Below are 107003 nucleotides of genomic sequence, written 5' to 3'. Positions count from 1 at the left end.
TGGGAATGGCAAAAACTGTATACAGTGAATCTCTGCTAATAAATTTGAAATATTTATTTTAAGATTCCTCTGTATCAATCTTCTCATTTCAATGAGAATAAGGTTTTGCATGTATGCATGTATGAGAACTGAATGGACATAAGATGAAAAAACAGTCTTTGTGAGTAAAAACAATTTGAAAATCGCACAATCAACTGAACATAGACCGTATTCTTAAGTCACTGTTTTCACTATTGACAATAACAATTGGCATAGATACACAATAAATATCCAATCATCTGAACAAGGAGAACTCTCAAAATGAAAATGCAAGGGAAAGTCTGGCAATATTGCAAGATGTTTGGTTCATATTAATCATAGTCAGATGATATAAAAAATTGTAACTCATATACTCATATTTGTTAAAACTATATTTGTGTCCTGACATGTGGACTCACTGAGAGGAGAAAGTCCACATACGTTAAAGGCATATATGGTAGTTTCTTAATAATATCCCCCTGAATTTCCCCTTTTTCTGAATCTGTGTGTTGTGAGTCAGCTTACAGAAGGCAACGGCATTATTTTGGAAGGTGAGGTGATATTGCATGTGTTGTAAATGAATTTTCAGATAAATAATACAATTCTTAAACAGTTAGTGGCATAGGAGAGAGAATCTGCTAGTTGCATGATTCCACTCTGGCTTCCAGCTGTTAAACTGTTTGAAAATCAGCTTACTGTACAGTCTGCTGTGCTTTCCTAAGAAAATAATTGTCAGTGGGTTGCCATATCACTGTGAACGGGACGGGAGAACTGCTGCGAATTCTCTTGAATACACATTATGCCCTTGCTATAGCTGAGCCTGGTAAGGAGATCCTCATAACCCGTCCCACAGCCTGAAACACTGTTTCCTGCCCTCATTCTTCTGCGCCTTTCACTGTCTGTGTCAGGAACCTGATGCCCACAATACTGCTACAGCACATGTCAAATGTAATTCACTTGGTAAGTTTATGGACAACTGTCCATAAACAGTTGGTCCAAGCAAGAGTTGGAAATACGGGGTCCAGTCACTGCATGATTTAGGCACTTCCTCCCACAGAAATCAACAGGAGTCAAGAACCTAGACACCTTTATAGATTTAAGGCAGGCCTCCAGAACATATGTGTATCCTACGTGCAGGATAATCAGTGCTGGCACAACGGCTCTGTGTCACCCTCCAGTCACGAGACAGCACACTGAAGGTTGTGCTGGCTGGCACTTCCACCCCTGAAACTCTGTCCTCCTGCAAAAAGATGCAGTTATACCCTTACCCTCGGTGCTCCCAGATTCAGTTTCTCCAGATGACCCAAGATGACACAATATGTGGTTACGCTGCCTGAAACTGCCAGTCCGTTCTCTGCAACAAGAAGATGGAATAGGAATTAGGAGTCCTGATAGCATCCACTTTCTGTCTCACACACAGCTGCACGGTGTGTGCTGGGACAGACTGGGCCACACGACCAGCAGCAGCAGGCTTTTCCTCTCATTCCTACCACTCCCAAGTGACATGTGTAGCTGCAGTGAAAGAGTTTGGTTTTTTTTGTGATGAAACTGAAAACTGAATTCAGATTAAACTCCACTGATCTATGTGGAGTGGTCGTACTTCACATATAAATACAAGCTACTGTAGGAATGTGACTGTAATTGTTGAAATCCTTTTACGGAGCACAATATTCTTGTTGAAAGTGAAATTATATGCTGCATGGCATTTGTCGCACTGTTGTACTTTCCAGTGTTTCATTTTTGGTTAATGTGGGTTGCTTTTTAAGAACACTTTTTGCTGCTCTGCTGTATATTTGAGACAAAGAGCAGTCTGTGGGTTATTTTGCTTTTGTACCCAAAGAGTAAAAGGCCCTGCTTGTCTAAGCACCAAGAAAGGTCAAAGACATTTCAAGAAAGCAAGCATCATCCTCAGAAAGACAAGATTAGTGTTTGCATGAGACAGGATATAACGGGATTTCCTCAGCAAGGTATTGAACCTTTCACCTCATATTGAACCTTTTACTACTTTGCCTCCCACCCAGCTCAGCATTTTGCGTTTTGTACTGTATTACAAAGTCTTTGGAATAGGGAACGTTTCTCACTATGTGTTTGTGTACTGCATTGAACAGTGGGCCCCAGCCTGGTTTGGATCCTCTTTTGAGACTTTCTGCGTTAGGGTTCAAAAGCAGATTATTCATCGTGAGTTTGCCACGCAAATTTGACAGCACTCTCCTAGTCACACAAAGTATAAGAATAGAAAATTGTTCAAGAGTCCAAACTATAATTCAATCATTTTGTACTGAAAAATGAAATATTTTAAACATATGTTTTGAAAGATAGCTTAGGCACAGCTGCAGTCTGTGCTGCAGCAGAAGTACTGGTTTGGGGAACACAAGGTACATCCATGACTGTATATTCAATCAGTCTGATCTATGAAAATGTTTTAGAATGCCTGGTAAAAATAGCCTAATAAAACACCACAATAGTATTAATCACATAATGAGATACTAAATGTATTTATATTGTACAGGACTAACTTGAACTTGAAAATTAAGCAGAGAAGGATGCAAATAAATTTGATTCCTTCCAATGAAAAGGTATGATTTTTAAGAAGTTATTAGGAAAGATCCTAGAAATCAATTTTTAATGTACTATATTGTTCTTCTAATCACATAATAAAACCTTTATATTGATAACTTGGAATTATACTAAGTGGCATCCCTTGTCTTTGAAACAATGTATTTGGTTAAAATCATCCTTTAGGATAGCTTTGTTGGAATCAATGGATTCACACAAGGAATTCATTCTGAGCTTGTGCAAACTTGTAAAAAGTCTCATATTAATTGTGCCAACCTGCAGTAAGTTATGCATTTAGATTTTACCTCAAGTTTCACAAGTTCTCAGGAGAACCCAACAGACTTCTGGATTAATATTCAACTAAATTATGAAGGTATAAGAAAATTTGGAGTTGACTGACATGCACTGTGAAGAAAAGAAGATTATGTTTTGGGACTTCAGGGGGATTAAAATCCCTGCTATTGTATGTGTTCTTTTAAAAAATCTAGGATTCATCAATGCAAGTAACAGTATGTTTTTTGTTGTTAATGATCTGCCCTCTTAATAAGATTACTTTTATTTTCTGTTAAACTTACAGAATACTTCATCCCAATGCCTCTTCTGTAATAAGAAGTGTATTTCATCCTGTACCGATAACATGAAAGATTCCGAAATTTGAAAATCTCCCGTAATGGTAGTGTTCATTATACCTAGAATGCCTTCTTCTAACTTTTTAGATGAATATACGTTAACAGTGAAAGAAGAGTCAACTGGGAGATGTAGTCTTGCAATTGTGAATCCTGTGTAAGAGACTTGCTTTAGCACCAATACAAAACCAGACTTAAATTATCCAAAGAATGATGAAGCGACTTCTTTTCATCTCTCTGGCTGCTTTACCAGGCAATTTCCAGCCTACTGGAACCCTCAAGAAGTCACTGTGAAAGCCTGAAGGTTCTGATCACTTGCCTCTTGTTTCACAATTTACTGAATTTGTAAAAATTTTGAGGTGATCCTGTCACTATGTTTGAACACTACGTAGTACACTGAAGCAGAGAGCATATGCATTACAGTAACATTACAAACTCCAGGATTAAGGAGCATTACATGCTGTAACCAGGAAAACAGGAATTAAACCTTTAGCATATATGGCTATTTCAGATTTCTCACAGATTACAGCAACTTGATGCTATTACATGTTCTTTTAATCCTCTCTTCACCAGAATCCTAGATGCACAACTGAAAGAGATTGCTAATGATTGTTTTATCTGATGGCGTGACAACATAAAGCAAAAGTCTGTTTCAAGGAACTCTTACAGTAGGATCGTGAGGATGCCAGAAAAAAAAAAAAATCATTCAGCACACTTCCTAAACTGCTGATATTAATACAGCAGTTCTACTACTTAGGATGAACCGGGAGAAAATAAAGGTGATGAGGGCCATTCCAGGGCCCACTGCTTCAAATCAGAAGCCAGATCCACCATTATGCTGAACTCAACCCTAATGACACTGGCACTGGGAGTTAAAACTACCGCTGATACATTTATTCCTTGTAAATTAATAATACATATTCTTACATTTAACTCTGCTTTGTTGCCTTTTCTACAAACAACGCCATCGGTCGGGAGTAACGAATTTAGGAGTCTTTTCCACTTCAAAGTATACGTTTGTGACGTTATGTATCAGAGTATGCGTCCCTGCTTAGTGATTAATCTATACGTACCACATGGAAATGTGTGTATGAGGTGCTCAGTGAAGTGCATCATCCCCTGGTCTCTAATTTTCACCTCCTCTGCCCCTCAGATGTCAGAGAAGCGTAAAAGCAGAGGAAAGATTTGGCACCGTCAGGGTCGCCGTGACATTTCCACTCCTTCATACAGGTGAACGTTCTAGCTTTTCTGCTCCGCTTTTTAAAGCGGAAAACCCGCTTAATCCGGAGAGGGGAAAAGTCACGCCTCGGCAGTGCGTGGGCTTTTCGGGGATTTACTGGAAATGACTGAAGTAGGAGCAATTTTATGTCGGAACGAGCCAAGGGCACCACCCGCCAGGCTCGGTGCGGCCCTTGAGGGGGGCTGCGCCGGCCGCTGCCTTCCCGCCCCGTCCCGGGGCCGCCTCTCCCCTCCCGCCGGCGGGAGCCCTGCGGGACCGACCGCCACCGCTCCTTTCTCGCCCCAGCAGCGACCTCACGGGGCGGCACCGGTAGCAGCGACAGAGCCCGCTCCGGCCTTGGCCCCGCCTCGCCCCGCCCCCTCCCCGCGGGTTTGGCCCTCTCGGGCCACCGTCGCAACCGGTAACGGCGTCTCCGCGGCCTTGGCGCTTTTACGCGCGGCCGGGCTGCCCGGGGCGGCGGCCGCGGCTGGTGACGGGCCGGGGCGCCGACCAGCCATGTCGGAGGCGAGTGGGAGCGGTGATTTCTCCTCCTCGGGGAGCTCGGGAGCGGAGCGCGGCCGCCTCTCGCTGCCCTCCACCTCTCGCAACGGCGCTGTGCCCCAGCGCAAGCAGCAGCGGCTGTCGAGCCGCCCGCTCCCGCCATCGTCCTCCGAGGAAGAGGAGGAGGAGGAAGGAGAGGAGCCGGAGGCGGCGGGCGAGAAAACCCGGCGGCCGGAGAGCGTCGAGGGCGCCGGCGATGAGCGCAGCAGGAGGATAATCCGGAACCAGTACCGGGAGCTGATCTACAGCGTGCAGCGTAAGGCCGGGGTGCCTGGCCCTCGGGGCGGCCCTGCCCACCCGTGCCCGGCGGCGGGGATGCCGCTTTCCCTGTGTGCGGGGTGCCGGGGCAGTCGGTTCGGTGCCGGGCTGGTAGCCTGCCCTTTTGTTGTTCGAGGAACTCTTCAAGCTTTCGTGGGAACGCCAAATTCCTTGGCCTGATGGGATTGCGGGCCTGTAGTTAGGTCGGCATTTGTCTCCCAGGAAGCATTTAGATGCCGGGCTGTGAGGGGTTTACCTGCAGGTAACCTGTGCGGCTGCATTGACGCAGGGGAACTGTCAGCTTTAGACCTGGAGATGCACTGAAAGCCTTTGATTTTGCATTCGTGGTGTTTGAGATTTAGTTTGAAACTGCGGGTACCAGTATCTGCCTGGACCAGAAGGTTATTCTTAGGCTTTCCAGAAAGTGCTGTGGGATTTTTAGCATCTCTCCAGATCGGTGTGTCAGTACATCTCCCCTGTATGCTTGGAGTGTGCTGTTTATCCCATGAAAATGTAACATTGGTTGTGTGAGTAAGCACTGCCAAATTTAGCAGCCTTGGGGCTCGTTGTTTTCTGCATACTTGCTACATCTGCAGGGTTCTTTTACAAGAGGATGCAGTGCAGTTTATGGATGATCCAAGGTGGGTTTATGCAGAAAAGCAACAGTGATATGTCAGAGCATCTAGTATGGTGTACATCCTTAAAGCACTGCTGTGAGTAGCTGTTCAGAATTAAGATTTAACAAAGCTATCAAACGTTCATGTGTACTGTTACGTATGTGTAACTGTGTTTGACATGGTGACCTTCGGAAATCACCAAGCGTGCATTTTGGGGGGGTTGTTTGTTTCTTTCATGAAAATGCATAACTTATGGATAAGTAGTGATAGGACAAGGGGTCACGGCTTTAAACTGGAAGACGGTAGGTTTAGATTAGACAAGGGGAAGAAATTGTTCACTGTGAGGGTGGTGAGGCACTGGCACAGGTTGCCCAGAGCAGCTGTCAATGCCCCATCCCTGGAAGTGTTCAAGGCCAGGTTGGATGGGGCTTTGAGCAACCTCGTCTGGTGGAAGGTGTCCCTGCTCAGGGCAGGGGGGTTGAGCCTGGATGATCCTTAAGGTCCCTTCCAACCCAAACCATTCAATGATTCTATAACATACAGAAAACAATGCTATCTGGTAGCTGCTCTAAGACGGATACAGATATTTTACTGGAACCAAGAGGAATCAGGGATCTGCTAACATACATTCAACGATGTAAATCTTAGTCTCTTAAAGTAAATGGAAAAATACTTCAAACTGAGTTAATGCGTAAGCATTAATAAAAATGGCACCTACATAACCTTGCAATTCATGTACTGTAGCTATATTCTGTATTTTTGTGTATATGATGGGCTATGAACTAGCCAGTTTTGATTAAGGTGTAAGTATGTATTTCTCAATGCTTCTATATTTAAGTAATTTAGGATTTCGTTTGTGTCCCTTCTCCCCAGAAAATCGTGAGGATATGGTCAGTTCAAAAAGCAACAGACTGACAGAAGCTCTGGAAGAAGCTAATAAACTGTTTAGTGGAGGTAAAACAAATTCTGTGGTCCTTATTAGAGATGTTTGCTTGACAGTTGGCCAAGTGTGAGGCAATGATACCGTATAAACAAAAAAGAGCAAGAGAATGAAGTTGAGGTCCAAGTACTTTATAAGAATCATTAAAGTAGAACTTGAAATAGATATATTTAGGTGAAGAGGAATTGTTTGAACAAGTTGGTATGAGAAAATAAATATCATTACTTCATTGTTTATCTGCACTTAGAAATACTCCTTGCTTTATCTTGACTCTGTAGAACAAGATATGTGAGTAGTACACATAAAATATGTTAGTGTAGGGGAGTTCATTTTACTCGGAGAGATGGAAAACATGTAAATTAAAAATGCATTTTATTCTTTAAGATTAAGAGTCTTTAAATTTTCCTTGCTTGCCTTTGTCAGTGTCATCCTCTCCTTTCCTCTCTCTCTTTTTTTAAAATGCAAATAATATTATAAGGATTATGTAAGTAAATGTGTTAGAAGTCGTGCAATAAAATGGTTTCTAAAGCTTTATACCCAGGATAGTCTGTATGCTAAATTTTATTAGCATATTTTTGACAATTTCATATATTATTAACTTAAAATCTTTTCTGTAACAGTTTCCTGTGCACGAGAGGCTGCGCTGGATGCCCAATTTCTTGTCCTAGCATCAAATCTAGGAAAGGAGAAGGCCAATGAGTTGCACTCTGAGATGACAGCGTTTGATTCTCTAGCATTTGCAGAAGACTTGGTAAGTTCTAGACTCAGAATGTGCCAATAATTTTGCTAAAGGTTTGTTTTATTTGTTACAGAATAATAAAATAATACAAAATAATAAAATAAAAGCCTCAGGTTGTCAGGCAGCACGTAACATTTCTGATGGAATGTAACACTCTTCCTATGAATTTCTTTGATTCACTTTCTGGTTAGGGTTGTAATTGTTTTTAACTCTGTATTAAGCATTTCCAATATGCATAGGAAAACATCTAACTTAAAATGCAGACAACCCCCCCTGTGTTGTTGCATTGCTGCTGCTTTATCACAGTGCAGTTGGTTTGTGTTCTTAAGGTAGTCTTCTGCACTTGTTTATACTCACTGTTTTGTAGTTTCTTTATCCTGTCTACTGCTTTTTATATTTTTGGATGGAGTTCTCAAGACCTTGTGTCACGGACTTGAAATGGGACTTTGGATTACGTGGCATGTTTGTCTCCTTGTACTGTGACTGAGTGGAAGAGTCAGTTCAGAAAAGCTTTGAAGCAGATCTTTTTTTTTTTTCCTCTCTCTGAAAATTTTCTCTTATGTTACAGCAGATTAATAAGGATTCTGAGTCTTTGGTCAAGTCTAGAGCTCTGCAGTGTAAAAAATCATCAAGTTTAATTGCTTTATTGAAGCTTTTCCTGGGGAAGTCTGGATTGGTGCATGCAGAGTTGGGCCAAATAAATTGGTTTTTGGTATTTGAGGAGCTAGGTATCTTGGAAGTGTGTGGTGCTCAGAAACTGAGACATCTTAGCTTTATAGTGCAATTTCAGTAATGCTTTGTGACTTCATACATCATTGAAATCCTGTTGGAAAACAAGCAGTTTTCTTTACCTATAGCTCTTTTTTTCATTGCTTGATTAACACAAAAAATCTGTATGTGAGTGTATTTCTGTTTTCACAGTGTTTTCGGGAAAGCTAAGATTCTTATGCAGTGATGTTAAATATTAATGTAGCAAGACAACACCGTAATACAGGATTTCAGCATGAATGTATCTACTGATATTTCTCCTAAATGAATATTAATTGCAGCTTTGTTTTTTACTTTTGTAGCTAACCTTCATGGGTATAAATCGCACAGAAGTAGAAGAAAGTGATAGTGATTCTGAGGGCCTTTCAGGTGGCTACTTGCCTAGTGATGCCTGGCATAAACTGGGAGAAGAAACAGAAAAGTACTTCAGAAGAGCACCTTCTTTTCACTATATGTAAGTTTATTTAAGGAAATAGTATACAATGCAGCACAAGCTAAAAGCCTTAATTGATTCGTATTTTTAATGCCCTGGGCTTGAATAGAGTTTAATCTCAGGTCACAGAGTGTCAACAGGAACTTCTGTGTGGTCTCTGTTCTTATGGTACAACGAACTCCTTGTCTCCAAAATATTTAATAATATTTCTCTCTTTGATTTTGATTTGGCTTGAATGCAAAATAGTATCACTTGTATCTAGTAGAGATAGCAAGGTATTCTTGATTTACCTGTTTCAGACCAGAACTATTAGAAGTGATCCTCTTTCCTTTAAAAGCTGACTCTTCCCTCATCTTTCTCTCCCTTTACAAGCTGCAGCCAGAGTCACGAATAGAGGAGCCTTTTTCTCTTTCTTTCTCAGACAGTTCTGGAAGGTAGCAGTCCCTCAGGGTCTGTATCTTTTACCTGATGATTGTGTTACCGTGAAGACCCCAGTTCTTCTTGTATGTCTGTGTTAATGGGTTGTCTTTTAGCATCTTGCTTTCTGGCTCTGCCTTCAGAAGAAATCACCTGATTACTGGCAAGTGGCCTTATGTAGAATCAGCATAATCTTTCCTCATGCGTAGGCAGCCCAGTTAGTAGGAGCCTTTTTAGCTGCTGTCAATGACTGTAAGTCACTTGGCTTATAGACAACACTCCAATTTAAATCTCTCATAAGATCAGCCTACAATAGCAGGATCTAGTCTGTTTATATTATCAACAGTAGAGCTGATGGAATATTATTCAGTTGTCTATGCTTTTACACTTGTTCCAGCCCCCAGTAATTATCACTGGAACTGTAAGAGACTTGCTGAGTATAATAATTTGATCATACTGTATCTGATATTTAATGTTGGATAGCTAATTGATATTTCAGCCTTATGTTTGCACTTCCAGGCTGTAACCTCTAAATGATAAGTGTATTTTCCAGTCATTTTTATAATCCTAAGACAAAACTGACTGCAAGAAATACTATTTTTTTCATTAGTTGAATTTTGACATCTTAAGTAATGATGGGCTTCTTTTGATGGAGGAGATGTGAATATTAGGAAAACGTTGGTTCTAAATAATAAAGTATAGTCCTCGGTTTGGGAAAATAACTACTTATTTCTGACTCCATCTATTGTTATCTGAGTTGCTTTTTGTTAGTTTTTGGTTTTTGTTTTTGTTTTTTTTTGTTGTTGTTGTTTTTTATGGTCAGTCTGTGATTTCTGAAACTGAGCAGTTGCAACTCACCCAAGATAGGGAAAAGTATGTGCTGTAGAATTTTTTGAGTACCTGCCAAACTGACTTGAATTGAGTCTCAATTCACACTCTCTCCTTTAGGCATCTAACTTGGTGGAGATTCAAGGCAATCAAAGTTAGGAGCCTAAGTTCCTTATGTAGTCAATGGAGAGAGGTAAGCACTTCAAGAAAGTGCCTAAATCTAGCACATATATTATGCTCACGTTGTTTAATGAGAAACTTTGGATCTCCTCTTAGTTTACTGAATGTTCTATTGATTGACTATATTTTAAAAATTTTATGGCTGCATTTTTCTTATAAAAAAAGGCTTGCTGCAAACCTGAACTTACAGAAACTAAACAATAGATGAAAAAAGAGATAAATATTTTACTGAGAGAGTTTTCAGGCAGAAAAGTTTGTAATAAATTCAAATGGAGATATTGGAGGATATGAGCCATATACTCTGTTTCATTTCTGAAGTAGTTTTAAGAAAAGTAGATTTAAAGTTTTCAGTTAAAAAAAAATTGTAATAATTGCATCAAATGTTATACATCTGTTGATAATGCTGGTATGAGGCTGCCAACGCATATTGGGAGCAACTTTTGGGGATGGTTGTTTACAGAAATCTCTAAAGGTGATGAGGCTTTACTTTTAGATATCAGTCATTACTTTGCACTTCCATCAGATCAACTGCTCAGTGTGTAGTTTTCTTAGCATACAATATAAAACGTATTTCCATATGTATGTTCTTTTTATTTTTGTTAGGTTGGGATCTTTCAAGTCTGAACCTCCTGTACCAAGGCAACGGATTGAGAGGCAGAGAAAGACTACAAGAGGAGAAGAAAAACGGGCAATGCCTGCTCAGGTTTGTGAAGTGTTACCTTTTTAATAATTTGTTACGGCATAATTATTAAAAGTGACTTTTAAATCTTTCTGTTCATGTTTTGGGTTTTGTAGTTATGAACTGTGTGGTACTAAAGGATTCAGACTTAATGATTAGGCTTCTTGATTTGTTTTCTGTGGGCTGCAATATTTCATTGAGTGGAAGGAAATAGGACTTGGAGACTAATTTCAAGTTCAGAAGTAGATTTACACACTGATTTGTTTTCTTAAGTTCAGATTAGCTTATTTGCTCTGGTGCTCACTGCTTTGAAAGGAAACAAAAAATAAACTTCTTTACATTAGCAGGTTTTCAACTTTTATTTTAAAAGTGTCTAACTGTGTGTGATATTTGTACAGAAATTTAGTTAACAGTAGCAAACTAATTAGCTCACTTAACTACTGTTTTCCCTGCTTTCTGTTTCCCTGTTCTTTCTGTCTTACTCTGGCAGAAAGGCAAAAGTCTGAGAATACTTACAGAAAGGCTTATATTTGAAACTTTGAAAAAATAAACCATGTTGTTATGGGGTGCCTATGGATGATAATGCCAGTTCATAGAGGCAAAATGTTGAGTATGTCTTTTTAAATGCAGCCTATTTCATAATAATTCAAATAATGATAGAAAATGTTCTGATACAGTTTGTACTGGGAAGAAGAGGAGATGGAGGGTTTGAGATTTGCTTCCAGAACTGAGTGGCTGCTTTTTTGAGGTTTGCTTAGGTAAACACTGAGGATCCACAAACATGCTGATCTCTGTTAGATACATAGTTAAGTGTGAAAGTTTCTGTAGCTTTCTTTATTGCAAGATGGTCAGAGGGAAAGTGTTGCTTAACAGGAACGGCAAACAGGTTACTAAAAACTGTACTTGAAAAGTGAATTTGGTACTCTGCTGATTACAGTACTTGAAGGACGATTTGGAGTAGCCTACTTCACAGATAGTGAACAAATCTGTAAAATTGTAATATTCATGTTTGACTATGTTAAACTTCATACTATGATGTTTCTTAGATGTAAACTTGGGTGCCTTTTCTGAAAAAGGTTAAAGATCTTAATGAACTGCCCTTCTATGCTTATAAATAGACTTCTTCAGCAAACTCACAGACTGTGTACCCCTAGGGGTATCCCAGTTCCACAGAGCTATTGGTAAGTAAGCCTGTAAACAGGCTCAAAGCACACAAACTGTGACCTTTCAGTTTGGTTTTGTGAGATGGGAGTTAATTCCTAAAGCACCTTGTAAGTTGTCTCATGTTTGCATAAGTGTGTAACTGTGCATGTGTGGGGTAGGGAGAAAAAATTATTTTTTATGTTACATGTTCATAAAAGGCCCTGTTCATATTCTTGTCTTAGAGCAATGGTTATTTGAGGTGAAACTATGTTTCTTTTTTTTTTTTTCAGTTAAAAAAAATGGAGGAGTCCCATCAGGAAGCTACGGAAAAAGAAGTAGAGAGGATCTTGGGTTTATTGCAAACTCATTTTAAAAATGATCGTAAGTATGCGTCAATGAAGCTTTTAAAACGGTAATTTGAGAAAATTAATACTCTTAATCTTCTGCAGTTAAGAGTGGTTAAACTGTAGAAACAAAATTAGGTGGAGTTTGCAAGTGGAAATCTTTATGTTGAAAGATATACACTGACTGGATTTTTTTTGAACGCTAATCAGTTCCAATTTGATTGCAACGTAAATTTAAATCCTACCCTTTACTTATTAAAGCATACCATTTTTCAGAAAGCAATCAAATAGTCACTGTGCGTGTGTATGCATGTGTCAAAAGACGGAAGAAAATAATTTTCTCTAGAAACTTTGTTTCTTTCTGCAGGCAACTGGGAATTCAGCATTGTAAGTAAATTGACCGAAACATTAAGTCGGCTTTTAAAAGGAGTATTGACTTCCTTCTTGTATTTACATGTCTTAGCTCTGTGTATACCACCTGTTTGTTTTGGGGTTTTTTTTGTTTGTTGTAACAGACCCATTTTTGCATTTCTAGCTGATACACCTATTTCCTTCTTCGATCTTGTGATTGATCCAAATTCTTTTGCACGCACTGTGGAAAATATCTTCCATGTATCCTTCATTATAAGGGTAAGCCATGACATGTTCTTGAAATCTTATTTTAGATATTGCAATTATCTAAAAATACTGATTTGTTGTTTTTATTGCTTTAATATTGACAGGTTAGGATTTAAATATTAGGAATCTTAATTTGCTTTCTACAAACAGTCTATGATATTTTTGTAATAGAATAAAAAAGGAAACAGTTGACAGAGTAAGTTTTTTTTAATTATTATTTTTACTGCACTTCTCTACTACAGTCAATTTACCAACAAAACAATAGTGAAATTTTTGGTATCAAGAGGCTTTTGAAAAAGGGGTTGTAGCTCACGTTATGCTAGATCACAGAAGAGTAGTCATAGAGTATAGAAGAGTTATTGAGGTTGTAGGCAAGTATGTCAGTGCAGTGTTTTATGTTCTCTTTGAATCTGTAATTTGCAGTTCAAACTATGCTTTGTCTAATAAATAAACAAATTTGCAAAAAGGGAAAAACTTACAAATATATTTTGACCAAATTCAGGTTTGCAGTGAATAGTGATCTGATTATGAAGGGTTAATTCTAGTATATTTAATGAATAATAGTGATTTCTAATAAATTAAATTTTTATAATCCAACAGTTACCAACTGTCCTATATCAGTTCCACTCTTTATGAATAAGTTCTATATTTAAATAAGTTTTCTTATTTGCTATGCTGATTAAGGTTCTTTATCAATATATGTACCTGTTTATGATTATGTAAAATATTAATTAAAAATATGAAATCTCAGTGCATTATCCTAATTAGATAGTTCTAATCTCTGAAACTTTAAATCCTACTGTCTTTTAGGATGGCTTTGCAAGATTAAAGCTGGATGATGATAAATTGCCAATAATAGGTAAAATCTAGCTTTAAGAGATTTATTATTTTTTTTTTTTTTGTAACAGTGAGAAGTAGCGATGTATATGTTGTGTATTTTTAGCTGCAAGAGTAGAGATTTGGGGAGATGCAGTGAATTGTAATTGAAGGCATGAAATGATGAGAGGAACTGAAAGGATTCAGTCTCTGTAAATAACAAAATATGGAAAAAGGCTATTATGCTGATCTATTCAAATTGATTTTATTAATAGGAGTAAAAGGTTATGGCCTTTCCTTTTAAGTTATATTTTCACTAATAAGTATATGAACTTTATTACGCTTTTCTGATAAAAAGATACTTTTGTGTGCAAGAAGTCTCCTTTGTCTATCTGAATTGGAAAGTGCTGCAACTTGTAAAGAGTTGAAAAGGAAATGCAGTGCTGCATATGAGGTGTTTGGCTTTCATTCCCACATGGTATCATGGGATTAAGACATTGATGGGATTTCATAAAGGATTAAATACTTAGATCTTACTTCTGGGACTCTAAAAAATGTTAGTTTCTATGGTGCAGGCTACTGATAGAGACTATCTTAGTGGAGCATGTATAATTTATTTGCTTTTGGTGAGGCTTTTGTGTTCCTGGAGGAAATTGAGTTTACAAGTCAGTAAAGACTCTGAAAATACTGTATTTTGAACAGAACCTTCAAAAGACAATGAGGGAAGAGAGCATGACCGTAGTGCTGGAGCACGGAACCAGGTTGTCATATCTCTGAACCATCAAGAATGGAAGGTATAACATTTGATATTTTTGATTTTTTTTTTTTTTTTTTCTTAAGTGTAAGAATGCATCCAAGAGCTGTGCTGTTATGTACTCTGAGAATAGGTGTTCCTGTATATATTGTCACTACTTTTCATTCTATGGATTCCAGAACAATCACAAATCTAATGAATGCTTTCAGAAAACTGAGAATTGGGATAGCAATTTCACTTTTGATACTTCAAGCCTGATCAGTTTAAGGGCTTTTAAGTTATGTAGTGACTTGCCTTTACTGTTTTATGAGGACTGCATAAATATGGAGTCTGTTTCTTCCCTTATATATGATACTTGCTTCTGGAGGGGAAGTTCTCCATATAATTTTTTAACTGTTTGCTGTTCGTAATAAATCTTAAACAAAAAGTAGTTTTTAGCACGTAGCAACTCTTCTGCTTTGTCCCTTACTCAGAATGTGCAGAAGAAACTTAGTAATTTGAAATAATGCTTTAGTATGAGAAACTATTATTTGCCTGGTAGTAACTGGAATTAAATTGAAATAGTTCAGCTCTGGTAATTTACATACTCTTGTCATCTGTAACCAGGAGATTGTGGAAACATATGAAATAACAGAACCCATGATTAGCCCTCCTCAGCATAGAAGTGAAGATGAAATGGAGATAGCTTAAGTCTTCAAGTAAGTTCTTTTAATAAATCAAACTAAATAAGGATAAGTGCATGTGTTCCTTATGCATGTAGGAATGTAGAAAAACTATAAGCAGGGTAACTGTAACATCTGGAACGCTTCTATATTCTCGATCTCTTCATGGAACAAAATGTTATCTAGTCTACTACACAGTAATTAACTGGAAAAAACCCAACTTTTATTTTTACATTTGATGGTCAGTTAAAGTGATATACTTGAGTTAATTTTTGGAACTTTATATTCTTACTTGGAATGCAGTGCTATGAAGAATCATAGCTTAGTTTTTGTACTTTTTTTTTAATCTACTGACAGCTGATGTTGTTAATAGAGTAGTCTGAAGAAGGACGTAGAGAAGCAGGAAGGGAAGGCAGCCTGGTTCCTTCTAAAATGCTTTAAATGATAGGATTGAATTATTTCATTGGCACAGTTTTTTGGTAAGTTCCAAATCTTAATGCGTATTGTCTTACTGTCTTCTCTTTTTTTTCTTTCCCCCCCAGGTGCCTTAAAGAAAATATTTTAAAATGATTCCTTCAGAAAAGATTTTATATGTATATATTGTAAAATTAAATTTATTTTTATTGAAACATCTTGACACTTTATATAAGCTATCTTGTTTATACTTGTCACAGGGTAATTACTATATACTTTCTATTTATTATGGCTTAGTTTACTACTTTTTATGTAATGTTTACTGACACTTAGAAGCTTTCATAAAAAGGAAGAGCTATCCCCCTTCTTTAATCCCTTGTTTCTCCCCAATAGCAGCCTGCAAGTGGAATTTACATGATTAACTATCTTTGCTGCGATAATCTTGTCACCTAGTTGATTTTGGGTGCTGTAGGAGAAATTGGTATTGTCTTTCTGTTCTTACTCTTCTGGAAATCAGGGTTTGAGTTTGCAAATTTGTTAACAATCACAGATAAAAATTCCTCCTTCCTTTTTACCTACTTCCATCACCTATATTTGGTTTTGTAACTTAGGCAGGACAGCAATGCTAGGCCACGACTTTTTATTTGAAATAAATAAAATCTAGCTCCATCTCCAGGAAATGCTCTTCGGAGGACTACTGTCTCTGGAGTTTTAAGGGTTTCTTCCTTCCTTATACCCTTAGGCAGGGTTTCTGTGGCTGCAAAGGGCTCTGCTGTCCTGCTGCTGGCACCGCCGTTAGAGCGTGGTTCTGGCGGCTGATAAAATATGGTCAGGCACTGGGGGTGCGCGAAAACACACTTTGTTCATCTTTGCTCATCGGCACCACAACCGACAGCGATGCGTTCGTGCAAATTCAAAGGGGGGAGGCCTGGCCGGGGCACGGCCCGCGCCGCTGCATGCGGCTGCCTCCACCCCGCTCCCTCCCGGGCGGGGCGCTGCGAGGCAGGGCCGCCGGGCACCGAGCCGGAGCCGCCATGCCCGCCGCCGTGGTGGAGTACAAGGGCTGGAAGGAGGGCTACCGATGCGGCTACTGCGCCTCGGAGCGGGGCAAGGTCTCCGCCGGTAAGCGGGAGGAGGTGGGACGGGCCCGGGTTGGGCCGGAGGGGCGCGGCCGCCCTCATTAAAGGGGCGTTAGGGGAAGCCGCTGCAGCCGCCCGCGGTAAACATGGCGGGGCCGCTGCTTCCTGTGGGCGCTCCCCATGCTTTGCCCGTAGCAAAGATGGCGGCGGCGGCTGTTTCCGGGCGTCCCGGGGTGCCGTGTGGGGCGGCGGGCAGGGTGCTGTCCTGAGCCGGACGGCGGGGCGGGGAGAGATGGCGGCGGCCGGCAGCTCTCCGAGCATCGTCGAATACTTCGGCGGAGAGGATGGCTACCGCTGCGGCTACTGCAAGAACGAGACCGGCAACCTCTCCCACGGTGCGGCCCGGGGGCTGTGAGGGGAAGCCGTGAGCGGGCTGGGCCGCCCCGGTGCTGCCGGAGAAGGGGGAGGCTGGAGGCTACGGGACCAGTTGCGGGGGAGGCCTGCGAGCGGCGGGTGAAGGCGGCGATTTGGCAGCAGCCCCCGCCTTTCCCGCCTCTGCCGTGCCGGGAGCGGGCAGCTGCCCTTCCGTCCGGAAAGTTCCCGAAACCCCTTACTCCGGGCTTGCGGCGGGCGAGGGGGCTTCCCGGGGCAGCCTGCGAGGCGAGACGGGGTCGGTGTGGGGCCGGGGCCGCCGGAGGCCATGGGTCGCTGGGAAACCTCGCCTGATGGTCTGGTTCATAGCAGTACTTCTCGAATCTAAGGGCAAACCATCACGTATAACGGGAAAGCTTTGTAAAGAATTAAGTGTTTTAATTATTACTCTCATAATATACACACCCTAACTAAGGATGCAGTTGGAGGTCTCACCCGAAGCATTCTCCTGGCCCAGTTTTATTTCTTGGGTGCCGCTGCCCAGCCTGACCCTCCGTGTCCGGCGGCAGCCTGGGCTAACCCCTGGGTAAGATGTGTCTGCTTGGCGAGGCTCCGTGGCTCAAAAGCTGTGGCTAGATGTGTTTCACTCAGGCCAGCTCAACGGGAACTGTGTTCTGTTCCTGATGAGGAGGTCGCAGTCCCTCAGCTCTGCCTGGGCGGTTGCTCTCTAAGGGGTCCCTGGGAATGGTCTGGGTCAGCTTCAGCACCTCTTGGAAGAGTTCTTCTGGCCCAGTGTTTCCAACTGATTTTATCAAAATTAAGGAGCAATTTTATGTTATTTTGTTGGTGTATCTTTGCGAAAGATAGCAGGTGAAGAGACAAACTTTTAACTTGTACAGTCAGAGCAGTATAGTTGATGGCATCCCAAGATTTATGTTGGTTTGGGATTTTTTTTACACTTGATGTGGGTATCAAAATCAGTAATTTATGAGATTTATGAATATGCAAAGTCCTTGAAAGACGTCTCTTTGAAAGTCACCATTAGCTGCTCAGATTTACAGTAGTAATTCTGCAGAACTTGCTGTATTTTCATGCTTTAAAGCATAACTGTGGTCAGTCAAGCGTATTGCTGTATTGTTCATTTCAGGTATGTGGGCACATTCGATGACAGTTCAGGATTACCAGGATCTCATAGACAGAGGATGGCGAAGGTAAATTAAAAAAGAAAATACAAAGTCTGTGTTGTCAGTTTAGGTTCACTTTAGAATCCACATTTAAAATTAGGTCTGTGAAAACAGTTAACTAGTTTCCCTGAGTAATTGAAATAGAATTGTTTGTCTGCGACTTTCTTAAGATAACACTATTGAACAGGAAAATAATTGGTTAGTATTTTAGTATAGCAGCAAAAAGCTGAACAACTTGCTTCTCAACTTTTGTTACTATTCATGTAATATTTTGATATTATTTTAACAAAAAAGATTAGTCTTCCATTTATTTTCTAGTATGAGGAACAGAAAATCAATACGTACTTATTATTTTTAGGAGTGGGAAGTACGTCTACAAACCCATCATGAATCAAACATGTTGTCCTCAATACACAATAAGGTAAGAAGCTCAAAATACAGTACTGTAAGTGATTTGGTCGCTTCAAATACATTCAATCATTTGTGTTTACTGCTTTAACTAAATAATATTGAAAAGTTAATCTGCTTTTAATGATACTTTGAATATTAAATATATATTGTTGGGTTTGTGCACAGGCACGTCAGTGGCTCAGTGATGTTTTCCTGTGAGCAATCTGCTAAGCATGGACCTTTTGCCTTTTGCTTCTGGGTTGCGATCCAAAGCGAGAGTCCTGTGATCGTGCTCTTGCTCACTGGTTGCAGGTGAACTAGTATGTCTGTATCCCACAAATGCTGCTTTGGTAGCCCAAATAAGACAGGCTGTCAGCTGAATAGGTACGAATAATTGTAGATACACTTTTCTGGCATTAATAGGTAGTATCAGTGCTGCATGTATAAGATGGGTAAGTGAAAAATGCTAGTGGAATTCCAGGCAATCCTAATTCTAGGAGAGCTTTTTTTATACAATGCTTGAGGTCACCTTGGCATATTTTAGTGATTATAGCGATACACAGAAAACATACCGTAAAGAATGATATTGTGCAGTACGAGGCAACGTAATTTTATTAACTTGAAAGTGTTGATAAAATATTTGACCACTTAATGTACAGTAACTTAAGAAATAATTAGAAAATATAAATACAGTGTAACTTTTAAAAGTGGTTCCTTAACATTTCTTTTTCTGAAATAATCTTTCACAAAATAAATGGTCATAATTTTTTTTTTTCTCTTTAAGGTGTCAGGCTTTGCATTTTCAGGCCTCCAAATCCCACAAGAAAGTTCTTAAGAAAATGTTGAAATTCATTTCCAAAGGAGATGTTTCGAAAGCAGTGAGTGAAGGTAAGAAATTCTAATATTTGAAAACCAGTATTGATGTTTGGAAGGAGGATCAAATACCTGCTTGAGTGACCAAATGGCTAATCTGCTTTGATTTTTGTGTATAACACTATAAAAGTCTGGGTTGTGTCTTTACAGTGTGTTTTGTATCAAGAGCACTGTGTAGCCTGGAGACCAAACTGTGCAGCTGACTTCCTCTATCGGAAAATATGTTCCCTTACTTCCTGCATAGACCAGCTTATTTTCTTTTTCATCCCTGGGCAGGTGCTTACTTTCTAGCTGGGTGCCAAAGAGAATTAGACCCTGTTTTTACCCCTGTCATAAAAGTGATAATCTGGAGAGGACTAACCAAGTCATTATAATTTGCCTCTTTTGTGTGTGTGCGTTTGGTTTTTTGGATGTTTTGTTTTGTTCTTGTTAGTTTGAAGTTATGGCATGAGATTAGTTGACTGCCACATTTTAGTGGAGCAAATAAAACTGTTCTCGTGAGTGAGTTGGTGCTAGTAATTCAGGGTCATAAAGGAAGCTTTCTGGGTTTGGACTATTGCAAAGTCACTTTATCTGTTAGAAAACAGTTGTAAAACTGGAAATGAGTTAATTCAGTATTAATGTTAATTGTGCAGAGTGGGAGCTGCGGTTATACAGAGAGAAATTCACTCATGCGAATTTCAATTATTTACAGAAGAACCTATGGATTCCCATATAGAAGATGTGGTTGCGTGTGACTTTGCATACAAAAGTGAATCTCTGGTCAGTCAGTCTGAACTGACTCCCTTGAGTGTGGATCACACAGAGCGGGTAGAGAATGAAGATAAGGACAGAGGAGAAACAGAAGAAGAGGTGAATGAACAGAAGGTGGAATCGAGTTCTCTTCAGATATGTGTGGATAAAGACATGCCAGTCTCTGGGGAACCATCACATTCGGCTAAAGCTGCTAATGCACCACCTAAGCCAGGTAGTCAAATTTCTGGTGGTAATTCAAATAGACTATCATGATTTCGCATGTTGTTGACGACCTTCTTTTTATCTTGCCTGGTAATGCAATAACTGTTTCTTGTTATTCCCTATACTCTAGCCAGTTTCTGGAATTGTAATGTATACATTGAGAGATGCTGTGTTACTTGTTTTCTTAGTTTTTCCTGAAAGTTGCACTGATTTTCATTGGTTGTTTTTTTTTTTGTTTGGGTTTGGTTTTTTTTGGTTTTTTTTTTTTTCAGTTTAGTTATTGAGAATACTTATCTACACCTGATAGTTTTCTGTGAGCTATTTAGATTGCGGTCAGATGGGTCAAGGTGATCAAATCCCATCAGACGTTGAGACCAGTTTCCAGTTCGGGATACTTTTGTATACAGAATAAGATGTACATCCAGCTTTCACTTTCTTCCGTGGGGTGTGGTGACTCGGGCTTTGTGTACCTTGAGGTGTGGTTGTGCAAGGCAAAGAGCTGGACACAGCTGTGGCTGATGCTGCAGGAGTGCTAGTTACTGAGTTAGATTAAGGCTTAACCTTGTCTCTTGTGCAGCAGTAGGTAACCAGTTAAGACCCAACAAAAGCACATGAGGTATTGCTTTTATATTTATTAATTTCTGCAGGTCATCTTATTTTAATACAAATTGTGTTGTCTACACACTGTGAATAGTATATTTCAGGCTGTATTTCTTATGCTTTCATAAACTGTTTGCCACAGGCCCAATTGGTGTTGGAAACACAATTAGTGTTGGTTTTTTTCTGAGAATTAAGGGAAATTGTATAGCTTTCTGCTGCTTGGGGGAAAAAAAAAAAGTAAAAAAATCAAACCTCAAAACCCCAGAAAACCAAAACCACAGATACTTTTGGTTTTCTATAAAGAATGGCATTTTCTAGCTGAACTTTTTCATCTGTTTGGGAGCTTACCTTGTTCCAGATTTTTAGATTACTTTAGATTAGAAAAGCAATATCAGAAGAGGATGTGAAATGAATGAAAAGCTGTGGTAATTTCTGCTTTTTTTTTCTTGCTCTGAACTTGGTATTATGTTTCTTTAAGGACGTACAGTAAGTTTGTACAGGAAGTAAGGCAATTGCCCTCATTTTACTTTCTGGTGCATTTATAAAATGCTACAGCTCTCATGTGCCAAAAACTGAAGGTAAACGCTTATTCATTTCTACAGTTTTGTGTGAAATTACAAGGAATATTATTGGCGTTTTTAATATAATAATAATTTTTAGTATAATGCTGATTTTAATAGTATGTTCACTTTTTAAGTGTGGAAGTTATCCCTCAGTCAAGCTTTTGTATCGTAATTGTAAAGATTTCTGAAATTCTGCCTTTGGGCTGAATTCAAACATGAAATCTTTACCCTGACAAAGGATAATCTCATTGTCAGTCATCTGACTGTAATCTTTTTTGTGTGATAACTGTTATGGTACGCCTTGCTGTGGCACAAGAGCCTGGGATCTACATCTGCTTACTGTGGTGTTAAGCTTTTCATGTAGCTTGTTGTGACAGGGACGACCACATGTCACAGCTGTGGGTGATCTGCTGCATGGTGTGATCATGCAGCGGAGTCCTTGAGGGTCTCCAAGGTCAGAAGAAATTCTGGAAGTTACTGCTACCAGGATGTACCTGCAGAATGCTGTGAATTGCCTTTCCTATGGCTTCTCTTGTGTCCTGGCAGTGTTCTTGTGGGATGCAGGTGATTTCTGAAGGAAGGTGGTAAGATGTGGATGGGATGGAAAACTGGATGAAAAGATTTTAGGTTATATAAACTTCTTTCTGGAAGCAAACAAAGTGGACGTTGACAGCAGATGGCAGTCTCAGATAAAGATTATGAGTGTAAACCTGCCACTGTCTTGAAAAAGATGAGGTATGGTTTTCAGTTATTTTAATAACAGCATTGGGTAGAACTTTAAACACTAAAAATGCAGATAAAGAAAGCTTGTAACATTGCTGGTACTCTGTTTCAGAAAAATAGGGTTTACTTTTATAGAGGAGAAATGTTCATTACTGTGCTTCTTTCTTTCTGGAAGTTTTAAATGAAATACAAAAGTGAATAATTAAGGCAACAGCTTAATTTTTTTTTTTTTTTTTTTTTTTTTTGAGTAGGTGGTGTCACAGGTCAAATTTAGTTTAAAACTTTCCAGATAGGAAGATGTTTAGTTTTCATCTTGGAAAATGTCGACTTACGCTATAATAAGATTGTTTAATTGCATTTTTATTCCTTTATAAACAAAACAGGTCATTGTCCTATAGGAATAATGGGCTGTTTCTGCAGAGTTTCAGATAGAAAAGAAGATTTGCTTATGTCTGTATGCACATTCATTGTTTTAAGAAGTTTTTCTTGCTAACATACAGCTTATAGAATATAGGAGACATGAAACAGAGCCTGATACAGATGAAGTACTCATTCTTCAAATGTGTCATGAGTATTTTAAATAAACTCTTTCTGCGACTTGCTTGCCCATGGACAGGTCACATAGTAACTGTAATTTCCTCTTATTTGTCCTTTTCTGGTGAATAATTTTACCAGTATGGATGAAACAAATACTTAAAAACCTTAGCTGAGAGATAAGAACACTTGATCATAAATTCTGCTAGTGCAATTGTAGCATGTCTGAAGAGTGCCAAGCTGGTATTAGCTCCTTTTCTAAGTCCCTGAGATGCTTTCAACATTTCAGCTGTCACGGAGTCTACGTGGAGAGCCCAGACTTTCTGGGTGAGCTGTGAAGAGCTTTCTACTAACTTGTCCCAGGCATACACTTATAAACTCTGTATGGTATGCACAGTAAAAAGAATAGTTTACAGCCTTACTGATACTTAAAAGTTTTTCCCACTGTAAAGTGTTTTGCCAATTTCTGTGATGTATCTATTGGTAGAAAAAGGTGCAGGCAGTGGCTCTGAGGGCTGCAATTCATTGCAGGTGAAGTGACTCTAAACACATCAGTGAGCTTTCAAAATATCAGTGCTCTCACCATTTCCAGTTTGCAGAAGGATACCACTGTTCCCATTGTCCATGGGAAGGTTTGAAGTGGATAGAGGACAAAAAAGATGGCAGTTTTGGCTAATAAGTTACTGATAAGAAGGAGGAAAGAAAGATCTAATTACGTTTTCATAGGAGTTCTGGAAAAAACAATTTCTGTATAATTTCCAGGCCTTCAAGAGAGTGAAGTGGGATAAGCCATAGTTAAGTCTTGGTTTGGATTCCTCTTTACTACTTATAAATATTAACAGAATTGGAAATGTATCTTCTTCCTAGTGCTTCAAATGAAAGCACCTCACTGTTCAGGGTACTTTCTCATTTGAAAGGTAAGTCTTTCAACAGTGTGTCTTTTACAAATACATGGATTTCAGGAGAGAACTAATGGTGTAAAAGACCTCTTCAGCAGTTTGTCATAACATTTGTTACAGTTTTGGTTCTGTGCAAGATATATGACTGCATTTCCCTATATGGGAGTTGTTTTTTTTTTTTTCCACTGTTTCTCTCTTTTTGACATTGTTAATATTATGCTCTTGTTTTGGCCTCCAGCTCATCTACCATCTTTTAATTTTTTTTTTAATTGAAGAAAATTCTGCATTAATTTTTATAGTACTAGCATTCTCATATCTTGACATTTTATCTTACATTAGTATCCTAAGTGTAAAACTAATCTGACCCCTTCGTTAAGGAGTATGGACCACTTGAATTTTTATTTGTGTGTGTCTTTGGATTTGTGTTGCTTTAAAGCAAAGTTCTTGCCCTGTGTACTACTTTACGTGCTAATGCATTTGTTTTCTAGGTTTGACTTCTCTTTTAAGTAAGTGACATTTCATAAATAGAATGCTATGAATGGTTGATCTGTTAAAGATAGAGGTAAATTGATAAAAGTGAATCGATTAGTAAAAACATGCAATCTGAATATAATTTTAAGCAAAGATGTAAATTTATGTGGCCTTTTGCTCTTCTTTTACATGCCATGAAAGGTGTTGGCGATATTTCTATGTACTGCATAAGGACTCCCTTAGGGACAAAAAAATAAATACCTTTTTTTTTTTTTAATGCATCTGTCTTCTACAGGAGTCTGTTCTGTAGCCACCTGGGTTCCTAATGCACTAGAACAATTTTTTTATGGATTTATCTGTGAGGTTTTGTAGTTCTGGTGTTTTTTTTCCTTTCAGTATTTCAAGCTGATCTTGTCTGGATGCAGTACATCATCATACCATTTATTAAACAGGAGCTTTTCTTTATTTCTGACAGAGGGATGTGGTATAATGATTTACAATAGACTTTTCAGACTTTTTTACAGACAGGAAGTCTTTTCATTGTACCTTTTAAATAAAACCTTGGCTCTGGAGTGAAATCATAGTCAAGGTGTTTCCATGTTGAGTGCTGCATTGAACAACTCTAAAGGAAAAATCGTTGCAAGTTAGCTTGGTGTCGGGCATTGTTCGTAGTTGTAAATGTGAAAGACCATGTTATGTTCAGACTGCAGTCTCCGATCAGTGGTGATGTTAACCATTTCTCTTCAGTGATTATGTAAGAACTACTTGCTTGTTGCAAAATGTGGTGTTTAATTCTTTGCCTGTGCCCTTGCAGGTAAAGGGGCTGATCTGAGCAAGCCACCCTGTCGAAAAGCAAAGGACATACGGAAAGAAAGAAAACTGCAGAAACTTCTTCAGAACCAGAGGTGCACGTTTGAAGGCTCTCACCTTCAAGAAGGAGATCAAGTTTTCCTCTTGCAAAACTCTAAATCTAAACCAAACCAACCTAAAACCATTGAAGACTTTGTTTTTGTCCCTTTACCTGATGATGCACCGCACAAATTAGAGGTAATGTCTCATCGCTGTTGCTGGAGGTAAAATAAGGAAAAGTCTAGTTAAGGAGTTTTTGAAATGCTTATGTGTTTAGTATCTGTGTCTTTATGGAATGGTTATATTTTAAATCTTGGAATATATATGGTACTGCATGATGCGTATCTAGTGCAGCTGAGCTGTGTGTAACCACAAGAGGGTACTCTTGCACTTGCAGTCAGTTGTAGCAGACACCACAGTTACCAAAATAACTTCTAAATTGATTTCATACAGTGTGACTTGAAAATCAAAGCCTTTGAATTAACTGAGTGTTGAATTATGAGAGAGATTAAATATTTAATTCTGCAGTATATACATACTTAAACTATCTATGCTAGTGAATCTTGACAAGAAAGCAGTAACTTTGTAAAATTAAACAGATAAGAAGATAATTGCCCTTTATAAATGTCATTGATATGTGTTGATGTCTTTGGAAGCTGTAAAAGTGATGGTAGAAGATTTTGCTTAATATACTGGTTGCCACTAAATCTATTGGTAATATGGAGACAGTCATCTGGAAGGCTTTTGGACTTTCTAACCCATAAAACCAATTTTTTTTATTTTTTTATTTTTTTATTTTTTACGGAATCTGGAAATCTAAATCTATCTGAATATAAGTCTTTTCCTGGAGTTACTATTATCAATGATTGTATTGGAAGTTAAAATTTTAATAGTCTTTTGGTAATTATTCAAAGAGGTAGTGATGACTTAAAAGATTGACCCTGAATAACTGACAAGAAGCCATTAAATGGATCCATTTTACTAACTCTTCCAGATTTTCTGTGGAGTTGTATAACAGAAGTATGATGGCTTTGTCTGAACATTTTCCTTTAGAAGATCCAGGGAGAATTAAAAAGGGAATGGTTCCCGCAGTGTTTTCCCAGATTGTCTTTGCTTCTTACTATGACTGTCAATTGTGGTATTTTGGTTTTGAGTTTGTTTTGGGGTTGTTTTTTTTTTTTTTTTGTAGATCAGAAACAATGCTATTTGTGAAAATAGAACCGTATTGAAAATTAAGTGTTTTTGAAATGAACATGTCCTTAAATATTCTTGAAAATAAATGCACTGTTGCTTATGTGATAGCATTGTTTTGGTTATGGAGCAATCGTTTTTACTGAGAATGGTTTTTAATTTATAGGACTATTTATTTAGTTATTTCAAATAATTATTTTATTTTTGTGTACGTAAAGGTGATGGTGGGGAAGATGGATAACTTCCCATTACAATTAACTCGTAATTGAATATGGAAACATTGTTTAATCTTCCTCTTTCAATCTGAAAAATATCAACAAATCCCCTTGGGATTATTGCAAAAAGCATAGTCTTAGTCTAAAGAGCACAAGTATGAGTCTTCCAAGTGCATGAGTCCTTCAATTATTTTTCTATACAGTGTGAAACTGCAAGAGAAGACTTTAAAAAGTACAGAAAATATTTTTAAAATGTCAATCTGCATACCATTAGTTGGTATTATTTCCTGAAAACTATTTGTGTGTAGTTCTTCTGTAGGCGTTTTTGTAAACTTAATTTGCAGTTTGAAAACCTTATTTGCTATTCAGTGTAAATATAAAAGCCTTCAGTAGCCTAAATTGAGCTACTTCCAATTGAAGAATTGGAAGGCTATTGGCTAATATTAGTTACATTGTTAGGGCATTTGTGCGGCAATTAACAATTTATCTCTGTTGTGCTGTTTGTATATGTATAAATATATAGTTCTTGCATTATATTGTAATAATAAATGTGTTTAACTTCTTCTGAAGGTGAGGGTGGTGAGATCATCTCCACCAAGTTCACAGTTCAAAGCCACATTTCAGGAGTCTTACCAGGTCTATAAACGTTACCAGATGGTTATTCACAAGGACCCACCTGATAAACCAACTATAAATCAGGTCAGAAGGCCAAATGAATTTTATGCAAAGCTCAACTTCCTCTCCATTTCATGTGTCTTGTTTCTAGGAGAAGCAAGCGTGGATTTTATATCCATTATATGATCAGGAGCATGTAAAATACTGTATCGCATAAAATCAATGTCCTGAAAGTGCAAACTCTTTTGCTATCTCTTTGTGAGTACTGCAAATACTTGGTCTTAATTGCAGACAGAAAACTTAAGGAAGTTACATGGGGATACTGTGGGGTAAGAGGTGGAGAGGATGAGGCTTTTAGAAATAGATATTGTGGGGCTCATAAATAGAAATCTCAGGAGAACTGAGACCAGTGGGACACGCTGATAACTAGTCTCACTGGCATTGGTTTGAATGCTTCCATAAGGAGGGACAAGCATTATCAGGGCCAACATGCAAGTGAAGAATTTATCACACCTACAAATTGTTGGTTTAAGGTTTCCAGAAGTTTTATAAACATCTTCATTTTCAACTTAAGCCCTTCAAGAAGTAATCAGTGCACTCCATCTAAACTGCATATCGTTACTGCTTTTTTGTAATGACCGGGTGGTGTGTAATAGCTAACTGTCAGGCACATTACCTCTCTAATACTATAAAGAAAAAAAATCAGGAGTTCAGAGAAAAAGTATATGTAGCAAGAATATATAATTGCTAAACTGGGGCAATGAGTGATATACCGTTAAAAATAACACATTTTGAAAGTCCTTGAGACTGTACAATGAAAAAAAAATTTGTTTGATTTTTTTTTAGATAACTTGGTCAAAAAATAGGTTGAATAAACTGATGCTTTGAAGTGTTCTAGTGTTATAAAAATTTTATTCTTTAATGAAAGTATCAACTGTCAGTTTAAGCTTAGTGTTAGTTGTCAGACTTTCCCCTGTAGGAGAATTTTCTTGTTACTATGTTTAAAGCAGAAAACTGGCTTCTGCGGCTTTGAAGTGGATAGGAGATCTTTCACTAGCCTTACCTTCAGAAGCATGTTATCTGATTATATGCACTCAAAATACTATGCTTGTATTTATCTTGCTCTGAAGGTGAGGTTAGTACCTGTCTCCTTTGATGACCCCCAGTTCAAATCATCCTTCGACCAGTCAGCCACTTTATTTGCCAAGTATCAGATGGCTATTCACAAGGATACACCTTCTGACTGTGGCGAAAATGAGGTACCGTTCACTGCATGCACCTTTATGAAAACATTTTTTTAATACACAATTAATTGATGGGATATGGTGTCTCTTAGAGTGATTCTAAATATCAAAATATGGGCGTTGCCATTTGGGAGGGAAAGGATCGTGATTTTTAGCAGGCTTCAGCCCAGGGGCAACTGAGCTGAAGAGACAGGGTATTATCCACCATCGTAACTAAAAACTAATGTTAGTAATGTGTTAAGTAGAGCTGCTGTTTGTACATGATTTGTAAAGAGGTCTGGAACGAAGATTTCCACAGGAAATGGGATAATGGTATGGAAGTGCTTTTATGATGGCAAAAGCATCCTCTGCTTTAGAGCTCTTTGGTACCTTTTTGATATTGCTACATAATTTTCTGTTATCTCGCTTAATTTAACAGCTGAAGGTTTTTAAAAAAAATCTCAGTTTTATTCACATTTCATTGCTAAGCATACCTCTCAGGTAGAACTCACCCTTTGATGTCAAAATAGCACAAAAATATTCCCAGCAGAAATTTTGTGAGATTCAATGAGAGTACATTGCATATGAATGAAGCCTGCTTTTAAAATGGTGCTTACAGGATGCTAATCTTATTCTAATAAGCTAAAAAGAAAAAAAAAAAGTACTCATAGGGTTCTAAACAAGCAGCAATTCTCCATTTCTTTGGCAGATGGCACACCACTTTCATTAGCAGAATTAATAAAACTGCTACCTCACATCTGTCATTTCTATGTACTGTAAATGTAAGACTTCAATATTGATCAACTATCTAGTCAGACTTTTCTGTTCCTGAGAGCAATACTTGCAGAAGCAATACCTAGCAAGCTGTGGCTGCTTTCCAGGTAGAATAATAAAACCACATAATCATTTTTGGCTTCAGTTCAAAAGAGTGTAAGGAGAGCTTTTTTGTGAGATCTCTGTAATGCTACTGTGGAAAGCCATAAAATGTATTCCACTTTGTTTTGTAAGAGAGTAGAACTCATAACAGTAAGTAGTAGTCTCTGCCCTTTTTATAATTACTGACATAAATTAGGTTAATTATAATAAGGTAAAAATCGGAAACATGCCAAGAAAGATTGAACTCATTACTACATTTGTACTGGGCATTACCCAGCCTGATTAGGACTTGATCTATCTGCTAATGAATGTATTTCAACCCTAAATACAGCGTACATTCCACCATGCTTTTGCTCTGAAAATGTTGTTGCTGCAGAGAGAGTGGTAAGAACTTTGTATGCTTACTTATTCTGCATTTAAAATAATGATTTTTTTTTTTTTTTAATATGATCATTACATCATGAAGAATCAAGAGTAAAATCACAAAGGTTGCTTGCAGTTCAGTTCTGAATAGCGGTTAGCTCTCAGTTCGTCTGCTCTCTTTCTCGGGTCAGAGTGCGTGGTTTGGTGTAGACTTGGGTTTGATGGCCCCAGTCATCCATGGGACTTTGTTCTCTAACTGAGGGGGTCTGGGGAAGGAAAGCCTATAAAGATGTACTAAGGACGGTTTGGGTTTCTTTAACACCTCATGGTGTTAAGTCTGTCGTGGAAGTTGCTGTTGAATATGAAGGGGATGGATTTCTGTTCATACTGCTATCCACTGTTCAGTGGATTTTTAGCCTCCTCTCTTTGTTACTTGCCATAGGTGTTTCCCTGCTCTGTCTTTACCATCTCTTTCTCACATCGTGTTTGTTCAGGCTTAGTGTCATATTCCAGAGGAGACATGAGATCTGCTTCTCGTAAACGTAAAAACTGATTCTGATGCTGATGGCTTTTAATTTACGTCCTTCTTTAGCACTAGTAAATCATCTTGTGTGTTCATGTGACTGGCTGAGAAGGTCTTTCCATTCACAGTTATTAGTCACTAAAGCTCTGTCATTTCAATCAAAAGCATTTTGTATCTGATCCCTGTGGGAAGTAAACTGAAGAATACACAAAATGTATTTTGATGTAGATTACAAGCCTTTTTTTTTTTTTTTTTTTTTTTAATACTGAATTTGCATGTGAGGAGAATTATCTCATTCACTTTCAAGAGCAGAAGATACCAGGTAGGCTGAAACTGATCTAAGTTATTGAGAGGAAGGGTGGAAAATGCTGTTTGAAAGACCTCAAACTTTTTCTTCTTCCTCTTTTTCAGACTTTAATATATCGTACAGACATTACGGAGCCAAGTAGTTCTTTAAGTAAAGGTAGAATGAAATTCTGTCCTATACACAGGGCTTTTTATCAGGGTACTAACAAGTCTGCATTGGGCTTTAAACTGGCAAACATCCAGGATTTTTTTTTTTTTTTTGCTTTAAAAATTAAATTTAGCTTTTAATCTGTGCAAGCTAATATATCTGTGTATGGTAGGTGAACCTTCTTTTCAGGGAGAGTCCTGCACACTTCTGTGTTTGGAAAGTTTCTCGTGTCAGAAGAGTATTTAATTTTATATTTGGCTGAACACTTCATATTCAGAAACCTGCCCATATTTAAATTAAAAATCCAGTAAAATTTGTTATGGGACATATTAACAGCTTCTTTCTGGAATATATTCTCAGATTGTTGGCATTACAATATACTGCCTGCCTATATTAGCTGCTAGACTAGTTTAATATTAACCTTATTACATTAAAGGGCAATTTTAGGAATAGATGTAGAATTTCGTGATTATTTGAAAATAACACTAATGCGGAAAGCTATAAAACAGTTCACAGCATTAACAGAAGATATGTGAAGCATGAAGCCGATTATTGCTCAATGAGTGTGAAAGAAGGCCGTTTTTTTTTTTTTTTTTTTTGCACCTATGCAATGTCTATACTACTTTTCGTCAAGATCTTATGTGAGAAAGGGGAATAGATAATTTTCAGGATGGAGAATCCATTGAATACTTGACACCCAAGATTACTTTGAACTTCTGGGCTCTCTCTGGTTGGTGCCACTTTGAGACCAGTGATAACTGGTGTTTCCCTGCCCTTCAAGGTGATGGGTCTGTTTGAATTTTGCCTTTTCCTGCTTCTTCTTCTTCTGCATCTCTGATGGAGACTGCAGTAGCACTAATAATAGTGTGTGTTTATTAACAGGAATTTAGTTTGGGATTTTGCTGGGGAGAGTCCTGCAATGGATTTTGGTGATGCAGTACTGATTCCTGGCTGGTGCAGTGGCTTCTTTTTGTTCTAATAAAAAGCAAGGTAGAAATTTCATAGCGGAATAAACTTTTTTTCCAAGCCTCAGAGTTGGTGTTGCCCCTGCGGTTATGAAACTTGCCTTTTCTACAGAAGCATCATCACAATCTTCTGTGCTGCTCTCATTAGCAAGCAGAGGCTCTGGTAAAGTAGAAGTATATTTGCTGTCTGCTAAATATGTAAATATTCTAGGAATAGTTTTGAGTCTTTCATTGTTCCTGGAATCAAAAATAATTCAGCTTGTGAGTGAAATTTTTTAGAATCTATGTTTTAATCTTGACGTGAAAGCTTACAACTATTTTCTGCATAGGCTTTTAGACTATTGATTATCCCCTTTTCTCTTAGTTTGTCTGTATAAATTGAACTTCCCTTGGAAGTCTTCTCAGCCCTCTCAAACCTTTGGTCAGTTGCTACAGGATGTCAGCCTCAAAACTGACCTGGTTGTCTTTGTGCTTGGGAGTGCAGTCAAGTACTGATGTTGCGCAAAGTTGTTGGCATCTAAGAATGTTTATGTCAGTGTGTTTTTATTGAATTGAGTTGGTGTCCTGAGGAAAAACATAGCAAATGATTTTCTAATTAAGGGTTGCATCATAATATTTGCTCTTAAATAGTGCTGTGGAAGAACTGATTTTTCAGTTTTTCTGTGTGGGAACATAAAACCTTATTATGCTGCTATGTAAATACATAGTTATCCACTTTTTTAGTAATATGTATACTCTTGTCTTAAGTAAGACATCCCCTGTACTGTTCCCAATATATATATATATATTTTTTTTTTTTTTTTTTTGCTAAAGTAGTGGAAAACTATAATCCTGTTTGGTATATGGATCTGTGTCTAAAACATACAAAAAGCCACTAATGTAATCAATTACAAGGATTTCTTTACATATCTGCAAGTTACTTGTATTTTTTTCTACTTGGAAGGTTATGTTTGTTTTTGTGAAACAAGCCAAGCTATAATGAAAAAACCTGAAATCATGAAAGCCTGGAAAAACTGAAAAAGGGAGACCTCTGTAATGAACAGAGAGGTGATAGTAGATTGAGCATCCATCCTTTCATGGAGCAAACACTGCTTTCCTGTATTAACAGTGAAAGATCAGTTGGAGCACAAATTACAGAGCTGATGAGCAGATCAAGAGTGCTATAATTATGCAAACAAATCATGAATGACAGTTTATCCACCCTTTTTTGTTCATTTGTTGTAAGAAATAAAAGATACCATAATGTACCTGTGTCACAATAATTCATGCACAGAGAAATGGACAAATATGGTTTCGGAGTTTGTATTTTTTTGAAACTGAGTAACTTTTAGTAACTTTTGGCTATATTTCTGGGAGAAAGTGTGTAGACTAATTTGTAGAATAATGATCAGAGGATGAGACAGAAGGGTGAACTTCTAATGTGTCTTGTATAATCCCAAGAGGCAGAAATACTCTGATAAATCGAGTCACGTACTGGTGCTAGACAGTGCTAGTAGAGGTGACTTTCTCTACAGACATGCCTCAGTCTGTTATTCTGGTTTTACTTCAAGAAACACAAGAATATGAGAGTGACCAGGTAGTACTTTAAGCTTTGGCCTTGTAGAATTACAGTACAAAAATCTGAAAACAAGGTAGAAACATGATAGAAAGAAACAAGATAGAAACAGCAACTAGGTCCAAGGGTATAGATTGGCTCTTCAGATGAGAACAGTGGATTTAAGGAAGCTTAGTAATAGATCTGGCTTGTCTTCTGCTTTGCTAAGAGCAATCTGGATTTGCAAAGGTTTTAACTCTTGCTTAACAGCAAAAATATCTGTGTTTCTGGGTAAGAAATACAGGGAGGACTCTGCAGAACACAAATCACCTGGAAGGTACTGTGATCCAACTCTACCCCAGCTTCAGGACGAGTAATAAAGTATATGGAAATACATATGTAAATGTTTCAGAATATTTTGCCACCTGATGTCTTTTGTGTTTTATATCAAGTGTCAACATTTATTTCTTGGTATTTAAATGATAGATGCAGATGTGGAACTGTGTAGCTCTGGAGGCAAAGATTTTAAATGAAGTTAATACAGTGAAAACACTTATTCTTGGCCCTTTCATCCCACAAAGGAAATATTTTGATCCCATTGATGTAATCAACAGCTAATTTGGGTAGAGGAGGGGATATCTCTAGCAGTTCTTAATGAGGTATCATCTCGCCAGCAGCACTGCATTTCTGACCCAATGTTGTCTTTTTTTTAAAATGCTTCTTGAAGTCAATTATAGAAGCTGTCAGCGTATTTTATAGACACACAGACACATGTATATATAAATATATCTCTCTAAAAGCCCTCAGCTAGTTTAGTTCTTTAGCTGTATTCAGTTCTTGTGCTAAAAAAAAACCTGCCTGTCATTCCAAACTGAGTTTTACATGTAACATGTTGTCATATAAAAATTTGAAATTAAGCATTTTTTCTTCCTGCCTGTTCTCTAGTGAACTTAATGCTTGATCTGGGTGGTTTAAAACACTTGTACAATACACCTAGTCCATTAATGTGATTGTTAGGCTTCAAGTCTTTTTACAGTAGTCTTTGTCTTTAAGAAATACAGTGGAGCTTAACTGAAACAAGCTATGTGGCAGCTACACAAGTTAGAAAACATTTCCTTAAAAGATCATAAAAAAAAAAATCTACAGTAGTTTCCAGAACGAGCAGGAGTGAACAGTTTATTGCTGTTTAGACCTTCTGAAGCAAACATTTTATTTAACTTTTAATGACTGTTTTATAATGACCACTTGTAGAAAAATAGCATGTGTCTGGTCCCTCTGCAGAGTTAGCTGGACACTCTCTTTGCTTTGGGCTTATCTAAATATTTGTCTTGGAAGAAAAGAATTTCACAACGCACAAAAGATACACTGTTTGAAAAGGTGCAAAAAATTACTGAAATAGGTATAGTGTTTTGTTTTTTTTAATTTCCCAGGTTTTTTTAATTGCCTCCCAGAAATCCACTTGAACTAATAAAGAAAACGGAGTGAGTAGGCTGGGAAATGCCAAGGAGCGCGGTCTGGTCAATTCAAAAGCTGTGCTCAGCAGCCAGTTGCAAACTTTCAGATTTCTCTAACCTAGTTTCCTCTTTCTTCTTTTATTTTCTAGTGACAGAATGCTTAAAAAAAATCCATAGCCTTTGTGGTTATTTTTAACCTTCTGTAGATTATTTCAATTAAAATGTGGCAGCCCAATGAACAAAATAAATTCTAAGACATCTCCTAGGACAAAGTGTGCTTATGACTACAGACCAAATTCTTTAAAAAGTAAATTGCCTTAGAAACACTTTTTGTTGATGAACTAGGAAGGGTTAATGTTTGAGATCAAAAACTTTATTCTGAACCTGTAAGAAGTGCCAGTGGTCGTGAAAGTAGCAGAGCTGAAAAGGGGGACATCGCTCCTTTCTTTGGTGGTGGCAGGGTATCCTACACACTCATGCAGGGCTTGCATGGAGCCAAGAGGAGCTGGATAAAACAGGAAAAAAGTTTGACCTGGAAAGGAGCTTGTAGAGACGAAAATCCCAGTTCTAGCTCTTTGTTTCCCTGCATATCTAACATACCTAAAGATTGCCCTGCTTGAGGAGGAGAAACTCTTTATACAATGAATACACGGGGAAGATGCCAAGGGCCGTTTAGAAAGAACGCTGTCTTTTCGTGGGTTGTTCCTGTTACTGAGTATGGTAACACTCGTTTGGCTGCTTTTGTTTCCCAAGATGGGGAAGCATTAATTATATGCCTCTTGGGAACAGGGGAGGGAAGAGAGTATAAATTTGCTTAATACACATGAAGGTAGTACACTGGAACTGTAGGTTATATGACTTGTCTTCTGTATGGAAAGTCATTATTTCTTATGTTATTATGAGCCTGCCACCTTTATGAAAAACAAACCAAGGGTGTGGGCTGTTTTTTGGGGTTATTTTAATCCCATTCAGAGACTGGATTAGAAAAAAAAAAAAAAAAGCCCCAGATCCCATATCCATTCCTCGTCCCTCCTTTACTCAAATTAAAACGGAAAATACTCAATTTTCCTTGCCAGTGCATTGTAAATATGAGCAAACTCCAATACTGGCAAGGGGAAAATTAGAAATCAATGCCTTTCTGTGATGTCTTTGCACTGAAGATCTCGGATAGTTTTACAGTTGCTGGTAACAGTTCAAAGCTGTTTCTGGCTGATAAAGCCGTGATGTCCTTGTGTGGCATCGGTAACCCTCACTTTCAAAAATTACTGAGCTACCGAGTGAAATCCATTCTGGTTTAGCATCTGAAGCATCTGACTCTCTTCCCCCACCTGTGAGAGGAAGCAGGTGTTAACACTCTGGTTTTATTACAGCTTTTAAAAGCTGTGCATATGCTTTTACTCAAGCAAGTAGCTTTGGGTTGAACCAAACCTTCCTTTTATTTTTCTGCTTTTTCCCCCTTTGATTTAATTCTCAGTGACGTGTCACTCTCTGTTTAAACTTATTTTCCATTGTTGTGTTGGTTCTTTCTGGCAATTATAACTAAATCTTGTGGATTTCATATGTATTATATAGCTCTTAAAAGACTAAAGTTTATGTAATTCCATTTGAAATTAAAATTAGGAAAGAGTGATTTTGTGAGAGGAATTTTAATTGTAGTTGTGTGACAGATTGAGTTATTTTACATGCTGCACCGGCTTTTGACTGTATTTCTTTCATGGATAACTGAATAATTTTTGAATTGTGTTCATAATAATCTTGCAGTGTTAGAATAAGTTTATTAATTTAGAAACTGGATCTTAGTTTACCTCAATTGAAATAAATGTATAGACTAGGTATATTCCTGAGTTATGATGAAAGTGGTATGGATTTAGGGGTGGAAGGGGAGAGTAAGGGTGGAGAAGGTAATAGCAGAGGTCCGTGGATCTAAGATATTAAATTCAATATCAAATATGTCAATTAAATTCTTCCTTAAAAAAGTCCAGCAAACCTACAACGAAAAATTGTTGTGTTTTTGGGTTAATTGTTTCTTAATTGACTTCGCAGTTGTATGAAGTTTTCTAGGACTCGATTAGGAAAATGGGCTAACCTGAGAACTTCAGCAAGTGTCAACAGGTGAAATAATATGTAACAAGACTTGCAATGTTTCTTTCCCCATAAGATTGTGATACAAATTCAAGTGCAGTTAAGTATTTTTTTTTTTCCCAGCCAGCAGTGTAGATAGTTGCAAAAGTATATACTCCCCAGCAAGCAGAAGTTATGCTTAATCATAAGGATTGTACAGCAGGGTCTGCAGAATGGATAAAACTATTTGAAAAGTGTCGTTGGCTCAGTTTTCTCGCCCATAAGGTTTAACTTGCACTATAAAGCTAAAGTTACAGATTAAAAACTATTGGGGGTCTTCTGACATGAAAATTAATAACACATGGTTTATTTTTCCTGAAGCCTGCCCACTCTGAAATCACTGGCTGTAAGGACTGATGTACTCGCAGTGAAGGAACTTGTAACTCTGTTCTTTTTTTATGGGAACATAACTCAATAATTCAAATTTTGGATTACTTTTTTTTCCCTCTATTGCTGTTCTTTTTTTTTTTTTTTTGTCTTGTTCTCTCTCCCTGCCCACCAATTTAAAAAAAAAAAATCATAATTAATTCAGATATTGCAGAAAAGAGAACGTTTTAGTTAGTTATACTGTATATGGAACTCCATCCTAAGTCAGCAACTTACAATATTGGCCCTTTTTATTGTTGCTTTCCTTCCTCTCCTCCTCTTCCTTGGGAAAAATAAGGTGACTGACAAGTAATCACCCCTCTTTTTGTATTCCCCTTTAAATAGAATAATCTTCTTTAATTGATCTCAGAAATTCATAGAATTATTGACAACAAAATATTGACAACAATCAGAATTTTGTAGGTGTCTGTGTATATTCTTTTTATCAAACTTTTAATTAAAAGTTCCTATTTACTGTTACTTTGCAGTTTGTGAACTGCTGACTTATTAAATCATCCAGCTATTACAAGAGGGGGGATGAAGCTGTGTAACACATACTAGCTTTTTAACAAAGGAATGTTTTGAGGTTAAATACCAGAACTTTGTAACGTCTTTAATGAGGGATTCACCTAGAAGGAAGTATTTGTATCAAATAAGTAAATGATGGTAAATAAATATTATATTTTATTGCTGTTAGAATATTGAAAAGGCTCCAGATCATTAAAACCTTGCCTTTTTGAATAATTATCTGCAGCATCTTATTTTGTACCGAGTAAAGGACTGAGTTTTGAAAATGCTTGCACTTTCAGGAAATTGACTGTCTTTTTTTCTTCTTCCTCTTCTTTAGACTTAAAACAAGCTTGCTTATGATTTTGACTGTAAACAAATGTAATAAATTTATTTTAAGAGATCTGAGGGCCCGAACTCCCTTGCTTTAGTGACTGGGCAGGTACCAATGGAACAGTGGGAAAGGACTCCCTGTTCCATGCAGTCACAGAGAAGGATAATGTGTAATTTACAATTAAAGACACCAGAAACAGACCTGTGTTACAAGGTGATAATTCTCTCACATCATCTTCTTCTCTTTTATAGAAAGGATGTATTTTGGATGGTTAACTATTTTATCTATTTGTATTTCTAAACCTAAGTGGGAGATGATTTATGGAAATTTGGTTTTAACTCTTAAAATCTGATGGTGTTTTTCAAGTATATGATTTTGAAAGAGTGTATTTGTCTGACTGTTAATGTATCCTGAAGTAGTGATAATATTTTTCTTCTTTTTCTGCTTTGCATATTTGGACTGTCTTCTTGGGCACGTGTTTCTGATGAATCTGTCTCGATGCAGTTCACACGATTCCTGTGTGATTCTCCTCTGGAGGTATGTGTTCATTCTGGAAACAGGTTTTGAAATTAATGTTTTCTTTCTTCTTCGCTCTCTGTAGATAGCAAACCATTACAGTATAGATGAATGTCACAATATTTGTATCATCACTGACTGGTAAGGAAGGGAGCTCTGTTTTCAAAGGAGTCTGAGGACTCCTTTGCTGGATAATAAGCTACCACTGAATTTCATATCACTGCATCAAAGGACAGTAGCAGAAAGTGCTGTGTCTTATCTGTTCTTGATTTATGTTTTTGAAAGAAAAGAATGTATTACTAAATAACTGGCTGAACTTGTATTTGACTACAAGCTGAGCTGAAAGCTCAGGAGAGATGCTCTTGCTTCGTTTCAAGTAAGCAAACTGCTGTGGATTTCTTACACTGTCTTGTTAGTCTTAAAGAGTTAAGTACCGCGTGACTGTAATGAAATTGTCAGGTTATAGTAATTACGCTAGTAATTTGATATGTAGCAGTTTGAATGAATCCATGTGTGGAGAGTTTGTTGCTTTTCTCTGCTGAGTCCACTGGCCTTTGCATTCCTGAGAGCTGAAGAGTAATAGAGCTCATTAGATTTTATAGGAAAAGGGCTTTTATCACCTCGTCAACTCAGGCAGCAGACTGCCATTATATTCTTAATTTTGTATGGCTACGTAGATGTTGATGCACACTTCCCTGCCAGGTTTATACCAGTATTGTTTCTTATAGACACTTTTTATTGACATTTCGAAGCTTGAATTAAATTTCGTGTGGCACCACTACAGATGTCTTCAATTAGGTGAAGTTAAATAAAAGGGGTTGCGTATCAGAGGCCAAGGGATTCTTGAAATTCTTTATTCTGAAGCAGTTGCCACAAGCAAATCTACTAGTGTGTAGTCTGTTTATTCTTTTGAACAAAAATAATTTAAAATAAAATTTAAGCTGTACATTATTTCAATTTGTATTTTTTTTAATTTTTAATATTATTATTAGCTGCAAAATATTATGAACACCCAAACTCTTCCTGTCGTCTTTATTTCCTGATTTTATTATTCTGTTTAGTTTCAGTTTTTGCTATGGACTCTGGTACAAAAAAAAGAATAATTTGAAAACTGATACAGTTTGTAGTAGCAGAAAACTAGGCAATTTTCTAGCAGTAAACAGGATAATGTTGAGGGAACTATTTGGGTTTTTTTTAATTCATCCTTTCATCTTAGAAGCTCAACTTAAGTATTTGCCATTTTACCACTTCACATCTGCAAATATTACTCTGTTTGGAGAGGTATGTTTATGATTCACTATAGGAAAATGACTTGCAAGAGTCTTAACCATAAATGAGCGTGGCCTGGTACCACGTTGCTGCCAAACTGAGAGTGTTGATGGAAGAAGGGCACAGGGAAAATCTGAATGGGTCCGGTTGGGTTCCTGGGTTTTGGTGCTCAGTGAGTTAGGGGGTTGTTCTGGGCCAGTGGCTGTATTGGCATCGTTAATAGTCATCTCTGGGTTTGTCCTTCCCAAGTTGTTCCATGTTGTGCTGATACAACAGTTGGAATGAGCCTCAGCACTCAGATGCGCCATGGTATTATGCAGTCAAATGATGATTTGGTTTTTTGTTTTGTTTTCAAATCCTTCTCTAATTGCTCTTTAGTCTTTTTTCATTTTGACTGATGCTAAGCCTTAAATCAATGGTTTCATAAAACTGCTCTCATAAGCATCCTTTTGAGTGAATCACTAATTTATACCCGTTGTTTTGGATGCATATATAACAATATTTTTCCCCCACGCATTTATGTTCCGTTCATTTATGAACATTTGATAGTTCCTCTGCATTTTTAATCACTCGTTATTGTGGGATCTTTCTGTAGTTGTTTACATTCAGCTCTTGCTTAACCATCCTGAAAACTTTTAAATTATGAGCTCAGTTTGATGCAACACTGTTCAGTCTTCAGCAATTCACATACCAGTATGGAGAACAGAATAGATCCAGCACGATGGAAAGTGAGCTGCTTTCCATTATGTAAATAATAATTTGTTCTCACTTTGTTTGCTTTCCTCTGTACTGAGATGCTTTTGAATCCTGAAAGAGAACTGAAAGGCGTTTGTGAAGCTGGATCTTTGCTCTTCAAAAAGCACATCAGCCTCTGCTCAGTGTTATTGAGTTTATTGATATGTGTTAATTTTTAGGAGATCTGATAACAAATGATATGGTTACAGGTCTGTAATTCCCAGAACTACCTTTTGTAGAATGGCATACCTCAGTCACATCTGATGCGCTGCACAGGACTAAATCAAAACTCATTTCATTCAGAGATCTTGGCAAATGGCCTTTTCTTTTTTTTTTTTTTTTTTTTTTTTTTTTTTTTTCCTTATAGTATTATAGACATCACCTTGGCCTCTACTCAAGGCCTGATACTCAAAGTCTCTTGCTATTGAAGTCCCTTGCATCTTCACGGCTTCACTGATGATTTTAGCATTTTAAGCTTTCAATCACTGTCCTGATTAAATAGCTGACAGTATAACTCAAATACTATACTTTTCCAAGGAGGTACAGAAGTTAGCTCTGTAGACAGTGTCTTACCTTTTGATGCAGTGAGTTGATTTAGTTTGTTTTGATATGAAATCAAACAACTGTTCAGGTTGGAAGGGACCCCTTGAGATCATCTAGTCCAGCCCCGCTGCTTGAGCAGGGTTGGCTAGATCAGGTTTTCCAGGACCATATGTTTTGAATATCTCCAAGGATGGAGGCTCCACAGGTCTCTGAGCAGCCTCTGCTGTTGTTTGACCACTCTCTCAATTAAACCTGTTTCCTTCTGTTCAGATTGAATTTCCTGTGTTTTAATTTGCATGCATTGCCTCTCCTCCCGTCAGTGGTAACTACTGAGAAGAGTCTGGCTTCCTCATTTTCATTCCCTTCCGTCAAGTGTTTCTACATACTGACAAAATCTCCTTCTGTGTCGTCTGTTCTTGAGGCTGAAGAGTCCCAGCTTTCTCAAGCTCTCCTTATACCTCAGATGCTCAAGCCCCTTAATCATCTTTATGACCCATACGGACTCGCCTCAGTCAGTCTGTGTTTTTCCTGTACTGGGAAGCCCAGCACGGGACCCAGCACTGCCGATGCAGCCTCCCCAGTGCTGACCAGAGAGGAAGGCTCACCTCCCTTGACCCCACTAGCAGCTCTCTGCCTGGTGCAGCCCAGGATGTTGTTGGCCTTTTTTTTTGCTGCAAGGGGGCATTCATTGAAAAAAAATGAAAACGTGCAGTGCTACCTCTCTGCTGACACAGCCTATATTTGTAGGCCACTTTCACAACAGCTCCACTAATCCCTCATGAAAGGAGGACATCCTACTGAAAAGGAAATGTGTTGCTAACCAAGAGATAGAAATCTACCATATGGTGTAGGTTGTGTGTGTGTGTGCCTTTTGGGAAAGGAGCTGCTGGAATTAATCACTTCACTTCTTCAGCAAATAATTTCCACTGGAGTGTAGAAGTCAAGGGTTTCCTGGCTTTTTTTTTTTCCTTTGTATAAGACATAGCATGGATTTCATATCTTCTTACCTCAATCCACAGCAGAGGGTAAAATGGAAAAGTTCAAAGTAGGAAATTTCATGAAACCTTACAGAGAGAAATAATCGTGAAGTTGTTATGGTCAGAACCCGTTTTTGGTAAGTGACTGTGCAGTGCCTTCTGCGGTTGCACGCTGGTCTGGCATGCAGCTTAACAAGTGCAATTTCCATAATAATAATAATAATAATGGTGATGATGTAGGAAAATATCCCTTAAAAATAAAGAGACTGCTTTGAAGAAAATTGAGTGTTCTCACTACCACTGAAATTCAATTATAAGCAGTTATTACACTGAGGTATACTAATTGGACTAATATGTAATACCAGTTGCTATTAAATATTTAAATTTTAATAAAGCGTTATTAAAAATATGAGCAATCATGTGTTAATGGAACCATTAGCAGAATATGAAGACGGGTAGAATTAACATGTGATGGACAATATTGTATCTTTCTCTGCACTATAGTGTAAACATTGGAGAGAAAATTATTTGCTTGAATTTTTGTCCTAGATCTAGTTATTAATTTGTTGATTGTTTCAATGTAATCAGATTATAATAATTTATTGTATTAAAGTTTGCGTATAAATTGTTAATTTTAAATAAATTGCTCCCTTTGTACTGGTTCCAGGGCTAAGGTATCATTTCTGGAAGATAAGCTAAGCCTGTTCTGGTGAGGCTTGCTCACCTGATATCACTGGTATAGTTTACATCACCTTTGACAAACACGGTCCCAGGTGGCCATGTCAGTGGTGAGAAATGGTGTAACCTGCTTCAGGAAAACGTTTCATATTCTAGACCTGTTTTACGTCAAAATACCTGGATAGCGCATGTGAGGAATCAAGTTAAAGGAGCCAAGTATTCATTGAGAAATTGGAGAAAACATCATACTTACAAGCATTACAAAGGATTACATTGTATGAACACTTTTCAAGGAGGAGGAAAATGTTAACATGTTAATTTTTAAAAGGAAACTTTTAAAAAATGTTATTTACTTATGTAATGGAGATCCCTGAACATTTTGTCTGACATCAGTGCTATGCTTATTATGTTCGTTACAGAACATAGCCTCTTTTATGCTTATGACATTTCATTTTAATTGCATTAGTGAAATAACTGGAGTTTATACTTTACTAGAAGTTCTTAACTGATATTAATACCTCAGTTTGCAGAGGTCTGGTGACCGAACCCATGCGATGCCATTTGGAGGTTTGGGGTCGCGCACAGACACAGCATTTGTTTAACTTTACAAGACTTCACTTTGAGTGAAAATGTTTTCCACGTTGGCTTAGGCTATCTTTTTAAACATTCATTAAATCCTATATGATGAGGTTTTGACAAAGAAAGAAAATCTGTTTTAACTGAAACTTAAGTAAGTCTGTGTTGTATTACCAGTCACGTTTCCCCTTGGCTTGCATGAGATGTTTCTTTTTTTTTTTTTTTTCTGAGAAGAGAATTTAACTGTGCGGAGAAATCCTCAGAGAAAATCTCTTACTTGACTGTGTCTCAGCTGAAAAGTTTTACTGCTGACCATGTGATTTCATTTGACTCTAGTGAAAAGTTGAGGCTATTGTATGAAACCATAACTGTTGAATAAGTGGGCTTTACCTGAATGAGAAGAAACTTAGTTTAATATGCTACTATCACAGTCTAATATCCTCATATACTGCAGATAGAGCTCTCAAATGTTTGATCATTTCACTTTTACAGTATCTGTAGCTCCATATCTAGTTCTAAGCTATGTAACTATATGAAAACGCAAAAATTTTATTACATGGCCTTTATGTTATGACTTATTGGTTGGTTAAGTCAGCTGAAATTATTTTTGTTCACGTGATTGATTTCTTTTGACACATGTGGTACCAATTAGAATAACTTCTACTGCCCATCATCTCTTCAGTCTGCGCTACTGTATCAAAATTCTTGATTAAACCCACCTTCTGTTGTTGTAATGCAAACCAGTTGGTCATAGTAGGCAATATTGTCAGATTTATTGAGTGAGAAGCAGCTTTCTGAAGATCTGGCAATGCAGTGAAAAACATGACTAGATGGATAATTAAGTTGAGCGCAGTGGAATTCAGGATTAAAGTAACCTTGACGTTGGAGACAATGGCATGCCAAAGTTGGTTATGTAATACAGTTTAAATTAGGAGATCGTTTTCTTCTTAATTTGAAGCATCAGTTTCTGGCTCTAGGTGCTTTACCCTGTCCGGAGGCGTACTTCACTGCACATCCAAAACTGCAGCGCGCGAGGACAGCAAGTTCCTTAGTGGTTTTGTGGAAGGTACTCTGATGTGGGCTGACAAAGAAGCAACTCCACAGATTCTGTTTCAACAGAGAATTTCAGGTTGCTAGAGACAAGGTGTTTTGTTGATCGTAAGGAGTAAACCTCACATAAAGAGTAAAGTGTTCAGTGCTTTTTATAAATGCTCCTCTCAACCAGCTTTAATGGCTGCTCTGAGAAACTGAATTTCTGTGGCCAAAGTGCTTCCAGTAGTTGGGAGCATGGGGGAGAGAAACAGCAAGGTCCCTGCTGTGACGAGGAACTAGGCAGTCGCAGCCAGCTTTGGGAAGCACCAGCACAGGGAAGTGTCTGCATTTCACCTTTCTGCCTTTGGGCTTCATCTCTTGTTGAAGAGTAAATAGGTCAAATTAAAGGCCAAACTCTGGGGAAAAAAAGTAATAATAATAAAAAAAAAGAATATCTACAGAATTTGTTTGCATGTAATCATACATTAATAACTTGATGAATCACGTTGTTGATTTATCATTTCAGTACAATAAATGCTAGATGGCAGAGGCTGTTTGCAGGTTCGTGTTTGGCATGGGTGGTACGTGGAGGTTACTGATCATGAGTACAATGAAGGTCAGAAATGATACAGTGAATTAACATTGTTTTCCCTGCTTCTCAAATTCCTTTTTTCCTTTTTCTAAACATGGATAGCTGAAGAAAGTTCTCACAGTATTTGCTTTTGTCTTAAAATTCTTTCTAAAATTGTTTTTATGCTGAAAGTCAACCTGTCAGACAATTACATCCTACTTTTGTTTCCGCTTAGGCAGAGAATGCTCCAAATGGACCAGACTGTGGCTACGGCTCTTTCCACCAGCAGTATTGGCTAGATGGGAAGATAATTGCTGTTGGTGTCATTGATATCCTGCCCTACTGCGTGTCCTCTGTCTATCTGTACTACGATCCAGACTATTCTTTCTTATCTTTGGGAGTCTACTCTGCGTTACGGTAAGAGGACATTTTTGTTATCTTGTTAGACCTAACAGTAAGAATTAATACTTGTTCCTAAAATTGAGCTTTTCTTTCATATATACATATACTGGTAACACTACCTCTAGCAAAGTATTTATTTGGGGTCAGTTTTTAATTTTTTTAACTCTCTACAGTTGGTTGCATTCCAAATAAATTTTTAATTGTCAACTTTGAACAAGGATGTATCTTTCTAGTTAGCTAAACACTTTTAAAGATTAAAAAAACACTAGGAAGCGAAATACCTAGTTTTTATTGCCCCTGAAAATAGCTTAGTATTGCTTGGTTTCAGCAGGAAATGTCTCTTTTTTTTTTTTTTTTTTGTTTGAATAGAAATAATTTTTCCTTAGACCTTTTTCAAAGTAAAGCCCATTTACCAAATGAAATTTATCACTTTTATAGTTGTACGCACATTGAGATCATAAATAATAGAGTACCTAAAACCCGTTGTCTTCTGAATTAGTAGTCTCCTGCTGGACTAGCACTAAGTAAGTGTGTTTTTCAGGTATGTTAATCTCATTATCTTTGTCTTTAGAAAGCCTGATGGAGAGAGTAAACTTATGAATTGTAAAGCCTTAAATTAACTGTCAACCTAGTCTTGCAAAACAGTAGGAATAGTGAGTAGTGCTGTTATCTGTGAATAAGATTTTTATGCTAAATTGCAAGTTACTGTTTTTCTTTCATAAGCAATTTTATGATTCTGTTATTATTATAAGGAAAAAAAAACCCTAAACGAGTGGAAATATTTGTGCATCTCGATTTTTTTTCTCGGTCTTTTTGCTTCTCTGTTCACATGAAGTGAACTGGCCACAGACATATGGTGTTCCCAGTGAGGTTCTTATGAAATAACTGCATTGCACCTTGTGCCAGGCCTCTCTATTTTCAAGTTTCCATAGGTCTGAAAAGTTCTAGCAAAAGTCTTTATCTGTTCAGATTTGAACTACACTCTTCCATCTATGAAAGAAGCACTAGCATTGTGAGATCCAGCTTGCTCCTTTCTCTGAGGTATCCTGTTTGAGTGCAACTTCTCTACAGGTGGAGCTTCTTAGCTATTGTTTAGTTTTACCCAGCAGGATTGGTAAATATGACGTGATTGTGTGCAATTTAATCTCTCAGAAGTCTAGTCACTCATAATTTTTTTGGATTTTGATTAGGATCTTCTGATTTCTGAAGACTCTCTTTGTTTTTTAAATTCTCCTTTTTGGGTGTATTCTTCTCTTCGTAGTGGTGAATTTTGTGATTTCTGAATAATCTTTACACGAGTTGTTCAAATGCATATGTCAAAGGGTTTTTGCCACAAAGTTCACTGTTAAGTTGCTGACATTGGTCTAATGGTTTATTGCTGCTGAAATGAAGTGCTGCAATCACTCCTCTCCATCTCTGCTATATGCTGAGTTTCTACCAACTGTATAATGAGCCAGTTTAATTTACTGAGCAGAAGACTATTTGCTTTAGCAACCTGGTTAGTGACCTGAGTTGGCTCAGTGAAGAAGCTGTTAATGCCAGAGCTGTGATGGAGCCATAGTGTGCAGCTGAGAACAGGTTGGGAGCGAGGGAGCAGGACCTCCTCCCACTCTGGTGAGCTCTTAGATCAGTTAAGTCCTAAAGTGCAATTTCTCAGAGTGTGTCACCTTTAACAGAGCTGATAACATTCCCTTCCTGTTGGCTCTCTCCACCTTGTTCTAGGATGGTTCTTTATGAAGGATAAAGTGTATACTTAGAGTTTAGGTCAGAAGGGACCTCTGGATGTCATCTGGTCCTGTTTACAGAGCAGAGCAGGGCTAACTTCAAAGTTGTCATGAGCATTAATGCGACTGTTGATGTAGCATCTCCAGTCGTCTGTGTCTAAAAGAGTCTGAACTGTCATTTTTCTGAGGCATTCAGTGGCACTGGTGATTTTATAAAATTAATTAATTTATAAAATAATTCATAAAATTAATCAGAATTAACAAATGTAGAAAAAATGTTGGAACTCCTATGATTTAGAGTTGATCTTTTTTCTGTCTATTAGTGGTCTGGATTTTTAGAAGTGTTTTATTATATATGCTAGACTCTTGAAATTAGACTGATTTTTATCTTTTCCATGCAGGGTGAGCATGTATCATAAAAAACTAAGTCCTTCTAAGAGTTCTTTTTTGGTATTTGTACATATCTCATTACTTTATATAATGATAGACTGATGTAATAAATTTTTATGAATTCTTGAAATTATTTTAAATTTTCTACATACTAAATTTAAAACTTTGTTGGCGCAACATGTGTGCGTGACTCGACTGGTGAAAAAGCAGCTTATAAATTCTGCAGCATTTAAGGCAATAAAAATGAGTTCCCCACAGTCTTAGAGTGGACCAATCTTCTTTCAAAAAGGGAAAAAAACCTTGAGAGTTAGAGAGGATTTAGGAAGTTGCAAAGGAATTTGATACCTTCAAAGCTGTTGCCAATTTTACTCTGAGGAGGTTAAACTGCATTGCAGTCCTGTCACTTCCACTTCATGCTACTTTGAGAATTTTTGCTGCTGAGTCGTAGAAAGGCTGGGATTTGAAGATCATTTGATATATGTAGACATGTAAGTAAAGAATGAGGGGAGAAGAAGCTACTCGTGAAATACCAGTCTTACCAAAGGAGCAAAACTGACTGAGAAATATTGAGTGATTCTTATTCTTATTTGCAAGAAAAAGTTAAATCTTCCCCATGACATGACATCGTTAATAATAGACAAACATGGTATTCATAATGTCTGTTTTGTAAGAGAACAAATACTTCAACTTCTTTTGGAATTCAGTACTAAATCTGAATTTTGTGTTGATAAAATGAGTACGAGTATTGCCAACTAGTTGACTACTCTTGCCAAGTGCTAGCAGCCATTATAACTCTTTAGATACGTACCATAACTGAAAGCTCTAAAAAAACATAACAGCAAGCCTGTAGTCCCTTTTCTGTAGGGATTTAGGCAGAATGAACACAGGTAGATGTGAGTTATGCCGTATAGTGACACCTCATTGCTGCTCCTGGTTTAAAATGGTGGAATCTGAGGATGCTCTTGCATTGGGTCTCAGCACACGCTCCTGAAAAACAGAGAGAAGGATGTTTTAGCATCCCCCCAATAAAACTTTGCCTGGAGTGGGGTTGGCCGAATAGATAAATGAAAGATAGAGCAAGAATTGGAAATTGGAAAGAGATTTTGAAATGCGAAGATAATGTTTTTTCCCCTGTAGTATTCCAGCTTTTTGAATGGCAGAAAGGCATTTGTTTAATGAGGCCCAGGATAATCTGCATGAAGGAGTAAGGTTATTTAACTTCATGCCATATCTTAAGGACTATGTGTATGAAGTGCATGTTTGTACATTTTTGGTAGTACATAAATCTTACTTCTGGAATCTGTTGTGTTTACTTGGATTTTCAGATCTAGAATAACTTCTTTCTAGACAGTCTCCTCTTTGAATGGAGATACAGAGTTATCAACTCGTGATGGTCTCAGCAAACTGCATGCAACTGAAATGTTGGGTTTTCAGTACGTTTAAACATCCTTATTGCTAACTGAAGTGATAAAACACGCCCAGTGTTTGTACATGCTTCCTAGATGCACGTGTTCGTATCTTCTTACCCCTTTGACACCGAAAGTAAGAACCAACATCCATGTTTTAGCGAATTTGTTACAAATGTGAACTGCAAAGTCACAAATGCTGTAAAAATGAGCATTAGAGTGGAAACACTGGCTGAATCTTTTTAATAATACCACTTTCCTTGTGAAAAATACCTTTTCTTGCATCGAGATGGATGTTTTTACATGTTGATTGCTAGAACGCAAATAATGGAACAAACAAGAAGCTTATCCTTGAAGCTTGTTTTCTAAAAGTACTCTGGTGTTTTCTTGAGCCACGTTAGCCAGTTTGTGTGCAAGCGCTGGGCTAGATTTCTGTAGAGTCGCAATGTACATGAATGCTAACAACAAACTTGTTAAACTGAGGCTCTTGGTCACTTTTTTTTTTTTATTTCAAGTCAGGCAATTGGCAGGACAAAACACAAAAATGAAAGTATTTTTAAGCCTGACATGGTGTTTTGGATTTTGGTGATTTGTTTGTTTGGTTTTTAAGCATTAATTTTCAGTTTATTATCTTTGGGGTTTTTCAAGCATTAGTTCGAGTTTATTATCTTCATTTTTTTTTTTATTTGATAGAAGTCTAGTTCTTTAAATAGGTCAAGAGCCAGGTAGCTATAAAATATTTCGGTATGAAGAGGTAAAATGAATGTAAGAATTCTAAAGTAATTAGTCTTGTCTTTCCTTTCACAGGGAAATTGCTTTTACTAGGCAACTTCATGAAAAAGCTCCTGATCTCTGTTTTTATTATATGGGTTTCTACATTCATTCATGCCCCAAAATGAGATACAAGGTAAAGCGTGTTTTTACTTATTTCCTTAGTGTACTATTATTCAAAGCATTTGACAGTGTTTTTAGTAATATAGTATTTCATAATTGTCATTTTGGATTTTAATATAGACTTTATATGGTTAAATTTGAATGTTGGTTACATTTAACTTGGCTTAGGATTTAATTTTTTTTTTTAATTTAGCTGCATGTGGTACTTATTACAAGTTGGCTTAAAAGTAGTTCACATGGAGAGGTTTTCAAGGCTGTCAGATAACTGTCTGTCATTTGGTTACCTGGCTATCTCCTGTTTACAGTATATCCTCCAATAGACTAGAATTCTCCCTTTTTTAGGTTTGCATATTTGTGGAACTGTTGCTTAGTGACTACAGGCAGTGATAACATGCCTTTGTGGTCTTGGCTGTACTTGGGTTTTTTCTCTTTGTTTTTTGTTACAGATAGGGAAATTGCTCTGCTGATGAAACCAATGAGAAGCTAGATTAGCACCAATTTTGAGCCAGGTAGCAGATTTTTAAGGAAAGGGTCAGGAGAATCCACAGAACGTTTAGAATAACCAGTTTATCACCAGACCTCCTTTGTAACACCTGTTAGCCTCAACTTTGTTTAGACCTAAGTACCTAAGGTTGTCTCTCCTATGTTTTTTTGAGATCTTGTGAATGTGATATCTTTTCTTTCTAAATGTATCATTGCTTTTTACATATTACAACACCATTTCAGAACACTGATTGATAGAAATTTACTGAACATTTACTCATAACCAAATAAATCTGTTTATAAGGTGTAATGATACAAAGCTCATGAAATCTAGAGTAGGAGGTGCGGCATTTTCTTTTTTTCCTCGAAGTGTGCTAAAAATCTGCAGTCTTTTCAACCAGTTTTCAAATAGTAAAAAATTGTGAGGCTCATTGAACTGATGAGTGTGAAGGAAAAATCTTTTCAGCTTTATTGTGGCCTACACGACAGGTGGCCATGCTGATTCAGTCTTCTGAAAATAACACATCCCTCCCCCTCCTTTCTTTTTTTTTTTTTTTGTCTTCCCCTCACTCCCCCACCCCTTACCAACTTGAGTTTATCATCTACATCTGGTGGCCAAACCAAAGAGAATATTAACTTTGAGGGAAGCAAATGGGTGAGTTGGAAAACATTGTCTCTGTCATCTAAATAATCTTAAAGGTGGCTGCATCACCAGCTTAAGCCATAGGTTCTGATTACTTGCTCCGCTCTCTGGAAATACTTAACAGTTTGGGATGATTCATTCAAGTTGAGACAGTGCCATTTAACATCCCTTCCACAACTTACATAGTTCAAGACCTGTAAATAGAATGCATTTCGTTTACTAGGGCACCTAAGAAAAGAAACAAATCTGACTATAATGGCAGAAAGCCTCCCAGTTCTGAAAGATACCATTGCTAAGAAACTTTGGGTTCAGCCACTTGTAGTAAGTTTTAATAAAAATGTGAACTTTGTATACATGGATTAAACAGAGCTCATACGTGAGTCAGTGTATTAATGTAGCCAGCAAACTATTTAAATATGAAGATTTAATGCTGTAAAATGGGGAGCTAACCTCAGCAGCCTCTATACATTTGTAGTATTTATTATAATGTGGGATCTTCTGGGCCTGTGCTGTTGTTTGAAAATGATTGCATCAAGAATATAATATTGTTTTTAGAAGTGGCCAAATGTAATGCAATTGAAAATCAGTTTGACATTAATTCTGTAGTTCCACTTTACGTTCACTGAAATAGTACACCAGAAACAAAATTTAAAACTAACTCTGAAATGTGTCTGGATAATGCTGCTACTCTTGTGAAGTGATTGCTAGTGGTGAAGTGGGGCTGCGTAAGTACTGACTTTGTGGATTAAGTTATTTCAGTAATGCCTGGTTGACTTGGAGGCATTACATCTTGAAGACTTTGCTTTATTACAGTTTAATAGAGATGTTAGAGACTCCCTTCCTTGAAAGATATTGGTGTGGAAGAATGGCAGGCTGTAGGTAGCTGTTGTTGAACTGATGTCACAAAAGCAAATTGAATGAAGGAAAGAAAAGGAAGGAGTTGAAAAGCTAACTACTGGTTTTTATCCTCTGCTTGCAATTTTCTTTGCAAATTATTTGTCCTAGGATGTTTAGAAACAGAGGCTAGGCACACTATCACTTCTTTATACAAGCAGTGTCTTATGAAGAACACATGCATGCTATACTTATTTACAGTGAAGTCACAGGATTTTGGAAATATTTGAAAATTTTTCTTCTTCTAGTCACAGATTGTAATCAGTGGCAGTGCCTAAGCTGGCATTTGCATTTGATTTTTGACAGAAACACAGTACCAGGCTACTTCTAGCAAAGATGCCTGAGCTTAAACTGGTTTTTACCAAATGCGCGCTCTCTTCCTGCTGATTGAAGAGGGATAACTGATGTACTGGGATGTGTAAGGAACAGTGACTTTCTTATGTTAATTTTAAGGAGTTTGACATTGTTCCACTTTGCATGGAGTAAAATTCAGTCTTCCGTACAAGACGTGGCTGGAGTAATTGGGGATTTGTGCAATGAACTGTTGTACTCGTATTACCATCTAGGACTGATGCATTAATGTTATGCACGTGAGGACCTAGCTGGGCGTTTTGTTTTTATGTACATGTGACTCCTAGATTGGAGGTATAGATAGTCAACAGCAAGCATTAAAGCCTTATTCTGCATGGGTGCTTTCTGAGAATGCAAATTGTAGACATCTCATCTGGATTCTAACTTTTTTGTGGATGTAAAGTAATAGTAATTGTTTTTTTTTTTTAAAGCATTGCTAATGGGTGATCATACATACGAGTGGATGGGCCATACAGAGTAGCTGCATCAGATCATCTTGGCTGTGTTGCATGCTCCAAGGCACTGATAGAATATTTTGTTGAGTATTTATTTTTAAATAAGGCTGCCTATATGCTTATTCTGCTTTTTATCCAGTTCTTAAAATGCTATCTTCATCCGAGAAAGTTTCTTTGAGCAGTCACCCTCAACGTGGCCAGAACACCTCGCCAGTTGCCCACACCGCAACTGCGCCGTGCAGCTGCTGAATATTTTTAGCACCACTGAGCAGGTCAGGGGCTGAACTAGCAGAGAATTCGTTGTTGGGGGTCAGTGTGTGACCTTTTCATCGGAAGGATTCTGTTTCCACAAATTTTGGAATAAGTAGTATATAATCCAGTGGAAGATTGGAGGCCTGAGTATCCTGGAAGAGGATCCCCAAGTCAGGATTCCTGTGGCTCAGTAACAGAGTTGGAGAATTCTGGATTATCAGCCAGGGAGATAAATGTTTAAAGAGTATCATCCACCCTGTGGATCAGACGTAATTGCAGAAATTTTTAAAAATAAAGCTCCTTTTTGTCTCGCTGTTCTCTTCCCTTTCCTTTTGTTCCTGAACAGCTTGCAATTGATTGCAATGCGATTTTAAAACAGTAGAGTACCAGGGAAATTACTTAAGATGGGGGGAAGGGAATATATTGTAATATTAGGCTGGTTTTTAGTTCTCAGCTTCTCTTAAATTTGTTCCCATGTATGGGTTAACATTTATGAACTGGTAAAATAAAATCTACATTAAATTGAGACAAAAAGATTTCTGTAGCCCTGTTAACTATGTTTATATGGAAAAATCCTATGAAAAACCTTAAGCTATGGCTTTGTTCCATTTTTTCCGGGTAGATGAGGGCAATAGAAGATGAAAATGATTCTCTGAAGAAATTCACAACCTTGTGGTTAAACTTTTCAGGCGCTGTTAGATGTGGTAGTTCTTATGTTGGAAAATAGTCTCCTGGAAAATTTTCCAGGACTCATAAGATGCAAAGTCATTTTCCTAATGCATTTTGGAGTCTGCAATGCAACTTTAAGTATATGAAAGTATTTTACTTTAGGATGATGTTGGTCTCAGGCTTGCTTCTTATGTGTTTAAGTACTGTATCTGTACTTGTTAATGCTTTTCAGTCAAACGACATTTGTTTATGAATGTATTTATAGAGTTACATAAATAAAAGAACCACATTTGCCAACAGCCAAATCAGAGATGCTTGAGAGGATCTTGGATTTTTTTTTCCTGTACTGATATTCTATCTGTTTTGTCCTGCATCTTTCCAAGTAAAAAAAAAATTACTCCATGGCTCTATGTTACTGAATGCACATTTTCCAATTGCTACTGAACTCTTTTGAGATCCTTCCTGTTCTTTCCCTTACAGTTCTTTGACACTGGTTTTGAGTCTTGTGGTGGGTGACACTAAATAGATTTTTGGGTTTGTGCTTCTGGTGTAAATAGTAAATGTATTTGCTGCCATACATTTGCCATTTGAACCTCTGTTGACCTTGAATCAAGTTCTTCTCTAAATTCTTGTACTGGAAGGGATTTGTTGGTGATGTTTTCTACATGAGGTTTTTCCAGTGTCAATATTTGCATGCAAACACTGCATTTGGAGCACGTATCGCTACTTGTTTTGGTCAATAATCTGCTTTCCCTGAAGCCACTCTGCTAAGCTTGTAAATAACTATCAGCATACTTTGAAGTGCATAGCAGATTGAATGTCTTCTTGCCGTGTTATCTCTGCGTACCATTTTAAGACCGTTCTATGATGTGAAGAGGTGTTTTGACTGAACTCTTTATCCAGACTTGTATGCAGGCCAAGGTAAATGGAATTATTTCAAGCAGTCTCCTTTGGTATCAAGGCATGGCCAGACTTCAGATAGAGGGAATACTAGAAAGGGTTCTGAAATGTCAGAAAAGAAACAAAAGGCTGATTCAACTGTGATTAATCATTCTTAAACTAAATACCTCAGACTGACTGTGGTCGTAAGTGGTGCCCCTGGAATTTTATGGCACTCGAGAGCAAATTTCTTCAGCTGCTCTCAGGAATTTCAGCATCGCTCCTCCTGCAGCAGTGAAATGCATCCAGTGGTAGCCTGGACTTCCACATCCACAGGATCCACAAAGGTCTGACTCGTCCTCGCTTGTCCTTTCCCTTGCCGTTTCTGGCTGTGGAATTTAGTTAACCTTTTCAGTAAGCTTGGATTTGCTGTGTAAGCTGAAATGTGTGAGGGAAAGAGACTTAATGTGATGTGACTCAATGTGATCCTCTATGATTTTGGGGATATAAGCACACACTGTTATGGTTCTGGCACTGGGCAGTAGACAGCTTTGCACTGTTCCACACAAAAAGAGCTGACATTTCTATACCTCCATGCGTGATCTCTTTATTCAGTATGTATTGAAGTTGCTGTCAGCCTGTGTTTCTCACTGGTATTGCTATTTACCTTGATAATGGGAGAAGATGATAAGCAGAGCAGCTCCAGTCCTCCAAACTACTCTCAGTTTAAGTCTGTTGTTTTGGGTTTTTTTTTTTTTTTTTGCTGATTTTATCATTTTTGGATGATTCTCAAACACTAGCTAACATTCTTTACTTCTGAATTTTGTCTGTCTACCTGTCTCTTTGTGGGTATTCCCAAAAGAGAGTGAATTTGAATAGGCAGAGATAGACATCTGACGATGCCATGATGCAGAAGGTTAAAATAGATTTATGAAGGTAATGCTCTTCACTTTTTCCTGACATATTTTCTGTGTGAAGTTGTTCCTAGCCATGCAGTTTTCAAGTGTTGGGCAAAATATCAGAATTCTTGTGTCCTGGAGAAAAATCTGCACTTTAAATCTGCCACTGAAATGTAAGTCATTGAAACACTGGATGATTTTATCTATGCACCCCATTTATTGAATCTACCAGCTCTTGGTGTATTGGATATCTCATTTAACTTCAATTTCGGTTGGTTTTATGGTATTCTTTCATACTTTTGCTATTTTGCTGATTATATTAGCTCTAATTAGGCAATATTATCAAGTGAAATTTATTTGGTCTGAAAGCCAGGAACTCCTGCTTTTCCTGGCTGTGCCGTATTTCATCTTGTGGTCTTTACAGTAGGAGCTGGCTGACAAGTCAGTTAATCTACACAAGAGATTTTTTTTTCTCCAATTTTCCAGGAAAGATTTAATGGTAGACACTTTAATGAAGTCTAGTTTTACTAAGACCTCATTAATTTTACAGAGGTATCACAGTACAGTTCTCTGAAGTGTTACATTTAATTTAGATGACAATTCATTATTTTGAATGATTATTTTCTTTGTCTGAGTTTGTTTAGCCAGTGACTGTACTGAGTCTCTGAGTAAAAGTGGATTAATGAGGTTCTATTATTTATCCTCAATCCTGATACTAAACACGGTGCTATTAAGAGTCTAGTCTGCAAAAAGTTCAGCGTCACTGTTTGAATGGGAGTGAGAGTCCCAGACTCTTGGATTTGGAGCCAGGAGGGAATAGTGCAATCCTGGAAAAGGAGACTTGCCAAGGGCCATGGGGGATTACATGGTCCATCCCCTTTCTCCAAGGCAGGTCAGCTATGTTTGTGTTCACTTCTAAGACCCGTTGGGCGTAGGTGTGCCAAAAGTCTTAGATAAACTTATACACATCTCCATGCGTTGGTGGTTATATCCCTGTGTATTCTTGTGCTTTGTTAGTCTTCCCAATGAATTTTTTCTTCATTTCTGACCTGAACTGTTCTTCCTAAAAGTGCCACATTTTGTCCTACCTAGCAAGCACATAAAAAAAACCCCAACCTGTTATTTGCAACACCCTTCTTGCTAAACATGATGACTGCTGTCAGGTTTCTCCTTGGGCTTTTCTTATTTTTGCCTAAAAAAAACCCCAACCAACCACTCACCAAAAACCCTATCAGTTCCTTCTGATGTTTTCTCCTTCTAACATTTTGTAAGCTTCTTGGCATTCTTTATGCAGTCCAGTGGATTTTCATCAACTGATGCATTTCTGTCCCAGAGAATGATGTCTAAAATTAGGCCGCCTGTTCAAGGCCCTCTAATGCTGAGGTCAGTCTGTACCATTTGTTTCTGTAACGAGAATTATTGCCTTCATTGTACAAAAGAAGATAGACTCTGGAGGCAAGGAGAAAGGGTGTAAAGGAGAAAAAATGTGAATTGTGCAAGTAAAAAGTTTTCCAAGTGGGCTAAATAGGACTTGGGCTGAGTTATTTTTAGTGTCAAGGTTTGTGACTAAGTGACTATGAAAGCACATGTGTTTACGCTCTTGAGTCTCTCTGCTGTTCATTCTGGTTTAGCTAAGTCTCTGCTAAACATTGCATTTTTCTTTCTTTCAGGAGAGAATATTGCATTAAATGAGGTGACAAAACATTGAGGGGTTTGTGGTTGTTCCTTACAGTGCTTGTGGACATCTTCTGAATGAGTTTTATCTTCCTTATTATGGTAAACTATTTACTACATTTTATAGTAAATGCTGGAAGTGGAAACTCTAAGAAAGTAACAAATTGAGAATAAACAAAACCCAGAGCAGAGATGTGTCAGTACTGGATTGCAGGTGATGGTAATTCATTGTGTTTTCACATCACCTGCGTGTCACTAGTAGAGGAGCAGCTTACTTCCTGTTGTCCTGTGGTAGCCATGAATGTTATTGCAATTAAAGTAATTTAAAAACAAATCTGTACTCTCTTTAATTGGTATTAGAGGCAATAGTCAAAGCCTGTGGAGCCTGGCAGGCTCTTGGATGGTGCTGTGTTTCCACAAAGACTGTCAGGAGGGCACTGGAGCTCTGAGAGACTGCACGTGCAGGGCCCTGAGCAGAGGGGTCAGTGGAGAAGTGAAATATTTTTGTTACAGCTTCTTTAAAGCTTTTTCTTAACCTAATAAAATCAGTTCCCAAAGGTTTTTAAAGGTTACCTTATTGGAGAAGCCTAGCAAGATTGGGCGAGGTTGGGCAAACCGTTGTCTTTTGAGTGTGAAATGAAAAAAATACAGCAACAAAAAACCCAACGCTAATCTCTCTTGCTGTTTCCAGACACTGCCCTGAGGTTTCTGCTTATCATGTGAGGGAGTTAACCACTGCCAAAAACTTTTTGTTTAGTTGTTTTCAACTGAGTAACTGAACTGTTCTAAAAGGAATGACTGAATCTGTTAGGAGTAGTTATTTGCTGTGTTAGATTAGATGTGTAGGACAATTTTGGGATTCTTACCAGAAAGGTTCCAAGGGAGTAGATAATCTTTTTTAATAGAATATTATACTGTTTGCTTCCTTCCCCTTTCTTGTTTGGAATGGAAATGTTTTCACAAATAATACTGAGTTAGAATGCCAGAAAAAGGGTATGAAAATGACCCCATTGTTAACTATTTGAAGAAGAATGGGTTTGTGGAGCAAAAGGACACAGGAACCAAATTCTCTGTTCGCCTCAGCACAAATGCACTGTTGTTTTATGAGTGGACAGAAGACAAGATGAGCTCTTTGTTCCACTGATCTATTGATTGTCCTTATTTTTTTAAAGATATTAAGGCTAGTGTTCTGAAGGGCTTCTTAGTGCTAATGTGATTGGTAAGGTTGAGCTATGATTTATTTTTCAATATCTTTCTATTTCAGTCTTTACCGGTTGGCATTGTATGGTTTGCTATTAGTTGTTTTTAATTGTCTTCCATTCAGGGGGAAGGGAAGGAAGGTGGAGAGACGTTACAGTATTTTTTGAGGGAAAGTTGCTACATTTTGCATCCTCTGTTTATGTCGTGCAGTGGCAGTGAAGGACACCGAGTAAAAAGCTGTAGGGCTGGCTGAGAGCCAGAGAGCCGGTCCGATGTTCTGCCCCTGGTTCTCAGTTTGGGCGACCTGAGGATGCTGTGCAAGGAGATCAGGTGGGAAGGTCTCCATAGGGAGGACCTTTGGGGATGCTCTATCACAATTTTTGCAAAATTAGACATGGTGTTTAGGAAGCATAGGACAGCGCCTGTGCAGCCATATAATTGCAAGGTGGTATTTTATGTGTTTCTCATAAATCGTTGTGTGCTTCTGATAGAGCTCAATTTTGTAAGCCCTGACTGAAACTTTGTTTTAGAAGACAAACTGGTTTCTTTCTCAGAACTGTTTCACTGTTTTTTGCTGATGATGGTTTAATTCTCTGTCAGTGGGGGATGATGAAGAAATTCTGTATGTTAAATGTCGTCTTGATCACATTGATGACTGAATTGTTAGTCCTCAAATGCTTGTGCTAACAGCACGCCCTCTGATGAAGTTTTAAGTGATCGTATGTTTACCTCCTTTACTTGTGATGTGGGAAGGAGTTAGTGTGATGATCCAAGACAAAAGATGATAATATTCCTCAAGCCAATACCCATGAAGTTGGAATAGTCACAAGCTGCCACAGAAGTATCTAAAATCTCTAATAGGCTACAAGCTAAATTCTGCTTAAGGTGCTTTCTTTAATCCTCTTGCCTCCGTGGTGGCTGCATGCCTTTAGAGCAACAACAAACAAGAATGTGTGTGAACCTTCTCCTGAGAGTCTCTTAAAATTGCAGATATTGTTCCTTCCCTGAGGTTTATGAACTCTTTCTGGGTTTACAGCCAAATCTTTGACTCTTGGCTGTGTTAGGTTGCTTGGACAGTGCAGCACCAACAGAAAACTTCGCAAAAGGGGCAGCTGGAGACCTTCTGCAGGGGGTGGTGGTGGAGTTGGGAGTTGGAATGCATCAGGCAAGCCAAGCCTTCCCAGTGCGATAGCCTGCCAGGGACCAATGCAAGCTGCTCTGCGTTGGTGGCTTCGGATGCCACCAGGGCTGAACAGGAGCCAGAAAAGTTGAGCAACATTTTTGGCCACTGTCCTTTAGATGTGTAGATCTGGGTTAAACTATTGTGTCAGTATTTACTGGCATATGATGGCAAGCATTCAAGTATTTATCATACTTTGCTCTCTATTTTAGAAATGTGTTTAAAATGCGTGGAGGTGCATGGAACAGCTTTCATGTTTCAAGATATGCATGCACTGGAGTACAGTTAAAATAAAGCAAGGTGACTGCTTGGGCAATTTTTTATTACTTTAATTGGAAAACAAGGATTATAAACTGTTAGAATGTTAAAGAGCAGTTCTAACTTTAATACTCCCCTACTCCTGTATTGGGATGTATGTTTAATACACCCCTGAATTACCAGGTTTTGGTATGATCAGGACTTGATGTAGTATATGGTAGAGTTACTGATTCCAGCCTAAATGCCTTGAAACTTCTTTTCTTCTGCAAAGGTGATTAGAAAGAAAACAGTTTCCAAACATCTGGCATTAAGAGAAAACTGATGTTTCAGCTCAAAGACTTTGAGGATACATGTTGAACATTATATTTTCCTAAACATGCAAGTAGACATTTGTGTACCTTTTAATCAGAGTAATTCAGATGAAAGCATAATAGTGAATCTCTTCTAGCCAACTAGGAGAATAGTGTTGGTAGTTTTACAGAGCCGCAAGCATGCACATGTGCATTTACATTACTAATAGATGCAAAATCTGCATGCAGAATTTCTACTGTAGAATTTGCTACTATAATATCATTTTGTTCACTTTTGTGTAATAAAAATGAACTTACTTGACTGGAATTCCAATCCTATAAGTTTAATATTTTGTTTATGATTAAGGAGACAGAATTTCTTAACATAAGGAGGAGTCAGAAAACAAGTCCATGTCAAAAGAATATGTTGAAAGGATACAATTATTTTTCCTATAGTATGTTGTCAGGCAGTTATCCTTTCCTGCAAAATAGCTTGACTAAAATTCAATACATCTCTCTCTCTAGTCATGTTTTCTATGTCTTATTCCTGCATTTATTTAGTGTTCCTATATTTGGATTCTTTCCTCACTTTCTTGTAGTTAGCATGGTCCCAGAGGGACCCAGATGCATTGAAACCCAGAAACTCTGGGCTGTTCAGCCTGGAGAAGAGAAGGCTCTTGGGAGACCCTGTAGCGGCCTTCCAGTGCCTAAAGGGGGCTGCAGGAAAGATGAGGAGTGACTTTTGACAGGGCCAGGTAGTGATAGGACAAGGGGTAGTGGCTTTCAACTGGAAGAGGGGAGGTTTAGATTAGATAAAGGAATAAATTATTTAGTATGAGGGTGGTGAGGCACTGGCACAGGTTGCCCAGAGAAGCTGTGGATGCCACATCCCTGGAAGTGTTCAAGGCCAGGTTGGATGGGGCTCTGAGCGACCTGGTCTGGTGGAAGGTGTCCCTGCCCGTGGCAGGAACTGGAGGATCTTTGAGGTCCCTTCCAACCCAAACCGTTGCATGATTCTATGTTTGTGTGTGCTTCAGAGGAGACGTGATGTGTGGCAGATTTACTTTACACATTTTTGGGGTTTGGAGACTGCATACCGTCTCTTCTATGGTGACAAAACTTACACGTTTTTGCCATGCGGATTTTTGTCTCATTCTGAGACTGTTGCAGTGAGACCCATAATGACTTCGGTCCAGACGTGTGGTTTTTGAGCTCCACACGCTGAGCTGGTGCCAAGGTGAAGTAGGATGATCTCCCGCTGAGACCAAGCACAGAGAGGCTTTGTTTACAAATACTCCTCTCCCAGCAAACAAAGCAAGCTTGTTTAACAAACATTTGACAAACAAAAGGGGCCTAAAATTAGAATGCTTATTTCATGAATGAAAACTTACTGTGAAAATAAACATTTTTAGGGACAATAGAAGAAAGATCTTTTACAGTGCACTTGTTTTCAATTTTTTTACAGATACTTTGATACTTTGTACAGATAGCTGTTGCTTTACTTGCTGGTAAGGTTTAAGTTCTAACACATGCTTGGAATACCGTCGTGAAGTGAACCTTTTTCATTTATTTATTCATTTTTTAATCTACAGATGTAGGGGAGACAAGTAAGCTTAGATTTTTTGGCAGAGGTATGTTACTCTATCCTGATAATATAAGCTGTAGACACTTAAACCCTGACATTTATCATTCCCTTATTTTCTCCTTCAGATTTTTAGTCTGAATAACATCTTTTTGCATGTTAAGGATGTGTTAACTTGAATTTTGCAGTATCGTTTAGCCAAGATCCTGCCGAAAAGAAGTTTTTTATTAGTAAGCTTTCTTGTGCTGTTTTCTCCACTTTGTTCTACAATGTCAGTGTTTTCTCTTGTCGTAAAATTGCTGTTAACACCTATTTGTGTTGATGTACCACTGTTGTTGAAGTTGTTTCTTCAGTCCTGGCTTGTGTGTATTTCAGTGTTGAATGACCTAAGGTAAATTATTTGGCTTTTACTGGGTGTTTGTTGGGTTTTTTTTGGTTGGACTTCGTTGGAAAAACAGGTCAAGTGGACCATAGATGGAAAGCCTTAAAGTGAAAAATTGTATTCTGTTCTGAACTATCAATTCAGAATAATATTTCTTGTTCTTAGATGTATGAAAGCAAATAGAAATGAAAAAAGCTGGAGTGGCAATTTTTAAAGTGACATTGTTTTTCAACATGATTTGGTTGCCTAAATGCTATAAATACTTTTGAAAATTCCACACAGGATATCTTAATCTAAAGCCAACATCTCACACCTGAGTTCGTAATTAGGAGCGTATTTCAACTCCTGAATATCAGTGTTTCACAAGTTGAAAAGCTGTCAATTAGTCCAGTATTTATTATGCCTTCAAATATTCCACAGACTGAGTCAATAGCTGGGCGTGGAGGTGAGGTATGAAATTATTTGTTCAGTATAAGGCTACCATCAGCCCAGACTTTCCTGGGTAGGTCTTATTTTCTTGCCCTCTGAGTTTCGTCTGGATAGACTTTTTGAAAAATTCTGTTTGTTTCTGGCTGAGTTTTTGGGAATCCCATTAGAGGCAGAAGCAAGACTTTGGGAGAGCCTAGTACAGAGGTGTATTCTTGGTGATGGTGTGATGGGCATGGGTGGTCATGCAGAGATAGATCTGACCTGTATGGCACTGAGTAGCAAGTGCTAGCCTGTGCTCTGGACAGCTTGAGGCTTCTGAGTGGTTGAGTGGGATACAGGGTTGAGTTTTGGAGCTGTGAGAAGAGAAGGTCTGGGGCTCTAGGGAAAACTATTTGAGGACCATCTTTGGAGAGACTCCAGGAAAGACGGGGAAGGCTTGGATGCTGGTGAGCACTGACGCTTGCTGGGGAAAATGGCACAAGGGCTTGGAGGTAACCACAGAACACAGCAGCTGTATTGGGGTGCTTGGTTTGGAGCTAGACATATAGGCAAAGAGTGGTGAAATGGGTTAGAAACGCAGAAATTCATGCACAGGAAGAAACGCAGGTTTCTGTGCATCCTGTCAGTGGACGGTAGCGAACAGGTTGATCGAGAAGCGGCAGTTGGGTTTCATTGCAAGAGCAATGTGTGTGTCATGCATGTATAGAAAGAGAAAATGGGAGACTTCATAGGTACCTGAAAAGAAGATACTGTATCTTGCTGTAAAATATACCTGCTTTTCTCCTGTGTCGTCTTTTAGGCTTATTCAGGGTCTTTATTGTATTAAAGGATGAGAAAACTGATTGGAGTTGAGGTGAGTCTCGTGAGTAAGGGCACCAGGTTTGGTCCCTGTTTTATTATTCATCATCACAGAGGATTCAAAAGTTAATTTGCATCGGTTCACTTTTTGATACATCATAATCGCAGTCAATGTTTTTAAAAATACAAAATTATGCACACTGCCCTCACACCAATTTCTGTGGCACTGGAGGTTTAGTTTGGTGAACGTTAATATTCTGGTTGCCTGTGCAGTTGTGCAAAAAAAAAATATTTTGAAACACGCTCCCTTTCATTTAAATTCTATCAATTTAATTTTCTGTTTGGATGGGTTTTTTTCCTATTAAACAAACATGGTCTGTAGTGTTTTTACGTTGGTAACTAAGTAGCAGAAGCCTCTTTGACAGGGCATTAATTTAGCTTTCCTGGGGAGTGTGTCTGTGAGCTGCTTGGATAAATGGAATGCTGTTCTTCTAGATACGGCTTCAGCTAGTGAGGTACTAACAAATATTTAAAGCTATTTGATAGCAATGTGACAATTTTGTGTATGTAAGTGTAAAGCATGAGTACGATATGTTAGGTTGTGCATTTTTCCTGTGATTATTTCGCTTTATGGTAAATATAAGAAAATAAACTTTAATACTTGATTTCATACATTTACTTTAATGAACACAAAAAAAAATTGTCAGTTTATAGTAACTCTTCAAGAGAAAGATATGGGATCTACATGATTGAAACACTCACTACTTTTTTTTTTTTTTCTTTTTTCCCTTTTGCTTCTCACAGCTGCCAAAATAAACTCCTTTTGAGATAGACCTAAGTCAACATAGCTGGTGTGTCTCTAATGAAGCATTCCTCTTGAGGCCCCCTCTTGGGTTTTATCTTTGTCATAGTGTTTTTTAATCTCTCTTTCCAAGTTTAATGCTAGAGTCTCCTTAAGAATTTTTGCTGGAGATTTAAAGTAAACAAGTTCCATTTCACTAATCATGAGGTTTTTATTCCCCAGGACCTTTATTTTTTGAAGCAAAAAGGCAATGCGTATTCCATTTTTTTCCTGTAATGTCCTCAATATTTTTTTAAGTTGTTGAAAAACTTGGCTGAAATTCAGAGAAGCTAATATTAATCAAATGTACGAGCTTATCTCTTCTTTCTTATTGTTTTCCACTCAAACATTCTTAAACTGTGCTACCTTTTTTAGGATTCTTGAGCAGCTTCTCTATGGGCCTGAGAGATGCTAGCTTCCAGCTTCAGAAGTATATCTGTGTGGTACCATCTTTAATTAGCTTGTTCCCAAGTGAATTTTTAATGGTAACATCCCGTAAATGTTAACTAGCTTTATATATTTTATTTAAAATCACAAAATTGTGCTTTTTCCTGTAAAATTTTTGAACATACAGCTGTTCTAAATTCTTAGGAGATCTCAGTCTCTAAATGTTTGCAAATACACTTTGAATTAGAAACATGCTTTGGAATTTTGCTTTTGTGTTGATGTTACCATACTACCAGTTGAGTATCTGCTGATATTACCCAAGTGTTAGTAAACAAGAGAGAGATAAAATGGCAATATCTGAACCTATGGAGTGTTTTCCTATTCCTGATGGCAGTCTCTGGAATTCCAGACAGGAATGTACAGTACGGTTTTCCTGTAAGTATCCTCCCATATCAGCATCTCTTATTTTTGTATGCCAAACACAAAGCTTGTGTAGCAACATTGAAAGCTGAATCTAATTTCAGTAGTCTATTTTAATAAAATGCCATTGTGTGCAGTACAGATGAGTGGATCTAAACAAAAGAGAAAAAATAAAAGAAAAGGAACCTTGGGAAATACAAAAAGGCAAAATAGATGCATCAATAGTTTGATGATGTAAAATGACTTAGAAAACATGCCTAAAAAGTGACCCTAATTTTATGTAAAGTTTTTTGAGTAGCTACATACTTGTAATATTTCTCTTTCTCAGTTTCAGGAGGTGTCTTCATACTTGTCTGTCAGTTGGTTATTGTTATTTCAGCTTTGGACAAGCAGTCAGCCAACTTAGGGCAGTTCAGAATCCGTAAACCTGCTGTTTCTGTCATCAAAAGTCTGGAACCAGGGTACCATAGCTGTTGTAGGGTAAATAATGCACCTTATTGGCCTGGAAGGGACCGTTTTTAATATTTTGTACTTTTGCTCTACAGTGTGCAACACCATATACATGGCAAATTCAGTCTAGTAGCAGTCACTGTTTAGCTTAAGCTTGCTGAAATCTAAGAACAGCAAATGAAGAACTTGTATCGATCTATATTTCTTACTCAGAAAAAAAAATGAATGACAACAGAAATGGGGTGGGAATAGGCACAGATATTTAATGGCTTGTGGCCAAGTTCAGAAATGTTACTGTGCACTAAACACCCATTGGCTTGAGTAAATCTCAAAATGCAAAGAATGTTAACATAAAAGACTGACGACTGCCTCCCTGCAAAAGCTGTCTTGAAATTCTCTTTTCATAAGTATTCCTTTAAATATGTGTTTGCCTCTCTAGTCGTCCAGATGTTAAAAGTATCGTTTTCACGATGTAACTGCTGAACCTACAGATTTTTTTTCCCTCTTTTGTGCAAGCCACATCACTAGCTTTATTCCAGATATAGTGACTTTAGTATGATGATTTCAGAGAGAGTGGCTTTAGTTGCTTAGAACAAACAATGGAAAACTCTCGCTTACTGGTCTTTATAAATTAACAAGAACAAACTCTTGGCCAGAAGTCTTGGAGGAGAGAGCAACGCTGGAAAGTGGTCGACAGCCCAGAGCTGTGCGTTATCTTCAGCTCTGGCCAGTTGCATCCCAAGCCGATAAAACAGAGCTGATAAACGCCTGCCGTGCTGCAGGCAGCCCTTCATGGCAGCGGAGTGAAAGTCCCTTGAGCGTACTAATTACTGTTAACTTTTAAACTTGAAACGAGAATTGTGTCACTGATTTATAAGGTGGTGTTAGAGAGGATAATGGGATCTGTTTGGGTATGGTCATGGATAGACATTATCTCAAGCAGCGCTTTGTTGGCTTGGATCTTGCTGATGGCACGTTTGTGCATTAATGTGCAGCAGGTCATAGCTTGGGTCTTGTGACTTAAACACCCACAGCCTCCCTCAGCTTGTTATACTCAGTGAACAGAGGGAAAGATAATGCTGGCATATAAAAGGAAAAAGAAGAACTGGCCTGAGTTAGAGATGAAAGGGGGGAAGGCAAAAAAACCCTGTCCCAAATGTTCCCCTTTTGCCTCAATGGAAAGCAATTTTTTTTTTTTTTATTTAGCAGTCCATGAGCCTTTTCAGACACCTTTTGGCCATTTTCCAGTATCAAAAGCAAGCTGAAAAGCGTTAAATATTTCAGGACAAGGTGAAAGCAGCTATTTGGAGTGTACACCGAGTTATGAAGATAGCAGAATCCAAAAAATTCAGGAGATTCCTGAATGTGTTGAGAAAACAAATGATAATACTTCCTGAAAGTATTTCAAGGGAGGAGGGGAAATATCTCCTTGTAAGTGCTTCTGTGCAACCACCATAGGCAAATTAAGTGCTGAGATTTAACTTAAATCAGAGTGGAATTTAAGATAAGTTTAATTTAATGCCATTTTTGTGGTGAGTTAAGAGCATGGAGACAGTTAATGGCCAAATAATGGCATGATAGTTGTAGGGTATTGGGCATGAATCTTGGCTGTCTTCCTTATTGTCTTTTACTCATTATCTTAATCTGTTTTATGCATATCTGAGATATTTTATTTGCCTAACGGACACTGTGAAAACCTTCTGAAACACTACAAACATTTTATACTGAGTGAAGAACAGCTAAGTATGAATATGTAGTTAATATTTGTAGGAAACTGTTTACTCCTAGTTGCAAGACATGCAGGAAAAAATACCATAGCTATTTTGTTCTTGGAAACAACTTATTATTAGTTATTTCTGTTAATACTTTACATTTAATTAGAAAATAAACTGAAAAGAGGTGAAAGTTGGCAAATTATACCTTTGGCTTAGTCAGTTAAAGATTGTTGGGGCACATTTAAAAACAAAATAGAAAAAAGTGATGTCATAAAAAATTAAGGGATCTAAATACGTGTCGGTACACTTCTGTTCGAAATACAACTTGAAATATTTGCATTTCACGTACAGGAGATCAAACAATATAGGAGAAGGTGAGCATTTCTATATTTGAGATGCTTTGGGAAGTGCTTTACAGCTCCCTGGCTGGCCTGTAAAATTCCCAATACACAGGTTTTGTGTCTCTGATGATGTAACTAAAAGAATGAGAACCAGCACAACTTTTTGAAGAGGAAGGAATACTTCCCTTGGACTTTATCTACTTCTCAAAAGTAGTGTGAGTTTTATGAGCTAGAAAATGAATTTTGGTTGTTATTCACGACATCTTTTAAGGATTGCAATGCATTATTCTTGAATAAAGAAAGGTGACTGAGCTCTCAGGAATGCAGCTCTTGGGTCCTAAAAATGGTGGTTGCATAATTAATTCAAAGTTTGCAGTTTGGATAAAATCAGCTTGTTTGCTCCTGGCACTGGAGTATTAGGCAGTCTGTTTGCATGTGCAACTGTGGACTCCATGGTTAAATCCAAATTGTACTTATTCTACAAACTGTACGTTGGCTGATTTAACTCCTTTTGGTGTATACTTGTATGCTGAATAGTTCTGATGATAAATCTGAAGTCTCCAGTCATCTCTCATTGATAAATAAAGCTGCTTGATTTGTTCCGTATCCATTAATCTTAGGGAGGGGGGTTGTTTTTTTAAAAGAACAGAAAATTTGGTGACTGTGAGGTAGGAGTGATTTTCTGTAAGTTGTTTGGGGGAGGAGTTTTGTTGTTTTTAAGTCTTTCAGACCTTTCACAGATGGATCCCGTGTGAGCCACTGCGGAGGGTTGGAAGCACAAGCGGATTCAGATGTTCAGCTCTTTGTCCCCGCTGGTGCTGGCTCGCTGCGCGGGTGCAGCGTGGCACGGTCCGGCCTCCGTCTGTGAAAACACGGCAGTTAGAGTTACTTGCAAAGGACTCTCCTGGGGATCGATAAGGTCTAGTTCTGTTTATGTAGTGAAAGCAGGGAGCAAGGGTCTGCTGTAGTGCATTGCTGATGGGATTCCAGCGGGGTTGTCTTTCAATGAAAGACTGAATTTAATAAACCTGTAGTCTGGCACGCTTTTTCTCAGGCAGTGCTGCCTTGCGCTAATGGGTTGCTGTTGATAATTTGGGGTTACTTGGTTTGTGTAGTCTGAGAGCTTTTTAAGCAACTGGCTGGAAATGGAGATGGAGGCAGTCTTAATTCACTTTTAATAAAAGATCAATGGGTTTATTGTGAAAAAATAAAATACAGATGTAAAGTGTACCTGATAAAAGAATTAAATGTGTGTTTAACCTTCCTATTTTGTTTTTTCAGTGCTACTGGTGCTTGACCTTCTTCATTTTTGAGACTATTCTCTTTCTTGGTAGTTTGACATTTTAAACTTTACTTAGACTACAAAAACAAACTCTTCTGGTGTTTTTCATCTCAAGTGCTTACCAAATCCCTTAGATTTTACGAAATATTTAAAAAGCAATCTCCAGACTAAAGTCTCATTAAAGCCTTTGCCCTTCCTGTGGAACAAAAGTTCAGAGAAGTTCTGTTCGATTCTGATTTGGAAACTGTAAAACAAAAAATATAATGGTGTGAAGTATTAATTTAGGTTTGGCAGCCTCACTGTAAAATTTATTTCCAGAAGTTTCCAATTAAAATGCAGCACTTCTAATAGTGTAAGGGAAAGCACCTTAAAGGCTCTTTCTTTTATGTTATATAGGAGGAAAAACGCCTGAAACATTAGTGAAAATAAAACTTCTTGGAGGTCTTTCTTATTAAACAAAGTCACGTTTATATGGCAATGAGCTGACTTGGTAGAAGAAACCTTCTACTCAGGAATTTCTCAGCTGTACTAAGTTTCAGTGTTGCTTTTTAATCAAGCTATTTGATAGATTAGCCAGATACTTATAAAGATGCAATTTGTCTTTTGGTTTTCTTTATCTTTATTATACCTCATGCTCTCCTGCTGCTTGAACAATGCAGTTGGGATGTTTTCCCCCTGTGGCCCTTTCCCTCTGTTTCACAGGAGAGAAAGCAAAATTGGAAAGAGGACAGATTGACTGGGATGGTTAAAGGTATAGAATAGCCTATGTGAGAGGAATGAGTAAGGAACTGAGGTCCCTTCAGACTGATGGAGATACCACAGTTATGTGGAAAATCACAGCGATAAGGCAACAATTGTTTGGTGCAGTTCTGTAACAGAGGTAGGAATGGTCATCAAGTGGAACTACAGTTTGCAGGGTGGAGTAAATTAAAGCAGTTGTTCAGGATTATTGAGTTGCAAAATACATTATTACTGAAGTTATCTGGTTGTGGAAGAGTCTGTACTGCAAACTGTTGGAGGTCAAGAGAGTACTGGCAGACTAACACGGTATGCTTGTATCGTTCTGAGTCTTCACTGTGTATTTTCTATTGACGGCTGTTGGAGACGGGATATTTGGCTGTACTGTGGGCATCTGGTGGGACCTGCAGTGGCTGTTCTCATGTTATAACAGCTCAAAATGTGTTAATGTTCTTTTTCAGAAGGGTGTTTCTGGATATCCATGTAAATTTTAAACAGCATCAAAAATAACGAAATTTTAGGCAAATGTATTTTTTATTTCCAAAACCACTTGAAAATAGCACATTTTGTTTTGTTGGATATTTCTCAACCAAATGTAGGTGCACACAGAGAAATATGTGCAGTTGTTGTGTATTGACAGAGTGCATTTCATCAGCAGGTGGTGTTGGATTTAAGAAGCTGAAACATAAGACAAGTGCTTAGGGATGGTCTGTAAGATGATACTTTTTGTTGAAAGTCTTGTAGTTAAGTATTCCCAAGACAGTCTGGGCACTATAAACAGTGCTACTGTGCAAGAGCTTTTATATTATGAGATAAAAGAAAGCAAAATGTTTTCAGGTGTGGAATTTCACCATAGACAGAATTACTTCTGAAATGTATGTTAACTTAATCTGAAGCCACAGAGAACAGATTTTCAAAAACAGCTTTCAAATCTGATGAAGTTCTACTGTGAACAGCTCTGCAGTAGTTCCTTCAGGAGATCCCCATTCTATTTTGGATTTCTGTTGGGTGTATACTGCAAATCAGCAATATAAAGAATAAGAAGGAATATAAATAGTATATTTAGAGGAATTTTTCAGATCCTGTAATAGTTTTAGAGTGACTAATGAAATATGAACGTTTTGTTTTGTGAAGAGCAGGTGCTCCTGTACGTGAGGCAGAATCTGGCTGGATTCTCAGGTTCAGGTTTTTAACAGCCCAGGAATAAGGAGGGGGAAGTGAAGTAGACTCAGTGTTTATTTTCATGTTGAATTTTCAACATTTTTAGGAAAGTAAGTAAATTGAGGGTAAGTGCTTAGGAGGAAAAAAAAATAAAGGACAAAACCCCTTAGAAATTCTTGCATTTGATTTAACAGCTTCTGAGGATTCCCTTTTTAATTTTACCAATATTAAGACAGTGCCAGTGCTGTTTGTTGGGAACTCTCCTCTTTACGCCTCCATTTTCCCACTTCCTCCATGGAATGAGTCATGGGATGTGGGTTTCACCAGTAGAGTAAATAAAATGCCTTTATGGTAGAAATATCTTACTTCTCATATGTACAAAATACTTTTTCAAAGGGAGGATATTGAAAAGCATCAATGGCTTGTTTAGTTTTTACCTCTAATTACATTTTGTGTCACTGGTCGGTGATCCCTCTTTCCTATGTGGCGTCACCTCGGCCTCACACATCTCCAGGGAAGTTTATTAAGAAGATTCTAAATTTTGGTAGAGGAAAACATCTAAAGGAAGTTACCTCAGAACTATTTCTTCCTTTTTCCCTCCTAATGGGGGTATTTTGATGCCTAAAATAAACACTGAATCTGCCGTGATGGATTGGATAATCCAATTTTCCCATTACTGTTTTGCTCAGTACTGAAAAAGCTCTTTTTTTTTTTTTTTTTTTTTTTTTTTTTTTGTTATAACCAAACTAGTAATGCTGTCATAAAATGGGATGTACAAAATTAACTGAATATGACATTATAGAAGAAATTGGGGAAACTTAGAATAAGGCTGTGGGGAGATATTTTTCACATGTAGATGTAGGGGCAGTAGTTTCTAGGAACACTTTACTTACACCCGTGAGTATTCCCGTGCTACTGGGAAAGACTGAGCTGCCACCTTGTACTTTCTTTCCCCAGGAGACAGCTCTGAGAGATGGTTGCTTCTCTGTTTCTACTGCCTTGGCTAGTTGAGAAAATGTCTTTAAATCAACAAGCAATTATGTTCTAATTTTTTAAAAAATCTGACTGGAAAGGCGTATTTTTCCCTAACTCCTTAAATGGTTTCATCCGAGTAATGGTGGCTAAAAGTGTTTTTTAGGTGTTACCTTCGCATACCTTTCAGCCATTTCTGTTTAGATAGCATAACGTTTCAAAGCAGTTTATTTAATAATGGCATTTCCATTCTGTGGCTTTAGAGGATTTTGTAAGGCCTTGACATTTAAGCTTCTGCATGGAATTGGAGGAATATTGTTTTAACTTAATATAGAAATTTGCATTTAATTAAAAAAAAAAAAAGAACAACAGTAGTTGCAAGTCAATCCTGAATGTTTTTCAAATGAGAAAATCAGTCATACAAACTCATTTTGGAAAGACATATCAGGTATTGACAAGGTTCAGCACTGAAACTTGGTTGGTTTTGGGTTTGTTTTGCTTTTTTTTTTTTTTGCAAGTGGACAGTTATGCCTTTTTTTTTTTTTTCTTCTAATGAGACAATTTTTTTGTTTCTTACTCAACAATTTAAGTTGGTGGGAAATACATAACAAAAAAAAAGTTAATTCTGCTGTAAGTATTGTGAACAGTAAGAGAATAAAAGGAATTGGGAATCTGCAAACATTCAAAAAATGGTTCTTTTGATTCTCCAGAATTGGCTTTTGCAGCATAAGGGTGTGTCTAAAAGAACAGCAGAGCTTGTGAATGCGACTTTTAAAAATACATCTTTATCACCAGACGATACTCACAGTAATTATCTGTGTCCCCTCCTGAACACTGGTTGGCTTTGTTCGAAACCACTTTGCATTTTCATAGTAGATGTTGGGGAAAAAAAATCAACTTCATATCAAGATGATCAACTTCATTACCTATTTAATGTCGTTGATATGGAGAACTCTTAATTGCATTGACTGCAGATTTCCTGTAACACTCAGTTTTTAACTGTTACCTCAAGACCTGTGTAATTGAGATCCTTGAACTTTTTGATTCTCTTTATTGTATGTCTGTTTTTCAAGCTGAGATGTGTAGTGAATTTTCAGTTTAAAAATTAATTTGATATTGCCAACATATGGCTCTGAACATTGAGAGGCTATGGATTAAATGAATAATGGCTCTAAGATAGATTTTTGACTTAAGTTATATAGGCTGATGAATAATCTTATTTTAAATCAAATGAAGATCTGATTAGAGGAGGTGGTTATTGCTGAGGTGGTGATTTTCTGTGTAGCTGAAGGGAAAATAATGATGACTCTTTAGTTTCTGGGAGTGTCTGCAAAGAATACCTTTTTAATAAATAAAAAAAAAGGTAGAATTTCGCTAATCATGACCTGTAAGCTATTCCAGGAAAAACTCCATGAATTAAAAAGAAAATGTTGCTATTTAAGTAGCAGTGAACAAAATGCTCCATCACTAATGCAATAAAATAGCATCCTGCTTTTACTGTTCAGGGTTTTTTTTCCTATTAGATTTTTTTCTTTTTTTGTCTCCATTATTTACTGGAATGAACAACACTTGAGAAGAGCTGGTTGTGGAGGTGCTGAGTTTTTTAGTGTCAGCACCAGCTCAGCAGAACTCTAGAGGATAACTTAAATACAGAGTTTCAGGAAGCAAAGCCAAAACTTTTCTAGTTCATCTTGGATCCCGTAAAAATGTCTTACGTTAATTTTACATTTTCTTCAAGTGCCAAGCTTAAGTTTGGATTCCTGAGATGGTGCTGAAATTACTAAAGGAGTCAGTCTGTGATTTCGGGGCAGCTGTTTCTGACTCATTTAGTGTCAATTACGTTGAAATTATTCTTTTTTTCATAAGAAAATCTGGAAAGTTGTAGCCAGAGTGTTCTTATACAACTGATAGGATTACTCTCTTTCTTTTTTTTCTTTTTTTTTCTTTTTTTTTTTCTCCTTTCTAGGGTCAGTACAGGCCCTCGGACTTGTTGTGCCCGGAGACGTATGTCTGGAGGCCCATTGAGCAATGTCTGCCCCTGCTCGATCATTCGAAATACTGTCGGTTCAACCAGGACGTGAAAGCAGGTAAGCTTACAAATAACAATAAGTCTGTAAATCATCTTATTTTTATAATGTATTGGTATCATCTGCTGCTGAAGCATTATGGAAATCTTGTCTATAAAGGATAAAAAGTATAAAATTTGCAACTCCTCCAGCAAGCACTAGCGAATATGTTTAGTTTTATCTTTTAACACAATATAAGCAATACAAATTTTAAGCACATTGTTTTACTGACTACATGTAGTTCAAGATTAACACATATTACTGACTTTCAGATATTTTTTGTTCTGTGCTAGAGCAAAACAAATCAAATAATTATTCCTCCCTCAGATTCCAGTCGGATGAATGCATAAAAAAAAGGAAATTAAGATCAATACAGGAAAGTGAAAGGGATGGAGAAGCTTAAAGCCATCAAGTGCTTTTGTTAATAAACAAACAGGCAGATTTAGTCTAAGAATCTGTTAGCAAATTTGAAGTATACAATGAACAGCAGAAACACTTTAAACATCTTGAAGTAGATCGGACGTAGATTTTTACTCTAAGTATCTATCTCTGAAATAGATACTTAGTTATTTGCCAGCATAGAATGGTCAAAAGTATACTGACCAGAACATAATACAGTAATGATACTGTAAACCAATGCAATCAAATAAAAAAAAAAAAAAAAGAAACCAAACCAAACATGTACTTGCTTTAGCTACTGACTCTGTGGGTCGATTGCAGGCCTCAGGGGAGCTGGTGTGGTGCTTGGGTGAAAAACAAAAAAAAATTATTTAACTTTCTTTATTAATTGCAAATTGCTGAATATCTTCTTGAAATTTTGCCTTTCACCACTGAATATTAGTTGAGAAGGGTTGTGGTATTATTCAGAGACTGTGATTAAGCTCAAGACACGTAACACTATGGTTTGATTCTAGCCATCAAAATACAGGTTTACCTATCTCTGAGTTTGTGTTGTCTTCAACAGCTGCTCCTTTCTTTTTATTTTTCATGACTGTAGTTTAATAAAATTTTGATTCACTAGCCAGTTAACTGTTGGAAGGGCAGGATGTAGATGAATGAAAGGAATATTGTGAACTTCTGGAAAAGCTGCTTGAGTGTCTTCCTTTTGCTCATCCTATGCATGTTACCATTTATGCTGCAACTTGGTTGCTCAGCTGGAACACTAAGATAATAATTATAAGAACTACAATAATGAGGTTCAAATAAATGTCTAGATATAGATACTGATTTAAACATTTCAGTAGCAGAGTTATCTTAAGTGTTGTGTGCAAATACAGAACATTCTTTAGGGATTGTGTAGGTAGATGTAGTGGGAACTGGACTGGGGAGTGTACTTGGATGCTCTTTGAAAAGAGTATTTACCACCATGGGAAAAGCTCAGTGTGTAAGAGATTGAAATGGGTGGCCCATCATGTCTTCATCAACTAGAATCATTATTAGACTGGTGAGAGGAAGTTGGAAAAAAAAATTACAAAGTTAGGAGGAAGAAGGGAAGTTATTTTGGAGGCCAGTGGTGTTCAAGATACTCTTGTTACTCAGAAAGAAAAGAAGCACATTCATGTAAGCACAAAAATGACAACTAAACTACTACCTCTGAGGCTGTTAACCCCATACAAGCAAAGGGGCACAATATTCTCGGTTCTGTGAAATTCCAGTGGCATACCATGCGCTTGGAAACTGCAGGATGTAGAACTTTACATCATTATCAGCATAGAATATCTCACTCCAGACATCCTTGGAACTGTGACTTATGTCCTGTGGTTTAAGGAAATTAAAACATAGCTACACGTTGCAGTGCACTAGACCTGCTGTGAGCTTGTAGTCACTTGAGGTTTAAATAGTTGCTAGCTCTAAGGAAGCTATTTCTCAACAGTAAAATAATTTTCCTTCTTACTTTTTTATTCTCTACAATAGTCAGTAATACAAGTTTAATGAAGTTACCGTGAATTAAAAAAGAGCAATAGATGGTGTGCTTGATTCCTCATGAGTCAGGTTTCTATAATACTGCCTGTAATTATGTCAGTTAAGTAGGGCATGATTTATCAGGAGCGGGACTTCCGATGCAGAAACTGAGGGCAATAACCAGATCCAGTAAACAACTGGGAGAAATAGTGACTTGCATTGCTGCCTGGGGCAATAAAACAGTCACTGGAAATGGTAATCTTTTAATGTTGTCTGTAACGTCAGAAAATTTCTGAAATGTTACCTCACACTGGTTTGCTCATTGTGTTTGGCAATGTTGAACTTCTTTTCCCTCCTTTTAAAAAAAACATTAAAAATTTACCTAATAAATTTACCAGTTGCAGGCTATGGAAATGCATTATAGGACAGCAGCGAGTGCTACATCAGGAGAGAGTGCTGTGCGCTCTGACCTGCTAAGTCTCTGCCATATGAAAAGGATTTCTGTAATACACATTGCATTGCAGAGCTCCTTCCTATAATGAGATTTATTTTTTTTCTTTTCTGAAAAAAAAAAAAAAGAAAAAGAAGAAACAACTGTTCATATAAAGTAGAATTTTTTTTCTAAAGTATCAGGATTTTTTTTTTAGAAAAATCCTCTGTTTGCAGAGCATTCTTGACTGTTTTGCATTGTGTGCTTGACAAATGGTTTTGCAGTGTGTTGTTTTCCATCCCCTTCTCCTCTGACGTCTTTTGTTAACAGTTGGAGAATAAAGAAGAGAGGACAGACAAACTAAACAAAGTTCTTAACTCTTTGTACCACAGAGATACTAAAAAAGTAGCTAACAGTTAATAACTTTAAAAAGCAATCATAGAAACTGTAATAACTCTTTATTGTTTCGGATGGCAAATCGTGGGTGCCTGATGGTTGCAACAGGTCCAGCTCTTTACTTCTGGCCAGTGTCATGAGATTCAACCTTACTTAACCTCAAAACACTCCAGTCATACAGAGACAATTATGAGGTCCTCTGCCAGCAAACTCTCAAATTTGATATTTAAATAAACTGCTAGTAGGCTTTTTGTGTGCAGTTCCTAACATTTATTGAAAAACATCAACTATTTTAGGAAAGAAAAAAATCACATAGCAATGCTCAGACAGCGTTCCTGGATAAAAGGTCATGTTTATCAGGTTTTGGTTAAATTACCAGTTTTGCCTAAACTACTCATACCTTAGAGCAGATTTTTCGTTTTTGTTGTCTGTTCAGTTTGAGAAATTCGGAAGACTTAGCATCGTCTTATAAATTAAAGAGTTTTGTTAGGATTCCGGTGTGTTTATTATTAAACAGTGGGCAGTTATTTCCAAATAAATAAGCAGTTAGTGGGGTAGGGCAGCGATAGAGGCTTTGGATACTGATGCATTCTGAAAATTCAGATTGTGTTGAACTGCATTTAACATGTTAGCCTTTGCTTTGTAAGGATGAGCCCTATACAAAATGAAGCTCTAAGTACAGCTGGAGTTATGTTGAAGAAAAAATAAGTTAATTAAAAGATTGCTCTGCGGATAAGTACTCGTCAGTGACTTTGACCACAGTTCAAAACTGATGAGCAAAATTCAGTCACATGATAGCATCTGCTGAAATATTCCTGGGCATGGTATGTCTGTCACACTAGTCAGTTTTACTTTGTTCATACTTTCAGTAACAGCTATGCCCATGGAACAAATGCAGTATGAAAAGAATAATAAATAATTTACTTAGTATCCTGGCAATACTTTTATCCTTCCACTTTCCATTTTTCTGAGAGTAACCCACTGACATGTCCTTTTTTTCTAACATCTGTTGAGAATTTTGGTTTGTTGCTCCTGAGAAAAGCCTGCAAAAAATGTCTTCATGAAATAAAATTTTAATGAAAATCATATAGTAATTAAATTAGTGGGGAACTTCAAATCTTTCTTTCCATCAGCAGTGGACTGTCAACACCTTTAAGCAGCAACTTCAGATAAGGGTAGATACAATCCCAATCTAAAGTGGTAGCTTCAAAGCCTCCGTAGTTTTACAGCCCCTGACTGTGTCACGTAATGCGCGGTGTACGTGTGCCAGCCGGGGTGAGCAGGGTGCTTTTACCCAAGTGGCAAAACTGTGCATGATCTGAATTGCTATGACCCAGGACAGTTTTGGTGGTGGAAGCTGCTTCCCACCTTCCAGTGTCTGCTGCTTTGAGCAGAAGCTTTGAGTAGTGCAGATCAAAAAGGACTTTAATGCTTTTCTTTTTCTTGACTAATTTGTTTGCTGAAGTTAATAAATTGGCTAAACACATCTGTTCAACTTCCTGTGTATCTAATAATAGAGTGAAATAAAAAGGGAATCGAATGAAATACATTAATTAAAATGAAAGTTCTTTCTCCAGTGTTGAAAAATACACGTGACGAAGGCGTACATAGACTCCTCTGTGTTGGCTTTGTGCATTCTTGGAGACAAGACACTCTTTGCTCCAGAGAGTGCAGACTAACACAAACCACGATGGATGCAAATGGGTGGTGTAAAGAAACAGAGAAGCACCTCTGCTTTGTCTGGTCAGTTATAGAAACAGACTAAATTCTAGTCTATTAAGAGGCTAAGTAGTAATAGACTAAACTGACTCAACTGTATGAATTTTTTTTTGTAAACATCACAGTGACGGAGAGTTTTGCAGAGGAATCTAAGGAAGTACATTAGTTATCTATTAGAGCTGATGAAGAAATCCTTTGCAGCATGAGAGGTGGAGGAGGAATGAAGAATATGGGGAAAAACAAAGGAGTTTCCTTCAAAAACAGATGCACTGGTCTGGGATATCGGACCTGATAGTCAGTCAGAGGTGGAACTTGCATACTGCCTGTGTGTGGTAGGAATGAAGATGGGGCTGAAATAAGCTGTGGAGAGCTTTAGAAGTGAGGTCTGTCAGATCTGATCAGAATGTGGGTAGCTGGCAGACACACGCGTGGAAAGATGGGGAAGTAAATTTTGTAGTAGTTCATCCAGGGAGAACGATAAGAGTAAGGACTTGTCAGGAATAGAAGCAAGCTGTTGAAATAAGTAAATGTAGAACTAAAACTTGAAAATCTGGATAGATATTTGTAGAGATTAATGAGAGACTTTTCTAGATACACCTGTGTAGAAAGAAACTAGATGTGAAAACCTGAAAAGATTATGAAGCCGCAGTCATATGCCAGGAGAAATTTGCCAGTGCCTAACAATTCAGCAGCCACCTGCCTCTCACTGCTCTTGATGCAGACCAAGGTTTGCCTCTGCCATCTGCACACAGCGATAAAGATTGTACTTCTTCCTGCAGAGGAGTGGAGGTCCTTAAAAGAATTCAGGCTTTACACTATTTCCAGCTAGTCTGAGCCAAAATGATGCTAGGCATTGGAATCAAGAGGAGATAATTTGTCTTTTATCTCCTTTTCAGTGATCTGCCTGCAGCAGAAGGCATAGCCTGCCTAGGAAGATGAGGGATCTGCCTAGGACAGATGTTGAAATAAAAAAAAAAAGTCTTATAAATTGCCTCATGTTCACATATAGATCTTAACCAACTAAAAAAAAACCCCAACCTTCGAACAATACTAAAATCAGTGCCTGAACTCCCCTTTCCAGAGATGTTAGTTCAGTGGGTCAGTGGCTGAGTCCTGGGACACTACAGATATTTGTGGAAGGGTCAGAATTTGAGGTGAGAGGTCTCACTTCAGGCATACAAGAATCACTCTGTAAAAACCCCAGTTCGATGTGTTATCTTACAGACTTGATAACAGATGACTAGTTTCGGAGTTACTGAACTAAAGAAAATTACTTAAGATTTCCAGTCTTTTCCTGTAGTAGTCTTGTAACTTTTATTGCAACTTTTAACCAGATCTTTAAAACTTCTAGAAATACAAACTGAAAAAGCTTCCCCCCCCCCTTAATAAATACACCTTTCTCACATATTACAGAACTAACTCAATTTTCTTTGCTACGTACAAAATAAAAACTCACAGCTTTGCAGCATTGTTATTCTGCTGCACGTAGTAGGTAGGTAGGTACACAAGGTAGAGTAGTAGAAGGCAAACGACATTCCCGGTATAACTTCTGAATCCTCTTATTAGTGACTTGATTATGCATCTTGATGCTTCTTGCACGAAACTGAGGGTTGTTAGTTCTATTAAATAAAACTTAGAATTCTCACCCAGAAATCTGCAGGCTTATATAAAACTGTATTTGTTTTAAAAATACACTTGTGTGTGTGGTGTTTTCACTAGAAAAGTAATTCATAACTATTTCAATAACACACAACTGTTTTCAAAACTTTTAATTTTAAGTACAATTTAGATACTATTCTTTGCTAATAGAAGGGACATGTTTCAAACATGTTTTACCTTTATTGTGTATGTGAATGCAAATATTTTGTTGGCTTTTTTTCTTGGCTTCTTCTGTTGGCTGTTTGATATATTTTAAAAATACAGTTTATTAGCATGATTCTGGTCTTATTCCTCCTCCCTCTCTTACCAGAAAAGCCACAATCACATATTTTTATCCATAAAGTGAACTGCAGTTGCCGTTTGGTCATGTCTGATCCCTGGCAAAGCGATGGATTACATGTAGCGTTGCATCTCTGAATCTAGTCAGATGGATTCATGCAAAAGTCAGTATACGTTAGCGTTTGTAAGGATAAATGCACTGAAGTTCTTGGGGTGATGAAAATGTAGTCACAAAACTATCACAGATGGAAAACATTAAACAAATTGTTTAGAACTGTGCAATTGTCTGATTAGGGAGGAATTGCTGGTCTGCTCTAAAACAACTGCTGTTTATAATTTTTTTAAGATAGAGTTGTGTACTTTGGAGAGTTAGAAAACAGTTTAAATAAATTCTGATGGATCATGAACTAAATTCTTCTAAAGAACTGACTTTCCACTATCTTATCAGAGCAATTGGTAATAAATTTGAATTCTATAACCAAGAAAGACAGATATGTCGATTATTTCTAGCAGCTCCTCTAGAAGAGACACATCTTACAAGTTTGTATCTGTTTCTAATTAAGTTTATAAACACTTGGAATCATCAGAATGTATATTTCTAAATTAGTTGTGATCCTTGATATATTTGAACAATGAAGAGAGTGCAAATAAGGTGTAGCCAAGCAAATTTTTCCCTCACTTTTTAGTGTGTTTAGATTAAATTGAAATGACTGGTATGGAGTTTTAGCCTCGTGTGCAGAATTATGCTCAAATATTCCAGTGCTTATGTAATAAAAAGGTAATGTTATTAACTTAATTTGTGGGTCCTAAACAACTGGCACTGCATAAATTGGCTTGTGCGTTAGAAATTACGCTGAACTATCAGGTCTGAAATGAAGTCTCCCAAAACAGTTAAGGGCAAAGGCAGAAAGGTCTGTTTTGCGTTGTTCTAGCAAATCTCAAACTTTGCTACATATTTGTGATTTAAAAGTTTGTATTTATTGATACTCTAAATATATCTGCTTCTGACATCCTTGTAGTGCAGTAAACCAACGCCCCTCAAGAAGCACCATCGTCTGAATTCTAGTATAGTTCATGAAACACTTGGCTTGGGCTGCAAAATTCCCAAAAATATGTTTTAATCCAAAATTACTGTCACAGAGGTTGTGTAACGAACAGATGTATTTTGAAATGAGATAATTTTTTCAGGACTCTGCTTGAAAAATAATGATATCCTGGCGTACCTTGCTTCTCCTCACATGGAAGAGATGAATCTTAGCAGGTTGTGTGCTCGAGATACTCCTTCACCACTTGAATGTTGTGACATTTGATTCTCTAGCTGAATAATTCTGCTTTTCTTTTTTTTTGTGACTGAACCAGAAGTGAACTCATTAGTTGGTGAAGATTCAGGGGAATGTGGAGAAGGACCAGGACTGCCAAATCTTGTAGGAATCATTTTCCATACTCAGAAGGTGATAGAAACACAAGAACAGAGATTAAAAATTAAATAATGTGGGATAAGCAGAGCGATCATGCAGATTTATTTAGTGCTGAGGATAGCTAGCATATGGGATTGGTTTCAAAATGTGATAAAAGTTAAAAGCTGTAATTAGGCACAGATACAGAGCAGACACCACAGGCATGTGCTGAGCCTCAGCGCAGCCACGCGCTACCAGCCACCACGGCAAGCTTTTCCAGGGTCAGACCTTTTGTAATGGTCTCCGGTGCCTCAGAACATGTTTATGCTGTGCTGTGGTGACATCATCCCAACTTTTCACATGCAACATAATTGATTCCATGCTTTAATTAATTTAGCCAGTAATCTGATTGCTGTAATCTGATTTATTTAGCTGATAAGCTACTGCCAATTGCTTCAATTTTGCCTATTTCATGGAAATGCTTGCATTTGTACTTCTCAGCTTGATTCTTGCATTTGTTTTTCTTCCTTCTTCTCATGTATCAGTCCTAACGAGGATTTCACTTGGCCTTTCTTCTTGAAAGATCCTCTAACTGCTTTCTGCCATTTTCAATTCTATACAGTTCAAATATTTCAATAAGGACTATTTAACTCTTTTAATCTTTCAATTTTTTTTTTCCCGATTCCATCCAGTTTTTTTTGGAGCTGTAACTCCCTGAAGCATAACTCTGTAGCTTTTGTCTTTTGCACTGTCATTTTGCTGTCGGCTTGATGTGTCATTAAAACCTGTGATTAAAAGTCCCTGGAAATCTGGTTGAAAGTGGAACTGCTTTCTGGGAAGCCTTCTTGTGAAAGTCTGAGGTCCTTGTTAGTAGCCCTTCACTGTCAGCTGGCTCAGGGTCACTGCCATGGGAAGATTTTGCTTCAGAAAAAGGAATAAAGCTGCTAAAAACTTTTATTCTTGCATAAATTTGTTGAAAATAAGTATATCGAAATATATTTATAAAATATAATTAAAAACCCCCATACAGAATTCCTAAAATCCTCTTTATTTTAATTAATATTTGTATCTCAGCCACAAAAAAAAAACTTTTTAACTCCCTGCAAGCAAAGTTACAATCCAGAGGGTAATGATGACCCATTAAAGTTACAAAGTCTGTTTTCTTAATTTATTTGTGCAATGCAAAGTGAATCCAAAATACATAAGATGAGGCAATAACTCTATTTCTACATTGCTAGCAGTTGTAAAATTACTTTGGCTTGAAAAATGAAGTCTGAAACACTTTTACGTGTCATAAAAGCCAGCTTTGCAGTCAGTGGACGTTGCAGAAAGTGAGGTACTGGGAAGGACGCTCATGATTTGCTCTCACCCAAGCATGAAGGTCAGTACGTAGTCTTAGGCAGTGTTCATGCTACAAAACTTAGACTGACTCATTAGTGTCATTTTGTAGTTAGAAAATTAGTGATTTTAGTGGAATTGAGTATTTGGCTTCTTGGGTAAATCTTACTGAAGTACAAGGTATTTTAGTTACCAGTTGAAATGAAAATGTTTATGTAGTGTTTCTGGTTTTTGTTATGCAAAATCTGTTCAGGAAATAGGTGGAATAAGCTGTTCTGATTGAGATGTCACTATTAAAGTCCTACTAGACTTAGTAATGAGGTAACTGTTCTGTGTTTAGCTAAGAAAAATATTTATTTGTTTTTCATAAGAAGTGAATTAAATATTTAATTCATCCCTAACAGGAAATGTGGCAGTTGCTTCCCATCCCTCATCTTTTCTGTTTAAGATACATCCCTGATTATTCCCAACCTTTAATTCACAGATTTAATGGCATCTTTAATGTGTCTCTCCCAAGAGTAACCGAGTTGCTTCTGATGATATTCTTGAGATGACAGGTACCTTGCTAAAATCTCTGGAAAGATACGTGTGCAGTTTTAATTCCCTGTTAGCGACTGAATTAGAGAGTTCCTTTCAGGTGCTGCTTCCAAGTGCTGGTTGGATTTTCACCATCGTTTTTCCTTTCTGTCTCTGAAGAGAAATAAGCATCCCAGAATACTGAACATTCCTGTGTTGTTCTCAAATACTTTGAGGAACAGAAAAACTCAGCTAGCAAATGCTCTGAGAAGCACTGGGGAGATGCATCTGATGCAGGATAAAGCTTGGTTAGGCTCATCAGTGCTGACCCAGAGCAAATAAACCTTCCCAGAACCCAATGTGATCAGAGTCAGGCATTAGAAATACCTACAGGGCCCAGCAAAAATGAGCTGGGGCGTGAAGGAGCTTGTAAAACTTTGACCTAGCTAGTTCGGAGCTGCAAACCTACCTTGTGCAGCCTGCTGATTGCCAGGGTCCTGCGGTCACAGAATGGTTTAGGGAGATAAAGGGCCATGCACAGAGCTAGTGTCTCCCTGCATTTAAAACCCAGCCGTACCTGCTGCACTTCTGCTTCTGGTCCATTTAAACTGAATGCATAATTGAAAGTTGCCTAAATGACAAAAAGGGGCATTAAAAACAAGAAAAAAGAAAAAAAATCACGAAAGTTAATATTCATTATCAATCCACATTCCCAGTTCTTGTATCTGAAGGCATCAAGAATAGTGTCAGAGACACAACTTCAAAAGAACTGACTAGTTCGTTTTGTCTCCTGGAAGAGCATCTAAAACTGAAACAGTTATCTTTGTCAGCTTGCCATCTACTAGATTATATTTCTTTTTCTTTTTTTTTTTTTTTTTTTTTTTTTTTGCCTTGACTTTGGAGGCACTGGTTACTGTTTTCAGATGGGAAGTTGCTCAGTCTCATTTAACTAACATTTTCCTAGGTACTACTAGGATTTTTTTTTTTATAGTGCATCCCTGAAAAGCAAGTCCTTGCAGAAACATTGGTATCATTGAAATCTAGCCCTTTGGTAGCCACTGATCACTCGCCATATTTCAGGATAATAAATTGAGGTAGGTTAGAATTGTTGCGTTATATGAGAGCCCCTCATAAATAAAGCTGGAATTTTATACTGATGATTTTATGTGCCTCTCTTGCAAATGTTACCAAAACAGAGGGCCGTACTTGGAGTTTAGTGTTCGGCAAGGTAGGCAAAGGATTGTACGGGCAGGTAAGCCAGAACCCTTTGCAGGTTGCTGTGATTACTGCTGAAAACGAGAACGGCTATGAATCGCTGTATTGACAGGAAATGTTTTCCATTGGCCTCTGTTCATGTTTACTACTAGGATAATAAGAGTCAAAACACAATGAGTTATTGTTTCCGCATGGCACAGCGGGGTTAGCGGATTTTAAATGTGTTTTGTCAAGTGATTAGTCTGCTTGCTTCTCAAGATTGAATTGCAAATCATAAAGCAGTTGTATGATTTCAGGCACAAAGCCCAAAAGTTTTGTTCGGAAGATGTCTCTGGGATTTACCATCCTTGCAACTTCCTTTCTTTCCCCATTTAGAGATTCCCTACAAGTTCTACTTTTAAAACTGTAATTCCTCTGTATTTTAAGGATCATTGCTAGTATTTTGACAAGGTGCATTAGAAACCTTTTCTTTTGGAACAGTGATTTCAAAAGGTCCTGGTTTTTCCTTTTTCCTCTGAGTAACTGCAGAGAGTTGGCTGATGGAGACTATCCTGAGCATGTCACTGTACTTCCTTTGTGACTTGTGCTTTCTGGTTTCAATTAAGAATTCTTTTCATTGAATTTGTTATTGTTGTTGTTTATGCTTCATTTTAACTGTACTCTTATTTTCGTTCGAATTAGTATTTTTATACCCCAAGGCCTACTACTCTTTAGTGTTTCTTAATGTATGAGTCTGCTATGAACAAAGCAGTATGAGAAAAAACACATTTCAACTGTTTTTTATAAATATTGCTATTAATGGGTATTGCTTATTTAGTCACTGTATATTGTCTGTTTTGTTTTTGAGGATGATTTCTTATGCTTTGGTAAATGAAAAGAAATAATACTTTAAATTGAGTAAGAAACGAGCTTACATTCAAAGTTCAGATTCATGAGACTTCTGATTGAGGTGGAAACATTTGCTGTAATTTCTAGTAATTAATATCTCATATTTCTGTCATAAATTTGAAAAGTTAATTTGTTTGTTTTTTTAAAAATTTCTTTGTTTTCAAATCATTGATCATTAACTGCGACAAGGTCATGTAAACCAGATGTAGCTTTTCTTTGAAAAAAATTTGACAAGGCTGTAGTGTTTCTCAAATGAATTTGAACATTGCTGTAGCGTAACCAGCAAGGGATGGGTGCTTCTTTTGATCATCTTTACACCTAGTTTAAAAGCTTGATTATCATGAAACTTTTTAACTCCTTATAAATTGAATTTTTAATCTAGTCCTAACTGCTTCAAAACTGAAAATTAAAAACCAAGAACAACTTGAAACAAAATAGAAAACCAAGCATACCCTTGGGGCTGTCAGTCTGAAAGTACAGCAGTTGTCACGTGTTAATCTTCGTACTTTTTTTTCTCTGAATTTAATGTTTAGGGGTAAAAATAGTTTTTCTGAGATTCCATTTTTAAGCAAAATGGAAACTAATTTATAATGTGTGGGAGTTTCCTTCAAAGACTGCTTTCCAAGTAAATCACAAGTTTCAGTTAATGGCACAGTTTTCAATATTTTCAATTTTGAATTTGGACTGGTTCTTTTTCTGTTCCCTTTCTTTCATCCTACTATGGAGAAAATCCAGTTTTTCTGTGTAGCATGGATGCAGAAGCACAAACTGAAGATGGCCAAATACTTTTGTTGTTCCAGGGGGTTTAAGCAATGTTTAGGGAAACTGAAATTTATGATCAGTGTGATTTCAGAGTTTAGCAGGAGTGCCACGTTTCGTTGTGAATTAGAAACACCACACCTCAGTAGGATTTCTAACTAATTCTGAATCCGTTCTGTACAGAAAATGTAACAAATATTTTCCTGTGACTAATGTGTTCTTTTTAAAATTGGCTGTTGTCCTTTTTCCTATTTAAAAAATAAGAAAGTCAATAAATTTGTCACTTATTTTTAATTATTTCATGACTTATTTTCCTGTAAATGGAAAAATGTATTAAAAAAAAAAAATGTTAGCGTCCTTGCATTGCTAGGTTATGCCCCTGACAAATTTAAGAATGTGATGTTTGTGAGGAGTATCTCCAGGGGGATGAGGGAGGAGGGAACCTTGACCCAGCACCCGTCGCGCACGGCTCTGCAGAAGAGCCGGACGGAACGCTGCTGCTGCAGGCCTTTCCAAACCAGTATGAACACAAAACCAGCTTGACCCAAATCAGCCACCACCGAAAAGTTGGTTTAGTAGTAGTTTGCTGCAAAAACCTTTGAACCTTCACACTTTTTCCACACGATGTTGGCTCCAGGCCTGAATAGAGTCGCAGCAGGTTGTGGCAGAGCTCTCTGGGTCTCGGTTGTACGGCTTTGCACGTGCTTACCTGGCTTCCTTAGCAGATGCAGCTGGTTTTCACTCCAGCTTATACTATGTAGTAATAATAAAGATTAATACGCTAAGAGAATAAAAATATTTGGATATTGGCTTCCCAAAATAATTTTATAAAAATACTAATCAATTCCTACCCTGTAAGAAAAAAAAATTCAGAATGTGAAACTTTGGATGTCTATGAAAATGCACACTGATGCCCATTTTGCTATTGCTGTGAAAAAAAATGATGAAATAATTCCTCCTCCTTATTTTATGTTGGTATTTCAGCAGGAGTGCGTATCAACATTTGAAACTCATGTTTTAGTTTCAGGGGAGAGCTCGCAGTTTTGGAGGGGGAAGGTGGTTTGGCGTGTGCAAAGAAATAAAAATGGAATTGTACAGGAGTTTGTCAGACTTCCTGCTCCTCACATTCCTCCGAGGCCCTTGAGTATAAAAGTATTTCTGGGGCTGATAGCTGGATGAAGCTGCCTTTGAAGACCACTGCTGTTACTTTTACCAGATTACTCGTGTCGCTCAGCAATGTTGGCTGTGCTTTTGGCAAAGGGCTGTGTGTGTAGCTGGGCCAAGAAACCAAACCAATATCTACCTGACATCTGCCAAGACAAACTGTTGCGTAGAGGGTCTTTAGATCCCTTCTACTTTTTATTTTGTTTTTTACTGATACTTAGCAATGTCTGTGATATGCTTTGTTTGTTCAGAAAAGAAATCCTCCACGTGTGAATTGCATTTGATAGTGATATGGGAGGGGGAACAGAGAATTTTTGCTATTTTTTAATGGGATCATCATGGCAAGGTTGAATTATATATGAACTCTCTCCTTTATTCAAATTCCAATAGTCAAATGCTATGTAAATAATTTGATGGTTTAGGACTATGGAGGAGAAGAGTAAGAAGTGACAGTTAATTTATTCAACAAAAATGCAGCTGTATTTTTAACTTTTAACTGTAAAGCCAGACAATTGGCCCCTGCAGTTGCTCACTTTTCTAACATAACAGGTACTTTCAATCTACAGAACTGATTTTTCTGTAGTTTAGGGTTTTTATATATCTACTATCCAAACTATACTGATAGATGCAACTGAATTAAAGGATAAAACCTTGTTTTGTATATATGTTTTATGTATATATGTGTTTTAAACCTTGTATGTTTTATATGTCAAGTGACAGTGTCTCTTCCATAGACTACAATTCATCGACAGCTCCATGAGAAGGTAATTTCACAAAGGCAAAGTCCCAAGAATTCAAACGGATATTAGCAGTACTGTACCTCCTTCCAGTACTATTGCTCATCTATAACGCTTTGTAACAGAACTGCTTCCACCAAATCCAGTCATTTCAAGTGATTAAGGTGAAGTGTTTCCAGAGGCGTCAGGAGAGAATGCACAGAAATAGATAAATTGTAAAATAAAAAATTATAAAAACCTCATAAAAATATGTTCCAAGACCCAGGCATATTTTCTTAGATTAACAAAATTTAGACTTACAGGAGAATGGTTTCTACAGTATTCTGAAGAAGCAAGTTACCACGTGAGCTGTGTGGCACAGTCTTTGAAACCGTGGTTATCTGGTCTTAGTCATACAGAGCTGGACTGGGGTGATGGCTAAAGAAGCAAGGCTTAGGAAATTAACTGGTTATAAATTATAACCTGATGAGGCATCCAGCAGTTACACACTTGCAAAACAAATTTTATCTTCAGAGCCATTCTTTTATCTTTTTGAGGGTTATCTAAATTCAGGCACCAGCGGCTTGTGAGGTGAAGCAGAGGTGGTACTCAGGAGATACCAAACGAGAAAGTGTGAGGAGGAAAAAATAGGCTTTTTTAGCTTGTTAATGGTAACAATACTGCATTCAGTAATTAAAGTAATGATTAAAGTTGCCCTAACATATTGTTCCGCTATCTGATCAGTCTGGGTCTTTCCAGAAATGGAAGTCACTAACTCAAGTTTCTTTATTAAAGCATGGAAATAATACTTACGGATAGAGAGTCTTTTTTTCCAGCAATTTTATTGAATAAAGCATATGATCTGATTCTGATTTGGGATTGCTCCTGTATCCCAGCATGTGTCATACAGAGATCTGTTAGAATTCAGTTGGCATCTTCTTAAACATAAAGCAAATTTTATCATGTGCCACTCAGCAGGAGCAGATATTTAATTTTTCTTTTTGGGAGGGTAATTTCTTTTTTAAACAATGCCAGAGGCCAATCTGCTTTTATTTTCCATTAAATTCTCTTAAATCTAGTCTGCTTAGGTTTAAGTAATGAATAAAGGCAGTACTTTCCTGAATTCGTATGGTGTTGCCTCCAGAGCAGTAGCAATTGAAAGGTGGCTGAATTTTAACTTAAGGGTTTGTTACTATGGTGATATAAGTTCCTATTCACCTTCTCTAAAAGCTTAACTATGTACCTGAGATTATTTTACTGATACTTTACATTTCAGTAAAAAGTTTCTTTTTCAGATGGAGTTTAAATTATATATATTTAAGTACTTCTGCAGAAGGTTATTTTTATCATTAAAGCTTTTCTTTTGGGGGGTGTGAATGGAGAAAAATGTTCACTAAACCAGGTAATCTTTGTAAACACTTGGACTATTATTTTTCTGCATTTCAAGCCTTATTTGAAGAAGATGGAGTCTACCTTAATGTGTAGAACCAAGTATAAATACAGTCAATCAAATGTAAGTTTGTAAGACCAAACATACCTGGTGATAAACTCACAACCAAGTCTTCATATATGTAGCTTATGCACAGAACTTACTGTCTGTGTTAAGCTTTAAACATGTCTGAAGTATTTGTATTACAGAGATTTTTTTTTTTTAATTTCAAGATATTGGTATTTTCTCAATTGCTCTGGGAGAGCCTTCTCCTGCCTGAGGGCTGCCTTATGAAACTGTGCCACAGACCTGTCCAAGAAAGGACTGGTCTACAGCATGGTTTGGCAAGCCTTCCTTCTCCCCAGAACACGCTTGGCTGCGGTGCTTCATTTGCTAGAACACTGGGTCATAGTCACAATTTCATACGGCTGTATGGCGAGAGCTAGCGTGGACCTGATTGCAAGGAGGATAATGCACCGACTGCGCATGAAGTAATGAGTAAAAGTGGAGTAAGGGTATAAATGCTGAGGAACAAGCACAGAGTTCAGCTGAGCCAGTAAGGCTGTAGTGAAAACTGAAGGTACGGTAGCTTTAGTTGCTGTAAGAACTTGAATCTGGGGCCAGGAGCACTAGAAGCCAAAAGATGAACTCATCCAGAGTATCAGGCTTCAGTATTATTTAAAAGCAATGAGTATCAGCAGTGAGCAGTGAACGGCTTTGAAAGTGCTTTTGGCATGAGACTGTGAAGGCTAGGCTTGGCCAAAATCCAGTTCAGGACACAAACTTATAGTCAGCCTAGAGGTGCAGTAAATATAAACTTTCCCATTTTAGAAGTTAAAATAACTTTACACTTCTGTCACCTCCAGAAGCTAAACTTGCAAATTTTTTCCTTGGTGAACTTTCAGAAAGGAGGAGATGTAATAGAAGAGGCAGTGGGGCTGGCAGTAAAAACAACCTATTGGGGTATCAGAAAGGTGTTGGCCACACATCAAAACCTAATGGATTTTGAAGAGGGAGAGAAAGCCAAGAAGTGTTTTTCACTTGGTGTTTATCTAAAGCAATTGCCAACAATAATTAGCGGAGAATGCAATCTTAGCAAGTACTATTCAGATTTTCTTCCTTCAAACCATGTTTTCCTAGTTAAGTCTTAAGAAATGCATTGTACTTTAATGTTAGGAATCAAAACATAGATAAAAGTAATGAAGTCATTCTAAACTTTGTAAAGCAGCCTTTGTTAAGTTTCACACAATAAATTCAGGCAATCAGCAGAAAAATGTTTATAAGGCATTTCTGTGGGTGAATAGGGGCAGCTTCTTAAGAGTGTCTTGCAAAGAAAAGCATTTTGTGACCTCCTTTGTCTTTGTTAAAGCATAAAGAAGGCCCAAAAGGGAATATTAAGCTTTTCTGTAGTAAGGGCTACATTTGAGTAGAGACTTGTCTTACTGATTTCTTCAGATCCTCCCTGATAAGTTGTTTAGCTTGCCTGTGGCAAATCTAGTTAGCTTCAGGTACGTAAAACAAATGGACGTGCCTTAGTGGAGACCAGTTGGCTTCCCTGAGCTGGTTGTCATATCCTCTGCGCGTTGGATACATTGTCATTTGTGAAACTTGCTGAAAAGGTTCTATCTCTGTTTATTTTCTTATAAATCAAAACTATTTTTGCCCATGAAGCAGCTATTAAAATTACCTGTTTTTCCACAGCAGTTGGTTTGACTTTGAGTCGGCTAATGATCGGCAGTCGGCTAATGATCGGCAGAAGGCTTCATTGTGAATGCCGTGTACAGGGAACAGTGTAGAGCGGATACCACCATTCAGATCCTGTTGAAGGACCCTACAATGTTCTAACCTAAATGAAACAAATACATGAACATACAAAATATTTCAATTTGAGGCAGATTGATACAGTACTTAAAGCTAAGCAGTTATACTTACCTGTGCTGTCTCTTCAGACAGAATAATATCCTGATGCCAAAAAAAGATTCTTTGCATAGTTTATGTCCCTAAATGCCAATGTTCTAGCAAGCATCTCTTCTCTGTTACTATTTGATTTTATATAGTTCTGTTCTCAAACTCGTATTTCAGATTCTGTGTTTAAGCTGACTCTTACATTGGTGGATTTTTAAACCTGAACCTCAGAAAACTCCAAGATTTCTTTTACTGGTATTTTATAATAATTTTATTAATTTATCCTGCAGTAGCCTCAGATGTGTGGCATGTTCTCTTGCTTTCTTTAAAGTTTTCTAGCACTGTAGAGCAATTTTTCTGACACACAGCAGCCATATAACATTATTATTCAGCAATAGTAGCATCAATTGGATTCGTAAAAATAAGGAAGTTTTAACTTGTTCAACGGTGCTCTTATGTGTATGATTCTGGTTAAATTAAGTCACAAGGGGTCTGTAGGTGAGGTTAATAAGATCCAACTATGGTGTGTGTATCTCTGAAAGCTTGAGGAATTGTGTCGTGCCCACCCAGCTAGTGCTTACACTGCTAACTGTCGGCCTGCAGAGCTGGGGTTCAGACTTGAGGTAAGGGCTTGTGTTTAAATTCATTCTACTAGAGAAGCCCAGAAACCAGTATAAATGAGGAAAAATAGATGGGGGCTGGAGGGCCAGGGAGTTTCACCCGGGAAGGTGGTTTATTGCCTGGTGCTTACCTAAGGCAAACAGCATGGAGGCTTCTTGCTGGTTAATGCACTTTGCACAACTGGGGAAAGGGAGTGCTCCGTGCCGGAGGATTTTGCAAGCGGTGTGGTAATTAAGTGCAATATGGCAATGACAGCAAGTCTCTTCTGGTCGGTTGTGTTTGAAAGTTTTTCCCAGCTAGAGTTTCACTTCTGGCAGTGGGCTCCAGTGAGCATTAAACAAACATGAACTTTAAAGGAAAAGCAGTAGAGATATTTTCAGAAATACTGTATGTCACTAATATGCTATATATATATATGTTTCTAATATGCTACGTTAGAAATATGCGATGCGTGATTTATTTTTTCACACACCACAAATAACAGTTACTTTGCAAGCTAGGTTTTGTTTTCAGCCATAATTCAGTAAGATTGCTCTGTATATCAGCTCTGCTTTCATCTACTGCAGATTAATTTTATTACTTTATACAGTTTTCATTATGCATATTGAAGTGAGTTGCATAGATTAAGATAATATGGATAATACACATAACTCATTTTTTGTGCTCTCTGATTCTCTTGCAGTTGATGAAGGTCGTATTAAGGAACTGGGCAGGGTGCGAGTACTTCACAAGAGAACCGTGATGCCTTACAGCGTCTATAAAAAGAGGAGGAAGGGGCCCAGCGACGAAGCCAGTGTTCAGCAATATGCAAGTTTGGTTGGACAGACCTGTTCAGAAAGAATGTTGCTGTTTAGAAGTTGAGAAGTCATTAAATGGCATTTCAATGGCGCTACGTTTTATTGCACTGCCACTGGATGATATGTACTATAGTTGTGTGTTGGTATGCCTCCTCAAATAGCAATCCGAAATACAGGTATATATCTAGGCTTGTGTGAATACATGGTACTGTGTTTAAAGGCCAACTCCAATAAAACTTACAATACAGCAAGGCTTTAGCAATAGAAGTTTAGAAAAACGTGCTTGCAATATATTTTAATTAAGCGGTTCTAGCCTTTCTGTGCATTTTGAATAATTCTAAGTATCTAAGCAAAATGAAAAACAAGTGTCTTTTTTGTAGAGACAAAGGTTTACTAAATCTAGATGAACAATAATTAAATTACAGATGTTTTCAAATAGCACCTTGGATATCTGTCGTTGAAAGTTGCCATGAAATTTATGCTTGTATTTGTATGCTCCTAAACTCTTGCAAGAGAATTGAAACATGCTGTTACTTTCTAATAGGAAATCTGGCATGGATTAATTTTATTTCATTAGTATGTTTAAAAACAAGAAGAAATTATTTTCACTGCACATTCTTCATTTGTTGAGAGCAGCAGGTTTGTCTGAGGTTCCAGTGAACGCTGGAGTTCACAGTAGATTCTCAGTGGCAGGGGATGCAGTGCTTTGGAAAACTGTCCCCTTTAGAGGTGAAACAGAATAGTTGCACTATAACTACACCAAAGATATGCAGCCAAGCAGCACCATGGGTTTTTTTTGCTATAAGCCTTATCCTTTGTCTGAAATATCCACATATTTTAATGCACATCACTAATGAGAAATAGAGCTTGGGAAGTTTATCCTATAGCTCTTCAGTGCACATTTCACATCTATGCTAAAAACAGACATGAGGTACCACTGCTGGGTTTTGTTCCTTTTTTTTTTTTTCTGCAGAATTGTATCGGAAGGCGTAAATATCATATTCCTGTGTTTTTACTGACTATTTTGTTTAAAGTGCAGCAGCTCACAGGTGAACATCTTTAATAACATGTACTAAATACTTATGTTGGAAACATGGGACGTTGTGATGCTTTATCAAAGCACTTTATAATCCGATACATGAACGTTGTCATTAGTAGTCTGTGCCATAGAAGTTACAGGAGTTTGGGGAAATAACACTGTTGTGTAATTCAGTAATGTATTACAACATCATAAAAATATCAATTTGTAATTTCTTATTTTCTTGGATAACAGGAGTTAGTATTTCCTGTTAACCTTTGAAGAAAGAGTCTTATTCAAGATTATTTGTGCAGGTGGTTTTCTCCAGAAAGGAATCAAATTCAATTTTACCCTCTGAGGATTACTTCTTCTGTCATTCATGGGCCTGATTTAATTTTAAACAATTGACCAGTATTATTAATTGTTGATTTTTATGTGGAACAGACTTAAGAATTTGAGGATTCAAGTGCATTGCAGATTTAACTGTTTTTCCGTATCAGTCTGTTCATTGTAATATTATTGCTATTGAGTACAGTTTTGACAGTAATTTTTAAAAGTAATTTTATGTTTTATTAACTGAGATGTATTATGTTGATCTACTCCCAGTCTACAACAAAATTGATTATTTCTGTCAGCATTACATCTGGTATGTGTTCATCTGTTGTCTGGAACTAAGAAGTTGCTGTATACTGTAGTCTTCCGTGTCCACGTCTTATCCAAACCTATTGCCATGGGAGAACCACTAAATACTATTTATGAACATTATTATAAAGAGTTCCTTTCTGTGGAAAAAAAACTCTTGCAACTCAGTGAAATGTCAAATAGCGTAACATTTTCTGCCTGCACAATGCGTTGAAAAGCAGTGATGCCCATATGGCTTAAAACATGAGAAAACCTTTTTATGTGATATCAAGTCAGTTAATGGGCATGGAGGAATTCCAGTATGGCTTTCAGAATATTAAAGATTATCAAAACCATTGAAGGATGGCCTCACTGTGCTCCTGGAGAAGTAAAGGTTCTGTTAAATTGCAAGGGAACAGACTTAACGTCAGCACTGAGAGTTCTTGAAGAGCTCCATCGTTTTGTGCCCCTTTTTGTTACGGGTATGCCTTCTGATATGTGTTAGACTTTTACCTGAAGCTCTGTTTCTCTTGGGGAGCTTGTAAGGACTGCAGTTAAAGAAAACTGAGATAAGTATAAAACTTAAAATTGAGCATATCTTGAAGTTGTCATTAGTGTGACCACTGAACATGAATGACCATTTCCTGTGAATTCTGAAATGGTGCTTTCACTTTCTGACTCCACTGGAACTGCAGCACCCTGGCACGCTGGGCTTCTGGCTCTTACTGAACTCAAATGTATATATTTTTTAAAAAGTCAGCGTTGACATTAACTCAAAAATTCATCTGATATAGTACACTGAGATCTGACTGACTACTTTAGAAGAAAATTGGTGCACTGTTTTCAGGACTGATAACTCTATCCCTACTTTAGAAGCGGAATAGAGCCTGAGGATGACGTTCTGTAAGTTTTGCCATTGACTTCAGTGGAGCTGAAAATTCACCACTATTTTAATTTTATTTAATAAGATGTTGTCATTGAGAATTATTGAATTTAGAGATATTTAATTTAGTACAAAATACTTTATAAGGGTTATTTAGTGTAGTTGGTTTGTAAGAGTTAATCCTGAAAGTAAGGTTGCCTTGTTCTATCCTCTGTTGACAAATAAGCATAAAATGGTGGTAAGAAAATGCAGAGCTGTGACCAGTGCTAAAAAATACCATTCTCTGTTTTAATTGGAAATAAATGAGGAGCTTACTCATTTCCAGCATCAACGCATTTCAATAAATGCAAAAGAACCCGCATGTTGAGTTTGTAATTGCTTTTCAGCAGACCTGTTTGACTTGTAAGTATAGAAAATAAAGTTATTTCTAGTCTCTGTGAGTTATTCTAAGTAAGTAATAGCTCCGGGTGTGACTTCTGTCTTACTTTGTAGGAATTCACTATCTTGGAGATTGTCTAAGTGTTCAGTGAGCATCAAAATTAGAGAAGTCTCCTAATCAGCCTTTCCATCTCCGGTGTCTCCCCCAAGCTTTAGTGGTTCTTCTTACACGTTCTGTTCCAGTCCTGCTATAGGACTAGTCTGCATTTGCAAGGGTGCAGACAGTATTTAGGGCAGAAATCAGGGATTTCAGGGAAGTCATCAGCGTTTCCAGAAGCATTGTAGCCACATATGATACTCAGCATGTTTATAAAACTACACCTTCAGAGCCTTTTACTTATGATCTATCATACTGAGAGCATACAAAAAGCCAGATTACATTTCCACTTGCCAAATGATTTTTTATTTTTTCTGAAGTTAGTTGAAGTGATAGAGAGTTTCCAAGCCCTAACGCTGTGTCCTTAGGAGGCCAGGGTGGTGAGATGTGTTCCTTGGTCAGGTTTGAGCATCAGCTGAGGAAGGTGCTATGGAGAAGACACCGAGGAAGGGTGGCGATGACCCTGAGTGACAGACAAGAGGAACTGAAGGTGGCTGCTGGTCAGAGGAGCATTATCAGGTAAGTAGCCATGCGATTTGCCTTTAGTTATGAGACATATTAGTCTCACAGGGGAAATAAAAGTGGACTGTGGAAAGCAAATAGTATAAATTACACCATCTATACATGGTGTTAACCATTGCTGCTAACAAAATGAGTATACCAGCTAGGTTGCTTCTAATAAGCTCATTTTATATGAATCTTTTTGAAAAGCACGGTGACTAAGTCACCAAGTATATAGGCACTCAGAGAACATTTTGTGAATAGAACTGCTTAAGTACGAAGATAATGGAGGGTGCTAAAGTATGTTGTATGAGCCAAAATGCAATTACAGGAACAGATGTACAATAGTAACTCATACTAAACGTAGTATCCAGGTGCCAGTTGCAGTCCATGGACCTAAATAAAACAGTGTTCTATAAATTAATCTACTATATGCATTTTATAGCACATTTGCAGCTCATCTTGTGACAACTTTGTTTTCGAAGAGTATTAGAATAAGTGGGAACGTAAATATGTGTAATTAGCATATAAAACCAAGTATAGCATGTGTTAATGCTTTCTGTATTAATAAGAAACAATATTAATTCTGAAAACCATGTCTCTTTCTAATACTGGACAAATCAAGTAGCAGCTGAGAAGCTTTCTGTGGCTGTATCTCTTCATGGTTATGTTTCACTGTTTTTATGTTTATTCATTTCCTTATTATAACTATTCCCATCAGATTTTTGTGCTTCACGTCAGTTATTTCCACTTCAGTTTTGACACATAATACATGTGTCTGCCAAAAGTCCTGCTGAGAGATTGCTATCAGGACAAAAGCAAGTGTTAGAAAGTCTATTAAGTAGTGAGAAGAGAGCAGAGTCCACAGGGACAGTCAGTCTGCAACCTTTGTGCTGCAGAAAAAGCAGAATTTATTTACAATTTAGTCTGCTGCAGATTTTAAAATGAATGTGTCAGATTTCATTCATTTCCTTTTGTCTGTAATGTCTGATTGTCATTGCCCAGGAAGAATCAGTGGAGTATTGTAGAATATATATAAAAAAAAAGGGCAGTGTACTGCATTTATGGCAAAAAACTTGAGTTAAGGAATGAAATCACATGACTTCTGTTGAAATTCTCGCTCAATGTCTATGTAGGAGCAGAAGAGCGGAGGCTGGATGGGACTTTCAGAGACTTTGCTGCTTCTCCGGTCTTCTCCAGGCTGAAGCAGAGCAAGAACACATCCACCAGCCCTCGCGGAGGTGAACCTCACTGATTGCATTCATCTCAAGTGAAGGCAGTTCAGTAGAGTGATTTCTTATTATTTAAATTTTTAACATCTGGTATTTATTTTTCATACTTCTGGTCGCAAGTGCCCCTGGTTTGTTTTGTTCTACCTGAATACGAAGAGCCATCGCTGAGGTTCCTCCTTGCAACAGCGTTAGACGTTTTTGAAGACTGTTGCCAAGTCAACCTGCTGTTTTTTCGAAGCTAACCAATCCCAAATACCTTTCCAAATACTCATGTTTTTAAGGTATTTTATTGAGCTTTCCTAAACATTCCCCCATTGGTCTTTCACACTTTTTCTTTCATAGTGTGGTGCCCTAGTGCCAGCTGCTCTAATTATCAAAGTCATAATTGTTTCAGTGGTTTAGACCAGCAAGTAAGCGTTGCTTTTTCAAAATAATAAATGTCATTATCCTAACTGATTTTTCTGTTTATCTACCACACTTAGTAAAATATGGTGAAGAACCAAGTCTTACTATACCAGGAAATACAATTTTTCTCTCCTTAAATCCTCCCAGCCTGTAGCCAGCAGAGGGCATGTTCCAGCTTGCAAACTTCGTTGTAGCACTAATGTCTTGAGTGTCCAAATTTTCTGGGTCTCTGTTATTAACATCTCATTCTGAGTTGAATTTTTTACTCTGTTGTTATTGTGGTATAGGAGGGGAAAAAAAAAAAAGTCAAGTTGGGTTGACAAAGGTCTGTGCTTCGTTAGTTGAATGAAGCACAAATTTGTTAAAAATCAAGATTAAAAGGTATTTCAAGACAAATATTCTAGATTTTAAACCACTGAATTTATTAGGGAAGTTATGCTACTAATATATGACTGAAATTAAGATCTGTAGAACACTTAAGGAGGTGCCAGCTGGCAGAGTTACCTATCTCAGGATGCTTTTGCTACTATTCTATATTGAGTATTTCTTGTTATTTCTTTCCATCTTCCAGCTTCATTGATCAACTCCTATCAAGCTGTGTGCAGTAGGTGCGTTAATAATGTCTAATATACTGGTTATTGCATGCATTTTGACAGCTGCTCTGTATTTCTCAGTGGGGTTGCAGCAGCTAAATCGGTGCATCTCAGAAAAATGCCGTCTCCAAAAATGTGTGCTCACATCTTCTGGTGCAAGAGAGGTCTGTATTGCGCTCACTGGCAATTAACTTAGCAGTTGCACTTCCAGTTACTAACAGCTTGTCTGTTGCCTTGCTAAGGCTCTCTCTTTTCAAGAGCCAACTGATTTTTAAGTCAAACATGAAATTTTATTTAAAAAAAAACCAATGCTCATTTCACACTTGCACCAGAAAAAAAAAAAAAAAAAAAAATCTCTTCATTGTCAGTAGATGTTATCAGCAAGGTTTCTATCTAGTGCATTGATTATGAAAGCTAAAAAAAAAAAATAAATCATAAGTACATTATTTTTCTGTTTTCTTCTTATCCCTCTTGTTTTTAACCTAAGCTATTTTGATATCAGGATTTCTTTCTCACCTATGCAGGGAATAAAATGTCAAAATAAGGTTTCTAATACGGAACTTGGAGGTCAGGAGACTGCAGTGCTTTTTTTATTGTCAAGGGGCATTACAACCCATTTATTTTGTGAATATATTTATCCCTGCTGCTCAAGATTGAAGTGCTCAAAGACAGATCAGTTGAAAAAACAAGGTTCCTAATTTTAAATTATTTCTTATTTTTCATACAACTACATTATTGCAGTGCCTAGAAACCTGGACATGCAGCAGCTGGTGCATGTGTCCTCAAGTGGAAATTGTCCTCATCCCTGAAATTTTTGCAGTCCGTAAAATCCCAGATGTCTTGTAAAAACTCCTTTTTTACCTGGCTTCATTGGAGGGAGTAAATAACGGCTTTCCGGGAAAAAGGTAGAAGGCTCAGAGGAATGTCCTGCTCTAGTGATTTTTGCCTCTTCTCAATGGATTGTGCTTGAGCCTTGAGGCTCACCCCGGCCATCGAGGGAGAGGGGGCTTCTCCTTTGCAGGCCTTTCAGATCAGCACATTTGAATTCCTGCTTATTGTATACTATTCTATCATATCATTGAACGTTGTGTTTTTATACTCTTCTTGCTGTGTTAGCATCCTTGAGAGCTTGTCTGCTTTATGATAACTCTTACAGCTTGTTCCACGTGTCTCCTACAAATACTTTAGTGGAGAGGCATTGTCATTCTTAGGTGAAATGAGGATTTTCCATGGCACTATGAGACAGCAGTGTTTCTGTTGCTTCCTTCTTTCATTTGGAGGCTGTCAGCACATCTCAGATGGGAATATATTAGCACATTCTTACCAAGTTGTAATTAAGGGTTACGTGAGACACTGCCTTCTCAGCAAAAATAAACATGGCAGCAGTCTGACAAAAGTCTTCAACGGTTTTAAGGATTCAGTTGGAATGAGGAGGACACTTGTGTAGATTAAAGGTAGGGATGCCAGGTGGGACCTGGCAGCAAAGCCACTGGAGTAATGCTGTACCTTGATAAACGTGTCGTCTTCAGTTTTACACCGAACAGTTTCAGCTTCTGACATCATGCAAAACCTTCCGTTTCATTACTGACACCTTTCACTTCAAATCAGTATCTGCTTCAGGTGGTGATCCACTACAGCCTCCTGTGTTCATGGGCTTGTTTAACAGGATAGGGATAGTCTAGGGATCCCAGTGTGAGGTAATGAAATTGGAGCTTATGCATCTTCTTTTGGTCTGCTTTTAGTATATTAAGTCTATATTTTTCTTTTATTGCCTTGTATAGTAAAATAGAAATAATTATTTATGTAATGGGAAAAAGCAGAACACAGAACTAGAAAAATGAGACTTGGTAAAAATAAAAATAGATGTTCCTGAAAAGGCAGAACTCTCCTAACAGAAACCCACTCAATCCAAAGGAGTAAAGTTGTCAAAATTCCTATTTACAAAGAGGAATACACTTTCCATGCCTGAAGATTTCGAGGCTTTTTAACAGCTGATTTTCCATTCACATTTCCTTTGGTGGTTTTTTTGTTGTTGTTGTGTCCTCAGTTTCTCTTTTGCACATCTGAGCATCTTTCAGTTCTTTAGAAATTGAGACATTTGTCTGCAGGTAGTAACTCAAAAGCAGACTTAGTCAAGCGATGTGTGTTCTTCGTTATTACCTTGCAGAGTGACCTCCTAGGAAAGAACGAACGCAGTGACATTTACAGTTGATAATCTATTGATTCATGGTAGAAAACAAAGGCAATCAACGGGAGGGCTGTAATTGTTTCATTAAGTCCTATGAACAGCACATTGTACATTGATCCAAAATGCCTTGGAGCTACAGCTTCACAATGTCATGCCTCTCCCCATGGGCACCTTGTTTTTCAATTTGCTGGTACTTGAAAGTGCTTTGACAGTCTCACAAGATCCCATCGAGTCGTTCATACTGAGCGTGGCTGTGTGGCGGGTAAGCTGCTCTAAAATCTAGACAACCGCGTGCAGGATGGTTTGCTACCCTTACGTTGTTGTTGGAGCCTTTTCTCAAAAGTAAGGTCAGGGAAACCAAAAGCACTGGTATCTGGCCTTCAGCGAGCCTGAGCTCTCTTCTGAACAGGCTCTACGGAGCATTATTTTTTCTTTGCATCAAGCAGAGATGATATGGTGGTTTTAAAAGCCAGCAGTCTGTCCTCATTAGTAGTCTTGCAATTGTTAGTGATGTGTAGTAATAGTTGGATATTTCATTAGAAGTTTGTTTCTGACATAAGAAGACAGAGATTTCCCAGCTCCTGTTCCAGCCAGCATCAGGGATCCTTTTCAAACCTCTCTTTATCATTGTTCATTAGTGTATTTTACAGTAAATAAAATCAGGATTGCAATCTCCTGAACCTTCTGGTGGTGCTACACATGCAACAAATACTTGTCAATGCATACTGGAGATAAAAACCATCTGGATCAAGAAATAACCATCTTCTCTTAACAGGTTGAAGTTAGGGTGTAACATGGATTTACAAGCTCAGTGGTTTTTCTTAATTGTGTCAGCTCTGACTTCAGGAGCTCAGTAGAATAACCGCACATCTTGTGATTTCATCCCTTTTCCTGAAAGTTCTCACCCATAGCCTTGCCCCTTTTCCCCGCTGCACACCTGCAGTAGTAGCTCTGGCGTGTCTGGCCCAGAAAGATCTCATGCTTGTCTGTCTTCTCACAATTGTACCTGTGGAGATGTGTGTGGAAAGATGGTATCGGGCCGTTAGATGCAGTATCTGAGATTTCTCAGTGTTCTTGCTGAGTTAATCCTCCTGTTTCTCAGAGATTGTACTAATGAGAAAGGCCATAAATTACCTGCAGTATTTATTTTGTTGTTAATGTGAAACAAAAAAAATGGAAGGCTTTTTATGTGCCGACTACTTGCTTAGTTGCCCACAGTTGTAAGTAAAGATCTCCTGTTTTGGGTGACGAGGCTTTTCACAATAAGTGTGGTCATATTTGAAATAGAAAAGCCTTCCTGAAACCCTTCAGCAAAACAGCCAGAGCAGTTACGGCTCTTCTCATGATGATGGTACAAACCTTCGCCCAACTTCTAATGATTCTGATGTTTATAACTGGGAATATTTTGAACACATGTTCCAACTTTGCGTTCGCAACATTTGTTAAACCAACAAGTCTGTGGCAGGCGTGATAGCTACCATCAGGAAACTTGTTTGACAGTTTAAACAGACAGCATCTGTGTTTCCTACATTTCATAGTACACAAAACGAGCGGGGATTGCCCGTAGCTCAATTAATTCAAGATGTTGTCGCATTAATGGAACTCTGTTTTGGAGATGTTAAAAATATCTAATTGAAAAAAGGGATTTTGCTTTTGTATTTGGCTGAGTTTCATCAATATCACCTCCTCAGTGAAATATTATCGAGAGCAGTTGGCTTGAATTTGGGGAATTAAGATAAATTGGTGTGCCCTCCTGTGCTTCCAGCTACGTCTTTGTTTAAAGTGAATTTAGAATTTTCAAATTTCAAAGCAACGTAAGAGACTTGAATTGGGTACCACTTAAGCATCTTATAAAATAACACCAAAATTGTTACCGTTGTCAACAAAAAGCCAATCAAAAAGGGAAAGAAACCCCAAATGTAGCAAAGACAAAATGCTGGGGCATTATTGCTGTGAAATTGGGGTAGTGGCAGGAAATCAGAAGCGAGTTCTCTAGCTGCGTGATGGGAGGCATCCCATGTTTGCTTCCTTTCTGTTGTGTAACGATGGTCATTGCCTTAACAATAACTCAAAATTGTCATTCTCTGTGTCAGTGAAGCAAAAACCAGAACTACACCAAATACAAAGCACTGCACATCGAAACGCTATACAGCGGTAACACCAGCCACTGTGGATCAGCGTAGCTCCGTTGATACAGGACACTTCTTGTAGGGAACAGTTGCATTGCACGACTTGGGCTCAGCAGACCCCATAAACAGATGCTTGAGGTGAAGCCCGTGGGGAATGTTTTGATGAGGTGGACTCTCATGAGAGCCAGGGCACCACAGTGCGGCCCAGCATTGTGATTTGCTTTAGAGGACTTAAAATGTTACAACATTTTCGTTATAATTAATAGGACCACATTTTGGCACCTGCTTCAGGATTTTTCATATTTATGTTGCTATAAAGAATGAAGATAAAATAAAAATTTACTCTTCTATGACAAAATCCCTTCAACTTGTCTAAAAATTGGGTGGAGGGAAGAAGAGGGAACACTTTCCCAGAAGCTGTAATCATGGATCAAATTGCGATAGCTGCATTGAATGGTATCTGAGCCCATGATTTCATCTGTTGGCTTCAGCGAGGCTCTTTGCGGGGTAAGATATTATTCAATATTATGTGTGAGCCTCTGACTCTTGCCTCCGGTAACGTGAGGTACTTTTCTCTACAGAAGCAGGGTTTTACATGGACTGTTGATCGGCGCCATGGCGCGTGCTGGTACAGTGGCTGGCCTCTGGTGAAACAGTCCACAAACATGCCAGTTTTATGTCATTGTCTTTATTGGACGTCTGCTCAGAAACTCTTCACCACACAACTTTCTGGCTTTTTTTTTAATAGAAGACATGCAGGGAAAATCATGCATGCTTATTTGAAAATTTATGGGCTGACCTGAGTGTTATCTCTGGGGAGGATTCCTTGGGTCAGTCAAAGTGAATTAAAACCAAATGTGTCTGTTTTTCATGTTTACTCTTTCCATAAACATAGCACATACGCAGTGTGCAGCTGCTATCCTGAAAGGGCTTTCCCCCCCAGTATTTGGGAGATCTGTACTTTAAGAGCACATTCTATTGATAGCTCTGTAGGAAGAACAAGTGATGCTGGACTACTTAACAATTCATTTATCAAACTGCCTGGAAGAATTTCAAGTAAGATAAGACAACAATGAAATTGGAGGTAAGACAGTCAGTATGCAGTGCATTTGATTAAATAAAAAGTAAAAAAAAGGTCAATGCCTTTCCCCTTGACTTCTATCAACTCTGGGAGAAATGAGAGAAAAAGGCACAGAACATTTCCTTGGGGGAAGATTACCGTTTATTTTTATTGATTAGGGCTCTCAGGCTGTGGCCTCAAACACTCCTGATAGTTTCTTCCCCTTCCTTTAGTCACTCTTCACTGCTGATTTTTGCTTTGACGAAGTGGTTTGTGATCCCCTTTGGCAATGAAGACTCCTCAGAGCCAGAGCTGCTGCAATGCTCCGTTCCGTTGCCATGTGGCTGGCTGGGCATGTTGCTAACATGTGGACAAGAAGAATTTGCCAGGCTGATTAATCTTTTGAAGGCACCATTCTTCCTCCTGTAAAACAAGGGATATTTGATCAACCCCACCAGGAGCTCTGACATCCTCAGACAAAGGACTGTAAGTGCAAAGATCTGCTACGAGCGCTGCGAGTGGGTGAAAGTCCACCAAGCAGTTACTGTATGAAGAAGACATCAGATAAGGTGAAGCTCAGGAAGACACTACAAGAGAATTTTTATGAGTTGAAAAAATAGCCGAATGGAAATGTTTGGTTAACATCGAGCTGGATCAATTGACCTCCAAAGGTCCTCTGTGCTCACCTTAAATTCTTCTCCAAGTCTATGATTGAGTGAAAACCAAAATTAGGTCATCGTGAGGACTGTGGGAGAAGATGAAGAACAGTGTTGTGTGAATAACTCAATTCAGAGAAAATGGGGAGGAAATCAGCAGCTTGGATCAGACCCTGCAGAGGACCGCTGAAGTGCTTGAGAGGTTCATGCAAGACTTCAAGATTTCTGTTTTTCTGGAAAGTTAATGGCATTTTTGAACTGAAAGTGGAGAAAGACTGTATTTTGCCACACTGCTGCAAGGTTCTCCAGTGAAGACAAAAGCACGGTATAGTAACCTGCCCCAGCAACATAACCAGCCTAAATGCTCAGTCTCTTGTGGTTTACTCCCTGTTTGCTCCCTTCAGAGTGTAAATGACAATGCCCTTTCTTCTAGGTATTTTTTGTATCATTAACTAAGTTTCTGGGTAGTGGCATCTTTAGAAGATGACAGTGATCAATGGAAAAGAGGGTTGAAGTTTTAAAGGAAAGACATCATGTAGTCCATCTGCTGAGAAACCAGCCAGAGCAGCTGTCAGACCTAGGTAGTGTGCATGGCTTTTTGGTTGGCAAAAACCATAATTCCTGTTGCTAAGCTGTAGTCAGTCGCCATGCCAGGTATCTTGTAGCTCTGGGTGTGCCGCTCACTGAACCAGCTGGTGAAGCAGAACTTAGTCTTTGCCTGAGCTAGTGGAAAGCCTCAGGCTGGCTTTGACCTAGGGTTTTTCTTTCCTTGTTTGTTTTTTTTTCCCCAACAATTTCAGCAAGTAATAGTTAACCATGTCCTCCACCCCACCATTTTAGGATCTAGATGTGCTCTCTTTTTCCTGCTCCCTTCTTGTCCCCATCCCTGGCAGTAGGCTGGGGGAGAACACGTGATGGGACACATCATCCTAGGGGAAGTGCACACAATGAAACCCTTTCCTGGTTGAATAGACTTGCAGAATGTCAACCAATTTCCCCAGCCAGCCAAGACCTTTCGGAGTCATTCTGTATCCTTTTATTGCTGTTGCCATAGCGAAAGACACTAATTCACCTTTGTGCGAAACTTAATAAAAATCAGCCCGTCATTCACTTGTCCGTAGACTATTAGAAATGCTTGTGCTGAATTTTAGAGACGGGCTTTTCACCATCTATTAAGCCACTTGCTAAAGAGTTGGTTATCTCATTCTCTTGTGCAGGATCTTGACAGAGCACCGAGGAGTTGCTGTGCTTGCTTTGACTACAGTTGTCTGGAAATAGGCAAAAAAAGGCACCAGTTACTGGGATTTAATTTAAATGCCCAAATTACCTTTGGACTGAGCATTCTTTGGTCTTTGGAGGAGAACGGAGCTTTCTGGGAAACCCCTGCAAAGTACGAAGAACACTAAATTGACCTGACACCAAGCAGAAATAGTCTTTTACGAGCTAAGTTAAAGGGGCTCTTTTACAGATAGCGAGGCTTGCGTTTGGGCTGCTAGGCAAGTTGACGGGACGGCGTGTTGTGCAGAGCCAGATTCCGGGCGGCAGCGTGCCGCGGGTCACTCTGCCTGGGTTACGCGTTATCGAAAAACAAAATACACTGATTTATCCTTTCAAGGGAAAGAGCTGCTTTTGGTTGGAAGGTGTATGGACACTACAGCTCCTGTCAGAAGCAGCTGATCCTAGAGGCTTGTTTCTTGACGTTCTCTAAAACTAGCCTAGAAAGGCAGGAGGAAGGAAACAGGCAGAAACAAACCAGTGTGAGCACTGGGATGGGAATTCAATAGGTTTCTTGGTGTTTTATTTTACAGTGAAAATTTTTGCAGTAGTGTAATTGTGCCTGAACAGTCATGCAATAAATGAATGTTTCTCCCCTTCAAGCTAACGCAGCAGCTCCGTCATCTATAACCAGACCCGCATCACAGCAAAGAGGTTCGTCCTACCCCCCAAAACCCAGATCCAAACTGTGGCGGGGGATCCCCCCGGCACGGGGCGGCGGAGCTGCGGCCAGTCCCCGGACCGCGGCGGGGATCCCCGCATTGTGCTCCGAGCGTCAATGCTCTCAATGGGATTAGCGCGGAGAAGGGGCGAAAGGCTGTGGGAAAACCTGCGTGTGTCATATTTCTCTCGTCTGCCGTCGCAGCTGAACGTCGCCGCTCGGCCGACAATAGGGTTAAAAAAGTTAAGAGCAACTGTTGTGGTAGCTTGATTTTGAATTATGTATTCATGAATCTGCATAATAGCCTTTCAGCTGCGGTATTGTTGTTTAAAGCACAATCTGGGAATTGTGAGATGGGATGGGGGGAGGGGAAAGAGGGATGGAGAAGCACAGAGGGTGAAAAAAAGTGAAAAACTAAGACTTAATCAAAGGAAAATGACAAATTATATGAAATTAGATTTTTTTTTTCCCCAGCTTATGCTGTGCCTACAAAACAAGTTTTCACTTGGAAATGCTGACTCCTCTCCCAGCCTAACAGTACGTGCATTTTCTCTCTTGGCTGAGTGCTTAGAGCCCTAAGAGGGAATGGAGCAATGCTGTAAATGCAGGTGTCTGCTCAGCTGATCCTCGCTCACCCGGCTGCTGCTGGCTTTTCCAGTCACTTATGCAGGTAAGATCAGCAATGAGCTACCCTGGTTTGCTTAATCCTAGGCTGTGGCTTCCAGGAGAGGAAGAGAGATCTTTGGGAAGGGGTGAAGATAGGAAGCAGCCAACAGGGCCAGAATTGTTGTCCAGTTGCCAATATGCAGCTACAGATGTGGTCTTATTGACATAATTGCCTTTTATCCTGTGTTTGTGTGAACATAATGATTTTCTATTATTTACCC

At 38.0% G+C, this 107003-nt stretch overlaps 2 protein-coding genes across 7 annotated transcripts; both read left to right on the top strand.

Annotated features, from left to right (window-relative positions):
- The first annotated feature begins 4815 nt into the window (after positions 1-4815).
- Positions 4816-15805, top strand: NSMCE4A (NSE4A component of SMC5/6 complex). The gene is made up of 11 exons (XM_086752742.1): positions 4816-5236; positions 6729-6809; positions 7416-7546; positions 8605-8756; positions 10764-10863; positions 12273-12363; positions 12862-12956; positions 13755-13803; positions 14463-14554; positions 15121-15212; positions 15719-15805. The coding sequence occupies exons 1-10, from the start codon at positions 4936-4938 to the stop codon at positions 15202-15204; spliced, it is 1176 nt and encodes a 391-aa protein (XP_086608868.1). The 5' UTR covers positions 4816-4935; the 3' UTR covers positions 15205-15212; positions 15719-15805.
- An 813-nt stretch (positions 15806-16618) lies between these two features.
- ATE1 (arginyltransferase 1) lies at positions 16619-95331 on the top strand. Of its 6 annotated transcripts, XM_086752159.1 has the most exons (13): positions 16898-17064; positions 18189-18252; positions 18584-18646; positions 19400-19503; positions 20183-20455; positions 25050-25282; positions 27061-27189; positions 28236-28364; positions 38330-38362; positions 44958-45139; positions 49452-49551; positions 73130-73250; positions 92245-95331. In XM_086752159.1, exons 1-13 carry the CDS (start codon positions 16962-16964, stop codon positions 92421-92423), a joined length of 1713 nt encoding a protein of 570 aa, XP_086608285.1. In that variant the 5' UTR covers positions 16898-16961; the 3' UTR covers positions 92424-95331. The 6 variants fall into 6 exon arrangements, with proteins under 6 accessions (XP_086608283.1, XP_086608286.1, XP_086608285.1 ...); XM_086752157.1 differs by lacking the exons at positions 16898-17064; positions 27061-27189 and adding an exon at positions 16619-16712; XM_086752160.1 differs by lacking the exons at positions 16898-17064; positions 28236-28364 and adding an exon at positions 16619-16712.
- The last annotated feature ends 11672 nt before the right edge of the window (positions 95332-107003 follow it).

Source organism: Chlamydotis macqueenii, chromosome 7 (genome assembly GCF_036417535.1).
Source record: "Chlamydotis macqueenii isolate bChlMac1 chromosome 7, bChlMac1.mat, whole genome shotgun sequence".
Classification (NCBI taxonomy): Eukaryota; Metazoa; Chordata; class Aves; order Otidiformes; family Otididae; genus Chlamydotis; species Chlamydotis macqueenii.
The sequence above is the reverse complement of the archived record's forward strand: the minus strand, read 5'-3'. Positions and strand labels throughout refer to the sequence as shown.

Coding starts and splice junctions, on each gene's coding strand:
- NSMCE4A (XM_086752742.1), top strand. CDS start 4,936: ATGTCGGAGGCGAGTGGGAGCGGTGATTTCTCCTCCTCGGGGAGCTCG. Junction 6,810..7,415: donor TAATAAACTGTTTAGTGGAG/GTAAAACAAATT, acceptor TTTCTGTAACAG/TTTCCTGTGCACGAGAGGCT. Junction 12,364..12,861: donor AACTCATTTTAAAAATGATC/GTAAGTATGCGT, acceptor TTGCATTTCTAG/CTGATACACCTATTTCCTTC.
- ATE1 (XM_086752159.1), top strand. CDS start 16,962: ATGGCGGCGGCCGGCAGCTCTCCGAGCATCGTCGAATACTTCGGCGGA. Junction 27,190..28,235: donor ATAAACCAACTATAAATCAG/GTCAGAAGGCCA, acceptor CTTGCTCTGAAG/GTGAGGTTAGTACCTGTCTC. Junction 49,552..73,129: donor GCCCCAAAATGAGATACAAG/GTAAAGCGTGTT, acceptor TCTCCTTTCTAG/GGTCAGTACAGGCCCTCGGA.